This window comes from Aythya fuligula, chromosome 11 (genome assembly GCF_009819795.1).
Source record: "Aythya fuligula isolate bAytFul2 chromosome 11, bAytFul2.pri, whole genome shotgun sequence".
In the NCBI taxonomy this organism is placed as follows: Eukaryota; Metazoa; Chordata; class Aves; order Anseriformes; family Anatidae; genus Aythya; species Aythya fuligula.
Genome location: NC_045569.1, coordinates 13,114,383 through 13,258,561, shown reverse-complemented (window position 1 = coordinate 13,258,561; position 144,179 = coordinate 13,114,383). Strand labels below are relative to the sequence as shown.

Genomic DNA, 144,179 nt, shown 5'->3' with positions numbered 1-144,179 from the left:
TGGTGATTTGCAGATGCAGGCATTAGAAAATCCTTCACTTTCTTTCCTTAGGAAACATTTCCACTGGCTGCAAGACACAGAGACAGGGATGTAAAATGGTAAGGACAGAAATGAAAAAATGTTTTGTGAATTTGTGCTGCTAAATGTAGAGGTTACCTAACTTTGAAGTTGTATGATTTTTATTTGAGGTGATGCTTTTGAAGCTGTGATCATATTGTGTGAAAATCTCTCATGTGCTTGTAGGTGAACATTTTTGAAGCATGAATCATAAAATATTCCAGAAAATGGAAGACAAAAAGAATGCAGTATTTTTTTTTCAGAGTTCAGTCTTTTTATTTTTGGATTACTCAAAGTCATGAAACTTGGATAATTATGTTTTGTCTTTATTTGGACTTCTTATAATGGGAGATACTTTCCTGACAAGTTGTCAGCTTGGAATGACCTCCCTTCCCAACCTAGTTCCAGTTCTTCCTGAACTTCTCTGGAAATCTAACAGGAAATGGGTCACTTGGTACATGTGTATAAGCTCACCTTTGATCTAATTCCATGGCACGGCTCCATTATAGACACTTCCTTGTGTTATAGTCCTTGTGTTATGTTGATATTCCACATTGATATAACATGTTCTTTTCCTTGATTTTCCCCATTAAAAAAAAATCACAAAATGACTTGGGCAGAGCAACTGACAACACGCTCCATTTTTAGAGTGGAGGTCAAGGAATCAATATGGCAAAGCTAAGTATGACAAATACTTAGTGCCTCCAAAGAAGGTAGAAGAAAAGGATCTATTATTATATCTCTTAGCTGGTCTCCTAGGTGGATTATGCTCAGACTGAGGGCTGAAGTTTAAACTAGGCTGATGAAAATCCAGAATAGTTCTGCAATGTACAGTGTGATATGGTTATCTGGTAAGGAGTTGTAGGTAGATTGGTGATGTTGGCAGAGGCCATGGGAGCTTGAATATGAACATGAGAAAAAAAGTAATACTGGATGGGTGACATCAGCTTACTTTGGACCCGTTTATAATGCAGGCTAAAGGTATAAGGCAGCAAATTCTTCCAAAAATCATGAAATCAATCAGAAGGGGCAGGAGCAGAAAGGGGAAGAAAGGCTTTTCCACCAGATAGTTTATATTTACTTGAGCATGTGGTTCTTTATTGCCGTTGGCCCTGACTGAAAGTCTAAAGCATGACATTAAGAGAAAACCTGTGATTTATCATAAAATGAAATAAATTTTTGTTCTGTTTCTAGCAGAAGAAATGTGAGCATCTGTGTTTTCAGCAGCCTTCTGTCTTGTTTCCTCCTTTCCCTCTGAACAAAGTACTGACTGACACACTGGGAATATGATGTTTTTCCTGTCTAGGAATCTTTCCCTCGCTGACTGCTGTGGATTCGGACTATCTGTGGATAGGACCCCCAGAGGCTTAGTCTTGCCAGGGCTAGGTGAAATGGTTTTGAAATTTAAATGCTAAAATAATGTTGGGAAAGTGTACTTATCTCTGTGGCTATTGTTCAAGTAAACCCTTGTCCAGTTGACATTCTCTTTCCTTTCTGTTTATGTTCAAAAGGGATGAAAAGATCGTTAAAGATTCCATGAACTAACTCATAAAGATTCAAAACTGAGCATACAGCATTTAATTTTCCTCCAGATGTTTCTGTGCAAATCAGATGTCTGATTAGCAGTCTGTCACTGATCATCTAGTTTATTAGGATATGCACTTCACAGACTTGTTTTAAAGTTCATTCTCTTGAACTATCCTCCAGAAAGACAGATGCCAGAATTCTTTCCTAAAGCTCTAGCGAACATGTACAAGAGGTGGAGGAATCGTTGTACTAATTCTTCTGTATCTTCTGAAGGTCAAACTGCCTTCTAGGTATGCTTTGAAGGTACTTTGCAAAATGTAGAGCATGGTCTTTCTAATTTCAGGTGTATTTTGGATGCATATCTGTTCCTTTTGCACAGCATTTGGAAGAGGCAGGTATATTATTTTTGTTCTTGCTTAAAACAACAGCTCAGGCAGCAGTATTTAGGAGGTACTTGATCTTAGTCCTTTAATCCTCCTTGAACACTACTGCACTGCTGCTTTATGCACAGGAGCTTCTGTGGACTTGTGTGGGTGTGGAAAGTACAGATAGTCACCGCGGCAAGGAAAGTATTCTGAATTGTAACTATTGCAGAGCATTAAACAATTGCCTTTGGTAAGAAATGCCAGCAAGTAATACTTAGCATATTCATTTTGTTGTTGAAAATAGATTGTCTAAGCATATATCTGAAAATCCCAATTAAATTCAATCTTGATGCTCACAGCAGATAAGTATAACAAAGATTCTAAGTAATTTGCTTTCATACATATGAATAAAATAATTATTATGTAGCATACCTAAGTAGTTAGACGCCATCAGAAAGTCTACCCTTGGATAACAGAAAGGGAAGAAAGTGTTCTTTCTTCTGTAGTCAGAAACAAAGTATTGACTATATGTGGCACATTTTGGATTTCACTAGCTGTAAGATATTTTTCTTTATAAACATGACAGCTCTACTAAGCATGGTAGAAAAATTCACTGCTCTTGCTCAAATATCTTTAAGTTTTTTCTCTATGAGAATGTGCTGAATGTCGTGTCTTTTAATTTAACATTGTCTGCACCATTGGTTCCTGTTGCAACTGACTCATTTTCACTGTGCGTTGAAATTATGGAGCGTGTTCATCTGCCTATGGTATATTCTTCATTACAGCTTTGTACTAGAAGCTTTGTCTCTGATGCTTAGATGTCAAGATGGTGCAGTCATATTTCATACTGTAAAGAATTGTCGGTGCTTCTACAAGTGAAAAAGTGGTAGCAAGATAGTGACATGAATTACTCTAAACGTTAATTAAATTGGGTTGCAATTGATTACTGACAGTGTAAGTTAAAATTAGTAAACTTTTCTTTGTGTGCGCCTCTCTAAGGTTTCAGTGCAATGAAGTGAACTTGACTTATGAGGCAAGGCTCTTGCCAGGATAACTTAAAAGGCAGGATGAAGAAGTGAAAGCATTTGTTTACTAATATACTTATTCTAGACGGCTGAGATATTAGATTACATGCTTAATGTTTTCCCATTTTAATTTTGACATGAACAATAATATCTGGTAAATAACTAAGTTTCCAGTTCAGGGAACACATTTTGATTAGGGACTCAGAATTGCATGAAGGCATAAAAACAGCTATAATCTTTCTTTTCCTCTTGTGATTATTATTATGAATCCAACATCAACTCCTATTTGCATTTTCTTTCCTCCTCATTTGTATATTTCTTCCTGTGAGAAAATCATTTGAAAACAGTGACTTGTTAAATTACCAGGATTAGTTTACCTGAAAATGTCTGATGATAATATCATCTCAACTGCATGTTCTGCGTACATCCTGATTACAGGTAAAATCTCCGCTATTTCCTTATGATAATCAACACCAGGTTTATACATCTCATTCAGAACTATCTTATAATAAATCCTCATATGTTCCAAATTCCTTATTGGTTTAGCTAGATATCTGGATGAAGAAGACAGAGGTAGATGACATGCTGATCATGGACCTGCTACTGGAAAAAAAGCACAGATCATGGGTTAAGGTCCTGAATTGTAAGCAGCTCTAACACCTACCAAATGCTTGCACGCAGAAAGGAAATGGGAAAAGTTGAGATAGGAGAGAAACGGAAGAGGCGAGCAGATCAGAGTCAGACACAATTCACCTTCCTTGTAGATTTGTCCATCTTCAAAGTTGTACAAATAGTGCAGAATATTTATCACTTACTAACTGTTCATTATTTTAATGATTACAGCTTAATAGCACCATAAGTCACAAGGATTGTCTTAGGCAGAAAGGAGAAAATTCTCGACTGCATTGTCAGGGGAAATAGCCATGATCAGCACCTGTGTCCCTCTCTCTCAAGGAGTGAAGTCTTTAAGACATGCATGTTGCATATGAGTAGAAAGGTGTAGTAACTCATAGCTGTAATTCCTGGGTATTAATTCCTCAGTGTCTTTAGCTGTGCCTGGGACTAAATATCACACATCTTTAGCAGCATCCCTGCAAAAACTCTGTTAGCAGAAACTGAGCTTCAGTTGACTTATTTGCAAGAAGTATCCCTTCTAATAACATGACACACCAAATTTTGTGCAAAACTTAATTGACAAGGATATATCAAGATGGATTTTCTTCAAAATGTGAGCACTTCCTGTATATTTCCTAGTAGTTGACAGTAACTAAATGAGCTCCAATTTTTAGGCAAAAACTGAGTTGCAGAATTAAAGACTACTTTCATGAGTGCCCTTTCAAGAGATCGATAACTATTTAATATTGACATTTGACTTAACAGCGAAAAAGAATACCTAATTTTTGGGACTTGCATGTACTGCCCTCTGAAATAATAGAGAATGCTTTACCTCAAGTAGTTAAATGTGTCCGAAGCTGAAAATGGCACTTATTCTCAAAACAGGCAGTTAGTCTAAACCAGTCTTGTAAGTCACTGAAAGAGCTGTATTAAGAAACCAGATGAACATTAAGCTATGTTCATCTGGTTTCTTTTCTTGCTCTGTCCCAAAATTAACAGTGAAAACTGCACAGTCAAATTTGATTTAAATGCTCTATGTTTTCTTCCAAAGGCCTGCAATTATTTCCCAAACTCTTACTTGACAAACACTTTCAAGCTATGTAAAAACCTCTCTTCTAATAAACCAAACTTTAAATCATGCCTTCTCTTTACTACACGTTACAGCTAGAAAGCTGTGCTACTGCAGGGTACAGAAACACAACGCTTGAATCTGTAGAAACCCACAGCTATGCTATGATAAAGTACTGCTTATAAACATTTATCTTAAAAAAAAGCATCTGCAGTTTCAAACCACACTGAAGTATTTACCTCAAACTAGAAGTTAGTTGTATCTGATGAAGTAAAATTAAAGTATTATTTTCACCAAGGCACTCACTCTCATAGTTGCAATCTCTGATTTTTCATTATTCAGTGACACAGTCTCTGCAAATCTAGCATAATAGTACAGAAAATAGTTTGCACCCAAGCACAGGAATCATGCTGTATAGTTAAAGAACACAGAAACACACACTGACAATAAGTTATTAAGCAGCATCCCTGTTTAAATGCTGTCAAACATGACTATAGAAAAAGCCACGAACCTAGCAGTACTACTTCGGCACAGGACTGTACAGCAAGCACTCCCCTGCAATACACACACATGCACACAATGCAAAATTATTCGCTTAGTGTCACTGCACATCGGCTCGATTCCTTCACTCAATTTAGAAACAACAGCAACAAAAACCGTGTGGCTCTGACACTGGTCCTGGACCGGAGGTTGTCTCTCACGCAGCAAAAGCTGCAAGGCTTCGGCTCCTTATTAACCTCGGGAACCAGTGCCTGCTGCAATATCAGAGTCACTTACTGCATTGCTTCTCAACGGAGCGAAAGTGGCTGCTCTTCCCAGCCACACATGGCTCTGCCAGCTGGAGGGGTTCTCTATTCAGCACGATTCAGCTCCACGGTCTCTGCGTGCGGAGGGTAATTGCCTCTGCTCCGTGCTGGGGTTTTCTGGCTGCAGTGACTGCTCACCCTATCCATTGCCTCTGGTGTATGCTAAGTAAGCAATCCCCTGGGTCTTCATAACGAAAGGATGAAGAGTCACAGCTCTCGAGAGCAGATAAGGTGTTCTGCCGAAAGCCACTGCTTCCAGGGCATTTTAAAGGCAAAGGGGCCGGGGATGCCTTCGTCTCGTGCTGTAGTTGGTTATAGTGCAAGTTCTTCTGTTTGGTAACTTGCAGTTGAATTCACAGCTGAGCGCTATTTTTATGTTTCAGAGAGATTTGAATTTCTGTTACAAATTCAAGCTAATGCATTTTTCAATGTTGAGGAACGAACTCTTTCAGCTGAGCTTAATCTTCTGTTTTTCAGAAGTAGAAGTGAAAGGGGGGCAGGGGGTGTCCCAGCTCTGACATGGAGCTTACCAGCTGTGCTTACAGAAAAGATACGGTCAGAAAGTAGCTCCCTAAAGCTTCATGGATTAACATTTCAGATTTAACACACCCCAAGAACTGTTCTACTCACCCTTGGCAGTTGTCTGTAGGGTGTCTGTTAGGGGGAAAATGTAGGGACTGGCCCTACAGTGTGCTGATGTGGCAGAAATAACAAACAGTAATAATAAAGAGGCAGAAAGAGGAAGAGCTGCAGCAAGAAATTCCTCATCAGGGATCCTACAGTAATATATTTGGCCATTGGGGAAGCTACTGGGGAATTGCACTCACTTTCCTCATATCCAGCTTGAGGGAGGTGTACGGATGGGCAGTTTTGTGAGGCCTCTCTGCTGCCCACTCCAACGCTGACCTTCAGAGGGACTCTCAGGAGAAAAGACCCATTTCGGTGCTGTGCTTGCTTGTTACCCAGGCCTCCTGTGACCTGCTGGTGCTAATTGTGCCTAACCATGTGTGGCGAATCTGTGAAAAGAAACACATAACAGCCCTGAAGGTAAAAATGTGATGTTTTCTCCACCTAGGTGCCCTAATATGTAACACGGCAATCATTAATTAAGATTTCCTAAAATGAGACATTGTGTAAGATGTTGATTTAATCATCCCACTAAGACTCTTGGGCAGGGGAGATTTTGTGTACATAATAAACTTTGTAGGAAGATTAACTGGACCGTTTAGGAAAAGGGCAGGCAAGGACAGGCATCTGGAAAGTGCATGTCACATTTTTTTCCTACAGAAAGTGTTTTATTAGCTGGACTTCATTTTTTTTTCTTTTTTTTTTTTTTTTTCTGGAGTTACTGTATTAATGCAACTTTCTACAATACCCCTCAGCATCATTAATGCTGTTGGTATCATTTTCAGGGCAGTACATTTCTGCTTGTAAAAATGCCAAAGATGCTCAGTCTTTCTAGCCCACAGATGTTGCTGGAAGGGTGGTGGTTTGCACTTTCACAAAAATAGCATCTTGGAGGAGAGGGGAAACCTACACACAGTATATTGGTGTCAGCATCAGTGGGTTCCTACAAAATGGGAAGACAGTCCTATAACAGAAAAACTGACCTTTTTTTTTTTTTTTTTTTTTCTCTTGTGCTCATAGCTGTGTTCAGCACCTCAAATTTGTTGAGTCATAGAAAATAAGAACCAACAAAGGTGCCTTGAATGTTAAGTTTATTGTACATAGTATTTATGTACTGGGTGCTTCTCATTTAACTCTTAAAATGTAGAGAAGAATCAGTCTGTGTCCCAAGCAGTTATGCAGTCAACATCAGACAAAATTATTCAGACCTTTAACAAACAGGATTGCCAGATGACAGCTTTGTTGCAAGAAGATCAGGAAAAGCTGACTGGGTTTGTGAGCTGCAGCATTGGTAGCAGAAATAATTAACTCATCGTCAGGGCTCTCAGCTTTTATAAGACCCTATAGAAAGGCCCTCAATTTCTCCTCTTTATTTCTCTCTCACACTTTTGGAGCATATTCATCCTTCCAATAAGTCCATTTACTTCCCTTGGTTGGGGGATAAGTTATAATGAATTTCTTTGAAGTTGGAGTTGGACAAAAGGAATTGAGTCAGCACAGTAATTAGGAGTGAACCTTTTTAACATTCCAGTAGACACCAGAACTGGCCATGGGTAGATAAGTGGTTATTCTAACAAGCAGAATAATCTCATGCTATGGAGCTGTGGTGAGGGTAGAAGGAAGGATTATAGATTTCAGTGGATCATTTTCATCTGGTTTTCTGGGCTCCTTGCCTCAGCTCAATAACACAGCAAGCTCTGCTGTGCTAACACATCACTTTACTTTCTGTTAGTAGCAGTATTTTAAACCCTGAAAACAAAAAGAATCAAGCAACTGATTTACTGGGGAGAGGCACAAAGGACAGCATTTACCATCTTTAAGAGACATTTTAAATCTAAAAGCACGGTTGCATGCTTTCCCCCCACCCTCCTCCCAGTTAAAAAAAAAAAAAAAAAAAAAAAAAAAGTTGTAAAATAACTATTATATTTAAGGAACAGACCAATAAATACCCTGGAAGTGCAGGGCTGTCAGTTTGTTGTTGAATAGGAAAGTACCAGCACCTAAGAAGCAGTGTAGCACAAGATGATTTAACTAAAAAGCTTTTCCAAGCCAGCTGGAAAGTATATTATATTTGCAAACTGCAATAAAAGAGAATTGAATTTTAACCTTCCTGCTAGGGAAACATAAAAGGTTTATAATTGACTCTGGCTATACAATGGTGAAGAGAGCCAGAGAGTGCCTGTCTATGAGGAAAGTAAACTAGTTCACGTATGGATTTGTTTATCGTACCCATCACTCTCTCTCTCTCTCTCTAAATATATATATCTCATAAATATATCAGGATTTATATAGTAGCAACATAGTTGTGTCAAAAACAGACTCCATAAGTTTAAAAGAATTTGGGAGCAGACTGAATATTCCTTCATTCAATTCCTCAGTGTGACAGTACAGGGCACGTTTGTTGTGGCTGCATTTAACAGCCCTACCAATAGTTGGAGGTAACTTGTGCTAGGTATTGTAGGGCAGAGAAAAGGTCGTGGGCAGCTGAACTGGAGGCCAGTGTTAGCAGGAAGGTCATCTTGTCCCTCCCATTTCAGGTAGAGAATAGAAAAATGGGAAGGAAGATGCAGAAAAGCCTGTTCAAGTCACTTTGAACCTTCAGAGAATGAGGCTCTTCTGTGCCTTCTTCCAAACAGTAAAGCAAAACATCATCCATTTTCCTTATTTAAGTAAATGATGTATATCCAATTTGAAATCTTCTCTCTCTTCATTATCTTTCAGCTGGCTTGGCAGTCAGCTGCTAACTGTGACCTGGAGAAATGGAGCACTCTACAAAGACATCCCTACTACACATCATCTTCTGATAGTAACTGGGGGAAAATCAGCCTTGTATTGTGTCCTAGAAGAAAAGTGGTTATAAAAGATAGATATTTTCATATTAAGAGTGAGGACATTAATACCTTGATGCATGAGATCAGATTTGCATATCATGCTAATGAAACAGTTATCATAACTAAACTGTGTTTAAAAGTGTGGGGTGCACACCCATGTGTAACTATAATGCTGATAATCAGTTTGCTATTATTCTGAAATTGTTTAAACTGAATGAAGAACACCTTAATTTTCAACAACAGTGTATAACTACAAGCTAAACAGGAATGCAATTTTTAGGAATCTGCTTTAAGTATGAAGCTTTAGTATTTTCAGATGAATTTCTAGAATACGTCTCCATAGGAAGACCCTTTAAAAGTGAATGCACAAGAGTCATTGCTGTCCCATCTAGAAGGACATTCTCAAGTCTTTCTCAAATTGATTTAATCCTGTTCCATTGGAGATACTACAGCTTGTGGAGATGAGCAAAGGGAATCAAGTACCTGAGTACATCACTGAAGAATCGTATTTGAATTAGGGACACGTTTTCTAATTTCATTGGGAAATTATCTGTGGGGATCATTATCTTAATTAGCTTATATTTTTTTCTTAAATTAGCAGATTGTGTAGTGTACTATATTCTGTTTCTGCTTTTATTCTTTTGTTCTCTCAGTGCTGATACTCTTATTGACTTGCTACAAAACATATATACATATTTAGTCTACAAATTTTCATCCAGAACATTTTCTTTGTAAAGTCCTGAGTTCAGCTTTTACTTTACTTTGTCACTCTTCATGAATAATCATCTCTCTAAAGTCAAGAATGAGGGGGAAATCTTCCTGGAAAAATCCAGTTATGTCCCAAGTAAAACTGAGACAGGGATTGTAGAACTTGAATTGGGTCTAGCTTAAAACTTTTAAGACCGTTTTACAAAAATTGTAGTTCTTGTGACCAAAAATATATTTGGCACTTCGCAGGTGACGAAAAGGCAGCACTAGTCCTAATGAGCCTTTAGTTTGGCAAAGGCATGCATTGAGAGGATGTACTACAGAGATGTGGGAAGCTATGGTTTTATATTTCAGCATGGGAGAAAGAAAAGCACAGAGCGTTACTGAGGAAAGAAGATGATGTGAACAGAAAGGTATGCAGACAGCCCTGATTGTCTATGAGATCAGAGAATGTCTTTTCTCCAAACACATTTTGGATTTGGATCTTGCTGTTTGTTTTTTGGGGGCAAGTGGTTGACTTCAGGCTCTGAAGGCTTATGTGTTCAGTTTGAAGGTATTTTTGACTTGAGGACCAGAGCTAATCATAGCATGAATGATAATTTAAGTAGAGTTGTTTGGATTTTGGCAGCATGGGGATGAGAACTTGAGGTGGTCAAGTTCAACAAGAGATAGGAGCTACTTGGAGGCCTGAAGAAGAACAGAGGACAGTGGCATTTGTAGTGGGAGATAATAAAGTTCATTTCCCATGTGAATAGAATTAATTTTACCTATCAGGTTTCCTTTGGTATGGAAAATTCAAAAGTGTAAGACAATTTATTTTTATGTAGCCAGTTCCCAAAAGAATCCAGGGGAACAAAAATGGCATGATCTTTTCTGAGAAATATTTCCTTCTCTTCCTCCTGTGTCTTTGGGAAAATGTACAATCTGATGAGCTCCTTATCTGTGCATCGTTACTCTTATTCTCTTTAGAGTTGATGTCACACACTCAACAGTCTGGGTCAAAAGAAGTGCAATAGCAGAGAAAGCAATCGGGCTGCAAATGCAGCCAGAAGAAAGACAAATGCAATGCTGCTGTGCTCGTGCTGTCCCATTAGCATTCTTCTGACCTAACCTAGAACAGCAGGGATGAGAGAGGATTCAGTTCTGAGGGTTCATAATTTTCTTCAAGACTGGCTGGCACTGGTAGTGGTGGTTTCATGCAAGCAATTTGTTAAAGAATCTAGTATCAAATGATAAAAAGGAACACCTGCGAGTTATCTTGGTAGCTCAGTCTTTCTCCTCAAAAGAATTGGATTGCTCCTTTTAATATCTCAGGGCTGAGAGCATTGAGCAAAGAGATAAGCGAGCACTCGTGTAAGCAAATACATCTTGCTGCTTTGCAGAAACTGATGTTCTCATTTTTTTTAGTGGAAGTGAGACTAAATGGCTGTGGTTCATTTTGTGGTTGCTCTGGGAAGGTTGGTGAGCCCAGGATTTACTTCAGGTAACAGTGAGGGGAAAGAGTCTTCCGTTCATTTCAGCTGGCCTCTGAGGGCAGCCACAGACTACTATAACCTATTGCAACACATGAATTTTGGCTTATTAGCTAATGTCTGGATACAACAAGTGGTTAATATTGGGTGCAAATCTGTTCTTAACACTTTATGTTAAGCAGCACCTAAAATATATGTATTAATATGCCTAGAAAACAAAATTTAATCAAGAAACAATTATAAGAAGTTAGATTTTCTTAAGATATGGAGAAAATCTCAAACCAAAAATAGGCCTTTACAGGATGGATCATAAGACTTGCGGGTAGTAGGATCATACATTACCCCAGGGTCCCTTCAAAAACGTGCCCACATGTGTATCCCTTGGAACAGTATGCAGGTAAAAAATGCATAATACGTGGAATGTGTAAGTCATAGATTGAGGAATAACAGCTATGAGCGAGCTCATTCATCTGTGCATAATTTTCAGATTATGTTGTTGTTACTCAGTATCACAAGATGTTTCTGACTGCAAGAACCAGAAAGAAAATATGGACTTGGAACATGAATTGGTTTGTCATGCCAAGTGGAAGATTTCTCTTCTAGAGGTCAAATCATGTCTTTCTGCCATATATGCTTTGGGGTTTCTGTGCATGAGGCAGACATCTTGCTGTAGTTCAGAGAATTGCAGGAAAAATGTCTTAAAAGAACATAAACCTTCCACTCTTTGCCATTGTCAAAAGGAATAGATACAAGCTGTTGGGTTGAAGAGTAGTCTGAATGCATTTCCAAAAGTGAATTAAAAATAAGGCTGTTGTTCTGTTTAGCTGAGCATAAAGTAAGGTAGAAAAGATGATTGGTTGGATATGAGTTAAGAAAAGATAGAAATGTCTGAGGGAAGTTATGATTCTCTTTTGTACAGAGACAACTTCATGTTGCATGAGTAGTGATGGGAATAGGAAATCAGTCATATTAACTCATGTCTACTGGAGAATACTCTTATTCTGTCTCCATTCAAACTTACTTTCAAAAAAAAAAGAATTATTTTCAGTGGGAAAATGGCATGGTTTTTACATACTTTGCCTTTAGCAGAAACAGGAGGAGAAGGTGCACACCGTTTCCTGCTGAGGTTTTGATTTGTGCTTAGAAGCAAACCACTGTATAAATGATAATCAGGCCTCAAGTCCCCAGATTTCCTTTGCTGTTGTAAAAAGCATAGCTGGGATTCAAAAAAAAATCATATACCCCAATCATGGAAAAAATCATATACCCCAAACTCACAGGTTGTTTTGCAGTGCACTTCAGTGGGGCTGATGCTCCTCTGGAAGTGAGGTTAAGCTAGGAACTGGCCTTTGGTTAGTGAGCCAGTAGGTGATGGGCTTTGGGAGGTTCACGTCTTTAGCTGTCGCAGTGCTTTTCTTTCAACAGAGCATTTTTTGATTGTATAAAAGCAGCACTTATATGCCATGTTTTTTTCATTAGACAAAGTCATTTTCCAGGCTTATCCTCTGTGATTTCCAACGGGTGCTGTAAAACAGCATGCCAAGCCCAATTTAGACAAGAACGATTATCTCTGAGGTTTTCTATCTGATGTACTGGGTAAGATGGTATTTAAATTGCACCTGTGGGCTGATTACCCAGCCACACCACAAACCTCACTATGGTCCCGAGATCAAGCTGCATAAATAAGACTTTTATTCTGCCTTTGTATCTGTTATGTATTGGTCTGTGCTGTAAGTGGATTCTTGATTTGGTACAAATGAGCAGCTCTGATGAGAAAGGTAGTTGTAAAGGTTAAGAAGAGATGTCTGTATCTTGCTACCTGTAGCTCCTAATAAAACATTATAGTCCCAAAAATTAACAGGCATGGGAGGGAAAGACTGCATTCTGATGGGGAGTTTTCTGAGACACAACAGTGCATTAGGATTTCTTTCATTGCACTGCCATAGCAAAAGATGCAAGATAAGTTTCAGTTACTAGTTCCAATAAAATCAGCTCAGTTTGGAGATAAAATAAATCAACCTTGGGCACAACTAACAACAATTTCACCTGAGACCTCCATTTCTTTATGATCAAACTGTCAGACATTCTAAGCAGATCATGAGCACAATTTTTCTGTAAACAAAGAAGGCTTCATTGTAATATCCACCATCTGATCTTCTCTGCCCAGTATATATTAGGAATGAAAATAAAATGCCTTTCCTTGAAAGAGAAACTATAAAATAAAAGCAACAGAATTTCATTTTTCATTTTCCAAAGAGAAGGACCTGGTTATACCACATGCATGTTTATTCTGCTGCAAGCATAGTTTTAAATCAGAATATCTCAATTTCTCAGCTGCTTAAGAAAAAAGCTCTGCTCCAGTAAAGTTGAGCTCAATTATAAAACTTTATTACAGCAAACAAAACTCTCAGCTCCCTAGAGAAGAATAACATTAAGAATGACGAGTTGTTTGTTGTTTTATGACCAAGTGTCTGTGAAAGGTCCAGTGCTGAACTAATTTCTCTTAATTTTTTCTCATATGAGGATTATTTTTCCTTTACTAAAATAGTTTTAAAATCTCTGCCACAAATTGAAAGCCCAGAAAAAAAATTCCCTCTAGGCCTCAGCCTTGTTATTGTAATATAGTGGGTTTTAGGGTTTTGAGCTTTCAATATTTTTAGTAACCTGCAACTTCTTTTCTCATTTTAAAAAATAAATGAGGTTTGCTACTTATTTAACACTGCTAGACATTTTAGTATAATGAAAACGCAGAAAAAAATCTAGATAAGATAAGAATGAGGGAGTAACCATACCAGTGTGACTGGTGGAAATCGTCCATTTCATGGGAATCCCTTTGCAGACTTTCTTATTAATGGCTCAACTAAGAAGGGAGGTTGTCCTGTCCTTTATAAGAAGCCTTACGCATGGATAACAACTCTTACTTCTTTTTGCTACTCAGACCATGCTGATGGATCTTTTCCTTTCTTGCTAAGGAGAAGATCATGACTTCCTACAAGGAGTCCCCTTGTCTAGAAGAATATGAAGACTAGGACAGACTTCTCAAGGCCATCCCACAATCTGCTTCCATATCCTACTCCAAGAGCAGCTCAACAGAAAGCCTTCAAAGGTGGGAAAAGGCCTTTCTTCCTGCCATAGTGTCAGTGCACAGATACGGTCCATGATGCAACGGAAGCTATTCCTGATGTGCTACATTCCCATCTCTCTCTTTCTTATCTTCATCTCTCAAGATAGTGCAGCTTGTGAAATGCACAAGGCTTAAAACCATGCCGGTGCCAGGAGGCTGGAGGACCCAGCTGGGGGACTGCACGGGGGCAGGAGGTGAGCAAGCCCTGGCAGCTGGCTGAGGCAAGAGCCGCACTTCATTTCTTCTAGCATGGCTCCTGCCAGGCACCCTGCTCCACTGTGCTCACACGTTCACACTGTCTCTCGCACTCACCCACTCACTCTTCAGTGGATTAACATTGACATTCTTCTTGGAAAGAATGTGTTCTTCAGAAGCTCATGACTGCAATACGTGGCTATTTATAAATACCAGCAAGTTGAATAGTTTTCCTGCATTGCAAAGGAACATTTCCTAATTCTGCAGTGAGATAGTGCATTTTATAGAACAGTTGGATGTTTTGTCTGGGTGGATTTGGCAATGGCTCCAACAGTTTCTTATAAAGTACCATAAAAATCCTGCATTTGCTATTCCAGCTGTTTCACTTTTACCTTGGTGCTGAATTAGGAGAAAACGGTTGAGATTGGCACTGAGTGAAAAGAGAGTGCTGGGCATTAACAAAATAAGTTTATTCTAGTTTATACAAGGATCCAGTTGACTTTAGGAAGGCTTTTATCCTTTCCCCTCACTGCTTCTGTTGAAGTGTGCCACCTTCTTAGCAGTGACTGAGGACAGAGCCGTATTTGTGTCATCAAAAGACACAAAAGATTTTAATATAGTATTACATAGACCCAATCAGGATAAAGTTAATGACAGCAGTTGTTGCAGCCCTATCTTCTCTTTCATTCTCATGATTTTAATTTAAAGAAATTATTAAATAAATAAAAAAAAAAAGTAAGAAACCTCAGAATTTCTTGGGAAAATATTCTTGGTATAAAATGGTTTGTAAAAAGAAACGCTATGAGAATATTATCTGTTTGGGAGGGGTGTGGGAAGAAAGACAGAGAAACAAGTGCTGGAAAACTAGAAAATGCTGAACAAAGGGGAAATCTGGCAGGTGAATTTCCAAAGTATGAAGGCTCTGGTTGCTATGATTTTTATTTTTAAAGAAGTTATCCACCTAGACAATACCCCAGGTGATGACTTGCCTACCCCTCACTCCTTTATTCATACGAATAACAGAGAGCAGAGAAGACTGACAAAGGAAAGCAAATTCAAGAGTCAGAGAGCCTGCAGGACAAAAGTCTTTTCCACCAGTGATCTAACCTATAAATCTGGGAATCGTTAGCATAGTGTTCTAGGTAGCTAATCTTAATTGCTGTGGTTTGGAGAACTGGGGGAATTAAGTACACCGCTTTCATGAAGAGCCTATATGCATCAGTCTGTGCGTGTGAAGATTATTTATAGAATTAAGTACAAGAAAGCTGTTTAGTCTGGGTGAAGATGGAAACCAATGGGCAACAAAAGAGCAGCTGAGACATGATACCTGGGGTAAACAACTTCAAGGGAGTTAAAATAACAAAAACTCAATAATCAGTTGGGAAAATGCTATTTTTCAGGCCCCAGGCAGTTGCACAGCTGGCTTGCCAAGTCTGAGAGCCCAGAGATCAAAAAGAATATGAATCTTAAAAGGACCTCGCTGGAACAAGAAAGGAAGGAGTGGGTTGTGAGCAGCTGTTTGGGGATGAGTGGAAGAGCCTGAAAAAGGAAGGGAATGCAGCTGAGCCCGAAGATGGAGAAAACTGAACAGACTGCAGAAATGTAGGCTGAAGCTCACTGCTGCACAGTGCTTATTTCAGCAGCAGGTGGAAGTAAATCCTAGTGCACCTGGGAATATGGTAACTTGAAATATCTGATTACCATAAAGACTTGCACTGATACCCAGGCTTTTGACAGGGCTTAATTTTCAGTGATCAAGGAAGAAGGCAAAATCTGAAACTGGATTTTGGTGCTGAAATTCCCTTACACTTTGAGATTCAGCTTTGTTGTTGTTGTTCTAATATTTCCCTGAATTAGTCCCACTGTATTTTCTATGCAGTAGAAAAATTTGTTGTCAGCTTTACTCAGAAGGATCAGTAAAGTGCTAATGCCTTTGTCCAGTAATGTCCATGCTATTAATTCTGTTGCAGTGCAGTTGTAGGGCAAGGAATGGTTGTTTTTAAGCAGGAATTGGTTCTTGGTGATGCCTATTCAAGAAAGCAAAGCTGACTGTTACTCACTTGGAAGGAACTAAAACCTATAGTGAACTAAGCTAGGCGACCAGTCATTTTGCAGATGATGCACTGTTTGTATATCTAGAAAAGAAACAACATAATGTCAGTTGTAGGAAGCTTCTGATTTCTTCCTCTGAATGAAAATTAAATGTTTGAAAACTAATGAACATCCAGTTATGTGCTCTGAGTCCATGCCTTAGTCTCATGAATATAAGGCATTTAGGATTTAACAGTATTCTTTTAGCATATTTTTTCCAGAATTAAGATAAGATATCAAACCAACAAATGTTTGAATAACTGACAAGGAACTCTGCTCATGGCAGTGTGCACAATTTCTTAAATTTTCATTTGCTGTAGGTTTGGCTCACTCAGACATCAGTGTAATACCATAACATGCTTGTGCTTTAACAACATCTGACTTAACATTCCCAATAGCGACTACTGGCTCTAATTCCTCATCTGTTCTTTGCTCCTTTTATTTATTTTCTGTTGTTACAGCTATAAACTCAAATTTTAACAAGGGCTTAAAAACCACAGAATTTGGGAATTGGTCATCCTTTCTTTCTTCATTGCAAAATGTTTTCTGTTTCTCTCATTGCCTTTACATTGTAGACCTGGTAGGTGTGGTTTAGGTCTCCCATCTACCAGAAACTAGAAATGGATGTGAAAGTACAAAATATGCACTTGTCTTTCTCAGGAGACCTTTAGCACCATGGAAAATGGAGTACCTGCATTTTCTGTTTCCATTAATATTTTTCCTTAATAAAAGATAAAACATAATAATAAAAAAGACGAGCAAAAAACTTTGGCAATTGTGTTGTAATTTTCCCCTTGTGAAGTTAATCGAAGTACAACAAAACCTCTTAATGAGCCTGCTGCTATTATTAGTAATGATCAGTAGGATCTGGGCTTGAACCAGTGAGCCAGGAGGCTCTGAAGCTTAGATTTCAAAATGGATATAAACTACATTTTAGCAGGTAATTGGGATATTAGGGAAGAATTGCTCCTAGATAATACCCTTGTGTTGGAAGCTCATGATTTTTTTTTTCAGCTTAACAGAAATAAAAGCACTAACAGCATCCCTGTAGTAATAAATTTGTGTGAATAGACAGAGAAATAATTAGCAAAGCCAGCTGAGAAAATATCATGGATTTGCATAAAGAAAAACTTGGTCTTTTACACTTAGCGATATAAAAGCCACACACAACTGTGAGTTAAGGATAGAGAAACTTGTAGGGAGTGTTTGGATCCTACATAGATGAATAATTCAAATAGTACAAACAGTGTAACTGGAAAGGGAAAAAATATGCTAAATAGAAAGAAAAAAAATATCACATAAAGCTATTTCTTTAGAGTCCAAGAAGTTTAGGAATACATTATAAATGAAAAAAAAAAAAAAAGTGAAACTGAAGGCTCAGGTTTCCAAAGAGAGTTATCAGAGGTAACAAGCTCCTGTTGGCTGATCTGCACTATCTGCTAGTGTTTCTGTCAATTATTGGTGAGTGGAAAAATCCTTCAAGGTTTGCTTAAAATCTCTGTAAAAGAAAGTATTGCATTGAAATTGTCTGGAAAGTATGTCCCTTAAGGTTGAACTCCTCTCAAAAATACATTGATGGTGAACGTAATGGTGAAGTTATTTTTGCTTTTTTCTTTGACTCTGACCCTAAGCCATACAGGCTAGAACAAGCCATGCTCAGCCTTTTGGTAAATTAATTGTGATCTTCTACATGCATCCCTTCTCTGCTGTCAACATCATGTCTGCTAACTCAACTCCTGGCAACTATATTCAAATGCAATACGGTTTTCTGCTGGAAACAAAAGCTCGCTGAGACAACAGCATGTAAGTACAAGCATTGTCTGTGTGGGATGAGAGTTTAGGTTTGGAATTATTTTTTTATCTTTGAAGCTTTGAAAACCATAATAGATATTTGGGAAGCAGATTCCGTGACTGGGGTTTCTTTGAGATTTTTTGGAGTCCCATCGTGCCTGCCTCCCACCTCATCCCACAGATTTGTCTCATCTCTGTGCTGTGGCTTGTCAGTCGAGTTTCAGGCTCCATAGAGCAAGGACCGTTGTTTCCCTCACATCTCAGTGAGCTGGCTGCTGTGTGCTGTAAACATTTGCTGCAAAATAATAACAGCCTTACCAAGTGGGATTCGGTTAAACATCCAGTTATTGCTTTTGCATTTGGAATTTCTTCTTCAAATCTTCAGGAAAATATTGGGTTTTCTGAGAGGAAATCCCTCTGCAGCCTAAAAGCCAAAGCCCACAGCAGAAACGGGTTCATTTAGCAGTGACCTCCACACTGGAGTCTGTGCAGTTGGAACACAAAGCTCTAAATATACTGCCAACCTGTGGCAAAAGATCACCATTTTGGATTCAATCTTTGGTGGATATTGAGATAAATACTGTATTTTATGGGTGCTTAGAATTCTCCCAGTGGACCTGAACAGCAAATCAGTTTGCTGAGCAGTTGCTAACAGACCCTTCTGGTGTAGCTGAGTCCATTCCCTCACTTTTCAGTAAAATGAATGTATGCCAATTTTATTATAGGCACACATCTGCCCCAGCTCATGTCAGCGCGGGCTCAGATGTCCAGGTCCACCCACAGATTAATGTTAACAGGGAGTAGCAAGCAATGCAACAGCTCATTTTTTTTTCTCCATCTCTGTAGAGAACTGGCCTAATGTTTCCATTGGACATAAAACTATGCTAGCTCATGCAGCAAAGGATTATAAAGTCGATCAGAAATACCATGCCACGGAATTTTCAGAGTGACGTATATCCTCGTTCATCTGCCTCTCCAAAATTATTGTCCACCTAAGCAACTTTTCTGCATCTTGGTTAAGTGCCAAGCATGTTCTCAGCACCAGGCAGGAAAAAGGAAGGCTCAGTCCTGCTCCTCAGAAACCACCATCACAAATCAGACATTGACAGCCTTGTGAAACCCATGGGAGAGCCAGGTCTTAAATCGTCACACATTTGCAGTTCTGAATCTTTACTCAGTGGCATCCTTGCTGGCAATGGTCTGTGGACGTGGAAAAAGTGATGCCTGAAGGGCGATTTGAAAAAAGATAAGACATCGATGGCTCTGGCTCTGCACAAAACTCACTGGGCCTGCTTTGACATCCTGCGGGGTATGTTCGGTGACTAGGTGGGGCTGCAGAGTTAGTTGTGACAGCATTTTGCTCCTCAGATTCTCTGAACCAGTGTGTTGTTCCCGTCAGCAGGGTGAGAACTAGGAGTAGCCCATGCTGTTTCAGGGAAGTTTATTGCATTCTATCAGTGGTGATTTCCACGATTCCTGCTGCATTTTTGCTTTGGCTTCATCTGTAGCTCTTGACCCTTTCCCATGAATTCTCTTCCTTCTTTCCACTCCCATTCAGCATAACAACACCAAGCATTCTGTTTGGTTTTGAAATGTAACAAGTTGTTTGAACTCACCACTAACAAAAACCTTTTCCTTGGGAAAAAAAAATGCTTACAAATAAATAATGAAAAGTTTAAGGATCAAAAGCACAGAGCATCTCTGACTGGTGTCAGCTGAAGTCTTCTCATTGACACTAACATCGTTTATAGCTACATAAAGGCCAGGAAGATATGCACAGGAATTATATATATATATATAAAATCTGTTCTTTGTTGAAAAATGACAAAGCATCTGGGAAATTGAGATGAGGGTTAAATAAATAGCAGATTAGATAGATTAATGATGATATACTTAAATAGGTAGGATAGGTTATCAATAACTTCATAACAGCTTGCTGGAGGTATTTAAGGCTGTCTATTCACTCCACATAAATTTCTTTTTCTGTTTGACAACAGGAACAGTATATTGTCTATTGCCAGGAAAAAGTGCATTGGCAGGGCTGGGAGGGCCAGATTTCATGTTTCTTCCACAGTACCTCATTGAACATAGCACCTTGATTTGTATGGAAAAAAAAATCTTAATTTTGATTTATATTTTTTACTGTTTGATAGAGGGATGTCTGTCTTAGCTCTAATAAAATTGCGAAATATCTTTTTAAGCATTTATCCAATACTACTAATACTCACTGAACAGTGCAATAAAAATGTATTTGCTGTCTTCCAACACCCATTCTCACAGAATGTACTCCACAAAAGGAAGTCACTTTCATGCTCTTAGAGCTCCCATTTATTCTTCCAATTTGTTCTAAGGTGATCCAAAAGGTAGAAAAGCAATGTCTTTGTATGTCCATGCATTTTCTCCTTCCAGCATGTATTCCAGCAGTAATCTTGTGTCATAAGTAAGTAAATAAAACCAACAACATATATTATTACCTCTTGCTGCTCTGTGTCTGCTGTCCAACATTACTTCATAACCCACTGAGTTTATTAGGGGGATTTTTGTAGGACGTTTCTGGAAATGCTGGTCAGATGTAATTCCACTGGAGTGAAAGAAATATTTTTTGACTTTGTGCTTTTGTGTGTCGAAGCCAAATTTATGTCTGGGTAGATGTGTTTTTTTTTTGTTGTTTTTTTTTTTGTTGTTGTTTTTTTTTTTTTCAGATAAGACAGTAATACAACAAGATCACTGTCTCTGCATTCCTCATATTTAGGGTTTATCAAGCTTTTATTAAAGAACTGTTTGTTTTTTTCTCAGAAATGTACCAGAGATGACATAACTGATGATAGAATTTAGTTCTGTAGACCCTAAACTCATTTTCATTACATATTTAAGTTAGGGAGATAGTGATTAGCCAGAAATCTTTGCACCCATACTGTATTTACCTTTGCATCTTAGATCTTTTATTTATTTTGCACTCGTTCTTTGCACCAGTGCTGTGTTTGCCTCAACATCTCAGATCTTTTCTGTCCATACAACTGATGGCTTTCCTTGATTAAATTGTCTTTGCGCTCTTCTGTAGATCCATAGCTAAACTTATTTATCTAGGTGGAAATTAATTATGCATCATCTTCTTAGGGAAACTGGATTCATGAATAGAATCTATTGAAGTATTATTGCTGATAAAATAATCTGTGTTTCATTTCTGGCCATATATTAAACGCCTGAAAGAGTAGAACAAAACAACCTTTTACTCATCAATGGAGCAGACTTAGAATAAAATGAATTATATTGTGCTGCATGTACCTGCTATGAACAGGCGTGATGCTCCCTGATTATCTTAGAGGCAAGGTGGGCAAATCACTCCATCCCTCTCTGCTGTTTCTGCCTCTGGGATCTTTGTTCAGGAGCCTGGCCAAGAGCTGAGCCATGAATTAGAGCTCCCTTTTCCCACACGTCCCCCTGTGCCCCAGCTGTCTGACCTTGCTGCCTCCTACACGTGGATGTAAAATAATATTCAGTGGAGGAGGCCAGCTGTGTAATTCATATTAATACAAGAAATCGCACTGAGACAGACAGGATTCTTTGTGAAACTAAGGGTTACTTGTGTGACTCAGAGACCGAATGTTTTTCTAGGTGCAAGCAGTGTCATTAACGGAAACGAGGAATTCAACTAAGTAAGGCTTGATAGCTGGAATACCTCAATGCCACACAGTCAACAGCCAAATATACTGTGTGCTAAGAGTGTGGGAACGGAGAAGCAAAAATATGGAAGTAAATAAGGAAGAGATCCTAATAGTTTAGTAACGTTATGATTTTTTTTTTTTTAATTTTTGTACAGCTTTAGTGCTTTTTTCTGTCTCGCAAGCCTGTTGCATTAGCTAGTGTTGCTGTCTTTGTGATTTAAATTAAATTCAGTACCTCAGTCTCATTTTACTGTTCATTTTACTCATTCCTTACAATGAGAAGGTCTTGCATCAGCATATGGCTTTAAAACACACACTTATGAACACTTGCTCATTAGGCAAGAATTGCAGAATTTCACATAATACTAGCGTGAAGCAGAGAAGATACTTTAAGAAATGCAATCTGAAATTCTCAGCATTGTAAACCTATCTTTTTTTACAAAGGCAAATTCAAATGATGTTTATTTTGTTCAATTGGTTTGTTTTTTAGATTGTGCAATTGGTTATCCCCTCTATGCTGGACATGTATCCGTCCTTTTAACATCCACATATTGAAAATCCTGGAAATCCTGAAACAAAGAAAGCGGAACTTCTGTTTTCTAGAAAAGTTTTCATCTTGCTGTGATCTACTTGGACACTGGGCAATGTGCAGACAATTTAATACATTTGCTACTGTCTGGGTACTTAGGCTCATTCTATTCGTATTCTATGCATTATGTAATTCTGTGTTTCCACGTTATTTATCCAAGACATCAACCTAAATTATCTTTCATGTTTGCCAAGCATTGGCCTTACCTGCTGGGAGGCAAGGGTAGATCAAACCTCTGTCAACACAAAACCTCACTGAAAGGGGTGAGATGAACAGACAAACTCTTGGCCTCACTGAAGACGATGGAATTTTGCCATTTGTTGGATTCAAGTTCTTGCCTATGAACTCCAGCACTTTGTTTCAGGAGCAATGAACTGCTGGCTTAGTGAACAGGCAATGTTGGAAAAGGCAGAGCACAATTCAGTCCGGTGTATGCAGCTCTCTGAGCCCTGTAAAGCTCTGCTGAGCTGTGTCATGGGCTGGTCTTTGCAATAAACTCCTACTTTCTATGAAAGTGAAAAATGAAATTATTTGTTTTTGCCCCAAGTTGTTTATTCATGAGAACAATCCCACGCAATCAAAAGAATTACTCAGATCGAACCGTTGTATAGCTGCAAGTCTCATGGAAAGTGACAGCCATACAATATTTACTTCTTTATGATGTTGCCAGAAGTTTGTATCCAGGCAGAAATGTTAAGATGCCTGTTTTCCTTGTAGTTCTCTTTCCAGCCTTAAAACTCTAAGCATGAGAAGTAAGCAAAAAAGTTCCCTTACCTTGACTGTTGCTTCCTTTTTTGATTTAAAGCTTTGCAAGTAATAGAGCATGGTGTTGGCAGTAAGGAATTTCTGTCCTATGATTTGTGAGACAATTTGATTTTCTCAAAGCTGCTGGAGGTCCAAAGGAACAACCCTGTAGACCTGCTTGTTCATATGAGTGAGGGACTTGGATTCCAGCACTTGTGGCTATTAACTCTGTTTCCAGCGTGATACAGCTTACACTGTGAACTCTGGGAGAGATATAGCCCAAGCTGGAATGCTACAGCTTGGCATTTGTCCTTACCTTTTATTTTTAATGAAAGTGTTTCATGGCATGTTACCCTATAAGCACTTGCATCATCCTGCCATAAAACTGCTCTAAGAGTCTTCTTACTTAGCCCCTTAGCATGAAATACCCTACAGAATTTCTGGGACCTGACACTTCTTCTGATGAAGTTAAACCTTGCGTTTGGAGTAATGTCCTTGATTCCAGCAGCTCAACTGACAGATTAATGCACAGTACAACCTGTGCAATGAAATCAGAATCTGGGCATCCATTTACATCGGGCATGACATTTGTGTAATTTAAATAACCTCCCATGGCCCTTGTGTGAATGTTATTGGTCATGTAATTACAGACAGAAATGATTGTGCCCATAAATCAGGTGAACTGTGTATAAGTCCTTGATATTAGGGAGTAGGATCTTGAAACGTAAGTTATAGGCAGAAGGAGTGTAACATGCAGAAGAAATTGCTCTTGCCAGAAAAAAATTAAAATAAAATAACATAAAGTTGATTCACAGAGCTCTATATAATTTTTAATTTATAATAAACTTCCTTTATCTTAGTTTTTGTACCTTCTGTTAAAATATTAAATAACTTTATATCAAATGTATCCCCTGTGGGATTGGAAAGGAAATGGAAAGCTTAGCCACACATTAATTACATTCCAGGATGCGGTATATAGCTTAATAAGTTTAATTTAAAGAACCTTAGAACAGAGACATTTACGTTTTAACTAGAGCAAACAAAAGTTGTGTTGCATACTTTTAGACAAACTATTTTTCCTGTTAAGCTAGGGTTTTCTGACAAGGTGTGTTTCCCTGCAGCATGTCAGTCTTGTTACACAGGCTAAATTGACTTTCTGGAGTTGGCTGTTGAGAAAAGAAAAAGAAAAGTAAAAAAGAAAAGAGAAGAAAAGAGAAGAAAAGAGAAGAAAAGAGAAGAAAAGAGAAGAAAAGAAAAGAAAAGAAAAGAAAAGAAAAGAAAAGAAAAGAAAAGAAAAGAAAAGAAAAGAAAAGAAAAGAAAAGAAAAGATATCCAACAACCACCACCACCAATAACAACAATAACAACAACAACAAAAAAAAAAAAAAAAAAAAAAAAAAAACACCAATAAAAAGCGTTATGAGAACCAAGCAGAGAGTATAGGCAGCTTTACAGCAAAACTTTGTAAAAAACAGATTGGACTTTCCCAGGAAAATGAAGTCATTTATTTCTGTTTGAGGAGAAGATATTAAAAGGACCAGATATCTTCCTAAACCAACAATAAGTGTTTAAGATGATAAATGTTGTTTTAATGATCCCTTTCTACTCTGGTATTCTAATATCAGCACATATGTCTGAAACAGGAAACATCAAAATTTGCAAAGAAACAATTGACATGAGACAAAGATCCCATGCAAAATCAGAGACAGATTAATAGATCTAATTTACTTAAAAGGTATTCACAAACTGTTATAAAAAACAGATTGGTCATAAGACTTAAAGTTGCTACCATATGCATCTCACAGATTCTGTTATGTTCCTTATGCTGGCAAACTGACTAATGATTTCAAGATTGCTCTCCAGACAAGAACATGACAATTTGTGTGTTGTGCATTAAAGCTCTTCATGATCTGCAGCAGAGTGAAACATAAATTTTGCAGAATTTAGATGTTCTTTCACAATCTGGTCTGGGAAAAAGGAAATTGTATAGCAGCTCAATGTATAGTTAAAACAGAGACACTTACAGAGGGTAGTTGAATGAGGTAGTACATATACTGCCTTTATATTTAATTTAACTTTTTCTTTCTTTTTCTTTTTCTTATTTTTTTTTTTAATATATTTTTTGTCCACAATTTCAGTATTTCATTATTTGGTGGATTTTTATATTGATAACTTCTGTAGGCTATTTCGTTGTTTTCTTAGGTGTGTCCATTTTTCTTGTGAATAGACAGAGTTTGGAGGCATGTGGAACTGTAGCACAGACAGGCAGGCCTACTGAAAAGCATAGCAATTCAACTGTGTACTCTGAAACCTAATGATGCAATTAAAAATGTCAATACTGTTAGTAATCCAATAACATTATCAATGCTAAGCACAGGTATTTGGAAACATATCCAAAATATGTCATTAAAAAATCTGATTATAAAATAAAAATGCCATTTCTTAGGGAACTCTGGGGGGACTGAAGTCTCAAAAATGCATTCAAGTCAAGAAAGGTTCAGATTCTGGAAAAAAATGGTTCAATTCAAAAAACGTCAACAGCCTCTATATTGGGGTTCATTTGGGCAGTTTAGAGAATATGAAAACTAACACTTTTTTTTTTTCTTTTTTTTTTTTTTTCTTATAATCTTTGAAGGACTAGAACTACTTTTTTAAAAGGGAAATTAATTTTGGAAAATGCTTGGCCTGTGGAACCATAGGATGTATGTGGGTCAGCCCAAGTGCTTGGTGTTAGCTGTTAATTGGAACTCAAACTCTTACTCCTTTTTGCAGGCGTGTATGCCTGAAAGGTGATAAAACCAGAGCAGTTCTATGCAGCACCGTATGCTACAGAAGTTCCTTAAAACCTTTCCTACAAACTGCCCCATCTCACTAGCAATAGGTCTACTTACAAATCCTGGTAGACTAGGAACTTCATTTATCTTAGACAGTTAAAGTCCTAAATATTAAGAGAAAGCCCAGCTGCCTAGAAAATGTGCTCCCATGCTCTTCTGCACAAAAAGATGACTCTGATGAGCTATGCAATTGGTGTCAGAGGATTTGAGAGTGAAGCTCTAACCCCATGTGATCCAGTGGCAAGGAAAAGTCATGAATTTACTGAGCATTATTTCTTCTGCCTGGCAGCGAAGACAGGAATAAATGAGCAATTACCACTGAGTTCCTCTCCTCTGTTTTAATCCTGAGACATGCCCTGCAGCATCACACTTAAGAATTTGAAAACATTGAATCACACTATTTAATTGTGGTTGCTTAAACCTCCATTTGATTGTAGCAGAGTTTTGATTCTGAAGACAAAAGACAAAAAAAAAAAAAAAAAAAAGAGTTAAGCTATGCTTATAATTGTGGGGTAAATATCATGTGAACTCTGGAAACAAACAAACAAAATCATTAGTAATTTAAGAAATGCCTTTTCTTCCCTGTTACTGCTATTTTGTTGTAACACAACCTGGTGGAGTGGGTTTTGCATGTGGCTGTGTGTTTCCAAGGGATGGTTAGATGATTAGTAATTCAACATGACCTTGAATGCTATCACCCACAAGCTGGTAATCACACAGCTTATGTCTATTTTGCTATTGCTTTGAACAGGGGAAGATGGAAGGATTTCCCTTCTTCATGAATATTTTAGCAGCAGGGCTAATCTGATTCCATATGGTATTAATAGAAGTTCACTTTTTTATTTTTAATTCAAATAATGTCTGGGAACAGCATTTGATATTAGTCATGATAGTATGAAAATATTGTGTCAATATGTTGTCCATGAAAAATATTGAAAGAAACGATGTATTTTGTGGATGCTGGTCTCCAACACACATCCCTACTGTTCTGTCACTGCTGCTCCTGTGGTAAGGCACTGGTTTGTACATCAGACTCTCCAAACACATGCCGAAGGTTGTGTTCATAGGAAATGAGAAGACAACTATGTTCTTAATTGGGAATATAACTTAATTTTTAATGACCACCTTTCATTCCAGGCCGAGATTCTCAAAGTCCTGATTTGTTCAGGCCTTTTGAAGTTCCTAAATTCAGTGACATAGCTGAGGGTAAATGGAAAGATTCAGCACTTATCCAATTCTCATTTTGGCATGGGACAGTGTCAAAACTGTGCACACATTTCTCCCTACCAGGCATTGACTACTGAAGCAGTGAATCCAGCTATGTGCCTCTACAAACATTCAGCAGCTTTCAGGCAGCCAGACCCTGATTCGGAAGTCTGGTCTGTTTTCTATGGAAATCATCTGTTTCGGGCAACGGGGACAGCAGAGGAAACACTAGTCTGATGCTGAGTTTGATTAAAGGCAAATTTAGACAAGGATCAGCTATGTCAAGCACCATTCCAGGAAGCACTGGGAGCAGTGCTTTCCTGTGATCTCGTATTATTACTGAGGCTTTGGCTAATCACATTTCATATGGCTCCCTCCTGCACTTGCTCAGTGCTCTGGTCTGTTTTCATCATGCACGGTCAGTGCCAGAGGTGCTGGTGATGTAATTGCAACACGGGGAACATGTGTAGTCTTGTATAGATGGACACAGCTGTGTGACCTTAATATTCTTCCTAGCTGGGTTTGGAAATTAGCATCATCTCTGTGGTCCTCAATAGCTCTAATGTGCCAAGGGCATTTCTTGAAAATTCTTTTCTCTGATTTTGCTTTCCACCACCATACAATACTCTAATTGATGGATTGTAATTTTGAAGAACAGTGTGCCTAGAATGGAAAATCCCTAAAAAAATCTGGAAACATCACATTGTGAAACGATAGCTCAGGCTCTGAAGAATGTCACCAATCCATCATTCTTCTTCTGATCTCTCTGTCTTTATCTGTCATTCTGCCTCACACCCATGGACATGATAAAGCACATCATGGAAGAGGCAGTATAAAAAGCGGTGATTTGCTTACATCCCACTAACAAAGTTTAAAAGGCATCTCCTTTCCTAGTTTGTTGCCAGCATGCTGCCGTGGAGTGAATTTCATGCACACTGAGGGATAAATGCTGCTCTGGAGTGGTTCTTCCAGAAGTTTGAATTGGTCTGCTTGCCAAAGTAGCATCCCAGCCCTCATCATATTGTATTCCACAATATGGTGATTTAATTGTGAAAAAAAACAACTACTTGATCTTTTTTTCTTAAACAGAGATGTGTGGGAAAAGGAAGAGGCTTATATTTCCACTTTCAACACCCCCAAATACATTTGCTTAATATCGTCCAGGAGGCTTATCTTCAACAAACCTCCATGGATGTGAGTCAGGCATAGTGAATACGCATGGATTGAACGCAGGAAATGCATTTCAACCTCAGGATACCAGGATATTTTGCGATAGATTTCCTTACTATTTTGTTCACCTCTGGCATTGCTATTCCACAATCTTTTTCTTATAAGCACTTATCTCAGTGTGCCTTTCAGTGCTATTTGCACTGTATCATTTCCTCTTACACCAAAAGATGCAGCTATGAAACAGCAATCTGTGTGCCAACTCTATCACTCCTCTGTTTAAAATCCTGATACTGAGCCTCCTATTTCAGGGGATCAATGCACAACACAGCCCAGGTGGGTGGAAATTAATTGATGTGACATTTTACAATTAATTCAGAACACTGGGCTAATGTTAAGAGGGGTTTTAATTATGCAGATGAAAGCTTTAAGGTTTCAGAGTATGGCAGAAGGAAGTATAACTCAGTATTTGCCTTGTCTTTGCCCTTTCTTCTTGAGCATTTCAGAGTTAGTGGACATTGTCAGAAACAAAATGCTTGGGCAGCTGGAGCTTTGCTCTGATTAGTTCTTGTATATTGACAACTTTTTTCAGCATAAGTATTTTAATGCACCTTTCTTTTTACACGTTAGCAGGTACAGTAAACGAATTAGATTATATTTGAAGTGACCTAGAAGGGTTGATAAGAAAGAAAAACATTTTGTGGCTATATATCCAGCTATTAAAATATTCAAGATGGTTGTTCCTTCTTTGTAAATGCAAATGCAAGAACCATAAAGCATATGGTAAGGGATGCTTTGTCACTTCTAAAGCATACTTTTGCTAATGTAGAAATGAATTATGTCACATTCCATAATTCAGGGATAAGATTTTTGAACGTAATTAAGAATGTACTGTCTGGTCTTTGAGACACAGGTGCACGTATTCACTTTGTCTATTTCAGAAATAAAATCAAGTGTGAAGCTACCAAAAATATTTTGTGCAAGCTTTTAAATGCAAGGGTCTGCTGAGAATTTGCATAATATCTTACTTATGAAATGTAAAACCTGTCATAAATCATAATTCAATTTATAACACAATTAAATGCATGTGGTTCTGTTCTCTTTTATGGTTCTTGGAAATTGTTATCTTGCATAGCTGAAGAAAGGGGGGGCGGCAGAAAGCAGAGAATGAGCATATTAGAATAGAGGGCAAATATCAGACAGCCATTTCCTTACAGATTTGGGTGTTGTTGTAGTTGCTGTTGTTTTTCCAGCTGTCCACTCAACTGAAATAGTGCTGCAGATTTCAGATTCCTCCTAATTTCTTATTTTATTTAGGACACAGAGTGCCATTTGTATCTCGTGGAACTCAGGCTGTTTTGCTGCAATTATTTCTGAGAAATTTTCTGCCTTTTTAGTCTTTTTGCAGCTTATGATCCTCAGCAAATCTCTCTGGTAAGATAAAGAAATTCTTATCCTCTGTAAAAGGGATAAAATGATGTTTATAAAACTTACCAAAATACCCTTCATAAATTCTCATTTCAAACCAGGTGAAGGCCTCCATTAAGTTGGCAGCAGTATTTTTCTAATACACTGTGTTTTTAAAGTATACTTGTAAAAATGCATTGCCAAAAATGTAAACTTGTTCTAGTTCTACCATTAGTTTTATTGTTATGTCAGAACACATTAACCTGTTGTGGATTATAGAAAGATCAGTTCTAGAAATATTGTTGGTTACCTAGAAAACCTGAACTGAGAAATGAAAATACTTTTTTCAAAATGTGGATGTTACATTACTTGAACATTTATATTTTATTGCATTCATGGACTTTGCTTTTGAGCAGATGGGGCAGCAGGAATCTGGGAAAATGGTAGTTTGCTCCTACCCTAAGCACTGAATATGGAAAAGGCCCTTTTTCCATGCAAAAAGACCACCTCTGGCTTTACTGATCATCTTTATTAAACTGACTAAGTTAATTTTTTACTACAACTAGTATTTTAGAACTAGTGAGCTGGAGGGTTGTCCCACAGAGGCAGAATTGCTAATGAAAGCCTTCATCTTGCTGTGCAAACTGGTTTCAGTAGAATTTAGCTCAGGCCTTATTTCTGAACGGGATAAAAGATGTTGAGGAGGATCTAGTGACGTCAACTCCACTTCTGTGACTCTGACCCAGAAGGTCTCACTTCATGTTTTAAATCACAGTCATTTTGCTGATTCAGATCCCAGTGTTTTTTCTGGGATCTATCCTGTCATTTTTGTCTTGGCATTTTGGTGAGGAGAACAGTATTGTTTATACCTTTTTGGTTTTTGCCCAGTTGCTTCACAGAATGGTTTCAGGGAAATAATTAGGTATGCAACATGGAAACTATATTCCTGTATGCTCTGTGGTCTGTTCTGCCCGAGTTAACCAGCAACAGCCTCTGTCATCCTAAGGATGTCACTTGTTGGCAGTGCTTCTGTCAGCAAGTCATGTTAACATTAGGAAAGAAAAATATAATCAGCTTAGTAAACCTTGTACAGCAAACCAGTGGTCTGTTAATGTGTTTGTGCCACCTACTCCTCTCCTAGGCTTGATTATCATTGAGTTTCATCATTTGAATTTTGGTTGTTGTTTAATATGTGGTTAAATTTGCATAGACTTGGAATATGTAGAATGTTAGAGCTGATGATATGAAATGAAAGAGTCCTGTGTGCTTGGTTCCTAGTACACACCAACACAGGAATATTTATCTGATCTCAGCTACATTTCTTAGGTAAGGGGAATTCTGCCACAGACATTTCACCTTTAGAAGGCTTTCTCCAATATTCAGTGTCATTTTCCCTAAAGGAAAAGCACCATAGAATTTAACAGCACTAACTAGAGAACATCATAGAAATTGCATTTCTATACCTCCAGGACTGAATAGAGATTAATGTATCTTCCACATTCTTATCAAGGTATTTTATTGCATTTTATAGGAATAATACAATTTTCTCTTAGATTATATGGGATAGTTAAAAGAACAAGGTTGTAATTTCCTTCACAAATGCTTTTAAGACCTTCCTACGATTGTTCATTTAAAAAATGTCATTATTTTCTCTATAGCTTATTTAGGCAAGTGTGGTCATCCATATGTGACGAAACAAATTTAAAAAGGGCACTTTATGTTCCAGTTGCCAACAGTTGGGTGGATGGGGTTGCTTAATATCCAAGACTTTTGGATGAATTACGAGCAATATATTAACACAATTACAATGGTAACACAGATCAAAGAATGTAGCTGGGAGGTCTTATTTTAAAGTATGAGACTTTATTAAAATGTCCTGGTTTTGATTATATTAGATTAAAATATCTGAAATATCACCTAGTTTCTTCATGTCCCTGGAAAAGTAAATTCTGCTGGGGAACTGAATCTTCAAGGTTTCAGACCTTGATTTTTAATTCTTTTAAAGTGGAATTGTCATAAATTGGAAGAATAGCCACATGACCTTTTTTATCTGTGTTTTGACATTCAACACATATTCTCATTCAGTTTAAATTATTACCTTCTTCTTTTGTTTCTGGACTTTATTGATTCAGATGGAGTAAACCAGCTTGAAAAGACCTAATTTCTTCAAAGGAAATAATTTAACAAACAAACAAAATAACTTTCCACTATTTTAAAATTAATAAATATTTAGAAATTATTAGTGCATTGCATGGAATGAAAACACATGGGAAGATACAAGTTCAAGTTTTCCAACTCACAGGTCAGTGTGCTGTAGTGCTTAACTTACCTATTTCTAGTTCTTGCACCAAGATGCAGAAAACACATCAATGCTGAACACTAGTATCAGTGATAATAGGCCTCTAAATTACAATCAACAAGAAACAATCACTGTAAAGACACCAAACAGAGTCTTCCTCTGGTACATAATAACTGGATTGAGATAAAAATCACTTTTTGTAATTCATTCACTTCCAGTTGCTACACATCTTGCTAACATTTGTAATTGTGTTAATATGGTAAGTAAAGCATCCTGTTGTGTCACACAAACAGTTTGTTATTTTATTTTATTTTATTTTATTTTATTTTATTTTATTTTATTTTATTTTATTTTATTTTATTTTATTTTATTTTATTTATTTTATTTTTAATATTGCTGTATTGCTTATATATTACATTTTGCACTTGGTATTGATAGAGTGCTGTTTAATCTCTCAGCAAGTGTACTGGTAGACACTGGCACTGCCTTTGCTTTTGCAGTGAGGAACCCCATTCCCTATGAATTATGCTTTCAACCTGCACAGCTAGGTATAAGCTTGGGGGAACAGCAACTAGTTTATTTCATGCTGTACAGTATACTTGTTCTTTGTATTGCAGCACAAGTAAACACAGACTGTGTATTTCCACAATTACTAGAATATACTTTTAATAGCAGTGGTGATTTCTTTCTTCAGTTACCGGTGTTACAGATCTTGCCACAGATTTGGAAAGGCTCAGAATAAGATAGCAAGGAAGTAGTTTATTACCTACAAATAGAGGTCAGTTTCATTCACCTATGGATTGTTTCTGAGATCCTGAAAAACCCTGCTAAAACTACCTAATAAGATAGAGAAAATGGGAGGAGGGAAAATCAATCTCATTTCTCAGTCTATCTAAGCGAACAAAGAATTGCGTGTGAAACAGAACAGAGTGAGTCAACAAAGCTCACACTGAACCAAAAAGAAAAAAAAAAAAAAGCCTACTTTGCATAATTATGTCTGAATTACAGTAAATTTGACAGAACATGTTCCATTCTAAGCCCTAAGGTCTTACTTAGATGGAGCACGATATCAAATGTACTGGCTGCAATGTGTTCTTTCTGGGCTAATCTAAAGTCTCATGGGATATCATGCATGGAGACAGCACACACTATTGTATGGCTTCATTGGCTTATAGTCAGCTGTTTGGCTTACTCAATACATGTGTTGAAAGCTGGGATAGTGCACTGTCAGATCTCTCTAGGCTTGTTTCTTCCGGGGTGGCTTCCCTATCTCTAAAATAGAAATGAAATAGAAATTATTAATGTTATTCTGATAAGAGAGGGATAAGACTTAACACCTGAATACTTGAAAATTGCTTCAGAGGATACTTCAAAAGTGCCTAATGCTATAAATCATGTTTTTATCAAATGGTATTTTATCAACATTACTGTGTCAGGGGTTTGGCTGTTTCACCTTTATGCACATATTTAACTTAATGCCACGTCGCTCATGGCAAGGCTTTCAGTAGCAGCATTACCTGTGCAATTTGAATATGGGACTTTATAGAAACCTAAAGGAACTGAGCTATGCCCTATCTCCTGTTGCAGGGTAAGCTACTTGAAACATGTCTTTTCCTCCCGAAAGTTATGAATCTAGAAATAGTGTGACCAAGGTTCTCTAAAATCACAGTAACACAGTTTTATCTGAATGAAAATAAGTTATATTTACAAAAATTGCTGATACTAACAAAGTCTTGTAGTATTATCAGCATAAGTGCCTTAAACTGTAGCAGTTAAGAATGCCTGTAGAATATCCCAAACTGCACAGCATCAGGAGGCACTACAGCAGTAAGATGCTTAGAAAAACAGCTCAACATCTCATAGGCAAGAGCACAGTAAATCAAAGATAAAGTAAACTTTCTAGATAAGCAAGAGCATTTTAATGTTATTCTCATTAAACTTATCTCCAGGAAATAAGTAAACAGCCTCCATGCTTTCTCTGCCCTTCTGCCAATTTACATCTTAATGGTGAAACTGTTGCAGGTTACTTATTCAGCAGAGCAAGGGACTGATTTGCAACTTCTTGCTTTGCGTGCTGCCCTGAAATTCTGCAGGGCTGTTCAGGGCAACTGCGCACGGTGAACGGAGCCACTTAACTATTAACAGGTCTTTGCAGTGTTACAGGGGCATGACAGAGGCACTGCAAGACAGACGTGTTTTTTTTTTAGTATTTTATATATATATTTACACAACGTGTCTGCTACAGTTATCACACTGGGTGCTTTCAGTGAGTTTTGAAGTTTGTTAATTCTGTGATACTGGTTTGTCTTAAGAGTCCTGAGGTATGAGATTATGAGAAAAATCTCTTGATTCCATTAAAAAGCATATATTTATGGTCCTTGTGTTTGTACCAGAAAGGCTTAAAACGCTAACTGAGTTATAAAGATCAGTTATTCAGCTGTAGTTATGCTTGAATGTGAACAAAACGTAGGGCAAACCATTGATTTTTAAAAGGATGTAACAACTACATTCCCTATACATCCCCTGCGAGGAGCAAAGAGTGGCCTGATTTATTATTTTTTTTTTCATACCGAGGAACTCCAACAGTTACTACATTTTCATTAGTAATACATGGAAATTCACATTATTAATAATGGACCAAGAGGTTTCTGTATAGTATGCTCCATTTGAAGCCCCAAATCTTCCGTCCTTTGGCTCAGCCACAGGCGAGCCACACCATCACGCCTCAAAACCTCTGGGGCTCGCTTCACACCTAACCCACCCCAACGCCACCCGCGTGCCAGGGGCTGCATTTTTGCCTGGAATCCCCCCAAAAACAGCGTTGCCGAGCGGAGAAAACCCCCGCGGGCTGCCTGTGCCGGCGCCCCCTCAGCGGCGCCCACGCGGGCGGGCGGGCCTGGGCTCGAGCCCTCTCCCTCAGGGGGCCGCGCGCCGGGCGAGGCGCCGCTCCCGGGGCCGCGGGTTCGAGTCCCGAGGGGGGCGCCTGCCCCGGGACCGGTGCCGGGCGTTCGCCCTCCGCTCTTCCCGGGGGGCGGCGGCCGGGGGGTCCCGCTCGGGCGCGGTCCCAGCGCACATGTGCGGCCGCCCGGCACATGCTCACTGAGCGCGGCGCATGAGCAGACGCGGCGCGGGGCCATCGGACATCTTGGGCCGCCCCGCACGGAGCGGGGAGCGCCGCCACCGCCACCGGGTCCCCGGGGCGGGAGCAGCCGCGGCGCCCCCCTCGGCTCGGCTCGGCTCGCCTTGCCTCGCCCCGGCTGCCTCCCCCTCCCCTGCCTCCCCCGGGCAGCTCAGAGCATCCCTCCTCCCCTCTATGCATTTGTCTTAATCCTTCTCAGAGACAAGATGGCAACGCCGGCGGCTGTAAACCCTCCCGGTGAGTAGCTGCCGTTGCCCCCCCTGCGCCCCGCAGGGGCTCCGTCTCGCCCCCACGTTGGCCCCGCCGCACCACACGCCCCCGGCCCGCCGTAGGCACACAGCGCCCCTGGGGACCGGGACCGGGACCGGGACCGGGACAGCCCCGCGGCTCTCCCCGTTCCCCCGCAGCTCGGAGCGGGCTCGCCCCGGGACCGGCGGTGGCTGTCGGCAGCCGGGAGGAGCGGGCGGGCGGGCGGCCTCGCACCGAGCCCGGGGGAGAGCTCGGGAGCCCGCAGGAGTTGTGCATAAGCACCCGGGGGCAGAGGGGAGCGGGGAGAGGCTGAGGCCGGGGGCTGCTGTCAGTGTATGGTGCCCTGCACCCGGTCCTTGGTGCCCTACACGCGGTCCTTGGTGCCCTGCCACCGTCCCAGCCACGCTATCTGAAGGGAAAGCGGCACGTTAAAACCCAAGGAAAGCACCTCAAGGCTGGCAGGTCCCTTAGTGTGTTCCCATTTCCTTGCCAGAAGATGCCATAAATCAGTTTCCCATAATAACTTATTAGCGGAAGGAACTCGCTAAAGTTTTCTCTTTAAATTCGTCGTGGGGGAAAGAGGTTCCCTGAGGTGACCTGTGTCTGTGAGGCGCAACGTCTGGGTCATTAGGTGTGCGGTGAAGTGGGCTCGTGTGATGTGCCGTGGTAGGTGTTTCGGTGAGGTACTTTGGTCAAGGTAGTGTTGGATGGTCGGGTATCCAACGCTAAACACAAATGGGCCAGCGGATTTTGCGCTGGGCGCAATACTAATGAGGAACGCTTATCAAAAGTGGATTCCAGTCCTACCCGTTTTAATACTGGGTTACGTTTTGTCACTTTCCAGTCAGTTTCAGTTCTGACTGTTAAGGGCTTCCTGGAGGAAATGTCAACAATCGTTCAAATGTTCTTGTAGCTTTCACGCTGAAGGTAAACACAGTTGGTTTGTTTCTCTAAGTGTCGATAAAGTAAGCAGGAACAACAAACCTTTGCCAATCAGATTGAGTTTTAATTTCAGAATTGTACATGTTAAATGAAAATCAATATTTAATGAGAGGTTATTAAATGAGTATTATTTAGCTTCCAGGCTACCATGTCATGCATGATAACGGAGAATTCCAGTGCGTGCACATGTAGCTGGAATCAGTGAGCGGTTTTGCAGGCACAGGCAGATACAAACAGCTTTTTTGGGGGAGAAATTTGGTTTGCCTTCTTCATATCTGCTCCTCCAACCTATGCACAGAAGGAACAGCCCCAATTGCTTAGAGGTCTGTGCAGAAACTGCTGAGGACTTGCAGAGCCTGGTGGCCCTTTGGCACCACCCTTTTCCACCTCTGTTTCTACCTACCTGCAGCTGGCGTCACCAAAATTGTGGTTGCAGGAGGTCGGGTACTGAAGGGCAGCCTCGGAGCAGGGCTTCCTGGTCCTTTCCCTGTGCCCTGGGGAGCACTCGTGTTGTGAACCTAGGCAGAGCAATGGAAGACATGCTGAACATGAGCGCCAGGTGTGCTGGCAGTGCAGTGATCCAGCACAACGAGGCTGGTTTGCTGTAGAGTTGTCAAGTGCTCCTAAGCACAGATTGCCGTCCTCCGGAAGGATGAGGAAGTGTGTTGGTTTCCTGGCACGAGCCTACACGTGCGTCTGCGAGGCTGAGGTTGCAGGGTGTCTTCTCACTGCTCGTCTAGGCAGCTGGAGCAGATCTGGGCTGGCAGACAATTCACCAGCAATTAATGACCCTCCCACGTGCGTGAGTGTTGCTGTCAGACAAACGTAGCTGTGCACGGGCAAAGTCAAAATGAGGAGACTTTGAGCCGTGAAGAGATGAGAACAGTAGACTTCACTCTGCAGTGCAGTGCTGCGTTTGCTCTACCACGGACAGCAGAAGATAGAGCTGCATGCGTGACATATCTTGACTTATGATATGCTTTTTTTAAACATGATAATCTGTTGTTTTTGTTATTCTATTTTTAGATTAACCACAAAGCAGTGTAGAGAAGCAGAATCAAAAGCTTTACTGAGAGGATTTTAAGGCTGCTGTTTTCTTTTGGGGCCGGATCCTCAGTGGGAGTAGAACGAAAGTAGCCCTATTAGTATTGGCGAAGCTGTGCTGCCTTACGCCAGCTGACTTTCTGATCCACGATGTTAGGGGAGCACAATAGAGAGATTAACTTGTTAAGCATCTTTAATGATGATTAGAAATTACAATATGATTAAATTTTTATTAAGCAATTGTCTGGGGTTCTAATAACATTTGATAATTTAGGCAGGACATTAACCTACAGCTACCACAATACAAATACGTGGGGCATTAGTCATATTCTAGGCAGTGGAATGGGGATTATCAGACACGGAAAAGCTGGGTATTCTGTAATTCTGGATGTGGAAATCTTTCCCTGTGGTATCTCCTGGTACAGAATTGTGCACTGCTCTGTGATGTTTTGTTCTCTCCCACATTAGATGCAGATTTATCCATTTCCCTGCTCTTTTTGCAACAGGGTGGGAGCAGTTTGCAGTCTGTCCACGTTAGGGTTTGCAGGAGCTGCAGTGTCAGGACCAGATTGTGGCAGGGACACGGCCACCTCTGCGACAGGTCTTTGTGGTGAAGGAGCTTGTCCATTGCTGCAACGAGGCATCGCACTGGGAATCGGGGGCTCTGTATGATAATATCTTTTTTGCTCTTCCTGCACGCTTAACCTTAGGAATAGGATCTGGTTAGAAGTACTTTGTTCGTTTGTCGTAATCTGGATGACTAACCGAAGTGTGAAACACAATACAAGTGTGTGGGAAGCTCATCTGCATTGGCACAAAGCATCAGAGTTAATTTATTTCCTCCTGAAATAAGATTGGCATATTAAATGGGTTTTAAGAACAAAAAAATTGTGGAGGTGTAACAAGCATTTCATAAATTACTGCTTGCAGCAAAGTAACTTAGTGCCACGTCTGTTTTAAATACATATATTTTTGGAATGCAAACTTGTCCATAACTGTTGCTACTCTGGGGTCAAATTTTGCTTAACTTGTGATGAAGTACGTGATGTGGTGCTTCTTGTAGTAGCCCAATTGGGATGAAAATGTGAAACTCTTAAGGAAATCAACATTTTCTTTTCCTGAGACTTTATGTGGCCTTGGGTGACTAAGTTGGATCAGTCTTACAGATGGTCCCTGAGCAGCAACTTTGTTGTGCTTAGGTGATGGGAAACGGGCTGGCTTTAGCCCTTCAGCTCTTCCCCAGGTGGAAGGGGCACCCTAGCTAGTACCCACAGATACACTGCCAAATGTCACACACTCATACACCAGATCAGAAGAAATGAGATCAAACACTCAAAGCTTATCTAGAGTTACACCAGAGGGCAGTTCCCTTAGGATGTTCTTGGCCATCTTTGAAGATTTTGTGAATCCTTAGGATCGTATTCTTATATTTAATTGAAAAAACAAAACCAAACAGTAGCTGAGTTGTTCACCTAGCCACTAAAGCTCCTGTAATGATTTCTTTTTCAGCAGAGAGCCCAAGCTGCTGGGGCTTAAAGCCTCCCTCTTACAACCACAGCAGCTGACTGTGGATCCTTCTAGCCTATGGCTAGTGCAAGATTTAAAAAACAAACACCTGAGATTGATCCTCAAGGAAAGACAGTTAAATGAGCACTTTCGACTTGCAGTTTGTAACGAATTAACAGCAAACTTCATGTTGTATGAATGAACACATGTAACTCAGCCCTGCGTCTGGCTTCTTGTCTTAGGCAAGTGGATGGGTGCTGGGAGCTGGTTTTGTCAGTGTCCATTCGCTTCTTGTAGGAGTTCAAGGTGGAGATAAATCATTCTCCCATTCCAGCTGGTCCTTCTGGGAATGAAGTGGGTTGTTAGCCTGCCTTGCATTTGCACTCAGGTTGCTAAGATGTTAGGCAATGTGGAAGAGGTTTATTGCCGCCCCGTTCCATGTTCCCACAAAGGAATTGGCTTTGACAGCCTGGCAATTCTTTTATTTTTATTTTTTTAGCTTTCGTACAGCTTTAAAATTGATGATTAAAAGATCTAATTCAGTGTTTTAGATTTCAAAATTGTCTATTCAATGCTGAGCCCCAAGTTTGTTGTGTTTTACTGCTATGATAGTAACAGCTTTGCCCTTCATTACAATATAGACTATCCAGTAAACACCAAAATCAATTTGACAGCATCCTGGGGAGTAAATGGAGTGTTCTACTGATGGGGATTATAATGGGCCCTAATGTTTCTGGGGTGCAAAAACGTAGTTTTGTTTCTAGGATAATGCTGAAAAAAGTCTCAAAAACTAAACACTCATTATCTAATGGGATCCTTAAAGCTACAGATCTTTTTCTTCTCTTATTTTCATTTCTTTCTCGCTGCAGAATTTGTCCTTATTTCAGTCAAACAGTGGTGTGAGGTGATAATGCCTATTGAACTGTTCTGTGATAATGTTTTGACCTTCAGGACTTTGTACAGTAACTCGCATTGAAAAAAATATATTTTTTTCGTTATTTCTAATCTACAAGGATTCCAAAGCATTATATTTTGAAGTATCTCTTCTAACAGAATATTTATTTAAAATTTGCATATGCAGCTTGTGATTAGTTTCAAATATTTTTTCAAATAGAATAATGTTTCCCCGTTCCTCTTAATAAAAATGCAAAACAAAACAGATATTGCTGATTCCTGTAATACCAGATGGTACTGCTGGTTTTTCTTTCTAGTAAGAAAAATTGCTGTGGAGATTAGGTAGGAAAGGAAAAAACAGCCGTTTCAAAACAATCAAGGCAAAATAACACCTTTGAGTTAGTGATTATTGCTATTAGGAGGACAGAAATGGGGCTGTCATTATGAAGATGAATTCAGAGATTATGCTTAAATGGCTTGTGAAGATCAGATGTGTGTGTAGTTTAGGGTAATTTTTTTAGACTTACTGCTTGATAACTGACAAGTAAGAATGGAAATGCGTTAATTCAGCGCTAACTGAAGAAAGTATAATGCTATTAACATTTCACAATAGAAAGGGGAAAGAGGGGCCTTGAGTTTAGGACGTGGGGATGTAGGTCTCGGTTCTTGTAGGTCTTCTGCAGATTTTCCAGTCCACCTTGTGGCAGCATCCCTTTGGGTGGCTGGCAGCATTCAGAGATGGATGAGGATGGGGTTGCTCTGCCTGGCTAGCACCACGAATGCGTGGACACCAGCCCAAACTAGGTTCTGCTGCTGACTAAAGAGCAAAATCAATAAAGGCCATTTGGGAAAGAAATCTGAAAATATAGAGATGCTCCTCCACGCATTTGCTAAAACAGTTTGTGCAAGAAAACAGATGCGTTGGACCAGAGAGGCAGAAATTCTGAAATTTCAGAGAACTTGGGTGGCCGCTCGGTATATAAACAATTGGTACTTGTTTATTCTTGCCGACAGTGTTTCCTTTGTTCAAATGTAAAGCATTTCCTGCCGCCCCACGTGTAGCCTGCATTCTGTGTAGAGAGAAAGAGAAAAATTGCGTAAGGCTGCTGCCCTACGTTTTAGCCTCTGATTATAATCCAAAGTGGATGCACATTGTAACCAAAGAAAAAAAAAAAGGTAGAAGTGAATCATTCTTCATCTTCTGTTGTAAAAGTAAAAAAACAAACCAAACAAAACCAACAAAACAAAATAAAACAAAACCACCAATATTAATTTAGATAACTGCTTATCCAAATTAATTTGAGTATGGAGGGAATACTTTTGGTTGATGAAATAAAAACAATTATCCTATTTAGTCAGCGCATGCTCTTGGAAGATCTTCAAACTGGTAGATCTGATGCTCATACCTGTCTTTAGTTTTCTTGCTTTTTTCAGCCTTTGTTGTTTATATCAAGTTAGTAATGAAAAGGAATTGGTTGGATAAATTCATGTGGACCATATTTCCCCTTCTTGCTTACTTCTGAAGGCGTATTTTTATCACAAAGTATTGCAGGATTTCAGCAAATACTGGCCTTTTAGATGAGTAAGTTGCATGGTTTGGAACTTCAGTAGCAAGCATAGAGCACCATGTTTTTCAGAAGAGATGAGATGATTGCAACTTTACCTTGAGTAGTCAGCATTTCAAATGGATTTATGTTGAAAAAGGCAACATTAATAAACTGTCTTTTATCTGTCTTGAGTTTATCGTTTACATGAATTAATGATCACAGTCATGCAATGGGTTATGAATTAGAAGCTGCTTTCGAGATAGATGTGATTTCCTTTTTTGGTACCCAAAGCATGCTAGTCCTCCTTGGGCAATGCCATCTGCATGTGGAGAAAGAGAAATCTTTTCTTTTGGATGTCGTGCATTTTCATGAACGCTTCTAAATTTTCTGCTTCCTCCTTTCTATTGTCAGCTTTTATTTCCATTCTGCCGATCTATCTCCCACATCTGTATCCTCCGGTTTCGATTCTGCGTTCCACTTGCGTGCCCCTGCCTCTCTGACGACTCCTGTGACTGCCACAGTTTGACTGTGGTGCTGAGCTGAGCTGTGCATTGGCTTCTCAGTTACCCTTGTCTAAATGTAAATGAATCCTGGCATTGTACTGCTGCTTCTCTCAAGTCTTTCAACAGTTTATAAGTTGTCTCCATTCCATTGATAGCAACTCCTTGAAGAAAAGTCCGTCTTCTTCTAGGTAGCAGCTGTGCAGCTTTTTATGTAATGGAGCAGCTACTACAAGGTATTATCAATTGGCTCAAATTAGGACCATCTATTAGTTTACATCTTCTCTACATGTATATGTGTTGCTGTTTTGTTCAAGGACAGCTCATAATGTTAATTTTAAATGTTTAGGTTTGGGCTGCTGCTGTTTTTCTCATCTAAATGTCAACTGCATGTGACAAATAGAATAATATAAAATAATTACATATTTTTTTCTCCAATCAAGGAAAAGGGGTGTTGAATTGTTTAATTACTGGCTTTGCCAGCATACAGATGGGACGGCTTTTCAGGTAAGTTGCTCATACAAAATGCCTGCAATGGGTAGTAATTAACAACTGGCTCTTCATTGGTATGTTAATTATGCTGCCATTTGTCCTGGTGCCTGTCCTTGTTTTAAATGTTCAGTTACACTGAACTGAAGCGTTCACTTCCTGGCAAACACAGAATGTATCAGAACAGTTTGACTCTCAGATATATGCAAATATTTTATGGGAAGAGGCATGCCAGTAAATCACTGAGCTGCAAAGAACAAAAACACTGCATATTTGTATTCCTCGGAGGTAAAAGCAAAATCTGTTTCGATGGAATACACAGGCCTGGTTTTGAAAAATGTTCTCCAGTGCTTTCCCAGTAATAATCCAGAACAGAATTTCATGCGGGTAAATAACCTGAGGGACTGGTTGCTGCTGGCTCTCTCCATTAGGAAAGGTAGGTGGACATCTGGGTGCTGTGACATGTTCTTGCAATGCATGTATTTTTAAAACTGCATTGCCTATAATATCTGGATGGAAAATCAAGCTGAGCTGGAAACGCTTTTAAAATTTGAGGTAAACCAGGCTATTTTGAATGCAAAAAGATTTAAAGTAACACCTTATGTATAGATCACGTCAGTAGTTTCAAATCTTATTTAATTTGCAGTTCTTTTGATAATACAGATTGACCTGTTACTTGGGTGCCCAGCGCATCCCCAGTCTTCACATATTACCATGACAGGTAAAAACAGACTTGCATCCAGCATGAATCTTGAACTTATTCAGTGATGTCCTGAAGAGGGCCAGGGTGGTGGTTAGGTGGCTGACTAGCATGTCAGAATGAGACCAGTGTTTGAACTTGCTGAGCCTCTGTCACCTGGAAAGTGGTTCGTCTTCCCAACGCCCTCTGACCCTCATCATCACAGGGCAAGTCAGACACCCCTGAGATTAGGTGCTGGTTTTGTAACAGTAGCCGTAGGAAGAGGATTATAGTCATAAAATTAGCTATAAAATGGCACTAGCTACTGTGTGTCACTGCCCTCTGAGTCATGTTTGAGCTGTTTATTGACCAAAAAAATGCAGTGCTGTTGGTACTGCAGAGCCAGTATAGCACCAGAAGAGCTGGAGTTCCCTTGTTCCGCATCCAGCAGGCAAAGCTGCTAGCTCTGTTTGGAGTCCAGCTTCAGAGCCTTGAAGTATTTTCAGCTAGAAAAGCTTGGTTTTGAGATGCTAAATTCCTGTGTTCGCAGCCGCTGAGAGGCAGCTCATTTAGCAGAGGCCTGCAGAGGCTGGCCCTGTGACAGAGCTCAGAGAAACAGGGGTTGGTCTGACTGCCCCCGTGAGTCCTGTTCATGTCAGAGTATGTGGGGACACCGATGGTTTCTGATGATTTATTTTTTTAGGGCATCTGAAGAGATTGACTGGCTGTCTGTGCATAGCTGTGTCACCTTGCTCTGCACTTCCTGTAATAAGTGATTTGACCAGAAGAAAACAAGGCTGCATAATGAAAACTTCCCTTTATTTTTCGGGATTTTCAGCAGCCATAGGAATACAAAGGTAAATTTTTGGAGGTATGTAAAGGTTTTGGTGTTCCTGGGATAAATATTCTTTTACTAATTCATCTTGTTGATGTTTTCATGGAAAAAAGGGTGAAATTTAATTTGCTGGGTGATTGGGTTTGTGGGAGCAGCAATTGCATCTTAGCTGCGTTGTATTTTTACTTACCAGTGAAGGTTTGAAGTATGCACTTTCATTGTTGAAATTAAAGTAAATGAACCATCACTGAGAAAAACACGGGAGCGTTTTCAAGCTCTTTCACGAAGACTGGAAAATAAGAATAGCTTCTGAATGTGTGGGCACGTTTAAAAGGTGGGCTGGAATCCTGATAATTATTCTTCAGCTCCTTTCTTGTAGAAATTTTATAAGGCAAAGTAAGTTTCCTCCAAAAAAGTAGTTTTGGAGGGGGTGTTCTCTGGCACAGTTTGGCTGGAAAGAGGTTGGTCTCTGCCTGTCCCGCAGGAGGATGGATGGCTCCTTCCTGCCTGGCTCTTGGAGGTACCCGGCTGTGGTGCTGAGTGGGCTGGAGGTGCTGTGCTCCCCCTCCGCTGCACCACTGCCCCCATGTAGGCTAGAGGCTCACAGGGCAGGTTTGGGCGACACCTATCTCTGAGCTCCAACCATTAGCAGCTGGGGGTGTTGAGGGCATCTTCGGTTCTCTCATCATGGTGGTGGTTTCCAGCAAAGAAGACAGTGGACTGTGGGATTAAGGGTGTCTTAAATAAACATGAATATCTTCCCCAAAAGTCACACGATGAAGTCTGCAGAATCTGTATCTTACACTTGTACTCAGGTACTGAAAAATGTGGAAGGTCTCTGCAGGCTCATGCCAGAAGCTGTCCATGCTATGAGTTAAGAAATGTTCTCCTGTTATGCAGGTGGAGCTCAGCTGGATTCTCACTAACAACAAAACAGCAGATCAGACTTGAGCTACAAGGATCTCCTATCCAAAATTTTGTCTGTTACGGACATTTTAGAATAATTATAACACTTCTATTATGGATACTTACAGAATAAGACTGCAACAGAGTATTTTCTTCCTTCTTTGTAGCTGATGGGTGTTGTGAAGTACAGAGGTTTATAAGAGTCTTTTGTTCCTCTTGTAGGTTATTAAAGCTTGAGACTTGGTTCTTGAATGATAGCTGTTGTTAGTTTTATTTCTTCTAACTGAAATCAAGTGCTTCGCTACTTGGTGTAGTCTGTGATGTCTTCCTGATATAACAAATGAACCCGTGCTCTCTGAGATGTAGTAGTAAATCAAATAAATTTTGCTACTCTTCTGCTCAGCAAACAAGCTACCATTGTAAGTTTCCAAGTATTTGCTGGCTCAAGACTTTTTTCTTTTTTTAATGGTGTCCTCGTTCAGCTACTTTAGCCCTTTGGTTCTTAACAGTAAATGGAATTAAGGCTTAAGATTTCAACATTTTAGTGAAAGCTGCCAATCTGAATTTCTTTTGCAGTATGTCTGTGACCTTGAGATAGGCATTCTAGCCACGCATACTGTAAGCATACCAGCTGGCTTTCTCCAGAGTTTTCCCTTTTGCTGCTTGTATTTCTTCCTCCAGGTTCCACGTGTGATTTAGAAAAGGAGACCATGGAAATATCTAAGTAGTTTTTGAGGTGAAGCAGCTGTAGGAAGGTGCTGTAAAACAAAATCTTAATGCTGTGGTACAATAACCAAATTAAGGGATAGGTGGTTTTACTCGTTGGCATTTTGGTTGGATAGAATCAGTTGGAGATCTGTGGGTGGGTGGAAAGAACATTTACATGAAATTCATGCTGAATTATGTTTTGCTTGAGGAAAACTATTCATTACTCGCATAGCTGGCACATGCTTTCTTATTCCTTCTCTAAAGCGCTACCTGACTGCTTTGATGAAAAGGTTGATATGTCATTAAGGAAGTGGCTCTGCCTCATCTACTGATTATGTACAAAACCTTTCATGTCCTTGGTGTAACCGAGTAGGACGCAGGCAGAACCAGTCCTGGCTTTGCTCAAGGAGAGCCGTACATGTGGTGAAAGTTTTGGGGTGTGGGGGGGTCGTGGCTCCGTCTCTTGGGATGGAATGTGTGTCTGTAATGCACCAGAGCTCGCTGCAGCTCCACCTGTACCCCTTTCTTGGGATTGGTTTTCCAAGATGATCTTCAGGACAAAATATTCTTTCATCATTGCTCAACTTAAAGCATCTGTGGTAATTATGAATAAGACTTTTGGAGACCAATAAATTCTTGCTGTGCAGGAGAATTCTTGGCCATTACAAGCTGCCAGCATTTTTCAGTTTTACTGCTGGCTGGCTACCTCCTGTCAGAGAAGTGACTGGAGAAGAAAGACAGATTTGTGCTACAGGCACTAGCCAGGGTTCAAACTGATTTCAGACTTCCTACTTAACCTCTGACAAGTCATGTAATATCTCTGTGCCAGAGTTGCCAGTCATCTGATTTTTGTTCCAGTTCTCATACCTCCACTTTGCCTGTCCTGCTTATTGGGATGTTTTTTTATGGTCCTGCTGTCTGGGATGGTTTTTTATGTGCATCTGTGAAATTAGTTCAGTTACAAGGGGGTTATAAAATAATATATCTGTAGGACAGTGTGGAGTGCCCGAATATCTTTATTTTTTTTCATTGTTATGTAACTGATATTTTAATAACAAACCTGTATTATGTTGGTCTAGCAAAGAACATTTTTCTCTCATTGGGAAGAAGGGGAGATAAAAGGCAAAATATACATTTTCTTTTGCCTTTTAAACAACAAATATTATTTATTCCAGGCACATTAATAACCACTAATTTGTATTTTCTTTATATGGTGGCTATGATGTTGGGATAACGTGTATTCTTAGCATCTTTGGAAAGTATACCCACGAGCACAGATTGATAGCTATTTCATTGCTAAACTACCAATCATCGACCTGGCTATAAAATCTTAATACAGGCTTTACAACTCATTCCTTGCTCTCTTGACTTATGGTCACTCAGTCTGCCTATGAAAACATGTTGATTTGTTCTCAGCCAAGTACAGTTTGAATTAAGGTTGAGAGCAAAATATTGATTGCCTTGTACACATACACAAATTAAAAAAATGTATGAAAAATAAAGTGAATATTATGAGTAATTTTTCAAGTGTTATGGGTTTGAGAGCTGAATCCAAAAAGTAGGAAAATGCATTATAGGGGGTGTTTGGTTGGTATGTTAACTCAAACTGCTCTTTCAGAGAGACTTGATTTCAAGTAAATATGTTTTCAGAAATCAGATCAGGATTTGTCCTAACATTGAAATGTAATGATAAGGCATTTGTGGTGATTTCTATGGTTAATGCCTTGGGCTGCTACTAGTTGTTTGCTTTGTTCTGTAGAGTTCCTGTAGTAGCTGGGACACAATTGCCATGTTTGGCATTCAGAGTAACTGTATGTGTCCTTTGTGCTCATCTGTGCTGCTCTTCCATCAGCAAATATGAAAGTTAAAAATTGAATTTGATCAATATTTATAGACAAATACTCAGCTTGTTTTTTGACAAACATCCAATTTGTTTGTAGTGAGTTTTTTCAGTGTCATTCTTTGTTCCCGTATTTTTTGTATCCACAGAACCGTCTGTATACTTTTGTGAACAAGAGGCTTGTAATGGATGTCAGTGAGATCATATTTAATGTGTACATTGGGATGTGAGCATCCAGCATGTTCTTGTACTTTGTAATTTTGAAAAAGCAACAAGAACATAGCTTTTACAGCAGAACACTTCTTGAAAGCCCAGCAGAGCTTAATTGGAACCATAATTGTTTTTGTTTTAAATTGGTAATTCTGACAAAAGCAAAGTATAAGGTTCAGTATTCATTCAATAAATGTGAAGTAACACCAAAGAACCTTCTGCAGCAGAGCATAGCAGTATTTTGTATTTACTATATGCCTATCAAGATTTCCCTGACTCCATATCGTTGGGGTGTTGTCTTTGGGGCATGTGTGGGAATGAAACACTCTAGAAAATAAAGCAAAAAAAATTCAAATGCAGCTACTGCTGAAGTTCCAAAAGCCTGTGGGCTTTTACTATATTTTTATTTGCAGACATGAAAGATGTAATGCTTGAAATTACCTAAAGGCAGACTGTTCTAACAGTGTAATTAATGATCCTGGGGCAGTGATGGGTAGAAAAATCATTAAGACCCTTGTAGCCTTTTTGGAAAGCAGAAAAATTCAGCTTTTGGGGAAACTCGTCTTCAAAGACACGGGCAACTGCTAATACAGGTTGGTATGTCAGAGCAGTGGGAGTTCCAGAAGATGTTCCTAAGGCTCTCCTCTGCCGGAGGTTAAACTGAACGCATCCAGGGCCCTGAAAGGTGCTGTCTGTAGGTGGGGGCTAGACTGGTGGATGCTTTTTCAGGCATCTTTTTGAGGTCCAGTAAGATTTGAATCTGGAATTTCCCTGTCCACAGACCTTTTCCAGATCTAAAGGCTGGACTACAGAGCTTCATAAATTGGGCAGGGAGTTTAGAAAAAAAATGGTTTGAAATAATGGATCACACAACCTGTCTATTCACTTGTGCACCTTGTTCAAGTCGCATGAAATTTTTGATCCTCGTCTCTGCTATGGAAAAGTGAAGATAGCTGTTTTTTCCCATCTCTAGAAAGAAAAATTAAAAGAGATGTCAATCAGAATATCTTTGACTTGCTGGAATTTCAGTGAGGGATAAAATGAAGTTGATATTAAATACGCAAGTCTCAGGTTGGGTTTTTAAAATGGAGCTGTTTTTGTTTTCCTCCCCAATTTTTACACAGAGAACGTTGCTTAAGAAATTTTGAGGAAAAGGAGAAATAGGAAACCATACTATTTTTAGAACATCTTTTGTGATGCATACTGATACTCTTTTTAAGGTGTTTCACACAAATATTCTTACTCGTAGTAATAAATTGGGATGTGGAAACACCTGAAAGGCCAATTAATTATCGTAACATCAAATAGGCATCATTTGCTTGTTGATTGAGCAGAACTGAAGTCATTAGTGCTATCAATAAAATATTGTTTAATGGAAACAATAGAATTGTGATTACCCAACAGTGCCCAAGGACACTGTAAATACACTGATAATTAAGTATTTGCTAACAGGAGTTGTTGTTCTGAGTAGAATTTAGAATTAACATACTCTTCTGAGGCAAACTTAAAAAAATCTTTGTAATAAAAGCGTTTGAAGGATATGAGTAAGTGATTTGCAATGAATAATTTCAATTGGAGTGGTCTAAATTTTGTGACTTTGTGGTTGGACTGTGTTGTTCCTGAGCTTTCTACAGGTGGTGGGACTGGATGTCCTTGTGTGTGGGTGCATCCACAAGGCTCAGGTCTCTGACCCCAGCTCAGTGGCTTTCAGGACAGCTCGTGGTCCACTGCCACAGCAGCAGTGGACAGTTTAGTCTTATGTTGTTGGACAGACATCGCTTCATCAGAAGTACTTCGTTCAGATCTATGTTTGTCTCCCTTAGCATCCCTTGATGACTTTGCTCTGAACTGACCACCAGTGGCGATTTCTCTGGGTGTCTGACCCGTGCTCTGTTGTAGGAGGGAGGTAAGGCACAAGACACCGCTTCTTGGTCAGGCTGTGCAGAGCTGCAGTTTTAAGTTTAGGATAAATAATATAAATACATGTACCCGTGAGCTTAGACCATGCTTACAGTGCCTGTCCACCTCAATGAAAATGGATTTAAAGAATATTTATGTGAAATAGCTAAGAGGGGACCACGCATGAATTCATTCAAAAAAGTCTCTGCTTTATATTTAAGAAAAGTCTAGTTAAAGTTCTTCCAAGTCAAATCAAAAATTATATGTATAAATACTGCCTTCCATGCTCATGAAATCTGAGAGCTGACTTATCATAAATAATTTTACAGGAAATATGGACAAGAATCAAGTGATGTTGATTCTCAAGTCACATAGTTTGACTTTCATTTACATTTCTGGGTTGGGATGAAAAGTGAAATAGTCAAGTGAAGGCTTTGGATTCCTAGGAAAGCTAGGCTAACCCAGTCTGCATTTCGTTAAGGTCAATCTTGTAGGCAGATTTATTACCCATTACCTTTATTTCATGGCATATTTACAGCTATTCGGTATGTTTTTGAGATTGATAGGAGCTCAGAGCAGGCTACCTCTGTGAAAGGAGAGCACTGTTGTATTGTTGATGTGAACTCCAGGGAAACGTGGTGAGGCTTTTCTTGCTTATACCATTATAATTATCCTAATGATAATTTCAAAACAATTTCTGCAAGTTGACATTTGAACTCAAATTGATTTTGTTCATGTACAACCACTGAACTTTGGCCAAAATCTAAACCAGCTTCTGTTGCTGGAAAAAAAAAAAAAAAAGATGGCTAGACAGCAAGAAACCAGACTTCTTGATAGAAGTGAGCTGTTGTTTTTATTCACTCAACTTCAGATTACTTATTTAAAAATAAAGTCTCAAACAATGGCATAGTAACTGCTCAATAGTTTATCTGTATACATTGCTATTATTTATTTCTCATAAAATAGTTGCATAGGAATTTATTAAAGCACGTTAGCTTGTAAACATCTTTGGACAACTATCTTGCAGAGCAGGAAAATGAAACAAGATGAAGAGTTTGAGGAAGGACAAATAGCCATGTCTATATAAAACAAGTAATTGGTCATCAAGAGTAAGGACGTGCTATGACAAATGCTTAATTTGAGTATTTATGAAATAATCTAGTAGTGGGAGTTGGCTAATTTCTCACCTCTGGAGAAGAAACAAGCTTGAGAAATGTGGTGTACCCTGTTCATCATGTATAACCTGGCTGCCCTGTCCCATCCAGCTCAGCATGCCTTTTCCAGCACTGGCCAAAGCAGATGCTTGAAGGAGTACAAAATCAGGGCAAGCATGTCTGGTGCTCCCCTGGGTACGTTCCCACCCCTCAGCCATGTGTGACTCAGAGCCTTCCTGAGCCAGGCATGACATTCGTATTGAATAGCTCTCAGCAGGTTTCCTTTCCACCGTTTTGGGCAGGGCTCTAAAGCCCCTACGGCCTTCTAGCACCCGCAGCTTCTTGTTGCAGGGAGCTTGGAGCATCCAGAGATGGTCATGGCTGGTCAAGATGGCATGGAAAGAAGTAAAAATGGTGCAAGGAGATTTAAAAAATGAAACAAAACAAAACAAAAAAAAACAACAACAAAAAACAAACAAACAAACAAACAAAAAAAAACAACAAACAAATTAACAGGGACAATTTGTAGGACAGTTTACCTCAAATGTTTTCCCTTTGCACTTGATTAGTGGACAGCCTTGGGGTGGTTCCCAAGAGGGGACTGGCAGTGCAAGGAACCCCGATTGAGCTGTTCTGTTTGAGGCACATAGTCACGGGGACATCCAGGAAGGGACAGCACGTGGAGCAGTGCAGGAAATAAAGGGGTGGTTGGATGAGAGCATTTTGCTTTCTGTGTAGAAAGAATTCTAGTCTTAGTGCGGAGGCAGATGCAGCGGAATTTAGACATAATTGGAATCCCGGTAGAGCTAATGGTGCAGTGACGCGTGTTGTTTGGTGGTGGTGGTTTTGTTTGTTTGGTTTTGTTATTTTAACTTGTACTGGAACAAACTGAGAGCAACCCAGTTGGCTGTTTGCTTTCCTGCTGAGCCACAAAATGTCAGAGCCTTACCAAGCCCTTTTAACTAATAACGAGTGAGGATCTTCTGGTGCAGCTCCACGTGCAGGTGTTTTGCCTAGGTCTGTGTGACTGTGCCTGGCTTCAGCGCAGCTCTGGCTTCCCTTGCAGCTTCCACTTTCCCTCCTGGTGTTTACTGGTTGAAATACAGCAAGTGTTCTGTTTTAAAAAGGAAAAAAAAAATCGTGTACATGAATTTCTAATTGAATGCCAACCCAAACAAGCTAAATGAAACAGACTTGTTAAATGATGAGTTAATGGACTGAGCGTGATCCGTCTCTGAGAAACTTGAAGGAAAGTCATTGCACGTTATTATTTTTCAGCTTGTTTGTTTGCCCAGGCTGGGTGTATGCTTCACTTTTTGTGAGTTCATAAATGGGTTAGCCTTGGCCCATTTTGCATAACAGAATAGCCATAGATTGTATTTGCTCGTTCTGACACAGTAAGTAAAAAATATGGAAAATAACTTTGAATGTTACCTTCTGATTCTTGCACACAACTTATAATTATGCAGTTATTTTTGGCAAATACAAAATGTCAGAGGAGGAGGGAGGATCACCATTCATTTTAAATGGAAATGATGCATTGTGTGGGAAGCCTAATTTTTTTTGTAATGCAGAATCGTTTAATTAGTACTTTTGCCACGTGTCACTAATATCAAGTGAAATAATATCAATAAAGCCAGAACAAATTAAGGCAGAAAAAAAATGAAGAACTATGTGTTATCAGCGTATGATTGTGTATGCAATGGCCTAAGACCAGACAGGGTCAGATTCAAACCATCCTGGCTGCAGTTTTACCGCGACCCTTCGTGTAAGCTAAACTTTGGCCTCTTTTGTTTTAATTAATGCTCCATCCACCCTGAAGCAGCCTTTCGAAGCAGGATTTTCATCCTCTCTGCAAACTGTCCTTTTGCAGTGACTACCCTACTTCCCCGCTCGGTTTGCACCTACACTTTCCCACTTGCAACTATTTATACCCAAGAGTCTGTTGCCGTGTGGTTGAGGCTGAGGTTGTGTTTTCACTGCAAGGCTGGTCCAGGTCTTTGGATTTGCTTCTGACCTGGTTTTTGGTGCGCTTAATAAACTTTGGGTGCAAGAAGCACTTCTTTCCAGTGAGTCAGTCCATCATAACATGTGGTGAAGACCTAAGAGATGTTCTGCTGGAGTTAAATCCACTCCATATGCAGTGACAAAGCTTTACTGAAGTTCAGAGGCAGGACAGCTACTGAGGTTCAGGTGACAGTCTTCAAAGTTCATTCCTCAGTGAAGGTACAAGCCTTCTTCTGAGAGCTTTATTATTTTCTGAGACTAGAGACAAGCTTTCAGAACAGGAGCCACCGAGGCATCTTTTTTCGTGTTTCCTCCATGTTTTGAATTCCATCAACCTCTTATTATTTGGTGAGGAGGGAGGGGGTTGAAGTGTACCATGACTTGTCAGCCAAGTTGGATTTGTTAGCTTATTACACGGAGTACAAGGAATAGTTCATCTAAGCCTTCTTACTAACTTCTTTACTGAAAGGGTTGTGAGGCATTGGAACAGGGTGCCCAGGGAAGTGGTGGAGTCACCATCCCTGGAAGTCTTCAAAAGACGTTTAGATGTAGAGCTTAGGGATATGGTTTAGTGGGGACTGCTAGCGTTAGGTCAGAGGTTGGACTCGATGATCTTGAGGTCTCTTCCAACCTAGAAATTCTGTGATTCTGTGTAAGCCAAATACTGAATAGGCCAAAAAGAGATAACAAAGAATTATGAATGAGAAATTGAAAAACAGCTTGGGAAAAATACACAGGAGTATGTGAGAAGGTAAAATGGTGTCATGCAGTTTGTCAGGAAGATGGGAGGAATGAAGAAGCAGGTATCCATCCCCTCTTTCACAACTAGTTGGGCACCTAAAGGAAGAATTCCCATAAAGTAGACCAAAACTGTATCAGTTAAAATCACAAGCAGAGCCCAAAAGTAAATTTTTTGGACCCTACCTCCTTTTGCACATCCCCACGATGGACTACAAGGCATGCAGAAGGTATGGTTAGTACTGAGATGCCAGGACTTCTCTAACTGCCCTTGGGACACAGCAGTGAAATGCGGAGGCACCACGCAGGATTTCAGCTCTTTGGCTTCTCAAGCTACTCTCCCAGTCTACCCGATGGGATGTGATAGATATCTCCTGGATTGGTTTCATTGTCCTGACAGCTGTTGGTGTCACAGCAAAGGCAGTGGTCACAAGATAGCTGGATTTGGCCTCCAGACCACCAGTTAGGGCATCTCTTAAAAGGTCTGTGACAGTCTCTGCCATGTCCCAAAACGATGAGCTTAATCACATCGTTCCCCCCCCCTTCATGTATGCTTAGTGTTCATCTGTGATACTGAAGGATGATAAATCCCTGATATTAATTTTTTAAAAGGGAGCATTTCTCCAGTAACTCCTCACAATGTGCCCTAATTTTTCTTTGAGATTGTGAGAGACACACCCCCCTCCCCAAAGTACAGGGCATTTTGATTTTGGTGGAGGAGAAATTTTAAAATGAAGTAGAATTTATATATTATTCACAAAAGCCCTCCCTTTCTTAGTAGCTGTTTCCAGAACCTAAATGGTTAAAGTAGAAAATGTTAGTAATTTTGCTGCAAATAAATTGATCAGTATGCAAGACGGTTGTCACTGGCTGAATCATGGTCCACAGTTAAGGTAAACAGATCTGTGATGACATTTTCTGAGCAGAATACCAATGCTGCTACATTTCTTCCCAGAGGTTTCTGACACTTCTTATATGCGGATAAAATTTCTCTCCAAGAAGGTTTTGTTCACAGGAAAGAAATAGCATCTTTGAAAGAGTCTTCTTTAAAGGTGGGATTTATTCTATTTCCTGATTTATTTGCTATGATAATTGTGTTAGAGAGCGTAGAAAGGGATATTTTTGCTTTTCTGCATATCCTCTCTGTACAGTAGATCTTTCTGATGTGGAGTCTATTTAAAGTATCTGGCAGAGCTGCAATAAAACAGTATTGAACAGAGTTAACGGGAACAATGAAATGTTTTAATTCCGATATTCATTTAAAGTCATCTCTTGTTTTATAATCTCTGTAGATAACATGCAAAAGCAATGATTAAATATGCAGCTTGGTTTTAGCATAGGTGTTTCTGTGAAATATTTTTGGCTACATGATGGCTTCATATGTTCACTGGCATATTCTAAAGTAAGAGATACAATTTAGTTTATTCCTGAACGTCTCTGTGCTAGGCAGAAACCCTCCTTTGCAAATGACTGCAATCAGAACCTGTTTGCTGAGATGCATCTAACCCCCGAATGACTTCAGGGCATGGAAAGATGCAGCTTCCAAAGAACTTTGTGAAATCTGCTTTCTTGGAACACTTAAAATGTCTGTGGATGTTGCTGTTTGAGGGAGAGGGATCATTCGTATTTCTGTATTTAGCCTTAGATCAATGTTTACTTGGAGGTGATTGACATCTTGGTCATTCTGTGGATTAGTGGCCAGGAATCTGTTACATTTCTCCTTCTATAAGGAGAATCCTGTTAGTCTAATCAGATGCTGGTATCTGACTTTAATCCTGTCAATTACAGTAAATGCTGAAGGATAAGAGAGCCTTGCTGAGAGCATGCTCCGTGATACCTGACATGTCATAGCAGACCTGGGGCTGGTCATTAAACTTGACGTCAGAGATTCAGAGCCCATTGAAGTTGGTGAGAGCATTTCTGTCACGTCCTGTAAGCTGTGGGTTTAATGTTGGCATGTGTAGGTGAGAAGAGCACGATTCTGCATGCTGGAAATAGCATGGCTAACAGGTCCTTCTGTAAGCTGGACTTGCAGAGCCTTGCTCCTCGGACAGGTGTCTAAGCCAGTGAGCAAGCCAGGAGGAGATAGAGCTGGATTTCACTCTGGATTCAGGCTGGGGCTTGAGATCTGCTGCTTGGGTTTAAGGACCATGGTTTAGTAATTCCCAAACTCAAGAGGAAAGCCCAGATTCATCCAGGTGTGTTGTCCCGTCCAGTGATTCTTGTGATTGTGGTTCACATGTGCTTCCAAGTTATCCCCATGTAACATTTAGCTTGCTTTCTGTCTTCTGCTGTGTAATCCCTCTAGCTCTTTTTGTACAGATCTCTGCAACAATTTGAGATTAACTTGGAACTTTCTGGGAGTAAATCCCTGTATTTTATCTCTATATTTTATGTACATTTGCAGATTTAAATTATTTTGAAATCCTCAAATGTATCTGGTGTATATATCTGTACATAAATATATCTGGTATATACAGCACTGGAGAAAAGTTTGAGCAGAGATTGACGTATTCAGCAGTAAACTTAATTCTGGGCAGAAGCATAGGGACCAATTCTGCTGCTTTTACAATGCTCAGTGATGTTGTCCCAGGATTAGCGCAGCTCCTTGGGGTCCCTGTGAGGATTATGGCAGAGTCAGGCCTGCGCCCAGGCGTGGCAGCGATAAGACAAGGCCTCTTAGGTCATCTGGTCTGTAACTGGAAGAACATCCACTGCAAATGTGAGTGTTTTGCTGAATTCTACGTTAATAGCATTTCCGTGTTCTTTGGCTGATCTGTAGGTCACCTTCTAACCTTGAAATTAAATACTGTGTGCATTTTTCAGCAGAAGAGAAATTTCTGTTTGACGCTAAAGAACTTCTTTTAAACAAGTTATTTTTCAGAGCACTGCCACAAAGGTTATAGGTGATTTTCTTGAGCATTCAGCCTGACATTATTTTGCTTTCTGAACATTATACTTTTATACTTAGGTTTTAATTTTGGGTAAAGTAAGCAATATTTGTCTTATTTCTGTTGGCAGAAGGAAAGTCTACACGAGCAGTCCAATCTCATAAAGAGAACAGTTTGTTACCTATTGTTCATTGCTGCTGAAGCCCTCCTGTGAGCATCAGTATTAACATCTGTGTGGATGTGGGCCTTGAAACATCATCTCTTGATTGTTGACCACGTCCATTCTTTTATTTAACTTTATTTTTTTGGGGTAACCAACTTGACACCTGTTTCTGCAGTGATGGGCTTTGATACCAGTTTATGCTACAGCAGAATAACTTCATTTACTATTGGGTGGCTGCCCAAAATGTGTTTTCATGCAACTTAAGACAATGACATCTGACTCTTCTGATGATGACTGTTATTAGGTCTTGGACCAATGCACACTTTTTTTTTTTTTTTTTTTTTTTTAAGATAATAAGCTCCCTGGAGTACCCGTCTACGACAATATTTCTGTCAGAGATTGTGGTCTGTGGGGGGTTACTTGTCCCCTGTCTCTCCTTTTGGAGCAGGGACATAGATTCTAGTGGATTCTTCTGGCTCTGCCCTCCCACACTGGCCTTTGTTTTCCAAGATATCTCTTTCCTACTTTTCTTACCAGCCCATTCCGTAGTTATCCCATCCTGCTTATAAAACTCTCTTTTATAAATGTAAATAACATCAAAGATCTGTTCATCAGCAAGCATCCAAAAGCAACAGAGATGGAAATAATTTGGGAAGCAGCTCAAACCTGTTCCATCGTCTCTCCAGATGTTCTTGCAACCTGGAGGGGAAGGCAGGGAGCAGCTCGGTTTGTGAGTGGAGACTTTGCAGCCACAATCCAGTGCTTCCATTTCTAGAGCTGCTGTCCAGCCTGGGTGATGCTCTGCTGGGTACTGGAAGCAGCAGTGGGGTCACTTTGTCAGCTCTGCCCCTGGAGCCTCCCTTCTGTGCTCTGGTGTCACTGCTTGTGCACCGAGACCATAGAAGGAGGATGCTCCTCTGCTGCCCTGCTTGCTTCGGTGGGGTACTGAGTGATCCAAAGTACTGAGTACTGCATTGCTTTCCTTGTTGTGTTCCTTACGTGGCTTGGGGAGACCCAGCCCACCGTCTGGTTTCACCCTCTTCAGAACTCAAAAAAAAATTATTTGATGGCAGGAAAGAAAGCTTGGAAAGCTGACTGCTTTTGTTAGCAGGGTGCATCCACCCCCTGGGGTTTTGTGAAAGCTGTAAGAGGTCACGCAGTGGCTGGTGGTGCCTTGGCATGGTGGGCTCTGAAGTGGAAAGGTAAATTGGGTGTCTTATGCATGGTTGTACGCGCAGGGCTGTCACACCTGGCTCTCCCTTAAGTGAAATCCTTCTGATTTTAAGGGCCTGAAACTATAGGCACTCTTAGCTGTCCTTTAATGTGTGTGAAGTCCCTGATTTTATTTTCCTGTGCTTGTATCTTGGAAATGGAAATTTTTGAATACATCCTCTTAGGGCAGTTAACTCAATCAACTTAATTTTGTTCTCCTAGGATTGTGAAGACATGTTCAAAGGCTATTTTGTGTAAGAAGTTGATTTCTTCATTTTGTTTTTATTGATGCGTCATTCCGGAGATTGAAGATACCTACACAGTAACTCTTCATTTGTCTAGCAGGGTACAATCTGATTATATGCTTCAAAATGTTTTCTTTCAGGTATTTTTGGACACTGATATGGCTGAGTCTGTGGTTTGGTCATTCCTGTAGCCACTGCCTGTGCTTTTCTTTTTTCTTGTTAAAAATATGCAGTTCCTCTTTTTCCTTCCTATTTGACATTCCCTAACTGTCCTTTCTTCTCATGCCTCCACATATTAAAGGCTGAACATAAGAGCAGAAACCCAACTCATTTTGCCTAGCCACAACCACCTAAATTGGACATCTGATTAGAACTGTATGAGTCTGCCTGAGTAATCAGTGACAAGAGCAAGGGCCCTACAAAAAGAGGGCTACTCAACCTGATTCAGATACATCCCTAAGCACTGGATGCATAGTAGTGCAAGGATGGTGTCATTTCTATTCTATCTGTAAAGTTAACTTAAATAATCTCCTTTACTTCCAGACTTTGAAGAGGAGATGAATCCAACCCTTGGCATGGTTTTCTTCAATTTTCTTTTATCCTTGAGGAAAAGGAGGCTGCAAGAATTTCTCATTACAAAGACAGCATTATGTTCAGTCCCTTAAAATACCAGTCAATTGATTTGAAATTGTTTTATGATTACTAATTAAAAAAAGCAAAAACTGATCTCCCGAATGATATACACTAAAATGTGTTTCTGAGTGGTAGGGACACTTTGCAGGTAGATTTATGGTTTTCACCATCTGTTTTAACAAATGAGTCAGCAGAGCATTTCAAAATAACCTTCGGTTATACCCATGAAATGTGAGTTTGAATGTTCCAAGTGAATTACTGGCATGAGAGTACTAAAAGTACTTTTTTCTGGAAATAGTGTTTTACCAGTTGTTTAGATGCGCTTGCTTTTATTTGTATGGAAATACGCCAATATATGTTAACGTAGTGATTCCACATACCAGAAGCTTTTGACACAGCAGGACTTTTCATGGTATGGTAATGTAGGCAGAGGTCTTGTCGGTTGTCCTTGCACACTTTTTTTTTTTTTTTTGAAAAACATTGGATGAGTATTTTGTTCTGTTGCTTTTTGCTTGAAAAAGAGTTAATAAAAGTAAATGCACCAGAAGAAATTCATGGAATCAGTGAACAGATAAAATGTTACTATTTGAAATGCATAATGCTGCATAATGGGTTTATATAAAGAGCGGCAGAGATGAAGTGCTCTACAGACATAATGAAAGAAACATGGATTCCTGCTTCCATAATTGAAGTTCTTTTGTATTGATCTGTTGGGAAAGAATAGCAGAATTTTTGAACAGATTTGCTTTCCATTAGTAAATATATTTATCTGTAGCTCCGGATACTCAGCCAAGTTTGAAAAAAGAAAAGTTGGAAGGAGGATGCATTTTCTTTCATGATAATTAAATGTTATGACTGTAGATTTTTACCTCCAGAGTAAGTAAAGTTTATCTGCATTTAAAAAGTTTTAATTGCTTGCATACTTTACAGGAATTGCACAGAGACAAAACGTTCTTAACATGCAGAGTAGGAAAAAATGATATAAATACATTATATTCCATCTTTCTTTTTTAGAGTGTACCAGACTGTTACTGATGGCTTGTAGAAGTACTTGCCAGTAGTGGTCTGAAGACAGTTGCACTGTTTTTGTTCCTCAGATTAAGGATTTGAGGTTTGGGGATCTCATTAATCCTGGAGCACTGGCAGAGGGATGAGTGCCAGCCTACATTTCAGGCTCAGGTCAGCTCTGCAAGGTGCCATGCAGAAATACAGGAAGACTTGGAGCTCTGCTAAGTTCAGTCTGGTCCACTGAGTGCTACCAAAATGTAAATAATAAAAAACCAGCATTGCCCAATAATTAATTCCTGCTCTAAACTCTTGACCTCTCTGGCAAACCGGGAAGTCCTGGAAGTTTTATTTTTCTCAGTTTGTACAGCTTCATTTCTCTTGTGAATTCAGCCCCACGTATCTCTACAGGGCAGTGTAACTACTGGTAAAGGTTGTTGGCCTTCCTCTGCCAGTCCCTCCGAGAAGCAGAACTGTGACAATCCCATAGGTAAATATTAATGCAGAGGCACCTACTGTATATGATGTGTTCTCTCAGCCATCTCCCAAGGCACACATAATGGTTATTAACAAAACTGCACTTGTTTTAAAGGACCTGACAGCTTGCTAGGCTTTGATGGGAGAGCTTTGCTTTCGCTTAGAAATAAAAAGGAAAGCTTTTCCCCGTTTATGTTTGAAAGGGCCTTTCTGTAATTTTGTCATCGTGGGTTTCCCCTTGGAGGTAATGGATTAAAAGATCTTTTTCCCCTCCCTCTTTCCCTACTTCTGTATTACAGAAATGGCATCTGACATTCCTGGCTCGGTGGCCTTGCCGGTGGCACCGATGGCAAGCGGACAGGTGAGAATGGCAGGATCCATGCCTTCCAGAGGAGGAAAGCGCCGCTCTGGGTAAGCCATTTCCCTTTTTTCAGTGCTGAATGGAAACTATTTGTATTGAACAACTGGAAATATACATATATTTGTATCTTTACTATACACTGTTTATATAGGTAAACTGTGCTATGGCATTAGTTGCTGGTGTTTTGCTTTTCTTTTCAATGTATCTGTTCTTACTGCAAGATCAAACTTGCTGATAGGAGTGGTGTTTGTTGTTTTGCACACTTCAAAGGACTTGGGGATTTGGCAAAGCATCCAGAAACAGAGTTTGGGTCCCATGGCTTTTTTTTGTGTAATGATTGTGTGCTGCCTATGTCTGTTTAATCTCAAAAGCATTTATCATTTGAATAAAGGTAATAAGATGTGTTCTTACTTGTACATGCCGACTTATCCAGCTTCATCTGAAAATTGGACCTGGAATCTCTCAAATAAATGCCTTCTGTTAATAATGTTTTCTTTATAGTCCCAGGTACAGAAATAGCACAAGTAGTTTCTCTGTTCAGAGTTTGTGGTGTATGATATCCTAAACTTCATGGGAAATGCTGCGTAGTCTCCCCAGGTCTGGGAGAAAGGGCCTGAATCGAGTTCCTAACCTAGGTGAAGGTTCTGCTAAAGAAGAAGATTTGTTTTATCCAAATATAAAGGTTGGCATGGTGTAGCCATTGTTTTTCCACATCACATTGTTCCATGGCAGCTGATAGTAATCTTCTGTATTAGAAGAAAAACATATCAAGAGATGCAGAAGAGCAGAAAAACACTCTCTAATACTATCAGAAATACCAAAAATACTGTTTGTTTGTTTGTTTTTTCCTTAACAAATGGTTGATTGCAAGTAATGTTGATTCTTTCCCTGAGATACCTCTGGTAAAAGTGTGCCTGCAAAAGAGATTGGTTAGTATTATACTTAGCCCTAAATATTACAGTGGTAGGACTTAACGGGATCGATAGTGTGAATAAAATCTTCACTGAGAAGACCTGATTCCCCGTGAGCGCTGCCCTAGGGATGGCTGGCCAAGACGTGCTGCCCATTCTGGGTGCCTGCCCAAGTGTACTGGTGCTGGAGTCTTGTTCCTGGAACAGGTTGAGAGAGGAGAACGTGGACCTTGCCTTGGATGCAGAAATGAGCTGGTGTGAGCTGAGCACTTGGGGTGTTTGCTCTGAGGGAGGTTCTTTGGGCAGGACAGTTTGGAGGTTTTTCCCCTTGGAGTGTGCTTCCGTATGCTGAGCTAACTGTATAGAACCGCTCTGAAAAATTCCTGAAATCTGTTTTTAACAGCCCTCCCATTTTTAATTTGAAACTGTTCAGTGAAAAAGCCTTTTCAAAGTTGCCCTCAGAAGAGAAAACAAAGCATTAACATATTTTTATTGCTCCATGGCTTGTATAACCTTCTGTGCTCTTGAGTTGCAGGATAGTTGATCTCTTTTTTGATCATAAACCATGTCAACTACGAATACAAGTTTGCAAATTACTGTTACCAAGGGCTGATGCTGCTGACTGTGAAATCTTCTGATTATATTAAATCCTGACTTGATATTAATTGAAAGCTCTGCTTTAAATGTTGCATTTTAAATATCGTCAATCTATTTGCAAGGAACCAGAGTGGGGGAGGATAGGAAGAACGCAAAACCAAATGATTTGAAATGTATTTAATATGCAAATTCAGTGAATAAGATAGTACAGATTTGCTGTTATATCCATACTGTGGTACTTTATCTGTGCACCGTAGCTCTAAACTAATAACCCTTCTTCAAGCCTGAGCCAAGGGTGCGTTTTTTTTGTTCAGTGTGTACATATTCAGGCCTGGAGGGAAAGAATGCCTGCTGTGTCTAATTCCTTGAAGCTTCTCTTTGAACAAAGTTGCAGCTAACACTTGGTCCTTTCATTACTGTCCTGGCGATATATCTTTGTATACCTAAATCCTTGGGCATTTTAGAAATGAATGCTTTGTGTCAGACATAAAGGAATATAGCTCATGAACACAGTCATCTTTTCTAGCTCCAGTTATCTCTGAAAATTGTTTCTTTTCTCATAATTGCTGAGGCAAGCTGGCAGAATAATTGCTGTATGGACTTGAATGTAGATCAGTTTAAACTCATTGGCTATCCAGGAGGTGTTCTGTGGTGCAGGCATTCAGCTTCACTGACAGCTCAGAAAAATATTTTTCCTTTCTATAAATTATACCAAGCACTTCATAGAAAAAAAGTGACAGCCTAGTAGTGCATAAGAGAAAACATCACTGTGATCAGTAACTACTGAACATAAAGTGAAGTCTTTATGTTTAAGGTAGAGGATAAATGGCGCTTTTTTGCCCTCCTTGGTTATCTGTACTTGGGGAGGAAGGGCTGTTTTTTTGTTTGCTTTTACAGAGGCATTGGTTTTGTTTCAGTTGAGCACATGGTCTTGCTGTTTCTCAGGCACAGAATGGGGAGATCTGGGGAAGAAGAGACAGCAGCCAGCAATCTTTCTCCCTGAGTGCCCCTGTCTTGCACCAAACAAAGGGCTGTAGTGCAGATCCTCATCCTCATCTCAGCAGCTCTGCCCCATCATTCCTACCTGACCCTTCCTATACCGAATAATCGTGGCAAGCCATCTTTTGACACTGCTTGGGATTTTTACGTAATTATTTTGTTGTGTTCAAATTCTCTGCCATCTCATTTTCTAATCTGTGCAGAACCACCTTGTATTGTGAATTGTTTCATTGTGTGAAAATGTTCCTAATTAAAAATCAGTAATAAAAAATATTTTGTCACATTATTTATGTTACCCACACATCTTTTGAGGAAAATATGTTTTACTTAGTACCTCATACATCAGATCTTTTCACAATTGATGAGAACAGTGTGAAATAGGAAAATAAGACTTATGCTCCCTCCTCAAAACAAAACAGCACAGTGCAGTTCTTTTTTAAAGTCTCTTTTTAATGGGAATTTTAAATGAAGATAAGATACTCTTTCAGAAACTTCTGAAATGATGTCATTTGTCTTCTTCGAGGTTGCTTCAATTGCTTTGGTACTGTGCAATGTATTCTATCTGAACAGATCTTATCTGCCAGGGTATGGGGAGTTTGTTGGTATATTATTTTTGTGTGTTCTGCTGTGTTCAGCTAAAGGTTGCAGCTGATTCCTTACCTTTCGCTTTGCCTTACTACAAAGCAGATGGAGTGGTTCTGGCAGGAATTTAGAGTCACTGACTTTAAACCTGAGGGTGGATTTTTTTTCAGACTTTTAGAGGATTTTTTTTTTTTTTTTCATTTTGCACAGTGAAATGTGAAATTGGGAAACTTATTTATTAACAAAGAAGGGGCAGATATATTTGCATTTTTACAAGTATTGACATTTTCATGAACTACATGTTCAATTTCTTCTTTTTTTATATTATTGCATTTGGAAGGAAGTCAAGATTTTTTGGTAGTTGAACACAGCAAAGGTGTTATTTAGAGATTTAGTATGCTGCAGTCTGGCATTGCACCCTAGACAAAGAGTTTCTGCAGTGATGAGCCTACTATGCATATGGTAGGGGTTACCTATGGGTATTAACCCATCAAGATCTTATGAGATGAGAAGCTGATAGCCAGCCATTTGGGTAAGAAGGGAGTAAGGAATAAGTGGGACTATGCATTGAGCATGGGCAGCAGGATCGAGCCTTAAAACTGTCATCAGGCTCTCTTTAATTCTTGGTATTATATTCTGGTAATAATAAAACTTAGTCTAAAGTGCAGCAGAGACAATATTTGATTTTTGAGGGGAAAATCCATTTCTTAGCACTCAGCTGGAGTATTTGTCGGGAAGCTAAGAAAATCTACCCCAGTATGGAATCCTAGTGTATTGGAGATGAAGAAAAATGAATTAAAAAATATTGCATCCCAAATTTAAGCAGGGTCTTACTAAATCTCTGGGGAAAAGTCTTTTCCCTATAGTATGGCTATGTATTTTTTTCTGCCCATGTTCCCTACACTTGAAACTCCAGCTTTATCTCAGTTGTTTTTTTCAGTTGCCAGTGAAACCAGGGAAGGATATGCCTGATGTGATGATTTTGCAAGTTGTTCTAGCTGCAGCCAGCCCAGTGCCTGCCTGAGTGTGTGCTTTTCTTAAAATGAAACAGCTCTCACCTAACATTGACTTTCACATTTTTGGCGTAAGCAGAAGCACTGTGAGCGAAATAACCCAACCCCAAAGTTGGTTCTGGGCTATTGTATATACACATATATGTGCATAAAGGCACACTGTTATGTGGGGAAGAAGCAGGTAAGTAAGAGGACAGCTTCAACAAGATGATAACGCACAAATGTTAAAATACAATTAGTGCTGCTGCACATCTGAGGAAATCCAGGCTGTGGATGCCAGCACCAAAGGCCACGTTTGGGTCTAGCAGCACATAGCAGGGTCCTCCTGGCTTAGTGCTTCTGCATAGGAGATGTTGCTGGCCGCTGGAGGTCGGTGTTGTTCTGCGCAATGCAGCTGAGAGGTCACTGGCAAGGGAAGTGATTTAGAAACTGGGTTTGGTGATAATTAGGTGAGCAAGAATGTAATTTATAGTGACAATGATGATTGCATCAAACAACCAAATTAAATGTGCATCTCTTCTTAAGACTCTTTTGGGAAAATGGTTTTCTCCTTGCTTCCTTTAGAAATGAATAATCACTATTGCCATCTGGAAAATATTACTGTCTTTTCTAATACCATTTCCAATTCCTGTGCTTATTTGCTGCTCATGTCCTGATTGTACGTAGATTGCTGTGAGTCAGATGTATCTTTGATATCAAAATTAGGAAGCAAGGCTGCATTCTCTAACTGGAGCACATTCTGCTGTATGTTTGTGCAATTTTAAAGACTATTTTTACACCACTGATCCCATACTCTGCATGTATGTCTTAATTTTTAATTGGAAAGTAGTGTTGTTTTTTTTTTAATATTGAGTTAAATATTGTCACTTTTCAGGGTTTTGCCTTTAATATGACATGTATCTATTATTAACATGAAGTAGTAGATGCATCAAAATTTTAATTATATAAATTGTATTATATTACACTGAAATGCTAGAAAGCTTCGAGTGTGAAGAAACCCAACAAAACCATTTGCAAAAAAAACAATGATTTCCTATCTACATGAATTACATTTATGTGACTGCTCAAGTCTCTGTCATACTAACATAGCTTCTTATTAAAATACATACACTAACACAATAATTGTATATGGTAATTTTATATCAGATGGTTCTTAGTCTGACATAATGCCAGAGTCGCCCCCTTGTAATCAGGATATTTGTCTACCTCTTCTTAGGGATACAAAAATGTAAAAAAATACTTTGTAAAAAGCTTTGTAGTGACAATACCAACAGGAAGGAGGTAATCATGCTGCGTAGTGTAGGAAAGTAATCTAGGTGACTAATTTAGGAGGTTAATCTTCCTAGTGTCTCTGTGTAAAGTGAAGAAAGAGGTTCTTGCTTTTTGTGGCTCCCTAGAGCATCCTAACTGGAGGGCTAGGATTTGGCACAAGGAAGAGCTCATCTCTTTTACTTAAGAAGAAGGTCTGGGACATAAAGCAGGTAAGTTGGGGGCATAGTAGACCCACAGGTCATTTTAATATGGCCTAGGTAAGGTATACTACAAAGTAATTGCTGCCTACAGCCAGGTACTTGCTACCTACAGCCTGGTTGGTAATTCATGTGAAATTACTGGTGATATAGGACAGGTCTAAGAGTGTGCTATGGTTATGATCAATAGAGGTGAAATACATAATCTTTTTGGCGAAGAGGCTGGGAGTTCATGCTGCTCTACCTTTAATTTCTGTAGATTTCTATCAGGCCTGTGAGATACAGCACTTCTGGCTGTTTCACAAGAATTGCATTTGTTTAATATTTCCTTTTATTTGTTGATTTTAGCAGTGTGGATTTTTTCGTGTATCAGAACAGGGTGTTGTTTGTTGTTTTTTTTTTTGTTTGTTTCGTGGTGGTTGTTTTTTTTTGTTTTGTTTTTTGTTTTTTAACTTGTGTTCTTTGTATTCCTGGCAGCTAATAAGCTACTTTTAGGGGGTCTGGAGAGTATGAGCAAGATGAGTCTACAGCCATCACTACCCCCAGTCAAAATATATATCAAACAAGATTGCGAACCATTGACTTGAATGTTCATGTCGCCATTGCCAATTTCATTATTACATATTTGAAAATCTTGCTTTTACAGAATGGATTTCGATGATGAAGATGGGGAAGGGCCCAGCAAATTTTCAAGGTGAGCCTTTATGAAGAGTTGGCCAAATTTCTTACTTTTTCAGTGGAGAAAGACAGCTGTCCCACTACTGCTGTTTTATAGTCTCTGTGGATATGGGCTGAAGAAATTGCCAACAGCTTGACCTAAATTCTAGTTACAGTTTACCAGCTTCCTCTGCAAATTAGGCACACTGGCAAAAATCTGCTTAATGTAGTTATTGGCTTACAAAGCTGACAGAATGTTTGTGTCATAATTTCACTCTGCAGCTAAAAATCACAATTTTTCTCATTTGACATAGCTTAGTATTTCAACTGCTGTAAATGAATTTTGATAATTTGACATTGCTGAAGTTGTCTTTTTGCCACTGAAAAAGAAATTTATTTCAAAAATAGTTCAGATACTAACTACTTGTTAAGACAATCTGATAGATCCTAGAGGCATGGGTTGTTTTTTTAAGATTAAAGGTCATTATGTACCATTAGGTGTAACTGAATAGTAGGAATTACCAAAATAAATGTTAATGTGGAATATTCTATGCTAGAAACAAAAACAAACATCAAAGCATCATTGTCATTTTTCACTTTTCCTTTTGTTCCAGTCACACTGTTTGCATTTTTTCATTAGAAACCAAGTGGCTGCACTGAGAATAGATGCTGTGAGGCCTACGGATAACTGCTGATCATTCAAATTGTAATTGCAGCTATATAGTAGCAGCCATATTCAAGCACAGCTGTCACTATAGGGTTTTAACAGGATGTGTTGCAACACCAGAACATAACCTCCTGGACAGGACCAGCAGCACACAAGTTTAGCTGGTGTCTTTTATACAAAGAATATTCCAGTCTGTGGCATCAAAACTCCTGGTCTGAGGGCTAGTCTAACGTTTGGTAGAAGATGTGTGTTAAGGGTACAAGATTGATAATTAATATGATCTGATTTTTGTCTGCATAAGCATGAGGGTTTCTAGGCACAGTTGTGCACGTGAATTGGTCTTTCTACAGCCTTGCTTCAGCCATGGGTTGTGGGGAAAGCCAATATTTCCATTATTTTTATTGGAGAAGTATGGTGTAGAGTGCGTAAGACTCTCTGATTTCAGATGCCAGATCAAAATGTGATATTTAAATCTTAAATGATATGAAAACAAACAAACAAAACAGATTGCTCTGCTTTTAGAGAGGGTTAAGAAAAACAATGTAGAGATGACAAGGGCCATGTGCAGACATCCTCTTCTGGCCACGGCTGACCTCTCAAGGAGATGTTATTTTTAGTTGTCCTCCTTCTAGGACTTTTTCCCTTCTCCAAACTGCTCACATAACTGATTCGTAGCTTGTGTTGGCCAAAATTAGTTAGTTAGCAAAGAATTGCTTTTTACAAGTTTAAGCTAACCCAGAGTGGAGACTAGAAGGGACAAAAGAGTAGCTGGAGGCAACAGCATCTTCAGCCCAGCCAGCCAGACCAGAATGAGTAGGCAATCCATAACCTAGCAGCAGCACTAGAAGTAGTGGTGTTAGCATGGTGCTCCATGTGTGTCAACACACCTTGCTTCTCAGGGAGTTCCAAGGCAGCTCAGGTACCTGCATGACTTCTCATTGTCACCTGGAGACACATGCATGGACTTCTCACCTAACGGCATGTGGCCATTACTCATTGAATCTGTATTGTTTAAAATTGTTCGAGCACAGTATGTTCTCAGGGCAGGGTCAAGTGGAAAAAAAGTAACATTTTCACTTGAAGGTTTTGAGGGTGTTAGTGCTAAAACAATGTAGGAAGGAATGCGGCTCAAGTCTCACTTAAGCTTTGTCATGAGAGTTTGAATCAGTGAGGAAGGAAAATATGAAGCCTCATAGAGGAACTTGCACGTTTGTGGTACTTAAAATTACTTTTAACTCATTTCAGATGATAAAAAGTTAATTATTAGCTTTTAGAAGAGAAAAGGCGCTTAGTTATGCTGTGTTTCCTTATCAAGTAATAAGTGAAAGCTTCATAGGCTCTCTGTAGTAATAAATGACATTGTTTTGGAAAGACATAATTCTAATACAAAATCTTACTGGTCTGTTCTTAACCAGTGATACTCTTCACTTGTAGAAAACCCATTAACTTTTTTTTTTTTTTTGTATTTTCAAAAACGTACTTTTTCCATTTTGGAAAAAAGCATTTTTGGTTTCTTCAAAAGTAAGATACTTGTTTTCAAGATGCAAAAAATGCACTTTTGTAACTACTTTAGCAAAATCTAATTTTGAAGGATTAGTATGTTTTTTAGGGAAGGGAAAGGACAAAGAGCATGTCATTTTTTAGTAAAACATCATATTGGTGCCATCTCTGGAACAGCACTTCAGAAGCAGTGAAAATTCAATCCTGTGGGGCTGAAGTCCCATTGATCTGAATTTCCTCCGTAAAGTTGACAGTGATACACCACGAGTACCTGTTTGGGCATCTAACTTCTGTTGATTTGGGAGGGAATGAGATAACTGTTTACTTCTAGATCTTTATGCCAGTTTTAATTTCACTTCTATTTACCTAGCAGTTTCATCTGCCTGACAGTCTTGCCAACAGATGGTACATCATAGATACCTACCAGAGCTTTTTTCTGAAGGCATCCCTATATATTGCATTGCACTTAAGTGTGTGTCTGTGCCCTCCCATGTTATCTGTAGACCATCAGTGCCCTCTACTGAAAGGAGCGAGTTGTGGTTGCAATCTGGGAAAGATACAGCTCATTCACTTCCAACACAGCAATGAATATTTCATGGGCTGCTGCTGATAGAAGCTCAGTGGTGTTTTCCGTAATGGTGCTGGTTGTTAAGTTTCCCAAGCAATAAGTGTACGTCGGAGTGTCTGCATAAATCCACTGAAATATGTCTTCAACTTGTTTTAAATGTACAAATGAAGTTTTTGAATCAGCATGGCTTGGAAGTTTCATTAAACTCCACATTTTCTTTGCTTTATTATTTTCATGCCCTCATATTTCTTGCTGTTATTTGTAATAGTTTGCAGTTGTGAACCTCTTTGCTTTCTGCTGTGTGTTGACTTTAGTGCAATGTATAACCCTTGTGAATTTACTTGCTATCTTTTGTTTATAGGTATGATGGTGATCAAATCTCTGGTGATAAGGAAAAGTTTGCAAGGTAGGCGTGTTCCGTAGAGGTCTTCTGCTGAGAGAAAAGAGGGGAATGGTCATATCCAAAACGTCTCAGTATTTGTGCGTTAGCTTAGAGAGCTGGTTATTTTGTTTCTAGGTGGGAAGATGATCAAAGTACTGCTGACACAGAAAGGATGGCCAGGTATGAAAAAGGAAAATCAAAAATGGTTTGCCCCCATTTTTATTTTATATGATGCAGTTCTGACTGTCAGAAGGATTGACTGATCCAAAAGTGCTTGAAATCAGAAACACTAACGCTGGACCAAAGTGGGTTTGGATCAGCTCCCACGATCTCCCAAAATGTAATGTGCCTCCAAAACATCCACGCAAAAACAAAGCTGGAATTGACAGAATTAGGACATCATCCTGCACATGTTTATGAATGCCAGGGTTCCCTGGGCAGGCCCTTTTGGAAAAGGAGCACAGCCCATCTTTTTCTTTTAAGAGTTTAAATTTGAACTAGTTTCAGGAAAGTTTCAGGCTTTTTGTTTGGTTGAACCTTTTCATGGCCAATTGGTTAACATACTAATACTTTTTAGTTTTTGTGATCATAAACGAAATAAATGGACTATTGGATATTCTTCTCTTTCTTCTCAGGAAGTCCTGCAGTCTGTTTACTCCTTATAATGGTTGTTTATAATGATCATTAGTATCAAAATACTTTAGTGGCAGACAGTGAAATATGTATTTATAAATGTAAAATATGTGTTGAATGTGTGTTCTTTGTCTCTCTTGTCTCTCAGCCACCATTTCTGAGAAAATGCTGAACTTAGACCAAGCTTTCATCGTGTAAAAATGCATTTTCTTCCCCTTGTCTGTATTTATTGTCATGTAATAAAGACTTGAACACACATGTTCTTATGTACATGCACACTGTCACACAAGATGTTCTACTTGTTTGTATGTACACAGTCCGACTCCCGCAGACAGTGATCTCTCCCACATATGTGCAGACCCACACAAAGGCTGTGTATCAGCCATTTGAAATGGAGAGGTTTGTTATTAAGTTGTAACAGACAGCAAGTCAATAGAGACCTTAGCTAAGGGATTCTGTGATGTACTAAAACACCACGGGCTATCATTGCTGGGATCCATACCTGGATTTCCTGAGTGTAGATATAGTAAGCATAGGCATCAGTAGGAATAATAACAGCATGGAGCCCTAACACTTAGTAATTCTGGATGCAGTGCCCTATACTTAAAACTCCTGTGTGTGCAGGGGAGAGGATATACATTGTAAAGCAGGGCAAGCCCATGCATTCCACTATTTCAGGAAGCAGCACGCAATAGCTTGTATTTTTCTCTGCATTTTCAGAAAGGGCTCCATTATTAAAGTAGTTGAAAAGTGTGCTAAGCCTTTCATGATCACTCTTCATAACATTCAGTTCCAAAGAATGTTGCAGTTTCTTTTAAATTTGTGTTTCTATACTGACCAATGCTGGTGGACTCTCCATGTGATCACCTTTCACATCTTGTTGGATCAGCCAGAGATCCCACAAGAAAATGCCATGCACAGCTCATTGAAATCAGTGGAAGATGCTGCTTTGACATCCGAAGCATCACATACCTCTTGTGTACTTTTATTTAGCTGCCACCTGACAGGTACAGTATCTGAAATATAAGTACTAGGCAGAGAAGTCTTCTAGGTCCTTTTGGACTGTCTCTCGGTTCTGCATTTATTGGTGAAATTCCTTGATAGCGATCAAGCAGTAGTGATTTACAGTAATGGAGAACTGAACTCTCAGATCTTCAGCCCTTGCAGACTTTGGTGACTGTCAGTTTTGAGCATTCTCAGATTTGGCTCACCAGCTCAGTCATATGTTTTCTATAAAAGATGAGAACACTGGAGCTCAGCCTGAAGCGGGGCAGCATCAAGTACTGTCATTGTTACTTCCCTGCTGTGTTAGATTGTTCTTGTACATAAATTCTGATCTTTGTCTGACAAGCCAGATGTTTACTTGCTGTCTTTTGTATTCATTTTATTTATTTACTTTTTTTTTTTGGTATGTACTCTTATACCATATATAGTCCCAGTCCTGTCTGATCCTGTAGGCCTGTAGCATCTCCCTGCAGGCCTGTGGCTTTGTACTGGGATGTGGGACTTTCCACAAAGCATTACAGGACTGGAGACCTATGTTGTCCTTAAGTGGGTGGTTGTGGGTGTAGGCTTTTTTTTTTTTTTTTAGCTGTCAGTCAGAACTGACTCTTACTCCTGATATGATCCAGTTGTTAGCGAGAGCTTTCCTCTGAAGGAGGCCTCTTGCAAGCAGAGCCAACACCTAGAGCAAGGACTGGAAGCTGTGAGATGCAGGACATCTGTAGCAAATTTGGGCATTTGGCAGGAGTTGACAGGTGTCAGTACCTCATATTTTTCTACTTCCATTATTAGTTCTTCAACAAAGGATACTAAACTGCTTAAGAGATTAAGGCCAGAAACAAATAGGCTAGAAATATGGGTTCTTTTCACATTTATCCTTCTGTGGCCTGGATTTTCTGTCTATAAACTGAGAGATAATAGTGCTTAGCTTTGTAAAGTACTTTGCTCTCCTGGAGGGAAAGCTGCAAAACAAGTGTGAAGTATTATGATTTATTACCTCTGATTGAAATTCTTACACTGATCCTGTCTGCTTTTCTGTTGGTTTGGTGTTTCTCTAAATGATCAGGGAGAATCACAGTGAAATTGAGAGGCGCCGAAGAAATAAGATGACACAGTACATCACCGAACTGTCTGATATGGTACCCACTTGTAGTGCGTTGGCTCGTAAACCTGACAAGCTGACGATTCTTCGGATGGCTGTTTCACACATGAAATCAATGAGGGGCACTGGAAATAAATCTACTGATGGAGCTTACAAGCCTTCGTTTCTTACGGAACAGGTAGTGTGTTTTTTTCCACAAATAGCTGTTTTCTCTCGTTTGTGGTCTTCAGTGGTGTGAGGAAGTGCTGAGAGGAGTATGGTCTCAGTTTGACCCTTCACTGTTGAGTAGTAACTGGTACAAGCTAAATAATCAAGATGTAAATGAACACAGGTTTCTTGTGAGTTTTTGGACTTTATCATAACCATACGAGAGATCCCTTGCTCTGAAGCTGCAGAATGGACATTCTTGTCCATTTTCACAGCATGGGGTACTTAACATTGAGGTCTGTCCTTCTGAAAAGCAAATCACAGGCAGTCCATTGTCATTGGAGATGACTATTCATCTCTAGGACTGGGTTCCTCCTATCCTAACACAGTTTCTCTAGAAAAGATAGAGAGGAATCTGCAAAAATCTGCCTCTCCATCCTTAGTTTATAGGAAGATTTAAAAAATTTCAATGTTTCAAAAATTCAGTTTCAATGCATAAGTTGCATTGAACATAAGGCGGCTGAACTGGGCTGAGATGAATCCCATCTGTAACAGCTGAGGTTACATTTTTGATGGAGGAGGAGGGAACATGCACCCAGTTTTCAAAGAAAACCTGTGCTTAACAGAGTGCACTGGAAATTCCTACCACCTTTGTTTTTGAAGTCCAATGAGTGTAATGTGCATTTTTGTGGTCTGAACAGTGTAAGTACTTACACATGTAAGTTATGGCTAGAGGTACTACTTCTTTCTGTTAAAGAAACAGCAGCTGTTGCTGACCTCTGAGTGTTCACATCTCTACTTATTCTGGCTTTCCTGAAGCATGCTTCTAGAGGGACTGACATTCAACTGGCTTTTGGTAGGGCATCTTGCTCACTTGTCCTTGCAACTTGGCTTTTAAACTTTGCAGGATGACAAAGCTTATCTTTTGTTAATTATATATTCAAAGCAGTTAATTATATATTCCTTGTCCTCTGTATAGTGCAGCCAGCTTGCAGTGAGAGTTTGTTGTTGTTGTTTTTTTTTTTTTTTTTTTTTTTTTTAATGTACTAAGGGGTTCAGAAGTGATGTGCTTTCTCTACAGTAAAGAAGCCAGCAGAAATCTTCAGTCTGTTAAGTGTTTCTCCAGATGCATTATCCATTTCTTTTGGGCTTTAGTAGAATTAATTAGATTTTGATCCTCACCTTATCAGGTAGTATCTGCCACTCTCACACCAGCCATGCTGTGCTATCTAACCTGAAATGAGGCTCAGGAAGCTCCCTATATGAGTTTCAGATGCAGTAACTCACTGCTGTATTCTAGTAAGCCCTGATACTTGCTGAAGGCGCCAGGCAAAGGCTGTGCAAGCTTGTTTTTCATGAACTGGGGAGACAGTTGTCATCTTTTCACATCATAAGTTTTCAAGCTCTGTTAACCAAAGGCAGTGTTTGTGTGTGATGCATGCAAAGAGCTGTTTGCATATGCAATTCAAGATATTGGGTGTCTAGACCAAATGTCTGAAAGCGAGGGACAGAACTGCCTTGATTTAAAGGTCTGTGTCCCCCAACTTCTGATCCCAAGGTGGAGTGGAGGCTCTGGGTGCTATGTCTCAGGCAGAAGTGATCAGGACAATGAGCAGGAGACCACATAAAGAACGGCAAAGGGCAAGGGTGTTGCAGTCATCTTGGGTCTCAGAAGCTTTGTGTCCACAGGTTGGAAAAAGAAAGCAAGAAATAGTATAAGTTTTTTGTGTGATGGCTTGGGCATCCTAATAGGAGAGGAGGCTGAGGATTCCTGTCCTTGCCCCATTACAGTTTCTGTCTTTTATCCACCGACTGTTTAATTTACAAACAGAACTTATCCTGAGGGGGAGGAGAAGAAAAAAAAAAAAAAAAAAAAAAGAAAACAAACAAAAAGTCTTGTTGTTTTCTTTCCAGTTAAATTATCCAGGTCATTTAATTAAGGGATGGGTCTGCCATATGAGTTCTAGCCCTTCATTTCCTCTGTTTGTACTCCTAAATAACTTTATAAAAAAAATTATTAGATATCTATCATGCACCAGGCAGTGAGTTTTAGTTTATTTTCTTAAAGTGCATTGAGATCACCAAATCAAAGGCAATAAAGGAAAACAATATTGTTTGTTACTAAGGTCAGCAGTTTATATTCTGCTGCTAATTTGGATGTGTTTTTTTTTTCAATACTACAATAAAAAATTCTCCCAACGTTGTGCTCATCTATTAAAGTCACAAGAAAACAATATTCTTTGGCAGTGACATATGTGTTACTTAATTCCCTTTTCTTGCTGGCCTTCTAATCAAATCCTTTCTTTGAAAGGAACTGAAACATCTTATCCTGGAGGCTGCAGATGGGTTCCTGTTTGTAGTTGCAGCTGAGACTGGAAGAGTCATCTACGTATCCGATTCTGTGACTCCTGTGCTGAACCAGCCTCAGTCTGAATGGTTTGGCAGCACTTTGTACGAGCAGGTTCACCCAGATGATGTGGAAAAGCTACGGGAGCAGCTGTGTACATCTGAAAACTCTATGACAGGTCAGATATATCTGATGTATGGTTCTTTGCATTATGGATCCCTGCAGAGTTTTTCTGACATTCAAATGCCTGTTGTTACAAATCTGGTAAAAATGGAGTTCTGCAAGATTAGAGTGCTTTTTCTCTTGCAGGCACTGTTGTAATTTAAGTCATCTTTTGCATCACTACATTTTGTTTCCTATTTATTCAACTTTAGTCAAACCATGTAGGTCTACCTTTCAGACTTCTGGCTTGGGTAGGTTTGGAAGCTGAATTGTTTTCAGTCTGGAAATCTGGATTGTTTTCCTTTCATCCTCAATGAACTTGTGACTTCTTTACAAGTGTATTGCTTTATGGCAGTGTTTATTTTGAAGGCAAAAATCATACTTCAGACTTTTCCATTTTCATAAAAGTTCCTTGTGGTTTGTTAACGGGAATCCAGGAAAAAAAATCTAGTGTTTGGCAGCTGAAAATCTAGTGTGGATTTTAAACAAGAGGCTTGCCCCTGTAGCAATGTGGTAAGTTAGCTACAGCTGACTATGTATCATTTGACACACAAAACTAAATAATATTCACAGTATAACTCTGGCTTTTACAATTATTCACGCTCAAGACTTCCCAATAGGAAGCTATCATGGCTTTAATAGAATCTGTGTATCAGAGCTATGAGAAATAACTAAATCCTATTTTAACTCAGAATTGGAAAGGGGGAAACCCAGCTTCTCATTTTATTCTTCCATGTAATACATTTATAGCTAAATGAAGAAAAAAAAAATATTTATAACTAAATCCCGATCGAGGCAAAAGTCATGTAATTTCTCCTTGCTTTAATAATTCAGAATTCTGACCTGGCTTGCTGGAAGTTTTGTTGTGTTTCATAACTCAAAGGACAGTGATCCAGTTTAGAGTGAACCTGCACACTGTTTACAGCTTCCATGTCAAAACAGTGCCAATTTCATGGTTTCCTGTGGTTTGAATGTGATGTGGTTTTGGCAGAGCTTTCCCGTATTCATATTGGAAACTCAAAGCAAGATTCTGTGGTAAAAAATCCAGATGGATCAAACCCAAGAGAACATTTAGGGGAACCTGTGCAGAGCAAAACATCTGAGTTTCATACCACTTTAAAATGTATGTGTGATATTTGCAGAAGAGCACAATGACTGGTTTTTATTATATAGTATGCAATACATTTTAATGCACGTACCGTCTTCCTCTAAGAAGCAATTACTCCAGAACCTCAACGAATGGTCACACTTAGACTTTCTAAAGTGCTCATTTGGTACGTGGGCTTAACCTGCTCAAACTGGAGCACGACTAGACAAACACAGAGTACTTCTGAAAGTCCAATTCTGTATTTCTTTCAGCTTTAACTGTAAGCTTTCCTTTTACACTTCATCCATCTTTAGCCAGTGGAAAGAGAAGTTCAAATAATAGTGCTTGGATGGCTAAATCTTTTTTCCTGTCTGATTCTTTTAGAGTTGTCAGATTGCTACAGAAGGCTCTTAAAACTGTCGTACGTGGGCAGCTGAAAGTTTTCCTGGTGTGCGGCAAACAGCAGCCTGTTTAGAGCCAGGGTGCTGAACTGCACTCTTTAAGGTGTGCAGATAGGCTGGATGTAGAAGGATGCTTTTTAGGAACTGGAGAGTGTGTGTAACTGCAGATGTTTCAAGCAAGCGCAAATAACAGTGCATAATTGGTCCTAACTATATAGGATACTTTGTGCAAGTTTTCCTTTGCAAACCTGTTGTGGTTACTTGCACGGTGCAATTTTTTTGGCTGCCTAAATGTCTCACAAGCCATAAACACAATAATCACCCCCGAGTAATTCTGTTTCTGAATCAAGCATAGGCATATAGTTGTATGTATCTCATGTCCTGTAAGATCATAATAGAAAGAAAAAGTTTTTGAGGTGTCTACTGAATTTTTCTAGCTTTTTAATAAAATAGCATGGACCAATTTACATCATCATATAATCCTGCTCTTTTGTTTTAAGGATGTGACTGATGAAGTACATTTTTTATTTTTATTTTTACATTAACAGTAGTTTTGTCAGTCTGTGGAGCATATAAATAAAACTAAAAGCTGTTTCAATTTGTTGTATTAAACTTGTATTTCCTTGACTTGTATTTCCTGCAAAGTACCATTAAATAAGAGAAGCAGTCCTCTTTAAGGACTGTCAGCTAAGCATCAATTTGCTTATAAGCAGCATACAGTCGGACTTCAGGAGTATCACTCATGAGCCTGTGCAACCAATTCCACTTCCCTTCCTGTAACACAAGCTATATTCAGAGTAGAAGCATTGTAACAGGTAGGAGTAGCTGGTAGTAAACAGAAATAATGAGTGCCGTGGTGACATTTAAAAAAAAAAAAAAAAAAAAAAGTCAAGTAGGCAAATGCAGTTCTTTTAAGTCAATGTTTACGTAACCATTTGGGCAGCCTCAAGTCTCTTTAGGCTTTCGAAAGTTACGTTTCATGCAAAAGAAAGGCTAACGCAGAGCTTGAAGGAGCAGCATAAGTGCAAGCCAGCCAGCTGTGCATTTGATTTTTTATTTTTATTTTTTAATTTTCTTACTCAAAGTGAAGGTTACCCTGAACAGCAGGAAAACCCCCATCGTTTAGCGGCCTCTGGCTGTTGAACACTGGGGCTACTTAGAGAGAAGGGATTTTCAGGTGAAAGAGTAATGAATCTTACAATTCTTAATTTTGCTTTCCTCCTCACCTTCTTGGGGTCCGTTTCTCAACCCTGTATCCTCCTCCTTCAACCCTTGACCTGAGGAAACAAATACAGCATCTTGTCAAAGAACCATCACTTGCTTTGCGCTGGATCAGAGCAGCATCCTCTGTGTCTGTTTGTTCTTAACACTGATTGTTACCACTGCATTGCTGTGTTGTTTTTTAACCCAGCACCTCTTAGCAATCCTGTTATACAGAGAAGATGTTTCAGACCCCGAGAACTTGTAAGGCTACCATTGCCAGAGAGAAGTGACGGAATGAGCTGGTGGAGAAAGCAGTCTCCCTCTCACATTTCTGCCCCCAGGAATAAGACTGGGGCTGTGGTTGCATGAGCATTTCTTTGGCAGTCGTACCAGCTTATGCAATCCTCACCTCGTTTCACCCTCTATTACTTTGCCATTTATGTGGTACTACAGTGTGAGTCACATCAAGGAGGCTGGCCCAGCCGAGAGCTAACCTAAGCAAAAAAAAAGAAAAAACCAACTTGGTTTTAGTAGAGATACCTCTTTGGCCCACCTTATCATAGGGCTACTTGAACTCTGTGCTAGTGCAAAGGAGAAGCAGGGAATAGTTCCGGATAAAGAGAGGACAGGACTTGAGGAGCAATAAAAGCATATGCCAAGCTAAAGTGGCTCTTTAACTGCAGCCTAAAAAATATGATTTGTTTGCAGAGTTAATTGCTTGCTCTATTTTTAACTCTCAGGATATGGGGAAGGATGGATAGTTTCTATTTCATTTTATACCCTTGGAGATTTTATTTTTCCCTGGAAATGGAACAATTGTCCGCTTGTTTATTGTACATTAATTGCAAACACATTGTGACAAAGGGAAAGCTGAACTGTATGTATGGTTTGAAATGCTCTAGAAAAGACAGCAGCTGAGACTTGATAGCAACAAATGGTGCTCCCAAGAAGGGTTTGCGTGTGTCATGGGCATGATTAATTAGAATGGGTCAGATATTCAGAGTAATAATGTATTTTCCCTTTTTGTTCTTGGAAATCTGCAGATGGGAAAAACAAATTACTTTAAATATGCATGAGGTCAGATCCCATAGTAGGATCCATTTGCAAAGACCTCTTTGTTCTTAGGATGCAGTGATGAAACTTGATGGATGTTGGGGTTCAGATGCAGGTTCGGGGTTGGAGGTTGTGAAGTGGTTGAATAACACACAGCAGAGTGGAATCCTAATGCAAGTGAGAGCCTCTAAATGGCTACAAACAAAAAATCTCTGATGGCCCAGAAGATGGACAGAATTTAGAACAAGTTAAGTACAAAGAAAAACAGCTTTTGAAGAATACCTCCACTATGTTTACAAGTTTATGATATTCAGCTTGGAGCTCCAGGCAGCACAGCACATTGTAATCTATATATAACGTCTTCCTTCCGCTTCCTTATAGCTAAGGTGAGACAAGGAACAGCATATAGAGTCCCATCCATGCACAAAGCCTGCTTGAGACCCTCATGTTCAGAAGAAGTCTTTGCAAACCATTTTAGCTGAGTAGCTGAAAGATGCTGAAATTGTGATCCTGTGACTGGAAGGAAGTGATGAAAACCAGAACCTCCAAAGCTTTCATTTTCAAGCGATTTAAAAATGACTAAGTCAATTTAGTTGCTAGCTAAAAAATATTAATTGAGGTTACTTCTGGACATGACTTGTATGCCAAGTTTAGTCTTGGCACAATATTTTATTGCCATATTTTATAAGTACAAAAAAATAGAACTTTATGATGGAAAAGGTGACTGACCACAGCAAAAATTAAGCTGATAGGTACCTTTTTAGAAGAAAAGACCATTGTGCATTGTGCAATTTGCAGTGGTTCATGAGTACTGTGGAAATACCACTATATTAGCTGAACAGAGGTTTGGATTAAGGAACCTGTCTTTCAGAACCTTCAAGTAATACGTTTTCTGGTGGTGATGGTTCCATCATGTGCAGTTTTTTGTCCAACTGCAAAACTTGCTGTAACCAAGCACAGTTTGTACACACAGTCACCAAATCTAGATGCTGTAGATAGAGTCAAATTGTCTGTAAAAAGTGGAAAAACAGTGTTAAATTCAAAAGAGGGCAATGCCAGAGACCAACGGAGAAGCAAAGTAAAGCTTTCCATAGCACTGAACAGATGGGAAATGCTCAACAAACAGTAAATAACCATGTGAGAGACAAGATTAGGAATAACTTCTCTTTGCAACAGATGTTCTTCCTGAAATTCAGCACAGGATTTTTGTGCTGAGTGCTATCTTACGCCTCCACGTAAATTCTTCAACTCTGATTTCTGCGTGATCTTTCTTAGAAGAAGGGCACTTCTCTCATATACTGCCAGCCCGTGAGTGCAAATGTGATTCTTATGCATTGTCAGCGTTTTGAATTCCAACTTGAATTACCGTTTCAGGAGAGGATCCAACTGATACGAAGAAGAGTTGGATGAAATTCTTCCTTGGCTTCATGCGCAAAATTCTCTGAAGAGATTCAAAGACTGACTTGAGGCATGCCCAGAAACTCAGCTCTGGCAAATCGACTGCCATTACGCTTTAAATGTCATAATCATCACTAGCAGTTAAATTCATGATTAGTGAAAAAGTAATGCATTATCAAAACATTTAATTAATGGGATGACTTCTGCAATATATTAGCAAACCAGGGAGCTTCTCCTAATCTATTTGAAAATTGGGTCAGCCTATTAATAATTAAAAAATAAATCTATTAGAGTTATTGTTGCCTGAATTTTTATACCAAAAAATATGTTCAGAAATGTCTTCTGACAGAATCTGTCTTTGTTCTGTGTTTTGTGGTGATTAAGATACTTGCCGAAGATGGATGTTTTTCTACCCAGAGCTGTTCAAATTCCTTGAAAAAGAAAAATTCTCTTTTGTTCATATAAGTATGTCTTTGTCGAGACAGTTGACAAAACAAAGAGTGGTAGTGAAGCTTGTTTCAGAATTTATTCCTTGGCCTTTGGTTCTGAAGAGCGTATTTATCAGAGTTTTATGCATCAGAAAGGTACTGTGCATGTAGAGGGCTGTTTCAACTGGCAGCATTTTATTTCTTTATTTTTTCTTCTTCTGTGAACTCTTTTAAGTGCATGAACTCTAAACAACCATCTGCCTCTGAAACGTGCCCAGCCCAGCAGTTTAGGAAGTCAGAGTACAGAGAATTAAAACCAGATCTCAACACTTCAGATTTTAACGTTTTAGCACAGGATGGCTGACCTAGTAAGACCATTAGCCTCTGGACAGGTAGGGAACAAGTTGTATTATTTTTATGTTTATAGGGAGAATAGCTACATGTGTCTTTTATTTTGGGACAAAACAGCGGTTCATCATCCACCATTTTCATTGAATGTCCATGAAACTTAACAACCACTTGGATGAAGAGAAGGAGTTGTCCGGTAAACAACATACTGTACCAGCAGGCAGGTGGAAGAGGAGGAGATGAAGTTTCCATATACATGATATGAGATGTCTTGAAGTCTTCTAAGTCTCTGCAGAACTGTCTGAACCTTGACTCTTAACGTTTTATGGGATTTTCCACCCACCCACACCCTGCTTTATTCCATGGAAGGGTGGAAGCCTGGGACAGCTGTGCCAGGATTATTGCACCTGCAGGGGAAGGGAACAGAAATTTTTGAAAACAGAAGCATTGAGTTTGTCCCTGTTTTTTCAAGATGTGAGTTCACGGTCTTGTATAGAATATATGAATGGTTCACATGAACTGGGTATTTCAGGATTCAGTCTGGTTTTATGGTGGAAAAAAAAAAAATCTGGCAAGGCATCTTGTCATATTTAAATCTGGAAAATATTCAGCTCATTTCTGACAAATACCAAATCACCACGTGTTACCTGTTTTTCAGCAAAGTTATGTGGTCCCACCGGCATTGCGGAGAATGAAGAGGATGTTTCAGATGTAAGGCTTTCCATACCCGCCAGCCCATTTCTGTGCCATTGTTTCAAAGAACAAAAATCTGCCCACAGCTGTGTGGACTGTTTGTTCTGGTAGCAAGAAGGTCACAGTATCAGCCAGAGATGGCATTTGAACTTGGGCAATGCCATGAAAAGGAATTAGTGTTTTTTCTGCTTTAGACTGTTCAACTTGTTTTTACGTGTCAGATGAAGGAAATGAGTGTTCTGCTTCCCCCATCCCTGTTCTGTTTGCAAGGAAATGAGTACAGTAGATGCTTAGGAGCATGAAACAAGAAAGCTGTGCTGGTATGGCACGTACATCTTGGATCTCCCACTAATGTGCTTAGAAGTGATGCCCAAAGCCTCTGTGTTTCCCACTTCTCTTCTGTTGATGTTTGATTTGATATACTGTGGTTTGCCAACTCTATCTGACAAAATAAAAAGCTTGGTGTGTGAATGAGGTTTGTCTGAATTTGTGAATGTACTGAGATCCAGAAGAAAGACAAGGAAACTTTTAAACATTCTGTGCATTAAATTACATGTATGGGACTTGAGGTTTCCTTTACAAGTGAATCACACTGTTTTTCTGTTGAAGTGGATGGAACAAATCCTTCATTCATTTGTGACTGTGTGAGCAGTGAATGTGGTTGCATGGTCTTACAGAGGCAAAGAGGAGCATGGAATTTAGCTTTTTGTGCTGTTCAAGCGAGGAAGAGGACTTGGAAGGTTATTTCTGCCCTTTGACACACTGGACAATATCACAGAAATAGAAGAACGTAGTTTCCTCTCAAAAAAATAGGTACTTTCAAATGATCATGTTTTAAATGTATGGTACATTTAATCTCTTTAACTTACTCCAAGAGAATTTTGTTTTGCTTTGGTCTCAAGGGTTGTTTCTGGGGAAAAAAAAAAAAAAATCCCAAATGTTGGGAGAAGTCAGATGTGCATAAAACAGTTCATAAAGCAACTCCTACACAAACACACAGATCCAGTGGTCTCCCTGCTGCTAAGGCACTTGGTATGGGTGGATAGTACTGGAAGGAAAACTAGTGATAATAAATTCAACTTTTAACGTGACTTTACTAAATAACTAGATAATAATAATAATAATATAAAGAATGTATTGTATGTTAGACCAGTTGCTAGTATTCTGTCTCCTGTCAAACTGTTGATACTGTTAAGGACAATGCTAGAAAAATGAGCTAATTATAGTGGTTGCTTAAAGAGGTTGGTACATGTTTTTACAAAAATAAGGAAGCAGCATTAGACTAGTACTCTAAGACAGACTTATTACATCTGAATAGCATTAGGGAATGCTTTTAGGGTGGGTTTTCAGGTGCTTGGGCATGCATGTGCAAGTGGGTTTTGTGGTTGTTATTTCTCTTTAGTCTTCATAATGAGTTTCTCACTTGGAAAGTGCTGTGTACTTAGGTCTGTTATCACAGATGTTTGACTGGATCATTTTCAGTTGCTGGATTTTTTCTTTTCTGTTGTTGTTTTAATGTTCAATATTTATTCAACCTGCTCTGTTTTGTTTTACTGTGTTCATACATCATGAAATATATGGAGTTAGCAATTTTTCCCCTTTTGAAAAAGATTGGTGTTTCACAAATACCAAAATTTCTTTGGTTAGCACGTTGCCAATAAAGCAGTCCAAGTGTGCCTCTTGGAGCCGTTTGGCACTGGCCCTGCTTGCAGCCCACTGTAAATCTCGGATGGTTCAACGGAAACTCCACAGATGCTGGGAGGGTGCAGTATTAACTTTAACATCTGCCCTGTGGGGAACCAGCTTTTCCTTCAGTCACATTAGACTGCTGTGTTGTCTCAATTAAGTTAATACAATGCAATGCAATATTTTACTGTTGCATGATGAGTTGTAGGAGCGGTACCTTGAAGTGATAGTCTTCCACCCCAAGCATCTACTTTCTTCAAGTGGGGGATAACTGGCTTAATCCGTGCTGCTGGCATCTTTTCCTCCTTACCTCAAGCTCTGCTATTTCATAGTAGAGGGACAGCAGAGGCTTCACTTCCACATTATTTTTCTATTCCCTGCCAGTTTGCTGGGACTATGGCACCCACCTGCCCTGCCCTGGTCCTGCACAGAGGCTTGTGGAGGGAAATGCTTCCATATGTCAGGACATTACTAGTGTGGTAATGTGGCTTATCACCAGTTTTCTGTGATGTGGTCACTGAATCATAGAATAGCCTGAGTTGGAAGGGACCCACAAGGACCACTGAGCCCAACTCCTGGGTCTGCATAGATCCACTAAAAATATATCAAGCAACCAGACAGCTTCCCTGGGCATTTTGTTTTCTTCCTACTTTTTCACCCTTCTTTTGTTAAAATTTAGTTCTGTCCACAGCAAAATATCTCACAAAGTTATCCAGCATTCGTTACTTATTTTCTCTAATGGGCTGTTCCATTGTGTGTCACTGGCTTGTGGAACAGACCACAGCCTAATTTCAGAACCAGATGATAATAATATTTACTAATAAAACATATATTCCAGTTACTTGAATTTGATAATGAAATACAAATAATTCAGAATGCAAGAATTTGAAGCTTTTTTGGCAGAAGTGTTTTCCAGTAAAGCTTCCTGCTGAGCATTCAAGTGGAACAAATAGTTTAATTTAAAAGCTACTTACAAGCTTTATGTATTTATTTATTATGCAGCTGTGAATGGTAAAGGAATAAATTACATTTTAGAGTTAGTTTGGATGGCTGTCCTGTGGTGGGAGTTTCTGCTAATGGTACTTTGGTGTAACTGTTTCCTGGGGTTTTAGATCCTTTTTCTAGCTGTAGAAAGGCTGCTTTGTCTTTGAGGAGTTTTGTATCTTGGGTCTTTGGCAGGCCTTAGTGTGACAATTTTTTTCTGCTCCTTCAAATACATCTGATAGTTGTTACAGAAGTGCTGCCATAACTGTGCCGCTCGTGGGGACATGAACTCAGTGGTGTTTATTTGTTTAGAAGTACCTGTCAGAATGTGACTGTGTCAGGCCTTACGCAGCATTTTAGTGCTGTAAAGCTGCTGTACAAGTTTAAATGGTCAATGTAAAAATAGAAAAAGAGAGGATCGCCATCCCACTTTACAGGTGGGGAACTGGAAATAATAGAGAGAGAGCGCTGTTGTATTTTTGTATATGGAGAGCTCACATGTATGACCTTGCAGAAACTACTTTATTTAGCCTGATGAATATTTCCCATACATAAGATAACTTGTTGAGAGTTCCAAATGCTTTTAGTGTTTTGTTTTTGTGTGTGTGTGTGTGTTTTTTTGTTTGTTTGTTTGTTTGTTTGTTTTTAATGTTATAACTTAACTTTCATGATATGCTTTGAATTATTTGCTTGGAATTTTTTTTGGTCCATTTTTTGCCAGGTCCATCAGCACAGAAAATTGCTTGTGATCTGTAACACTAACCATTCAGATAGTCCCTTAAACTTAATTCAACAGCGTGTCTCAAAAGCCCACATACTTTCATTTTTAATTTAATTAAAAGGATGCATATTTGCCCAACACTGTGGAGAATTACATGATGCAGTCTGGCTAGTCAAACACGAAGGCAGTCACAGCAGAGACCTTTTGGCCTCATGAGCTTTTATAAGAACAAACTGTATTAGGCAAACAGCTGTGTAATGTGAGGGGGTTCTTATTAAAAAACAAGAGGGGATGGGGAGAAGGCTTTTCAATTCCCCCTTTGCTGGTTAGTGTCTCCAGTTGGTAAGTAAGGGACAGACAGAATTTAAAAATAGCTGCATTTCAATTGCATTACTTCGTCTCTTTTGAAAAAAAAAGAATACTGTTGATTGGATTGGCTCTTCATTCTGTTATAAGAATGTCATAACTTGACTCTAATGCTTATACAACGCCTTTTGCAATTAGATGATGTAAACCTTAGTATCACCAGAGAGGGTCAAATAGTCCCCCTGAGGAGCTAGACCAGTGAGAAAAATGAGCCTTGATGGCTTATATTTATAAATGGAACATTATCCATCATTAAGGGATAGGTAGTTCAGGAATTTTTTCATGAGTGCAAAGGGAAAAATGAGCAATAGAAAGCATTTTGTGGTTCTAAGTAGCATCATGAACATGGGGTATTCAATTTAAGTGAAATTTTCCTTATTTGGGCTAATTCATTTCAGGTTTTATACTGGTACACCAAGAGGTTATCACCGGATTTAAAGACAGATAAATCAGCCACCCAGTCTTTAGTCTTTTTTTGGAAGTGTACTCGTACATTTCGCGTGTAAGCTGATTATGCCCCCATAAGCACAAAGTTGTCATGAGACTTTATGGACCTTCTGAGAATCACTATAGATTATGTTACTGAGAATTACTATCTACATCTACAGTGTGTTGATAACTTGTATTGCTTTTGTGAACTCGGCCCTGATCCTAACAGCACCTCCTGCTTCTGGCTGACCAAGTGAAAATACTCTCTTTGGTTCCGTTTTCTTATCTCTAAAATAGGAATAAGGGTGTAGATCTCCTCTGCATGTTACTTTAACGTCTGCTAACAAGAAGTACATGCTTGCAGCTAGTTGTTTTGTATACTGTTGTGTTTGCTTATTGATATATTAACGATGCTTTGTAATGTGGGATACAGTGCTGCTAATTGCTATGTGATAAAACAAGTGCACAAGAGCAGAGAAGCCCTATGCCTGTGAGAGCTAAAGCAGTTTCATAACATTTGTGTGGAAGGCACTCATCTTCAGAGCAAGAGCAACCACATTTTGTCCATGCCATCCCATGATCTTCTTGCTTGATATGAGTGCAGAATAATGACAGCTGGGAAGCCCTTTGTGGTCCCTGATTTTGTTTCTGGCTGTGTAAGGCTGACTGATTTAACGTTTGTGTGATATTCTGAAGGGGTGTTGGTATATTGTCATCCCTGTGGCTTCATTCTTCTAGATGTCTGGGGTTATTCTGCATGGCATGGTTACTCTGCACCACACCATGCTGTTGAACAGTCAGGCAATATCCCACCTCGATTCTGGAAGGAGCCCTGCCTACATGCAGTCTGTCAATATGTCCAATTTTTCTTGTGAAATGGCAAGTGTGAAAAAGGCAGGAAAGAGCTACGACTTGTTCCTCTAGGTCTCTAGCTATGAGATTCCACATGCACCTTCTCTGCATACCTGGGAATTATTGAATGCTGGAAGCACTGCTGTCAGTGGCATTTGTGCCTCATTTGGCTTTGCCTGTTGTCACCCAGCAGAGTCTTGCCCCACACTCCTGGCCCTGTTATGCCTGCTGCTGTCCGTGCCCTTTTCGGTAAAGTCTGAGGGTTATAGCTGCTTTGTGTTGAGCCTGTTGGATGCCTGAAGATCCCAGGAGGGGTTGGACCAGGGCATGAAATCTTATACAGCAGTGGGGAGAGGTATAAATGGTGTATTGCTGTACAGCCTTGGAGGTAGGGTGAAGTCTCTGGTGGGCAAGTCCCATCATCTCTGCAGTCAGACCAGCTGGGAAGCAAGGGTGGGAGGTGTGTAAGGGGATGTGCTGCCTTGCATGCAGAATCCAAGGACTCCTGTACCCAGAGTGAGGGGGGACAGCCTGGAGAACAGTCCCCAGCACCACCCAGACCCTCGACCACTTTCCATGCGTGAATTAAAACTATACTTCACATAAATCTGAAACATAAAAGGAAAGAGCCTCCCGTCTGGTAGGAACCCATCTGTTCTGCACTGTTCCAAGTCCTGGCAGCTGTCCCGCGTGGCGGTGCTGTGTCTGATTCAGGAGAAAGTGAGTGTGTTAAGGAACGCCAGTGCTGGCACACTGGAGTTGCCTGTGACAGGGTGATTTGGTGAATGAGTTAAGCATCACGAGGTAGCAAATGTGTTTTGTAAAAACAACCTCATCAGGAGCTTTATTTCTAGAACCGTGCATTCCTTGTGACCTCTTCGTGTATTTTAAGTGCTATTAAGAATTGGTGGTTTTGTTGCAGATTTAAAAGACCGTTATGAAGTAGTGGTGTTAAAATAAAAAACAGATTAGCAGGCACTGCCTGTGAGATCTGCACTGCAGCCTCTGATGCAAGTGAGAGGAATGCTGTAAAATCAGTGTTGGCTTTTGGGTGCACACTCTAACTGGTGCCAGTCAGGCGATTCTGTCCCTGGTTTGTAATACGAAGTTTTGATGGTCATAAGTCCACCTATTTTGGAAATATTTAGGCTATTGCTCGTGTTTGTGCTCCCCTTTCAATGGGGGGCCAAAGAGGCATTTTTCATTGGTACTGTTTTACTAGGATTGTGTTGTGCAGTGTGTTCACTCCATGTAGCTCCTATTTTGGTGTTGAGATGCTGAAGGAATGCTCTCTTTTTGGAAGGTACTTGGATGGCCAGCAGCATATTTCCAGGCTGTGGCAGTTTTTTCTCAATCTGAATGCATATTGTTTTATTTGTATATTGTGAGCGGCCTCTGGTTTTTATGAACATGACGTCCTGGAGGGAGAACACCCATATTGTGTTTGTATTTCTATTTTGATTCTTAGCATATTTGTAGATAATTTGTAATTTTTTTTTTATATTGGGATCCACAGGGTGGAAGCTTATTTATTAAATTTAATAAAGCTTAAAACAGTTGCTGAGATGCACTAAGCATGAGACATAACTGCATGCCTTACAATTATAATGGTATCCATTTTAAAATTGTCTTTTTATTCCTATAATTGTTGATTTAATGCAGAATAATTGCTTTGCTCTGGCATAAGTTTAGCAAGAGTAATTTAAAATAAATTGATGAATTGTAGGCTATCTAAACTTATTGACAGTATTTTGTTTATGTATTCGTAATGCATCTATTGTTTTCAAGAACAATTCTGTCAGCTGGTGCAAAGCTGAATTTTCAGCAGTAGTTGGTGGATGTGTGCAAACTGGTAACGGGGGGAGGGAAAAAAGTGAGTTAGTTTTCTGGAACTTGGTTGTTTGTCCCAAGCAGCGGACAAGTGGACAACATCTTGTATCTGCTGGAGCTGTTGTAGAGAATCAGCCTTCCAACCATGGCTGCTGCCTTCACATTTTCACATCTTTCCTATACCAAAGTACACAGAGACCACTCCGTGATGCTGGGTCTCCTGGATGATCAAGACTTTTCTATGCTTCCTTCGTACAAAATCATAAATGATAAGTAGTTCATTTGCAGGGTTGCACTTCTGTGTGATGGGCTGGCAGCTAGTAGTTGGGAGTACATATCACTGCTGCTACTTTCTGAAGGCTTCACATACGAACAGGGAGAATCAACACAGAATAAGTCTTTTGTTTTCTGACATTTCAGTTTGCGGGTCAGCTTATGTTTGTATCCTTGAGCATCACTTCTATTTTATTTTCATTATTTCCTCTTTTTTCCTGCATCCCTGTCTTGCTTTTTCCGTTTTTATAGTAAGATAAAGCTGTTTTTGGTTTTCATAAGAATTTTTTGGTGCAGTATTCCTGCGTTCTGTTTTTCTTCCCTGAGCCTGTGGAGTATTTTTGATGAACACAAAGTCATCTTTTGTTATCTTGTCCAAACCAAACTTAGTTTCACCTTCATTTTATTTTGCCTGGAAAGAAGTATGTAGACAATCCAGTGGCAGAGAATAATTATGAAATATCCGCCTTGTTCTTTGTAAGGCAAGACACTATCCTCTACAGCATGAAGTTTGCTGGGTTGCTGAAGGTTATTGTTTTGAAGGCAATGTGAGACTACTTTCAGTTCAAACTGTTTCCTTATCAACTCCAAGATTCTGTGCAAGACAGCAGGTGATCTACTCCAGAGCTGGAGGAAGATGGAAAGTTGTATCATGAGCTTTGCCAACAGTATTTTGGTGTGCATGAGGCCAAAACAAACCTCTTCTGAACCAAGAAAGCAAGTAGAAGTAGCCTTTGGATGCAAGAGAAGGGTATTTCCATGCTGCAAACTCCAGTCCTGGATCTGGATACCATATGATAATTTTTGGAAAAAGACATTTACAAAGCAACTTGCACGGATTTTTTTAAAGAAGAATACCTTCATGTAACGGGCCCTTCTTTCTAATTACAGACTGGGGGATTCTCCAGGGAAAATCCAGCAGAGAAAGCATTTAAGATAGAATTAGGTGTAGATGCCTACGGAGTTTTGGATCCACCAAAAAAAAAACAAACAACAACAACAAAAAAGAAAAACTAACAAAGAACAGGCTGTGTTTGATAATCGGGCTATAAATCCTAGCACGCAGTGCTTATACGTGGAGGAACAAATTTTCTAGCAGGCTGGTGCTATTGTGTGAGGATGGATTTGGGCCAGGCTTCCAGATTTGAAACCCCATGAACGCCGGTAGGCTCAGGCCAGGCTTTGGCTTGGGTTCATCTCAAGCATTGCAAATACAGAAAAGGCATTTGAACATTCACAGTAGCAATTGGAGGTCCAAAAGGGGAAGGTATCTGCATAATCCGTTCACTGCTTGCACATACAAGGGGCTTATTACTGCCAATTTGAACCTTTGTCTCCTTGATTGTTACGAGAACATTTTTAGAGCATCTTTGAAAACACACTGCAGCATAACACAAAGGGAATGCTCCTGGCATGCATCCTCGCTATTTGAATTGGTTGCTTAACTATTCTCTTCAGTGGGAAGAGCTTTATTTAGCTTCTCTAATTTTACCCAAATAATAAGTCTCTTGCACATTGTCCTCAACTATGTGGTCCCCTCTGACAGCCTTTTTCTGTAGCAACAGCTGAGGTCGAGTTCCTGAATTGCGTGGTGGATTCAGAGGACAACGGGTACATTACAGGTTTAAGCAATACTGCCCTCTGAAAGTGGGCTCTAATGGGTAGATTTCAATAAATTATCAATTATATCCAGACCAACTGGAGTGATTCATGTGTTGGTTTTAATAAGCCTTGTGGTCATGTATTCACTTTCACTTTTGCAGCAGAGTAAACTCTGATTTCCTCTGAAGTGTGCAGCTGCTGTAAATGGTAACAGGGCAGCAGTGTCCGTCACAGGCATGCATCCTGTGCTTGCTGTGTCTGGGGGTTGTGTCTGAAGCTGGAGAGGGGAAAAGTTTCATGTGAAAGTGAACTACGTGCAATTATTAATTTGTGTGGAAGCTCATAAGGGATTCAGCTGGGGGTGGCACTGAATTGCGTTTCCTCGTTAAAATTGTTCCGCTTAAGAAACTAGAAGAGGAAAGGAAAGAAAATGCACATATGCCTGTTCAGTTAGAGGAAGTTGTCGGAGCATCCTAAAACATTTCGTATTAATGAGAATATAATTGCCAACTTTTACATCCGATCTACTTTATGAAGGTTTCCCGCGGAGAAAGCTAAATGAGCATTTATCACTGCAGAGGCATTGCTAGTGTAGAGGATGCAGGAACACAGAGAGATATGAATATTTTATGGTTCTGTGACAGAGCTATCTCCAGAGTGTACCATCTCCTTGAACTGAGCTGCATGTGTGGCATGAAGTCGTGATTTATGTCAGATTGCTTGCCTGCAGAGTGGGACCCACTGAGGTCCATCATGTGAGCAGCTACAGTGAGTTGCAGATGATATTAAAGCAGGTAGGAAATGATTTTGCAACTCTGTGCTGGAAGGAGTGGAGTCCCCTTCCCAGAGTCAGGCGTGCAGTGGCAAAGAGCCTGGGGAGGAGACACGGCTGTGACTTCTGCCTTGAGACCAGGTGAGGTCGTGTTGTTGCAGCTGCAGATTTTCACAGCAGTAAGAAGTTGTCACAAATATTTCCCTGCCCAGCACGGCCGCACTGGTTGTGTATTAATCTCATAGCAAGTTGTTTCTCAGTTTGCTCTACCAGGCACACTCTGCACACCTGATATCATTGGTATTTTGAACTTAAAAGCTCCAACTTTGTTGAGAGCCCTGTTATGCCACATCTTGACAAATCCCTCTTCTTCCAGGAGTGCATTGGCAGACTGGTTCCAGCTAAGCTGAAAATTTTATCCTTGGTCTACTCAACTATAATTCTTTTCCATTTTAATACAATTTGATCATAAACATCCAGCAATGTAAAAGACACAAATTGCATGTTCTTTATCAAAATTGGTGATGTATTGTTACAGCCCATATGGCAGGCTATTGAAACAAACTGCTGAGAGAGCTATGTCATAATATCTACGTACCAAACATTTCTGACTCACCCCCACCCTCACCCCCTGCAGTGATTTTGTAAGTCAGGGCAAAATTTAGACTGCTGTTTCTTATCTGGTACATACTTCTAAGGCATTGCTAAACAAAAAGTTAATCTTAAAAACTGTGACTTCTTGTTGGGGGTTCCAGGCTTGCCAAAGGAACATGTGTCAGCAATTTTAAGCTTAGCAGCCACGTAGCTCCGAAGTATATTTATAGATGCTCTTTCATGACAAAAACTGAGAGATTTTTGTTGTCTGTTTGAGTTACGTTTACAGTAACAGCTTTTTGTTCACTAACGTCACTTTAAGAATTTATGTAGCAATGAAGAAAAAAACTGAAGTGCACGACAAACAACTCTTCTTTTATTTACATGCATGACAAAGTTACTGGATTCAAAGAGAAAAAACACTTTTAATGGTTTGACTTAGCACGCATGTTCATGTGGACAGCTGTGGCGTCCTGCACATATATGTATCTTTAAACTGTTTTATAACAATTTTATTCCCGTTCTTGGATGGAGGTAAATACTTTCAGTTAAAGCAATTCTGAAATGCGTGTGGTTGCCAGTAGAGTTGTTTCAGAACTTAATTTTTGGACAGAGACCTTTGAGTAAATCTGGTGAGGGAGACTTTGAATATATTCTATATTTCTCCAATTTAGTACAGACAGAGTAGGTGATATTACTATAAATTTGGATACTGTTGTATCACAGTAAAGGCTTGGAAGTCATAGGCTTGTATCTTTTCAATAATTGAAAGGTACTGTACCCACCATAAACATGTGGGTTTGCTCACAGCCTGTGTCATCAGCACTGGTGGGTATAATTTAGTTGTCTAGCAGCTGTTCCACTGCATTTCTCTTGGCCACTGTCACTTCTGTGGTGTATGCAGCCCTGAAGCGTTGTGGAGCTGAGCCAGTGATTCATCGCTAGTCCATTTTTGTAATAAGCAACATTTTATATTCATCTGTTAATGATCGAGCTGTAGATGCAAAAGAGAGTTTTGTTAGTTCTTTGATAATGGAGGTCTTTTTCAACCTTAATGATTCAGTGATTCTGTGAACTTACAGGAAGTTAATACCCACACCCTGGTGTTGCTGGGCAGAAGCTTTCTGTAGTACTCACTGCCTTCTGCTTTGTCTTAGGAGTGTGGAAAGATTAAGTCATGCTACTGCTTTGCTACCTTTGTGTTGTTTTTTTCCTGAAGACCTCCCCCAGCTTACTGTAGGAGCATCAGCTCAGCTCTCCCTCCATTGGTCCTCTCCTCATTGCTGTGTCTATGGAGTGAGAGGCTGAGCTTTGTGGTCAGCTCACGCAGATCAGCAGGGTCCAGCCATGGACCTTGCACAGAGTTGTGTTGAGTCCGATCATCTCATGGATCCAGATGAAATTTAACTTCAAAAAATGCTGTTGTGTCGGTTTTTGATCAACTCTGAAATGGCTGTACCATAGGTGCTGCTGTGACATATTTTGTGTCTCATTACCAAGGAGAAAAACTTGGTCTTACATGTTCCTTATCATCGTTATAAGCCTGTATGTATGAGGTGTTGTTACGATGGGGAGAGACGCACAAGCACAGAGGAGAAGCAGCTGCCAGAGAAATGGTGCCTGTTGCTTTATCCACACTTCTGGTAAAGAGCAGAGCAAGCAGATCAAGTCAATAAGCTGTTCTTGCTGTAATTGCCTACCCCACCTCCAGACATTTGACCCTGGCTTGGAAGCTGGTCTAGGGCCAGTCAAGAAAAGAGCCATCACTTTTGTGACTCACAGTCAGCTTTGCTGAAATCGTTAGTTAAGCCAGCACATAACCAATGTGAGACCAGGATCAAGCTGTTTTGTTTTTTTTCCCCACAGCGACTAATGACATTTGGTTTATGAGCTTATTGTCATCTTATTTTATAGTAAATGGGATTCAATTTATGTGTTAAACGTTAGTTGCTCTTCCTTGATTTTTTAGGACGAATCCTGGACTTGAAGACTGGAACGGTAAAGAAAGAGGGTCAGCAGTCCTCAATGAGAATGTGCATGGGATCAAGACGCTCTTTCATTTGCAGGATGAGGTATGTATTTACCCGGTGTTCCTGTTACAGTCTCTTCTCGAATTATAGGCTCCAGACATTGTGCTGCACTTATTTGACCTTGTTTAAAAGCTGAAGCTGTAATGACGCATTCCTATTAAGAATTTCCAGAATACTTACTTTTGTAACTGTAGTAAAACTGAAACTTGTTTTCCTTTGTGATTAATGACAAAGCAGTACCTCATTTGTGTTGCAGTTATTTTTATCAGTATTGGGTGTTGTATGCTTTCCCCAAAGAGCTGCATGACAACTTCATCCCTGGAATGCAAGCAATTGTCTCTTCTGGTCAAATTATTCAAATCGATACTTTGGGAACTGAGCTTTCGCAAGTGTAATGAAAGCCCAACTCTGTGTATTTTTTCAACAAACCAATAATATTACAAGAATCTTGAAGACAAACAGGAATTCAGCTGCAAACTTGCCAGCTATGGAAGAATTAACCTAAGCCTGGTATGAATTAACCAGATGTCAGCTGGTTGATTCTAGATAAATGAGTAATTGTTGGAGGATTTTTATTTTGCAATTTTCCAGCTTCTCCTGTATTGCTTGGGCTTCCTAAGAGGTCTGCCTGCCCGATGGTTCTGACTAGAGCTTTGTGGACACTTTTATTGTAGTGCAAACTGGATAAAATGTCTATTGCTATTGCAATAACTTCCTCTCAGTGTGGTTGGGGGGGAAGTACATAATTGCATTTGCAACCTATATCCAATATGTACTCTGAGAACAGATGACATAGAATTTGTTATGGAATGGAACGCACAAACCAAAATATTTGACACGTTACAACAGATCCATGTGCTTCTGTTAATTGTGGTGGATATTCTTCCGGTCATGCAAGGAGTCAGAATATATGGCTGGTAGGTGCCTTTATAAGGGGTTTGTATACTTCATGCCTGCAACATCAGACTTGAAAGCTGTAGCTCCTTTTATGCCTTGGCATACTCAGTCCATGCAAAGAGTCCCTGTGCTTTTGACTTCGCTCTTCTTTGTAGTGATATATGCAGCGTAATGGCCATAATTTAAACAAATAATGAGTGTTGGAGGATGCAGTAAGAAATGTGTATTTCAACAGTAGTGTTCATCAGACAAGGAGAATGCTTCAAAATTGAAGGATGAGGGCTACACTCCGAAGACCTGTTTTCATACTTTTTTTTCTCAATGCTCTGGAATATATGAGGTTGCTGCTCCTGTTGATTTTAACTGTATTTGGCTTTTGAAATTATGAATCCAGTATCATGCACGCATCCTCTCAAGTAACGTTAATTGTAGTTTTCTCTATTGTAGCTTGTTAGGAAACAAAATATGGTGGCTTCAAAGATTTCTTCAGAGACGTTAAGTCTGACACTTGCTATTCAGTAAGCATCTTTTCTTCTCTAACAAGGAGACAGCAACCCACAGCCAGTGCCAAGGATGGTTAGAGCTTACTAGTTAGGCTTTTGGATGTTATTTAGCAAGGCTGTTACAGTCTGAGGAGCCAGGAGATGTCTTCAGATACATTTCTGGGTGTAGCAGCTGTGGTTTGCCAGCATGGGCAAGATGCTGCTGGTTGGCAGCGCCTTGTTTCTTTTGAAAGACAGCAGCCTGAATCCTGTGGTGTTACTACATTTAACTGCTAATTTCATGGGGAAAAGAAATACAGCCTGGCAGAGAGACACTTGGAACACTGATTTCCCTTCCTCCAAGCTGCACATAGTAGTCATGTGAGGAGGACTTTTTTGTGCAAGGAAGGCCTAATGTCCTGTTTACTGTTTTTCCCCAGCTTTTAAAACAATTCAAATTGCAGTTATTTTTTAACACTGATTCTGGAAACTCCAGTGCATGAAAGTAGTTTTAGACATTCCAGTAGCCCCATTGTTTTTGTAATTCTAAATCTCACTTCAATTGTTTGTTCCTTCTCATTGGCAGTGACTGGTAAAAATAAATAAATAAAAACCTTCTTAGAAGAATGATCCTCAAATAATGTGAATTTTCCTTGGGATTACTTCTTTCATTGTTATTGTTCTTTTTGTCAACTGCAAACGAACTGTTTCAATCCTTCAAACTATTTACTTAGCTTCAAACGGATTGTTAAAATTATGCTGTTACACATAGAAATGCCGCAAAATATACAGGAACAAGTGTTAAACAAAATTACTTGTCAGTATAAATAGTCCATTCTTGCAAAGATTAGTTTAATATCTAACAATGTTATAGCTGGTGTGTGGCAGTTGTAATGCTCTGTCCAAGAAAGCTACTAATACACCGCGATTTTTTTTGTGTCGGTGTATGGGGACCTGACACAAACTTGTCTAGTTTTCACTCTTTTTGTAATTTATTTCTGTGAAGTGTATCTTATTTATATCTTGAAGTGTAAGCCACTCTCAGAATGTTTCAAATAGTCCTTAGGTTTGGGGGGTTGGAAGGGAATCTTTATTTTTCTTTATGACATAGAGAAAATAGTAGTAGTATACCCAAAAGGCTTGAGCTGTGAAAGCTGCAAGTTCTAAGAAAAGATGTATCTGGGACTTCCTGTCGGAAATAAATATCCATTACGGTCTACTTATGCATACTAATAAAGATCTTAAAATGCATTTTCATCTCAGGTATTTATGTTCATTTTTGAGCCCTTTCAAATATGAATTTACTTTTAGGTGTGGAAATGCTCCTCTGGATCATTTACCTCTGAACAGAATAACCACCATGAGAAAAAGATACAGGTACTATTACTTAATTTACTGCAACAGTCAGTTGCCATAAGCACTCTCATTTTTCCACTGGTCTAATGCTCAAGTGCCGAAGAGTACTACCAGGACAAACATCTGCACTGGCGTACAATGTGAAGTAGCCCTGGGTCACAGGGGAGGAGAGCTTGCCACTCAGTTCAGCTGTGGCAGTCACTGGATCTTCTTGCAGGCTGTGAGCAAGTTACTCAATTTGTCTTTAACCAGTACCATCTCTGAAATATGCTTCACTGTATTTCTCTGAGCAGTATTGTGGAGAACAGGTAAGGTTTGAGTAGCATCATAATAGAGCTGATATTGTGCAGAACTCTAGGGTCATGGCTGTTTCTAATATTAACGTTAACGATAAATCATTAGTAGTAGTTTTAAAATGTAAAGCTATTCTGCATGTCAATCAACATGATATTTTTGTGTTTCCTTTTCATTTAGGAATGGCCTTGGCCCAGTAAAAGAAGGTGAAGCACAGTATGCTGTTGTCCATTGCACTGGCTATATCAAGGCATGGCCACCAGCAGGTGTGTATCTTGTACATGATGTGCAACGCACGGTCTGCAAAAAGAAATGGAAACATGGCTCAGGATCCATTTGCTGGTACAGAGCTGGTCTTCTATCAGATTTTAGAGGCTTTTGAATATCAAGCAGTCAGCAGCTGTTACACTTTCAAAATCTCCTCATTGTTCCTGTGAAACCCTTCTCAATTTTATTGCCATGGAGTGCTGTAGGAGTTGTCAGTAATGCAGGACTACAGCAATTGAAGCCAAAAGTTCAGTCTGATAGCCCACATAAAAATGGCCAGATTTTAAGAAGGTAAACACAGAGTGCTTGTACCTCTATAAAGCACCAACTAGTGCTTTTGTATTTAAGTACCAAGTTGCAAGAACCCACATATGAAAATGTGTAATTTCAATTCTGGTGCATAGGTCTTCGCTTCAAAGTGGTGGTGGTAGTGAAGAATGTTCAGCGTTTGTGATAAGTTCTCTATTAAGGCTGTTTTTCTGAGAAACATGTCTTGATGTGCTTCTTTGAACTACAGAGAAAACGTTTACCTTCTGTAACTTAGTATTGCACATGGGAATATTTACCCTGGAAGAATTCAAAGAGGAGACAATGGAGTTCATCCAGACATCATCATGAACTGGGCTGGCTGACCTTGGCATTTGCAGTAGTTGAAGAGGGCTGTTTGCAATATGACAGCGCCTGGCATGAATCAAGCCATGAGTTGTCCTGCCCTTTTGCGGTTGTATACCACAAGCATAAATCACATTTAGGCAGGGATGAATGCTAAAAGTAGTTTGCACCGAGTCTGTACACGGGTGTGCAGATTACAGGCGTAAACCTCTTGTTGATTTCCTGCTGAACTGTAGTTTCAGAAGTTATATAATAGTTCAGTTACCAGTGATTTTCATCTTGCACACAAGCACACACAAATATACATGTTTAAAATAGTACAGAACTGAAGCTTGTGACATTTTCTGTAACTTTTGCAGCCAAGAACGGGGCTAATTTATATCATACGTGATCTGTGCTGGTTCAGACCACAGTGCAGACAGTGAAAACCTCAGCTCTTATTACTGATATTGTTTAATATACTTCAGCATGATGTAGAAGTCAAGATGTTCCAATTTCATTTCAATCCCAGAAGAGTGAACAGAACAGTGTATGTAAATTGCTCTATGAAAATGAAACATTTTTGTTTGCTTCCACAAAGAGGTTGGCCTTTCTGTTGGTATTCCCAAGCATACGTGAATTTAGCTGTGATATACAGGATGTCTCTTCAGAAAGATGCAGGTCAAATGAGATTTCTTGGAGATCCTCGCTCATTTAAAATGAAAAGCTTGCTGTACAGTATTGGAACCTTAGAGTCCTAACGTTTCAGGGCTGTGAGGTGTTTTCCCCTACTATAGCTCCTACAGAACCACACAGTTGTCCCATGCTTAGCATCCTCTCCAGTCTCGTCTTCAGTAGTTTATGGGAAGATTATGTCAGTATTCTTGGACTATCTTTCACATAAGATCAAGCAGGAATTTTCTGGTTTCTGTCTCCAGTGTTCTGGTGCACTTCCAGAAGGAATTAATATCCTGTCAGCTTTTACTTTGCTTGGTTAAACCATCCCACTTCTAATCTCCACTCTTACTATGTACTCTTTTCTTTGCACTTACTCATCTTTTAACTTCACTCTTCATAATGTGGGTCACCAGAGCTAGAGTCTTGTTCCAGATGATACTGCGGTGATATATAATGAAAAGGGTATTTCCTGTCCTGACTGGCAGTATATGATATGGTCTGTTTCTCTTTTATATGGTGCATCCTGTTGGCATCTTAAGTCGCCTAATATATATACCAGACTGTCTTTTCCTCAGTTGTTGTCACTCAATATCTTCCAGTTTATAACAAAAATAGCTGTGAATTGTGTGATCTTCTGATTTCGTAATACGAAGTTTCATCCCGTTTCTGTTGCTGTAGTCTGTGGCAGTTATTGGTCCCCAAGTGCATGCTTATGCATTTAGAAATGTTGAATTTCATCCCATTTCTGTTACTCCTCTCCTCAAAATCCCATGGTGCTCCCCCTATGATATCCCAGTGCTCCTCCACAATGTTAATGCCTCCAAACTATAGCACAGTCCTAAGGGATGTTCTAGTTTTTTTAAGAGCCATATGTGGAATTTCAGTGTTCTTTTATGTTACCATCCAGATTGTTACTCGTCACAGTCACGCCTCAGTGCCTTTTTCAGGGCATATAGTACAGAATCGAGACATCTTTCATGACTATTTATTTGCCCTCACCCCCAAGTCTTACCCAGTTTGTATTGGTGATTATCATGTATACGGCGTCTTTAGGAGCTGAATGGGAATGGGAATATCTAAAGGCTGAATTGGCTTCCAGTATATTTGGGTAAATCAGTGGCAACATTACTACATTTGTTCTCATTTCCAGCAGTAATTCAACCATAATGTGCAAAGCAAATGAAATAACTGCACGAGTAATCGAATTTGCTGAAGCTTTTCCACCCTGTAATAAAATTACTTTTTTTCAAGTCAGGTAGCAATTAACAAGCCCCCAGCCTTTTCATCATCTATGCATTCATGGGAGTAAATGTGTTTGTGCCAAATGTCAGCTGTTATAAAAATTATCTGTAGAAAGTATCATTTTCACTTATTTTTCAATTGCCAAATGGACACTCCAATATAAACTCTATATCTTGTTCTTTCACAGTATGCAATGTGGCACGTGTATTATGCAACTAAGACATAAGGCATACTCCATAAAGAAAATAGCAAATATTTAGCAAATTTACTTAATCTGCACTTAATTAAATTTGTTTAGCACCCAGTATTTTTTCTTTCTGGGTTGTATTGCCGTGTCCATCGCCAGTGTGTTAATTCTTTTTCAGTCTCACGCTATAGAACACAAGCAGTAGTGATGCAGAAATGCTAAGACAAGAACTGATGCACCATCAGTGTTAATGTGATAGAGCAGCTGGTCAAAGGTTTGACAGTTGCTGCTATGAGTAACCTATGCTAAATCACTCAGGTAATTTGAATATTTTAAACATGAAAACAAATGAACTATGAACAGCTGTCATCAGTATGGTGGCATGTTTTAAGGTTTGGGCTTGCTTTTTGGAGATCTAAAGCAGAAAGCAAATTCAGTTTTGTCTCATGTCTGTGGTCAGTGTGAAATCACTTCTGCCCATCTAGCCTTTTTTTTCTTTCTTTTTTTCTCACCTTATGGAGCAGCAAGGCTCACCTACTTATTGGCAGGCTGCCTGTAGTGCCTTTGTCACTTTGTGATAGACGGGAGAGAAAACAGAGGAAGCATCATACCTCGTCGTCCTCCCAGAAGTGAGCAGGGAGCAGGCAGGGCCCATGGGCAGCTGGGCAGCATCTGCTTCCTTCCTAGCAAAGCAGACCAAGGGCACAGTCTATGCTTCCTCTGCATTCCCCTGCAGAAGGTGCTCTTTCGCCGTTCCCTTAATCCCGTGGGGTTTGCCTTTGGTCGAGTGAACCACAGAGGGAAGACAGCTGCTTGGAGGGGTGGCTCTGTTCAGACTGGGTGTTTTCCTGGTCTGTTCATTGTCCTTTGTGTGTGCAGCAGAAGGGTCAAGCTCTAAGTGCATGTACAAGCCCCAGCATATGATATGTGCACACCCATACGCTCACAAATTTTAAGTTGACCTTAGGTGGACCCTGCATCAGGGTAAGTTTTCTGTGGAAGTGAGAGGATTCAGATCTTCCAGATCAACATTCCAACCTGTTATGTTGTTCATTTCTTACGTGGAGTGTATGTTAGAATAAGTAACGACAGTGCAGTGTTGCATTATTTTGAATGAGATGAAAAGCCCCCTTGTTTGAAACTGGCTGTGTACCAGCTCCAGGCTTTGTCCCCCTGTTTCCCATGAGGCAGCCCAGCTAGAAGACCGTGTGATTCTTAGCCCAGAGAATGCTTCAAGCTCATAACCAGTCACAAAACTGAGAAATGCTGACCTTTTCCTGATCATTCAGTTTTGAACTTAAGCAAAAAAAAAAAAAATTACAAATTTTTCATCCCATAGCGTCTTATTCCTGAAAGGAAATTAATCTTATGTAGTCCATATGATATGTTCCTAATAGTTTATTTTCATGCTGTAACAATTGATGGAAAATATTTTGTGGAGAGAGAAGATACAGTCTGTCAAGATGTTGTTAGTTTTCTGTAAATCAAAAACAGGACCTGCAGAAGAAAACATTGTGAAGAAAAGGCTTAGATAGATCCTCATTTCAAAAACTTCAAATAAAAAGTCCCAGAATAATGTTGAATTCAAATAATGTTGAAATCTTCCTCTTTTTTCCTCCTTAGTTTTTTATCTTAAAAAAGAAACAGTTTGGTCTTCCAAGTCAGACTTACGGTAACGTCTTAACCACAGCATGCCAAAGCTGTTAGGTTATTTTAAAATTTTGGCTGGAATCTGGACATTTGTGTAGAGTACTCCCTCTTCCAATACAAAACAAAATAGTTGCTTGAATATTCTTTGCAGTACTGTCATTTTAAAGTTCTGGGTTTTGCTTTGTTTTTTATTAAAAAAAAAGAACCTCAGCTTTTAGTGGGATTTTCACAATCATTTTCTTTGGTATGCTGTAAATATCCACAGTTCCCACTGTTGTGTACAAGAAGTAATCGCATGCAGTGCAGTTTCATGCACAGGCGTATAACTCTATCAGTAATGGTTCTGATGGAGATAGGCATTTATAGGGGATTGCTAGAGATCACTGGGCACTCACTCACGTCTTTCTAAATACCCACAAATGATTTATTTTTGAGTGTAGTGAAGTGAAACCACAAATCCACTACCACAGTTCTGTGTCTCGCAGAAAGCGTGGGGCAGAAGGACGGAGAAAGAAGGCAGAAAATGAAGTTTTTTTCTGTTGTTAGAGCCAACTGGAAGCTCAATGGGAAAACTAAAAAGTTCCTTATGTCCACACAAACACATGCCATTACCCTGTGGGAAACTGTTTGCTGGCACACAGGACACTTGGAAATTAAATATAACCTCCAACAGCACAGTGTTCTATTTGTGATGCTCAGTTGCAGGCTTAGCTGTGTAAAATGTTGATATTAACTTGAACAAGCATTGCACTATATTTATTATTCGAGAGAAGCATATATTTGGTGTTGAGAAATAAAGCCTCTGTCAGGGTTACATGTAAAGAATGTGAGTAACTGATGTATGTTTATTTTGTTCATGTCTTCTAAAGGTCAGCAGCGTGGCTGCTCTCCTGCATGCTTTTGGAACTTTTCTGATGATGCTGATGGTGCTTGATGAATTTAGGAGCAATGTTACATTTTGTTAAGAGCTGCACAAACCTGTCTTAACAAAATCTGTCTTAAGAAAATAACTTCCATCTGTGGAGTGCTATCAGGAACAGCCCCTACACTGCAGACAAGTGGACAGTCATTTTGGCATATTTTTGCCCTGGGCACTTTTAGAAAAATGTCAGTACTTTACTGGGTCACGTATTGATTAATTCCAGCTTTTTTTTTTTTTTATTATTCATAATGTGTCTTCTGGGATAAACCAACTAATAACTTTTCCAGTGTGTTATGCAGACCAAATATACTCCATCTTGCAAAAAAAAAAAAAAAAAAGGAAAAAAAAAAAAGAAAAAAAAAAGAAAAAACAACAACAACAAAAGGTGAAGTTTAGATCAACACCTTTCCTTGCTGACAGAGTTCCATCAGAAATAGTGTTTCTTAGCTTGGTTTAATTTTGGAGATTGTTTATGTTGCTTTGAGTTTATTTGGACAGTAGCAAGATTGTACAAAGTTCCTAAAAAGGAAAGTGCTGTTGAAAGCTGCAAAAAAAAAAAAAAAGATTATGCAAAGTGGAAGCCATCCAGCTGGGTGTCTCTGCTGTCATTTCAATGCACTGTGCCACTGAGGAAGTGACTGAAACTGCTGTTGAAGTCACAGGAACATACTTCAAAATTGTCCTCTCCAAATGGAAAACTCCATTTAAAAGAGATCTTTTGGTTAAGATTATCCAATCAGAAGGTCTAAAATTTCCTCCTTAAGAGCACTCTTCTCTGTGTTTAAGCGGCCTACCTCTCAGAAGTACCAAGCATCCCCCAAGAAAATCCTCTGGAGGTGGCAGGATCTCGAGTCACTCACCATCAGTGAAATCAGACCTCTGCTACCGAGCTGTCTGAGCGTAACCGCCGTTACTTCAGGCGCTGGCTTTTAGGATGTTTTGGTTTTTGGCTGACGGTTGAACTTGCAGATTTGCCCTGTGTGGAGCTCAGGGCTGAGCGATGTCCCCAGAGGCATGCAGTCCCTGCTGCAGACCTCCAGCCAAAGTGTTACAGTCCTCTCCTGTTGCTCCAATTTTCTTTCTTCATGTGGTTGTTTTGTACACTGCTGCATTCCTTTCGCATCAAAGTCAGCGTCCTTGTGTTCCTTCTACCACATCATTTAATTTGTCCTGCGCTCGGTTCACTCCTCCACTCACAGCTTTGTAGGATGAAACAGAGTCCGATTCCCTTTGCAAACTGCATCATGCAATCCTCAGTTAACCATTTTACACCTAATTAGAAAGAAAATTGGTCACGTGGAGGAGTCTGCCTTTAGTTTCAGTCTCTCAGCCTTCCCTACCCACCACATGTATGTGATCAAACAGCCTTGTGTCTGCCAAAATCCTGTCTTAAGTGGACAGGATTTTTAGTTGATGTGTTTGATGCTGCTTTTTCAGGACAGTCTTCTCTTTTTTTTTTTTTTGTTTAAGAGGCAGCCAAATTCAGTTCTTCTGCATATTGGAGCTGTCATTAGTTAATTACTAGGCCTTGTGTTGAAGAAATAACTCTGTAAACACAGCAAGGAAGAAAAACAAAATAATTCGGTAATCCGACTCTCTTAGCTGTGGTTTCATGTCGGTGGTTTGTGCACTTGGTGATATGCTGCTCCCTCAGAGTATGGGGCTTATGTTTTGGAGGCTTTTTCATGGTTTGCCTAGTGGGTGAAGAAAGAGAGACTGGAATAGTGGTGTGTGAAATGTCAAAGCAATGCTTTGTGATTTAGCTGCCTGGAGGACCCGATTAACTGCGGGCAGCACAACGCAGTCCCGCAGGAGGTGTCCGTGCAGCCTGTCTTCGTTTCAGGGATGTTTTACATGGCCCCAATCAGGTGAAGCTGTGGTTCAGTGGAGGTACTTGGTCAGAAGCATGAAATTGAAAAATAATAGGGTTCTGCCCTGTTACGTTTAACTGGTTTAATGACTGATTTTTTTGAAGTGTATTCCTTAGGTCAAATACTGCCATCTTGATCTTTTTGCACAACTTAAGGAAAGATTTCAGAACAAGTGTCTGAACTTTTGTTGAGGGATATCACATAGGTTTAAAGCTAAATTTAGGGCCAAAATTGTGTCTATAGATAATAATATCATTGTGTAGAAGACACAGGATTTCTGACGTTTTTTCAGTTCTCTTGTGTGTGACATGGAAATGTCTTTCTGTGCTTCAATTTCCCACTTGTTAGAAGGGACAATGGTGCTTCTCCTTTGTAAGCCTCTTGAGGTCCCTTAGAAGTATCCTAGTTACCTGTTAGTGGCTGCAAATGAGGTCGGCCACCCAAAATTGTGAATTTTGTTGCAATTAAAGTTTGTGATCATGATATATATAGAGAGATATATATGTAAATGTTTTTATCCATACTTTCTGTATTTTGTTTTGTTGTATAACCCAATAGGAACTGAAAAATAACTGTAGAATGATATTTAGAAACTGGTAGATCAGGTTGAATTCTTTTGATACAGAATACATCATTCAGAAGCTTCTTCATTCAGTTCCTTTACTAGCATTTATTGTCATTTTCCAGAGGTGTCATTCAAAAAAGTTGTATGCCATCGTCTTCTGCGTGGTCCAAAGATTAACCTATGTGGGGAATTATAATTTTTGACAATAGGGTGGCTGTTGTTTCATGATTGGTAACTGCTTTGCAATTAATTTCATTGATGAATCTCATTGAAGCCAAAAATGCATCTTAAATGATTCACTGCCTGTTGTGACTGAATTCCTTGAAAAGTCTTGTGAAAGAGCTTGCAAATCACATTAAGTAAGTCATCAGTGTCACTACTCGGATATTTTTTTGTTTTCAAATCCTCCATAGGAAACTGGTATCTCAAAACTTGAGTTGGGAAATAGCCTTACTAAAAGTTTAGCCAGCGAGTGAGTAAACAGAGCTAATCTGAGTGTTCCTATTTGTGAAACACTGAGATGGAAAACAGTACACATGTATGTTTTGAAATTATTCCTGTGTTTATAGTAGTTACTCCTGTTACACAACTGAAACATGCACTGTTAGCTAAGCATCCGCATTTTTTCGGTCTTTGAATGTAACGACCCAGATTTAGTCCATTATAGAAAAAAGTAAAACCGGCTGTTAAATGTGGGCATGAAGTTGATGAATAAGCTAGGCTGTGCCTTGTTTTTAAGGCTGTCGATAATAGATTATTCACAAAGAAAACTGAATGCAGCGTGCGGTGACTGACCATTTTAAGTGACAACGTGGTTCCAGTAACATGCTGCAGAGCAGTCCTCGTGGAAATGTTGTTGCCCATCTCAGTGTGGTATGGAGTTTTTGTACCTGCTTTGTCTTCAGCAGCTGAAATATTGCTGCAGTATTTGCTGTATTCGCATTTGAGATGTGTAGTATCAAGCACAGTTGAGAAGGATCATCTGACCTGAACCCGGAGATAATGTCTGAGTCCTAGAGAAGGTGATAAGGTCGTTTGGTATGATTCAGAGCATCTAGAATAGCACAGAACCAGGCCAGCAGCATCTCTGCTCATCCCAGTTTCCTAATTATAACAGTATTTGTTATTGTTTACTTTAGGAATGACTATACCAGAAGAAGACGCTGATGTGGGACAAGGTAGTAAATACTGCCTCGTGGCAATAGGAAGGCTTCAGGTAATGCCAGTCTTTCCTTATGTAAACTACTTCTGAAAACTTAATCAGTGTTGTGGTTTAGGTGTAAAGGATTTGCACGAAGATCTGGTTCTTGACTATAACTTTTAATATGCTTCCAAAGCATAAAGTGTCTTGATGTCTGTGTGCAGTCTGGGGCTTGCTTGGAATACATCGACAGAGCAATGACAATGTGGTTTTGGTACACGTATGTTTAACCCAACAACAGCAACAAAGATGCTCCTGGAACTTGGGCACGTGCGGACCTGCTGTTCTGTAGGGTGCATGGGGCTGCAGTGCTGTGGGTGGTGAGAATCATGGGAGTACAGGTGCTGCAGATGCTGGGTTTAAGTGGCTCCCAAAACCAGCAGTATGCTCCCTGCTGTTCTCTCACCTGTCCTCTCATTCTGGTTAATCAATTACTTGAAGGAAGGTAATTGCAGGAGTTATTTTGAAAATGGTAAAGATAAGGCAGTCAAGAGGCACTTAACATCTAATGGCTTTTTTCTCAACACGTGTTGTATTTTGCATTCAGAGGTGATGCCAGCTGAGGGAACTGTGAGAATAAAACTTTACTGCCTTTTTGTCCGGACCGTTGCAACCAATGTATTATATATCCTTTGCCCATAGCTGGTGAGAATTCTGAGCTGAATCTGGAGCAGTCGCAGTTTCCACAGCAGGAAAGCTAGTTTTTACTTTTGCAGCGTGGGAATTCTGCCATGAGCAAACGTGTTTGAGCCTCCTGCACGATCCCTTGTTGGCCTGCGCTCGTTGCCATATGCTAGGATGGCATCACTCCTTCTTGCAGGGTAGAAGGGACCCCTTGGGAGAGCACAGGTGCCAAGCCTGCCTTAGTCGAGGCACACAGCCTCCACATTACTGGAAACGTCAGCACTTCTGCAGAGTGTGTCTCTATTGTGATGGCAGACCTACAAAAGTATTGCACGATGTTTTTGAAGTTAATCATACTTTTATAATCAGGGGTAATATATTCCACTAATGGAGAGAAGGAAGTTATGGGGATTCATATGTTAGAGCTGCCAAAGAAAAACTATTTCCGAGAAAATCGCATTAGTAACATGTGGAGTGTCAAAACATCTGTGAGGTTACAGAAGCCAGCAGGGCTATGGGAGGGAGGGCAAGAGGAGGCTCCGGGGATGGGTTTAATTGCAAAGGAGTCAAGGTACAGAAATGAAAAGCTGTGCTCTGTAACAGTAAATTGAAATGTTGCATACAGTTAACTGGCAAGTCTGCCAGTTAACTGACAGCAAAAAATGAGATTTTGTTCCTTTTGCGTTGGCACCTTGTTAGCCTCACTGGCTCTGAAAGTTGTAAGAAAAACAATAGTCTCATTTGTAGCCGCAGCAAGAACGGATGGAAATGAAGTGGGCTGATTGCACAGTTTTCAGGCAGAGAGCTGGAAGTGCTTCATTCTGTCTGATGAGCTTTGAGGAGCGTTTACAGGAGACCTGTGTCTCTTCATTGCTAGCAGCCCCTTGCTGGTCTAACAGCATAACCTACACCAACCTCTGGAAAACTTGGTCAGGTTGTCTGGGAGTTTCAGGTGAGGCTCATCTCACCTGGCTGCGGCTATCTGGAAGTTGAATGCTTAGTCTGAGCTAGTCCTAGATACATTTACAGATAATGAGTTGGCCTCTTCTAAAGAGTGACCTTCCCATCCTAAAATGGCTGGCTTGACTTGTCCTTGGGGAGGCTCTCGTTCTTGGTTGGCAAGGGCAGGAACCAAGATGCCTAACTTCAGTGTGGTCCCACACAGTGAGATGAATCCAATTGTATTCTATCCTTACTGTATTGGGAACTTCTGATGTATTTGTTTTCCTGCTGTGCTGTTAAGCCTAGCAAAGTGCCGTGGGGTGAGATAATTGCAGTGCAAAGTAGCATAAAGGTGGTTCTATGTCATATACCCATGCTGTGGTTTTATATATGACCACAGCATGGGTATATGACATAGATATTTATAGATATATAAATATCTATATCTATAGATATAGATATCTATTTATATATCTATAGATATATAAATATCTATATATAGATAGATATATATATTTATATATATGTGGTTTTATATATATATAAATTATATATATATAAATTATATAAATTTATATAATTTATATATTTTTTATATGACTTTCTCAGTAGTTAGTTTGCCAACTGATTTTGTTCTTTAGCTTTATTATCAAATCTGAGTTCAGGTTGCTGTTCTGTGAACTAAATGCTGTGGACTTGGTTGGTCCTAGGTAACCAGCTCTCCAGTGTGCATGGACATGAATGGCATGTCGGTCCCAACCGAGTTCTTGTCGAGGCACAACTCTGACGGAGTCATCACGTTTGTCGACCCCAGATGCATCAGTGTCATTGGCTACCAGCCCCAGGTCAGTGAGCTGCTGTCAGTGCAGAGACTGGTTAGACCTGATAAAGAGAATTCCATTTGCACATTAAAAATGAAAGCAGCAAAACATGAAATATTTGTAGCTGACAATTCATATGTTGTGAAATAAATGATGTTCGTTTTTCTTTTCTCTCTCTGCTTCTGTAAAATTTGGTTTTCCCTTTTGTATGAGGGATGTCTTCTTATCCTTTTCAGATCTGATTAAAATCCAAATGGCAAGATGCTTTAAATCTTGCATGGCTAGCCAATGAAGACATGCTGTGATAGAAAGTTTAACAATGCTTGGAGAGAGTTTTAGCTCTGTAAATCTTAACTTCTGCTAGTCTCTGGAAAAGTAAGAGAAGATCATTTATGGCATGTACTTTCCTTTAGGCTTACATCTGTTCCTGTGAGTAGGAGGCTAGTAATTGAACTGAGGAGAATAATAAATGAGCTTCTGACTGCCACAGCCCTCCCTCAGATAACTCAACAGTTGCAATTTACAGGCAAAAGTCATTTCTTCTAATTTGTTTTTCCATTTATTTTGATTTTAGGTAGCTTTATAATGACCGTTTTTACAAAAAATATTGCCATAGAATGTATTTTTGTAGAGGATGTCACTCTCTTCAAGACATTGTTTCACAGGTATTAAAAAAAATCACTTAATATATGTTTGCAAATGGATGTGTCTGTGCAGCAGGACAAATACAGTGCAGGGCATGATGCCTATAAACCTTGCTTTTATGTTCATGTTTGATTAACTGAGTAGTCCCTTTGAGGATGATGGATCTAGTGGCTGCAAGGATTACTCACACATCTGCCCAGGGATTTGTATTGTGGTTTGGGTCTTTTACAAGGCTTTGTTTTATTCTAGGATCTTCTGGGGAAAGACATTTTAGAATTCTGCCATCCTGAAGATCAAAGCCATTTGAGAGAGAGTTTCCAACAGGTGCTGCATCCTGTTCCTTTTCCTTTGCTGTTTACTTATTTATTTATTACTATTTCATTCAGAGAAATAGCTTTTATTTTACATTTCAAGGTATTTTTCTGTTATCCAGGGGAAGGAGTGGCAAGATATGAAACAGTCTGTTAATCAGTTAAGGCATTCAGTTAAGCCGCATAAACAGTAGCTTAAGCTCAGCATCTGTTGGCTCTGTTTTCAGAAATAAATCACCTTGTTATATATTTTGTTTTCTTTTTACAAAAAGTTAACCAAGTGTTTGCTGCACAGCTAGAGCTGTCCTTTCACTTCAGAGATGCCTGCATAGATCCCACTGTGTTAAGTGGTAACCAAAATTATTTACCTTCAACAAGGTGGGCTGTTGACTTGAAAGTAATTACATTAATTTGTAATTCTCTGGATTTTTTAAGAGGGGAATATAAAAGCAATGTATAGATACATACTCACAGATACAGTTTAGCATTGTTAAATTTGCTTAGCAGTGGACCTCACTCTTCCTCCCGAGGCTCTTCTAGTGTCTTCAGTGAGAACAGGGTTAGCTGAAACTCAGTGGATTTCAAAATTAAACCTGCATATAGTTTGCGACGTAAATTCTTTGCTTGCATAGATAATCTGCTTCATATCCTTTATGGGAAATACACCACTTTACATCAACAGAGGCATTTATGCCATTGTAGTGCTTATTGTTTCAAATTAATCTGGGACATATAGTAGGAGTGCTTCCCCCAAGACTTCTGCTCACTGCTGGTCTTTGCAGTGCCTTCCCTCCATGCACTAGAACAAGTTTGTGTATCATGTTTAACTGATTACTGAGATCCAGATGATGTAATTGGTTCCAGATTTTCTGACAACAGCCTATAGCTCAATCAAGGATTGTTGTTCCATCTTGTGCTAGATGTTGAGATGTGTTTTCAGCTGTGAAGCATGGAAGCGAAGTGATTTTTAAACGAAACTATTTACTCAGGCATGGCATGCAAAAATGGAGCTTGAAAAAACTTCTCTGGGGAGAATAACAGAATGGTGTTCAGTGTCCATGGATTGTGAAACTCAGCTTATGGTCTCTAAATTTGATATAGTGTAAGATATCAGTGCTCCTGAGCTATTTCTTACCACCACCACCACCCTCAAATGGACAAGTGTGTGAGCGCTCGGCATCCATTGCAGTGGCTGTTGAAAGGATCAATTTCAAACAGCAGCTAAAGACCTTTTAACTTTAAGGTATTGGTTCACAGGCAGGAGCATCTGAGAGCTGGATGCTTGAAATATCTTACCACACCCTGTCATCTCCACCCTACCTTCACGTCGTGTGATGCTGCGGGTAAACCTACCTGATGGCATCCTGTCACCAGCAGTCAAGTCCTACTCCCACTTTTCTGTCCTCCCTGACCTCCTCCCTGCCCTTCCTACTGTCCTGATACTAGCACAGATGGCCTTGCCTGGTGGGGTAGCCAAAGGACCGCTCGGTTTTGCGTAGGACTCGCTTTCAGATAGCTCAGCTCCCCAAGCCTATGCCTGATGGCACCAGTGGTGCAAGAAAAGCAGCAAGAATGCATATGCTGTTTTTCACTAAAGCCCAAATGATTGATTTCACTAATTCATGCAAGAGACAGTGACAGAATGCTGCTGGATAGTACCAAGTCAAATATCTGTCTCTGCAGTGATTGTCTGAGTGCAGCCTGGGGCTCAGGAAGGCTGACTAACTAACATGCCAGTTAATGACTCGATGCTCACTGAGTGCACTCGGGCCATAGGGGGCTGCTGCTGTTTCCCTGAAGTCAGTTGCTGGGCACTTCGCTGTCACTGCTCAGTACTGGGCATGTCCATAAACGATTTGCTGGATCAGGGACTTCCATGAGTTGCTCAAGGTCATGCAGAAAGACAGCAGGAAAAAAAAGCAAATTAGAAGTGAAAGTTCCCATTCACTTGACCTGTGTCCAATCTATGAAAATATCGTGCTGTTTCTCTAGCAGGCGATTCCTTTTTCTGTATATTTTTGTTCAGTACAGTAGCAGTGTGATTGGAACTGTTATTTCAATCATGGAATAAAAGACTGAAGTAAACAGTTGAGCTATGCACCAGGTGGTTTTTATTTCTGAAGAATGTAAGAAAGTAAAGGTTAAGCATTAGCTTTGAATCTTTTTCTTGTTCTATTTTGTTTGTGTGCACTGCTTTAAGACAGTTCAGGATTTTCCCACCAGTGATCTCTGTGCTTTATATATTATTACAGAATTAGTGTTTGCTTTATTCATACTTCAGAACAATAGATCATTGCAGTTTGTTTTATTATTGTTAGTTTGGCCTTACAAGACTTTTGCTTAAAAAGGTAACTGTGATTTCCAGTAAACTCTTTTTTTTTTTTTTTTTTTTTTTTTTTTTCTCTCAAACCTCCTGTAAACTTGAAATTTCTAGTTTGCTGGCAGTATCAGAATCAGGTTGGTGCATAATAGAGGAGGAAAGGAGGGAGGGGTTTGCAGGTTTTGGTCAATTGCCAGCATCCATCTCAGAGCTTTTACTTCCTTGGGAAGATAAATTCATTCATCAGGGTGGGAAAATCAGGCCCAAATGAGATATTCTCAAGGCCAACATCAACAAATAGAGTTTAGTATCAAAGGATCCAGAATACAGCTATTCGATATCCAGTCGGATGCTATTCAGATTAGACACTTTTACACAAGTTCTGTGTTTTTTACCCTGGGTGTGGTGGTAGAAAATTGCTGATTATAGAATGTTGCTCACTGAACTCAAACTACAAAAGCGTTTATTAAAAATAAAAGGTCTTTGCCTTAGTATTATTTAGAACTTTTCCAGACATTTCTAAAAGTTGTGTGTTTTTTTTTTTTTTGTCGTTCTTTCCATTTAGTCCTGTAGCTAGTTGATCAATTTGAAATGCATTTGAGCACATTTCCTAACCTGATTGCTTGTCAATAAAGACACAGGGTAAACACTGGGTTTCTGCTGAGATAACTACTTGTGGGAAATATAGCAGATAATGATAAAGAACCCTCGACAAGATGTGGCATTTATTTGCAGTAGGCTTTCCCTGAGACCCAGCTGAGGTAGCTTAGTGAAAAAGTAATAAAAAATAAACACACATATCCCAGGTAAGTGCCAGCTGAATGACTTGGAACCATAGAAGTTTTCTTCTGACTTAAACCCAGGATTATTAGATAACACGTATAATGCAGCTACAGTGCCAGCGTGCAGGTATTGTTTAGAGCATGCTTCTTAAATTCATCCGTGCTTGTCACAGAGAGAAAGATCCAGGCCTCAAAGTTCGGAGTAAGTGCATTTATTTCCAGGGTTCCCAGGGACCAGGACCACATTACTCATTTTGAGATAACCCGTTATTACATCATCTTTGGTACATCAAAGCCTTTGTGTTTTTTTCCATCATACTGAGAGAATCGAGGTGAAATTTGTCTTGGTACCCAACTGTTGACTTCCTTGAAACTTCGGCTACCAAGGCCAAAGTTTGAAATGATTATTGCCAGACACTTAAATTCTGACTTAGTTATAAGCAAGTATGCTGTCCAAGCAAAGAATTGATGCTCTGTTTTCATTAATGCTATTAAAATGGATTATCTCTGGTCTCTCCGTTCAAACACTGGCTCATTCTTTCTTCTTGTGAAAGCCAAAAGTGTTTCTTGTTAGCACTTTGCCATCATAGGTTTTTTGGTATATAGTTGTGGATGCTCTTTCACTTGATTTATTATGTGGTGTGTTTATTTTCAAATACAGAGATACTGAATTTCCCCCAAAAATGTCTTTCCATGCGATGTGTGAGCTCTGATTATCTTTGTATAATTATTGAAACTATTTTAGTGAATATTTTATTTAGCAGCTTAAATTGCTTCTTTTGGAATTGTCTGTTTTAACTTTAGGTATTGCAGAAGTAATCTTCAAGGTTCATTTCAGCAAAGCACTGCAACTTGTATTTAACCATTAGTAGGTGGTAAATTCATTTATATTCAACTATGCCCCTAAGAGCTGTTTCATTTAGCACATGCTTAATTCCCACTACATTTGAAGCTTAGTGCACTGCTAAGTATTTTTTTCTGGAGACAAATCATTTTTGTCTGTTTCGTATCTCTCGTTATGCCTTTAAGGATCTGTCTTCTTCCAACATAATTGCTGGCTCCTATGTTTTCTTTGGGAGTTCTCATTCCCTGATCGTTACCATCCCAGCAAGGTCTTACTGGGTCTGTTCCACACAGCAAAATTCATCTACACATCAGACAGGTCGAGGGTACCACCGCTTTTTATTCTTTTTGTCTTTCCCATTAGTATTTCTCCAATTAGTTATCTTTCCCTGGTAAATAATGGTAAAATTATTTTCCCATCCTTTTTCTTTCATGTCTTTAATTATGAATTATGACCCTTCTCTAACTGCTTTTCTTCATTCTGGTTTATCACTTCTTGACAAAATGTAGAACTTGTTCTTCATCTCTTCCCCTATCTTTGTTTGTGTTATCTTGGGCAATTTAACTGTTGTTTTTAAATACTGTTACCAGTTCATTGGTTGGAAAAAATAAGGTATAAAGGGAACTTGTCAGTCTTTGGACAGGAAAACTTATAATGAGGAAACAAGTGCATAAGATAAGGATTATTTTTTTAAGTCATTTGCTATCATTAGGAAGAGGCAGTGAAAAGAAGAGATGAGATATAAGAGAGCAGATGCTTAGCAGAGCCCTAGCTAGGTGCCAGACTAAGACACTGAACAGGGATTTGTGAAAAGGGACTTAAAATTTGATAGTCTTTTTTTGGATAGTCTTTCTTAAAAATAGCCTGTGGGTCCTGCTAGCTGTGTGTCTTGAAGTCTGCATGGTGCGTCTGTTCTTATGCTTCAAGGACAGGGTGTGTGTTAAAGCTTTCTCCGAAGTGGAGTTATGAACAGACACTTTTGAGAGAGAATCCATCTCTGAGTAACCCTGACTTAGTGCAGTGCTGTTGGAGAAGAGGAATTGTGTCAGGATGTGACATCAGATGAGCAGTGTCCTACTGCTGCTTCCTAATATGAAGATATAAGAGGCTTGCAGTCCAAAATATGTGCTGGTATTTCATGGCTGTCTTGGCAACGGAAAACACAGCTGTCCTGAGCAGCACTTTGAGGTCTTTTGTCTTGGGGTGGTTCTGCCTTTAAGTAATGCTCGAGAAGGATGACTGGTGAGGTCTTCCAAGTCATGCTGGGATGGCTGAAAGGGCCCCCAGGCCGTCTGCGTGCCCCTCTGACAGAGGTCAATGCCCTGAGACCAAAAGGGCTGAATCCGCAGAAATGTTTGCTTCTCAGCTACCTCTGAATTAACACCCAGAACCCACCATCAGTTTCCATTTGTGTTAGTGAGCTGGCCCCAAAACTGTGGTGACTGAGTGCTTCTGTTGGCTTCGTGTGGCAAGACTGTCACACCCCATGGGGGAGGAATGGTAGAGTTAAATCTTGTAGGGAAATACATGTCAGAATCCCCGTGGATACAGAAGGCTTTGATAGGTAGAGGCACTCAGCAGGTAATGCTCAGAGTGTTTCAGGATCAGATATTAGTGATCTCAAGAAAGATTTAGGCACTAGGGTAAAGATTATTGGGCTTGTAATGTTTGTAGGGAAAAAAGCAAAAACATCCATATGTAGTTTCTAAGTGTGTGTAAGTATATATATATATATATTTAAATATTGTACTAAATTTTGATGCTACTGTATGATTTGCTGTGTCACACATGAATTGTATAGCCAGGTATCCAAGCAGAAGAACAGCCAACCTTATAAAAATTTGTTGTGGACTTTTGTTTCAGCTGTAATATTTAGTTTATGATATGCACATATATACATAAATATTTAAAAGAAGCCTCTCTACGGTTTCTGTCAATCTCTCTTGATAAATGTTTGGGATTAAAACCTTCTTAAAACTTCCCTGTTGGGATAACAGCACAACCTGTTGGTGCCTGAATCTGTGTTCTGCTTATATGCAGGCTGGAAAGGACATTTTACATAACAAAGCATGGGGAGCTGACTCTGAAGGAGATAACTTCAAACATGAATCAGATTTTGGTTATTTTCTTTGAATTAAGAATTTTCCTGCTGTGTCCATGGGTTTCTGTAATTTAAGTTCAGAACACACCAGTTACTGCTGTTTACTATTCATCTGCACAGCAGGTAGCAATCTCCTTTTATTAACCTTTCCAAATGGTTTTGCAGGTTGTGAAACTGAAAGGTCAGGTCCTGTCTGTGATGTATCGTTTTCGCACCAAAAACCGGGAGTGGATGCTGATCAGAACCAGCAGCTTCACGTTTCAGAATCCTTACTCTGACGAGATTGAGTACATCATCTGCACCAACACCAACGTGAAGTATGTGCCTTTCAGATGCTCACGTACATGGTTTTGAAAGAACTGAAGCATTACTTTTGCTGTTAGCGATGTAAATGCACATTCAGATTCTTGTGGTAGCCTGTTTTTAGCCACGTTTTGTGACGCTGTTGCAATCTGTAGTAGGGTTTTTCTGCGTTATAAGATCCTGCAGCATAGCTGTTTCTCTGTGTCATTATCTTGCAATGCTTCCAGGGCCTGGCTGCACCAGGAGAGATGTCACTTATCTGTTACGTCATTCAACAAACCCATTGATCTCAATCCAGGCTTTTTTAAACTAGCAGAGAGCTTCCAGCAGCCAACCAGCTGTCATGATATTGGCTTCATTTGTTAGCCAAAATGAAAATTATGTCTCTGTGTTAACAAGTAGCACACAAGTTATCAACACTCCTGCCTCTTTTTCACTGTGATCATACCGTTAGGTAGTCCTGGGTATCCTCTTACAGCCTATGAAAGCTGATGATGTGATTTCCTACTAGGCTAAAGTGAGAAGGGTTCCTACAATTCAGTTGAGATCTGATGGAATATCCCCAAGTATGGGGATAGATCCAACCCCTTATATGATGAGGGTAATGAAATCATCCTGTCTTTGAATAAATACTTTCAAAAATCTGTCACTGGATCTGTTAGAAGTCAGTTGAATTAGTGGGTGTCTCATTCTGCAGCTGATGGAGCTGCTTCTAAAGAAAAGTCTTGCTAGGAGTACAGCAGGGGTTCGTCACTGTGTAACTGAGCAGAGAAGGTTTTGGAGCCTCCTGAGTTCCAAGCCAGCAACTGCAGGAGCTGATCTGGTCTTGATAAAGCTGTTGCTTTATAGTTGTTAGGTGGTGTTTTTTGTTGTTGTTGTGTTTTGTTTTGTAATAAATATATTTTTTTTTTATTTCCAATATAAATTCTAAAACAAGATCTGTGTCTGGTCTGACCAGAGTTGTTTCTTGTGTGTGTGTTTTTTTTTTGTTTTTTTTTTTTTTTTTTTTCTCCAAGTGTTTAATTTAGAGGAAATTATTGGATTTAAGATCTCAACCTGTTAGACTGAAGGTGCATGCTGAAGGAGCAGTCTACTAGTGGAGATGCGCACTGAGAGCTTCACTTGTAAAACCAGCCCCCTGGGGCTTTGGCATTTGAACTACTAGAAAGCTAGTGTGTGTGTGTGTGTTCCCTGACTTGCTCCTGGAGCTGTGTGTTCCCTGACTTGCTCCTGCAGAAAGGTGTTTGGACGTGGCACCTACCTGGGCTAGAAGAGTGGCGCTTTCAGCCTTTTGGAACCCATCATCAGAATCAATTTGCTTAGTTTTTTTGTACCCCAAGTGTTTGTTTAAACAACTGAACTGTTTATGGAAAACAAACATTGCCTGAAATCAGACAGCTAATCATCCCTGTCTGTGCTGTGAATCAAAATAGATATTTCCTCATTTTTGCTGCCCCGTATTTGTTTCCAAAATGATTTATATATGCAAAACCAAGCCTGCAAAATAAAAGGCAACTGCTGCAATCTGTCCTAGGATGGCTTAATTGTACTTTGTTCCCAGGAGTCCACAGCTCAGAGAGTGGGACTGCAGACTGTGTTGTGTTTACTCTGGGAATGTTTTTCCGAGACTCCGCTATACTGTGCAGCTTGGCATCACGGCACTCGCTGAGATGAATAGGGTTGTGCCAGCTTCTGGCTCTTGTTATATCTCTCATGCTAGGTCTGAATAACAACCCAGCAATGTTGCCCTAATATGGGAATTGCCTGCTGCTACTTTGACAGAGGATGTTCCCTCTTTTCTGTAGTGTTGAAAATGTTCCTATGGCAAGATAAAACCCATTAGACGTCTGCTTTTGAATAGTAGAAAGAATGCGTTATTCAGACTGTTTCTGTTTTTCTCCCTGTTCTCTCACACTCCTCAGACAGATGCCCAAAGAGGACTCACTGTAATGGAGTGCTCTTCCTGCCGGGTTCTGGATTTACTTATTGTTGGGGGGTCATGTTTTGAATTTTGATTTCCTAGAGGCGTTGTTTGGCATGGTAACTGCTGATTTCTGCCTCATTCAGCTCCAGCTAGGGCTGGTTGGTCAGCCCTAGCATGCGTGGCTGTCCTTGCATGTTGGTGGCTGCATCCAATGCTCCAGATCCAGCAAAATGCTTCACAGCAGCATCCGATGCTCCGAGTCCAGCAAAACGCTTCATGTGGAGACCAAGCAGAGGTGCCTTCCCCTGCGCAGCTGGAGGCAGGTCTGCACAGACAGATTTGGCTTTATCCCTGAGATAACGTAGCCAGCTCCATAAAATGCAGGTTTGAGGCAGTAAAAACAATTCAAGATGCAATTTTAAAAAGACAACGTACCCAATAGAACTAGGTTTAAATCAGTTTTTAACTTAGAAGAGTTTAAAGCCACAGTGTGTATACCTGTGTGTCTGTTCAGGCCATAGCTCTACTTTTGTGGTGGTCAGGGAACAGTGTTTTCCCAAACACTAGACTGTAGAGGGCAGTGATGGTTCCAGTTGTGGAGGTATTAGTTGATTTTTTTTTTCTTTTCTCTTCCTGTTTTTCCCATCTTTTCTTTTTTCTGTTTTATGGATTTTACTTTAGAGCTTTAGTCAACTTTCCAAATCTGCTTTTGGTGCACAGGATAATGAAAGATTAGGTTCAAATGTTCAGTTAGTTCCTTGCAGAAAAAAGAGAAAAAAACCTCTCAGTTTCTCTTGGGTGCAGTCATCCAAGAGAAACTTCCTGGAGAAATGAAGCATTTAATGTTTAGCATTTGTGCTGTGTTCGGCTGAAAAGAAGAGTCACCCATTCAACCACATCTTCCTGTGTATTTGTGGCTGTTTGATTTCCAAAAAGAAATAATAATTTTGATTAATGTTCATTTAACAACTACATAGGGTAGCGCTTGAATGAAATAATCTGTCACGGTGACAAATGATTTTTTTTTAAGCCTTTATATATGTAAACAAAACCTATTTTTCTGACCTTTGTGGAAATCTTGATGCTTTCATTTTTGTAAACACCAAAGTCCGTGCATGTTCCACTGCATGCATTTATGAATCCTCTGGTTGTCCTGAGCCTCAAGATTATTTTTGTCTCGGAGAGAGCTGGCGCAGGTCGCTGTTGGAGGCAGTCTGCCGAATGAATCAGCCATGCTTGTGGGACTGATGCTTTCCGTTTCTGATTCTCATGGGCCAAAACACTAATGAGATCGACTCTTTTGATAAATTTTCAGTCTATGGTAGTGGTGCTGAAGACTTGCTTTCTCATGATTGCTGTGTATCTGTGCACTATCTGGTCCATCAAGGCCTGTGTAAGACAGACAGTTTTGTAGTGGTGACTTTGAGATTGTAGGCTAAGAGAGAGAGACTTCAAGACTTTCTGAAAGAGGACTTTATGATGGCAGCCACAAAGCTTTTATTACTGCTTTTTCGTTCAAAACAGACCTGGGAAGTATGTGTGCTTGTATCATGTGCAATAGCATGGTAAAGATACAGTGTTGGTTCCATATGGAGACCGTAATTTAAAGTTCAGATCCTTCTTTTCACTTTGATGTCTGAAAAGGAACATGTAAGTTCAGTGTTTATATAGAGAGATTAATTGAATTAAATCCTCTCCAATGTCAGAAGGAACTTTGTCAGAATATCTCCTTCTCCTCTGTCCTTGTTTCAGCTAGGATAGAATTAATTTTCCTCCTAGTAGCTTGTATGGTGCTGTGCTTTGGATTTAGGATGAGAATAATGTTGATACCACCCTGATGTTTTAATTGTTGCAGAGCAGAGCTTACACTAAGCCAAGGACTTTTTGGCTTCTCACACCTCCCTGCCAGTGAGCAGGCTTGGGGTGCAGCAGGAGCTGGGAGGGGACAGAATGAGGACAGCTGACCCAAACTGGCCAAAGGGATGTCCCATACCATGTGGCATCATCCTGAGCAATTAATATGGGGTGGCTGGCCAGGGTAGGGGGGATTGCTGCTCAGGGATAGTCTGGGCATCGGTCAGAGGGTGGTGAGCAATTGCATTGTGCATCACTTGTTTTGTACACATTCTTATTACTACTATTATCATTGTCATCATTATTATTTCTTTTCTGTCCTAAATAAACTGTCTTTATCTCAACCCACAAACTTTTACTTTTATTTTTCCGATTCTCTCCCCCATCCTGCTGCAGGGGGCAGGGTGAGCAAACAGCTTTGTGGTGCTTAGTTGCCAGCTGGGTTAAACCACAACATCCTCCAAATGCATTCTCCAAGGAAATTTGAATTAACTGTCAAAAAGCTTTGCATTTGCTGAGAAATTTCTTGTTCAAGCAGAGGACTTTCCCAGTTTCACATTGGACCGATGGGTGAGCCAGGAATTCCTGCAGTACAGGCAGAAGCCAGTGTTGACCTAGGCAATACCTTACTTGCTATGTTGGGTAACATTCAGAGCCAAGAAATTTTGCTTTCTTTTTTTTTTTTCTTTCTTTCTTTTTTTTTTTTTTTAAATCAAAACCAAGGACAGTTTAGGTTTTGGTTTTGAAGTCAGAAAGCAGTTTCACTTTCGCCCAAACTGATACTAAGTCCCTGTTCCATATCATTGCACAAAACCCATGTGGCAGTGAGTGACCTGGGTGTGTTGCTTCTTCAGTCAGAAGGGCTGGTTGGATGGTCAGGGTCTGAAGTGACCATAACAGCAGTGTTCGGCTCTCCCTGGTTGGATGCTCCTTGACTTGCTGCATTGGCTTCTTCCAGGTTTCAGACATCATTTGGTCTATTTATACAGTAGCAGCAAACAACAGCAGAAGATGCTAACCTGCTTTTACTTTTCAATCTGAATTAGGTGCAGCATAACCTATATAGAGCTCAGGGAAGAAACACTGAAGTATTTGATTTTTATAGGAAGTGGATTTGCTAGGTTGTTCACAAAGTCCAGTGCTGTTAACACAACGTGGAATTTACTTTGTATTGCACAAGTACAGTATAAATACTGAATGAGTATTAGAGACAATAGAAAAGGGCAAAGGAGTACTAAGTTAGAGAAGAGCCTACAAAATGAGTAACTAGTAAGTATGCTGTTTTGCTTGGCTCATTTATATGTATATGGCTAAATCAAGAAAACATGCTTTCTACAGAACAGAAGAGACCTAATGTGCTGTTTATTGACACGCGCACCGAGTCACTGGTAATAAAAACAAATGAAACAGTGTAATTAGCTTTCACGTTAACAACAGGATTTAATGGGTGTTTATTGTCCACAGGGTAGTATTTAGAAAAACTTCCTCATAGATTTGCCATGATTAAATTACCTCCCGTAGTTCTGTTGGAAGAGCATGCATTTTGTGCTTGCAGAACAAAGAACGTCTATGCATTCCAGGGGTAATCTTTTTTAGGATTTTTCTGTTGACTAACGTAATGTGAAAAATCCATGCCTCTGTAATGACCTGGATGGACAACTTTTTTGCTTGTTACTCATGGTACAAAAGTGATTCTGTGTATTACGTATTTTTAGATAGTAAGGCTAGCAAAAGGCACTTGGGCGTCTGCTTTGATCTTCTGTGTGATGCAGGTCACAGATTTTTTTGTCCAGTTTCCCATGGAGTCTAACAATAAGATAATAGTAACTCCAATACTGCTTATGTAAAGTATTGTCTAGAAAAGCAACAAGTCAAGATTAAAGGCATTAAGGAATGGAAAAACCTTTTGTGTCAGTAGCTTGTTGAAGTGGTCCCTCGCATTCCTATCAGTTTGTGCCTAGTTTCTTGTTTGACTTGGTCTTTACATTTGTTTCTCAGTTGTTTGACATTTGAGTCTATCTAGATCAAAATGTTAAAGAAGGTTTGGATAAAAATCTGAAATTTAAGCCTAAATCTAAAATTACGTTCTAGTTATCTAATTTTGAAATCCACAATCTTGCTCTTTTGCAACACCTCATCTACTGCAACTGCCTGCCTGTTAGGGGATTTTTTCATTTGGAAAGAAGTCAGAAGCATGCAGAACTGCAACCCCTGTCAAGTATTATTTGTACATATCAAGCTTGTTAGTCCAACTTCAGTCTTCCACTAAAGCTCAAAGATGAGGATAGTTTTGAAGGTTTTATATCTCTTTTGGTATCTGAGCAAAGAGCATTATAGATAGTGTGCTTCTTGCACATCATCAGGTCAGAAATAATCTTGCCAGTTGTGACCAGGTGACAGAAAGCAGCCATTAATGGAACGTGCAAAGCATTCAGGTGATTTAGCTGTAGGAACAGAATTAAGTAATTGAGAGTGTAATCCCCAAAAGACAAAATACTTGATCACAAAATATACCTGTTCTATTTCTGTGACCTTTAGCTGGAGTGCTTTTCAATGATTCAGATCTTCCTCCTCAGGCAAAACTAAATAACTTTTTTTGAGGCACTATTCCAACGCTTAAGTCAACAGTGTACCAAAAGTCGAGTCTTCTGTCTTACATTATCTAACTTTTATAGAGCGCATTTAGGTGAGCTGCTGGGAATGGGCTGGAATGACATCAGCGTGCCCATCCTGCTCGAGCTCTGCACTGCTGTGGTTGTGTGGCTGTCACACTCTGCTGTCCCAGCTCAGCACTGGGACAAAGCTGGGTTTGTCTTTCTGCAAAGAGGTGTACAGATCTGCGCTCAGACAAGTGAGCTTCTCTATGATCCAACGTGGGGATGGTGCAAGTCCAAAAAAGAATGCATAACTTCACATTTTAATAGCAAAATTCTAGTATTACTAGACTGGTAGCAATTTTGCCTTTCATTTCAAGAGGGTTGGTTTTTGTATTGGATAAACTTTACTTTACAGTGGGTTCTTGTGTTGCCATTTTTTATGGTAATTTCAAAATTTCCAATAGAAACAAAATAGTAGTCTCTGCTTTAAAATAATTAAAAAAAATTAGGAGCTTTGAATTTATCTTTTCAGAATAAAAAAAAAAAAAAAGTAAAGAAGAGGGTTATATTACAACTATATAAGAGATATATATGTTTTTATAAATAGTATTTTTGCATCGAGGATGTGAATATGCCTGACTTACCATAAGCTGCGTACTGTCCCTACAAGTCTTCATCTGTAAAAAAATATCACCATTGGTTATTTCTCACAACTTCCAAAGATCTTATCTGTTGGCCCTGGCTAATTGCTGTAGTTAATCACAGAATCACAGAATTTCCTAGGTTGGAAGAGACCTCAAGGTCATCGAGTCCAACCTCCAACCTAACGCTAACAGCCCTCCACTAAACCATATCCCTAAGCTCTACATCTAAACGTCTTTTGAAGACTTCCAGGGATGGTGACTCCACCACTTCCCTGGGCAGCCTGTTCCAGTGCCTCACAACCCTTTCAGTGAAGAAGTTCTTCCTAACATCTAACCTAAAACTCCCCTGGCTAAGGCACTGTAAGTAACAGTGCCTGACACTAAACACAAATCGAGTGCGTTGCAAGGACCTGCAGTTTTCAACACTGAAGTTCTTCATTCTGGCCTACAGCCTTAATATTTATTGGCTCTGGCAGCTTCTTCTGAACTGTTTTTCTGTTGCTGCTACACATTTCATTTTTCCTAAGTTCGTATAATTGGATTAAAGCTATTACTTCCAGTGATTCTTATCTCATTTAAACAACTGATTATTTTTTTTCAGTTCTGATTAGCATTAACATGAGACTTGTGTTTTCTGTAGCATTTCTCATTTCTCGACACAAATTGATTTAAGGTAATGCCTTGATTTTAGATAGTAGTACAAGTAATTTATCTCTTGATATTCACTTCCTTAAAAGCTTCAGAAATTAGATGGAATCTGGACATGGATCCTGAGAAGAGTAGAACCAAAGCATGTTAAATAGGTGTTACTACAAATCAGAATTTATGCAGTTCAAGCTCAACAGGTTGTTTCATTCGGTCTCAAATTTGATTGCTTTTTTCTTACTGAGTGGAATAATTCTGCATCATTGTTACTGGAGTTTTACTGGTTTACTTCAGCAGCATCAGGGAAGGAATGTGACATACTCATCTTAAACATGAGGAAGAGTCTTAACAGTGAAGTCTTAAAGCCTGTCTAAGGAAACTGTATTCCTTCCTCCATCACTTACCCACCTATATTTCTGTGCTATTGCAGAAACACCCTTCCTGTGCACTACAGTGCACTGCATTCCTGTGCTGCAAGCTTTCTCAGTGAGAAAGCTTAAAAAAACAGATGAATCTCATTGGAAAGGACTTACTAAATCACTTGAGAGACACATCAGAGTATAAAATAGACCATGGTTGTTCTTTTTTTTTTTTTTGTATCTTAACTGTTTTTTGTAATTATGTCATTTTGTCTCCTTTGCAGACAACTTCAGCAGCAGCAAGCAGAACTTGAAGTGCATCAAAGAGATGGGCTGTCATCCTATGACTTATCACAGGTGAAATTTCTCAATAGTTTTTATTTCCATGCCTGTGATCTTTTAAAATGTAAAGCAATGGCAGATATCAGCAAAATTAAAAATGCACTGTGACTGTCCCTAGATTCCTTTTTATCAAAGTAGCTGGAGGGGCTCATCTTCCTCTGTGTATCTCAACAGGTGCCTGTTCCAAGTATACCAGCTAATGTTCACGAGGGTGGAAAGTCTGTGGAGAAGCCTGATGCTATCTTCTCCCAGGAGAGAGATCCTAGATTTGCTGAGATGTTTGCTGGAATAACTGCTTGTAAGTGAATGTCTCTGGTGTTTCATTTTTAATACTATGTTAAGTTTGGTTACATGATGTGGAGCACAGCCTTGAGAGATCGAAGAGAAAGTATTACAAGCAAAGTCAATTTGCAAGACATTTCCTAGAATTTGTCTTTAGTTGATGTTTTCCCTAAAAATGATGAGGAGAAAAGCTTTAGGAATGAAGAGCTGTTGTTTCACCAGAGTTACTTATTTCTGATTCTGTTTTTATTCCACAGGAGTACCTTAAACAGTGCTCATAGATACTAAACATACCGAGCAGAACTTGCGGTTTCTAAGAATATGTTTTTTCTTAAACAGCAGATGTGAGTTCATCTCTCTAAATAGACACGGACTAAGAAAGCTACCAAGCAGTCTCAAGATAGGCCTGCAATTTTTATCATATCACCAGCTTTTGCGTTGATGTTTTGCGGTGCATATGCTGCCTTGAAATACAGCAATATCCTTGTTCTCTGGGGAGTTGAGGCATCTCCAGTCATGTCTGTCCAGAGTCCTTGCTCTGCTCCCCACAGCTCTTCAGCCTGCTGGCAGGTACTTGTAAGAGTGAGACGAGTCTCAGAAACAGAAAATTCTTCTATATTTCATGAAAACTGCTGTGAGGACAGAGTCCTCACCCAGCACCTTCTCTGAAGGATTTCGCAGCCCTGTTCCAAGGGGTAATAGCCAACTTGTCAGCCGGACAGATGTAGTCCCAAACTCGCCCCAAGTTATGCTGCCTGTTCCCTAACAGACAGAAGTCATTGAGAAGACTGGCAGCTGAAAGGGTCATCCGAAATATATCTGTAGGAAACCAGGCTCATTACTTCCACTACTCATGGAAGAACTTGTTAATTGTTTATTGTTCTTAACTGTCCTCACTGAAAAAGAGAAGTTTTTACATTTGTTTTAAATAAATCAATGTGCAAGTGTCACGCAGCGCATGAAGGAAACAACCCACAGGGTCTAACTCCAGGGGTGCTGGGAGGTGACCTCACTGCATTGGTTTCTTATGTCTGGCTTGGCCGTTTCAAATGGAGAAGGCAATGTAATTGCAGGATAGTCTTGATACTCTGTCCTCCTGTTGCTGAGACTTCTCTGTTATTCCTGACCATCCTTTTCTGTCTACTCTAACAGTGAAGTCAACAGCTGAGGCCATAAAAGGGGTCCATTAGAAGGTAGCAGGACTCCAACCTCAAACACCGGAATATGTTTTTCCAAGCAAGAACATCTTGCTTTTTGGCTGCCTTATTGGCTCTTTTTCAGGCACCTCTCTCAACTGTTTGCGGGGAGGGGTTAGGGTTAAGGGTGTAGCAAGCTGGGAGGTTATGTTCTTGTAAATGCCATTTCTCTTTTAATTCTTATCAATTTACAGGCTATGCTTTTTCTGGGACATTCACCCTGTCTGAATTTCTCATGGGAGCTGTGATCAAGGTCTTCTCCGAATGATAAAAAGAGATGGTTCTCAGTTGGAGATGAGATAGTCTGTCCAAAACCAATATTGACCAACCTGCATGCTGCCTGCAAGACATTTGCATTATGTTGATACCAGATCTCATGCTCCGCTAAGATCTGTAAAAATATGGGTTTGACGTTCAAGGATTGTTGCTGTAATCTCATGCAGCAACCACGCGTAGTTAAAAAACCTAAAGTGGGGATAGGAGGGCTTCACCCATTCATGCAGGTGCCTTGAGGCACGGGGTGGTGCAGTTCTTACAGAGATGTTTATTCTACAGGCAGAAACACTGCTTCTGCTCGGAGAAGTGTGTGTGTTTGACCAGTAAAGGGACTGAGTGCAGGGAAGGGGATTAGAGAGAAACAGGACTAAGGATGCAGGTAAAGCATCAAAACAAAAAAGATATTTATTGCTCTACCAAAGGTGAGAGCAACGAAGTAGTGTGTAGAGACCTGAGTGGAAATAAGAGATTTAAAGCCAGTTTAGCTGCTTGCAGTTAAGCCGTTCCCTTTGTCTCAGTCTCATTTGCAGCATGGACCCGCTAGCTGCCATGGCAACTCCTCACTTGAGGAATTTGAGTTCATTTAGGACATTCTCAATATCATTGTTCAGACATTTTCAAATATCTAAAGTAGCTGCAGGATTTTGGCTCAGTCTTTCCAACCCTTGGGAGCTTGGTATCTTAGGAAAGGGTGGCCTTAGGAAATGGGAGATCTCAATGACCTCACTGAGGGAAATAAGGCAAAATCTGTCCTTCTTCCTGATGTCCTTATCCCAACCCATTTTCATTTCTTCTCTCTTACCATATGCACAACTTTCTCTAAACCTTGTCCTCATTTCTCCCTGCTGTTTTTATATCAGAGTGTAGGTTTGCAGCCCAGACTCACAGTCTAAGCAATATGTAGCCAGTTAGGAATTTCTACCACCTTCTACATTAAAGTGGAAAGCAATGCCAGCTTGCATCAGTGGCATACACAGCCCTTCTCTGATGTTCTTGTGAGGTAATTTGAGGCAACTTCTCCCTTTGGGAAGGTGAGCTTAGATACTTGTTAAGAAAATAGTGTAATAAAAGGTTAAGTAGCAGAGAAGAGCTGATGTGTGTTGGAGAATACTTGTAAGCCAAGCTCACGGGGTCGCTAAATGCTAGAGAAAATTAAAAAATACTTGGAATACTTGTGAGTTGAGTGGGCCTTGTGTCCAGGAGAGCACCTTGTGAAACGAGTGGGAGTCTGGAAAGAGCAGAGGGGAGAATGAGGAGGCAGACTTGATTTCTGAGCCTGTCGGAGGTGCACAGCAACAGATGGCTGCAGTAATCAGTGCCTTGTGGGGCGTTTTGCACCCGAAGGTGGTAAGGGAAGATGGGGAAAGTGAGTAAAGGGGGATGGAAAGGACCTTTCAATTATTTTAACAAAGTAGTAGTAGTGAGTTTCTCTGGGCTTTAGAATAATCCAGTGCCAGAAAATTAATTTAAGGGACTAAATAGCATTGTTTCTTGTCTAATTCAATTAGAGATTGATCTCCAGTTGCCACATTAAGAGTAGGCTATAAAAGTTAATGACATTTCTATGTGCATGTTACGTACTATGCTAGCCTGTCTTCCCGCACCCCTGGGATGCTTACATCCTATTTCTTGGCTCCCTCAAGCCATGTATAGGGCAGCGAAATTCACAAGAGACCAGTGTTATGCCTTGCTGCAGCTCATCTGCATGAGTCTCACGCAACTCTCAGAAGCAAAGAGCCTCCAGACACCAGTGAGACAGACGCAGGTAGAGGCAGCAGCATCACCCCTGTTAGCTGGTGACCTGGGGTTTGTAGGATTGCCCCCAGGCTGCTGAGAGAGTTGGGTACTCCACTCCTGCTGTCCCAGGGGCAAGCAGACTCTCAGCTGGTTAGGGCAGGAACTCTTTGACACTGTTCCTTCGATCCTTTAACCCACCTGGGTGTGGGCCCTCACTACAAACACCTGCGACAGCAGCAGTGGCACTGTGGGGCTTCTCCTGGTGCCAGAAACAAACCCTTGCCTGAGGCTGTCCTCAGACAGACCCCAGAGGCGCACGTGCATCAGGCTTTCTGCAGGCCTGGCTCAGTTCATGTGCCATTCCTCCATTCCTCTTTCTTTATTCCAGCAAATCCACGTTCACCTTTCCAGGCAATAGCTGGGACTCGTGTACCCATCGCTCCCCCCTCGGCTGCTGCCTGTGGCTCCCCTCCTGCCTACATGGTCTGGAGCAGCTTCCAGCGGGCACAGCAAAGGTCTGGACTGCCTGGCCGGGGGGCATGTACCAGTGTTATGTTCCATGCAAACAATAGCATTAATGAGGTACATCCTGGTAGGGGCTGTGAAGTAGACACAAACCAGCTGTGGCTCTAGTTTCATATTGAATTGTCATATGGCCCTTTTGTGTCATTCCTAATGTATTCCACAGGGCCTCTTCATAAAGGTTTAAGAAGGGAAGAACAGTCCCTGCTGTGTGTATACATAGCAATTTTCATTTAAAAAAAAAAAAAAACTCTCTAACTTTTCTATTTCTGTGATTTGATTTTCTTTTGTAGCAGATAAAAAAATGATGGCCTCAGCATCCACAGCAGGAAACCAGCAGCTTTACTCACAGGGAAGCCCGTTTCAGCCAGGACATTCAGGAAAGACTTTCAGGTACTGTAGTCCAGATCCTGAGCATATCAGCTGGTGACTGAGTGGGGGCTGTTCTCTTTCAATTTGGTGGAAACTAAACTGACCAATATTGAAAGGGCTTTCTTTACATTTACGAACTTTTCTTTGCGTATGCTTCACTCCTACATGTTGTTTCAGCATTTGGGCTAGGCTTACAAGCTGAGAAGATTTGGATCTCTCTGTTAAAAATAGTGACTGGTAAGTCCAACTGGAAAAAGCTAAGAAACAGCAGCAAATCATGAAGGGAAGCAAATCTGAGAGGTGATGGGGAGCCTCAGAGATCCATCTGAGTAATGTTCACCTAACCTGGGAAAGTGCAAAGATTTGTTGTGCACTTGGGGCTGTCAGTACATCTGCAGGCTGCCTTGAAGGGCATCATTTTTCTATGACCCAGCCTCGTGTGGACAACACTATTAAAGGGAGCAGAGGGGTGCTTCATCCTTAACTTCTGATGAAGCCTGGGATGCAGCATGAACATTTTCCTAAGGCACCTTCGAAATGTATTAGGTGATGGTGTAACACTTCCAGGGGTATTTTTGAGTTATTCAGACTGCATGTTGTTGCCCACCAGCTGGCAATACAGATTTGGCTAGTTGGAAGTTTCAAAATTTGCATGCTCTTCCATTCACTTCTTGAGAGTGTGGTAACAGTGATTATATTTATCTTATTGTCCTTCATGTCACCATTCTGCAACTGTGACACTGAAGTTTCATTCAGAGGCTGTTGATTCCAGGAATTAGAAACCATCTGCAAATTATAATTTTATATAAACCATTGTGTTCTTAGGGTTATAATTGCTAATAATCTCAGTGGGGAGAAAAATAATCCCTCTGCTTGTTTTGTCCAAGTAAAAACCAAGAGTAACTTATAATACAATGCTTTCCTGACAATGAACTGAAATGTCTTTTAGTTGGATATTGTATATTAGTGGATGGTTGACGTGCCATCTTGGGGTTTGGCATGTGTTTTGTTCATTTCCTTTGTTCATTCCTGATGTTTAACTGTAGCTTTATTTCTCCTGTTCTATTACATCGAGTAACAACACAGACTAGCATTTTTACCCCTGATGAGCTGTCCTTCCTGAATGCTCTCCAGGCAGATCCATTAGGTTACTGAGCCCAGCAGCCTTTAGGCACTGTTTTTTTAGACTCATGGTTTCAAACTGTATGCTCCAGATGCCGTCCAAGCCCTTCAGACGATGCGACTTGCCAGTGTGGCTGAGAAGGTGTTGGCATTAGGGCCAGCGATCACGAACAGCTATTGTGTGCTTCCAGAGGTCAGCCAAAGTTAGATGGACTTTCTGGTTCACATTGCCCACTTGGGAGACTCCGTGCTAGTAAAAAATAAAAATAAAAATAAAAATAAAAATAAAAATAAAAATAAAAATAAAAATAAAAATAAAAATAAAAATAAAAATAAAAAGTAATAATAATACAGACGCTGCAAGGAATTTCTAGACACGCACTTTTAGGCAGCTGAAGAAAGGACAGCAAATCCCATATTCAGATGCCTGCCACATTTTGCTTACTACTGTGGGAAGTATTTAGTCAGTCTTCTCAGAGGATGCAGGTTCCTGTGTCCTCTTTGCTCAGCCTAATTTACTTCTTTCCTAATCTGCTCCCTTCTTTATCTGTAAAATGATCATGAAAATAGACAATAGCAATGGCATTGAAAAAAGATTGAACTGTTTCATTTGTTGTACAAAAGCATTTTTATATGTTGTCTTCATTTATATTTATTTAAATATTTATATAGAATATGTAAAATTGTGAATATACATATATACTCATATACGAATAGCATAAATGCATATTCACAATGTGTGGTTATATATATATTCAGTTGTTCAAGTGTTAAAGTCCTTTATATTATGTTCTTTCTGATTAGAAATGTCAGGGAAATTTCTCTGTAGCAAAATTCAGCAATTAGAAAGCACTAACATATAAACAAATTCTTTTGGAATAGAGTTTAATTCCACATGTGTAATTTTTTAATTCCACATTAATTTCGTTTTTTTTCTTGATTATTGTTTTGCATGAATATATAGCTATGTATTCTTTTTTTCACATTGATAGAAATGTGAATTAAAAGCTTTAATTTTTAATATATAACGCACACTTCTTCATTTTCAAGGTAGGAAACAAATGAGGACATATTTGTAATTATCTTTTTGTGCATCTTCATTTAGGATGGCATTTCAGCAAATGCTTAAATACTGTTGACTTTTAGCACAAATTCAAAATGAAGTACCTGCCTAAATACTCTCTGCAATCAAGTTTTTTTTTTAGTGCGTTAGATAATAAACTTGGATGGAGCTAAGTGTTTATGTACAGTGTGCTAGATTACTTTTTTTTTTTTTTACTGGGGATTATAGAAGTTTAATTCAAAATAATTTTGTTGTATGTATCTATTTGAACCTTCATTTTAGAATGCCAATAATCTTGATAGTTTTCTAGTGGTTCTAATTAATTTTTTAATTAATACAGGATGAGCAATTAGTTTTACTGAGATAATTATCAGGATTTCAGTATCTGGAATGCTATTTGTGCATTGAGAATATATCCTACAAGCTGGGCACTGTTTCTGTTTCTTTAGTTCATCTGTGGTACATGTGCCTGGTGTGAACGACATCCAGTCTTCTTCATCAACAGGCCAAAATCTGACACAGATATCTCGCCAGCTAAATCAGAGTCAGGTGGCCTGGACAGGAAATCGCCCACCATTTCCAGGACAGGTATTGATTAAAGCTGTTCTGTTTTCATGGTCATTAGAGATTTGCAATCCCTCTTCTTTTTACAAAGGGATTAGTAAACTCCATTTATACTGTGATTAAATGTACTGTGTTTGGTTCTCAGAGGGAAATCTGTTCCTCCACTTCTGTTCCTTGACAGGTTATAATAATTTGAGACAGCAGCCCTATGTCTAACTGCATTTAGTTTGTAATAGTGTTCATAATAGCAGCCATCACTGTACTGACATAAATCCCAGTAGAGGTCTCCTGCATTTATTTGTATGTGTGCACTGAATGAAATAAAAGAGGACAGCTGCTGTGCGTTAGTCTTAAGCTCACTCCTTCTTTCTTTCTCGGACCAAGGTCTAGCCCCCAGCAATGTTACCCACAGTTAGCAGCATTACCTGGAAGTGGTACATACAAATCCAGGCATGAATTTGGAGCAGAGGCTACTTAGTCCATTGCCCTTCCATTAACCCTGCCTGGTGCAGCTGACAGTGTTATGTGTACTGAAGGAGATGTGTTGGCACATCTTTAGATAAAGTGCCCCCCTTCAATAACATCAGGACTGCATTAACCCAGAAATCACCTCTTGTTCTGGGTAACAAGAAATAAACGTGTCAGAACTCTGTTAAAGACAAAGAATATAAAATTACCATGTCTGATCCATTATTTATGATGTTCTTAATCACTGATTTTCCATTCTTTAATAGGCTAGAATGGCATGGTGGGGTGGGCACCCCACTTTTTGTGTAACTGAGTTATTTCCACATTAATCACATTGATGCTGCATAGCCCTCAGTGTGCCATGGTTATTCTGTTACACCTGCTTAACGAAATATAGTTGTAACGTTGACACTTCTTTTTTTTTTTTTGGAACGATATGGAGGATGCTAAAAATGGTGTAAAAAAATTACTCGTCTCTCTTTCTGTCCAAGTCAACGGAGTTTATATGTGAGCATGGGGAAATTGGAATTCATTCATCCATCCTAAACAAATAGAGTTAAGCCTTGCAGAAGTAACACATCATGCTCTCATTGTCATTGTGGAAGCGTTTCGAAATGTATGATGTATTAGGTTGGAACTGAGCTGAAGACTTAATAGCATCTCCATCATGTTATATGCCTGTTGGGATCTCTCTTCCTCCCCCAGGTCCCTTGCATTTGTCTAAGAGAGTAGCTTCACTTGAGCGCATTGATTGCCAATAAAAGTGCACATCATTAAAAGTATCTAGAGATGTAATCACCTTTAACTTCTATTTGTGGAACTGATTAGGCAGTGAGTTTTTCTTGGAACTGCTGGATTTGTTCGCGACGCGGGAGATGGGAAAGAGTTTATAAGCAGATTTTATCTGTAGCATTATATGTTGTTTTAGCACATTATTTTGGACAAGGCGCTTCACCTCCCTTAGTCTCAGTGTACATGTCTCAAAGCAGTCTTGCGGTGTTTAATCATTTGTATTACATTCTTGGAGATCCTATGACAATGCCATTATGTAGATGCAAATGACACCAGGTTGTTTTTTAATACCCTTGAACTAACTTGGCTGCACAATTAAATCAAAGTTAGACTGTTTATTCCCTGGTGATTCACACTCCCTCCCAAACCTTTTACAAGGCAAAATAACTTTGTTCCTTGTAGTTCTTAGGCAGGGAGAGAAAGCAGTTCATGAGCTTTGGAAACTTCTTTGGCAAATTTCCCCCAAGCACTGAAGACTCTAATCACCTGGAAACAATTTATATTCTACAAGACATTCACATAACTGATTTTACTGTGGTACTGCAAAATCAAAACATAGCAAATAAAGGTGAAGTCTTAGTAGCTGTTCAGTTTGAGATTAATCCTCGTAATAGAGGCAAAGGAAATCATGTTTTTGCAAGTAGCTCTGTTATTGAGTACATGCAAGTTAATAAGCAGGAGAGCTGTGTTGGTTTATAGCCTGTTGTGTTCCTTATGCAGCGATAAGTTGGCTTTGACAGAAATTAAACATGGCTGAGATGGGGATAATGTGCCTGTTTGCATCTGCAGAATTTATTAAGTCTTTGCTTTGCCTTGTTAAAATGTGAGTCTGCTGTGCTGCTCCTCAACAATAAAACTCATTCCTTTCTTATTCCCTTATTCCTCAGCAAATTCCGTCTCAGTCTGGGAAGGCTCAGTCATCTCCATTTGGGATTGGAACAAGTCACAGCTACCCAGCTGATCCATCATCATACAGCCCTCTTTCCAGCCCTGCCACCTCTTCTCCAAGTGGGAATGCCTACTCTAGCTTAGCAAACCGGAGTGCAGGGTTTGGTAAGTTTTAAATGAGGTAGCACAGAAATGCACATAAAAAGGAAACTCTCCAGTAGTAACGTAGTTTAAAATCCTCCAACCTTTTCTTTTGGTGAGTCGGTTGGGAAGCCCAGGATGTAAAAGGGTTCTGCTTTCTCCTCTTGAGCACGGTGGACTGAGATGACATGGTCCCTCCGTGACACCTCTCCTCTACATTTAGTAGCCTTCAGAATGTTGTGACGTTTTGTGATATGAGGGTACTTCTTTCCTCCGTAAATTGTGTCATGATATATTCAAGAATTCCTTACATCACTAGTACATGTCCTCCCAAGTTGTGGCCAGGAGGTTCAGTCTCTTTTCACTTCTAATGAGATTACTTTCATGGAATGTTCAAATTTACATTCCTTCAATTTTTCAACTTCCCTGACTGCATAGTATCATTGTCCAGAGATGGCTTGCTGAAGTGTGGCTGGACACAGGATTTTCTGTACCTACAGTGCTGCTAAAAGAGTAAAAAAAAGAAATATGGATCTGTCAGTGAAAAGCACAGATGGAGTCCATGAAGGATGTTGTTGCTGGCTGATAATAATCTGCAAAAAGCATAGGTAGCATCATGCTAATGTGTGTAATTTTCTCTTCTCTCTTGAGAATACCATGGGAGCAGCTCTGCTGCAGATCAGCCTCTCTGAGAGCAGACCTGTGCTGCATTGCTTAGAATAAGTGCGGTTAAATGGAGCTCTTCCCACAGAGTTTATTCATGACTCCATTTTCATTTCCACTAGGCTTTGTACATTTGTTTATGAGACAGCCTTGCATTTCAGGCCTAAGCTACTTGGCAAGAACCCTTTCACCTAATGAGAAACATTACCTGACCTACATCAGTTTGGATGCTATTAATAACACAGCCTTCAGAAAGACGAATGTCTTCAACCTCCGGCTGGCAGTAACCATTTTGCTGAAAAGAAGCATCATTTGCCTCACTGACTTAATTTCAACTTATTCTTCCGCGAAAACAAATGTTGCAGCTTTCTTTTAAAGGGTAACTTAGATGAATTTTATTTTGTCCAATAGAGTGACTGTAGGATTTCTGAGTCAGCTGAATTACTTGTTGTGGTAATGTCAGTAAGGGAAGAACTATAATTATCTATTTAAGCTGTGATAGAAATACGTCACTACAGCTTGTTTACTCTCCTGTAAAATGTTCGCTTTATCTGTTTTGCGTGGCTTAGCTGGTAGTCAAAAAGACAGGATTAAGCATGCGTTCCTTTATTTGCTAAAGCAATGACTATGGCATAGTGATTGATTTGACATTATAGGATCTGGTTATCAGAGACGTGGCATAACGTGGTATGTGGAAATTTGGTGCAGGAAATTTGGCAGCTTTGGCAGAGGGTGCTGATAATCTGGAAGAACCAGATCTACGCAGCTTGGTTCTTCGCATCATTGGGAAGACAGGCAAAAAATAGTAGAAATGGCTATTAAAAAAAGAGAGAAAGAGAGGGGGAAAAATAAGGGAAAAGTGTAAGCCTGGTAGCAAGCTTTCTAAATAATTCTTAGAAGGGGATATTGTAAATAAGTAAAAGAAAATTATGCAAAAAAAAAATTAAGTTCAGGGCCAGCTTGTGCCAACCTGTATAAGTACAGGGTAAAATGAGCTCAGCTAAAGTGTGAGTTGTGACTGTGCTCATGAAAAGTGTATGTGTAACAGGTGACTGAATTAATGTGTGTGGCATCATGTTTTTTTCTGGCATACTGTTTAGAAAAAACTCATCTCCCCAAAGTCATCATTTTAAGTGTGTTTACCATAAAACCGTGTTGTTCCCATTACTTTCTGTGAAATTTAAATGGCCTCAGACTTTTAAGAAGCCATCAGCACATGAACAGGATAATAATTTGCTATAGGCTGCCTGTTAAATAAATCATTTTGCATCTGTAATATTGGCGAACGTGACAGTCCAGCACAGCACTCTGCATTTAGTACAGCAGTGTCTGCATTTAATAGAGCAAGTCTGTTGCCTGTTGATCTTACTGATTTTACATCTGTTTACAAAATCTGAAAGTGTACTTCTCAGATAAACAGGTAACTGTGCACCCACTGCTGCTGCAAGGATTAGTCTTTTAAAGCGACAGCATTTGGATGTTGCAGTTTGCTTAGCTTTTAAGTGAAATGGTAAATGTTGGTGACTAACAATGACCTGTGATTCTATTTGTGCCTATAAAGCTGTAGAGGGATGCTTGAAAATTGTCTTCTGCTCTTGGCTTATGGCGTCACGGTGCATTTTGCTGTTAACAATTCATCTGCCATGTCTGTGCAGCGAGGGCAGTGAGCTTTGCTTGCAGGTTGGCACCCACCCTGCCATCAGTGCTGAAACTGCCTTTGGCTTCCACCCAGCAGGGGCAGGGTGGCACTCAGGGCGCTTTTTTGGAGAGGCATTTGCAAACATGGGCATCAGGGGATGAAGCCTCCAAAGCAGGTCAGTGTTTTGAAGGAGCTGCTCTCTGATTTCTGCCTTTTCTTTCCTCCTCCAGCTGAAGGTGGCCAGAGCAGCGGCCAGTTCCAGGGGAGACCATCCGAAGTCTGGTCCCAGTGGCAGAGCCAGCATCACAACCAGCAAAGTGGGGACCAGCATTCGCACCCGCAGCCCAGTCAGACGGAGGTGTTCCAGGTGAGGAGAGCTCACTGAGCCCAAAGTCCCTCTAACAAGTTCTCATGGCCAGTTCGAATAACCATGGCTCTTGATGAGCTGGGGGGCTAGCAAAGCTTGGAGCAATTACCTTTTGCTGTGTGCTGCTGTGGGTTTGCGTCACTGGGGGCTGGTGTTAGCTACAACTGAGATAGTTTTGTTTTTTTTTGCCAAAGAACAGCATCTTTGGTGGTTTAAAATGTTGCTTTCCCTTCTTTTTTTCTGCCTATACTTAGAGCACGGGTATTTTGCAGTGAAGCCATAAAATAGTTCCACCTAGAGTGTCGTCTTTACCCTGGTGCTGACCTCTGAAATCCCAGTCAAGTCCAATTAGACATCAGTCTAATTCTGGATAGTTCCAGCAGGAAAGGAGTCTGATGCTGCATAGAAGAAAGCACCCAATGAGTTTTTGAGGCTAAATTCATTCAGATATTGGATGATTGGCAAATAATCTTCAGCTACCTGATTTCGCAACATCAAGTATTATTTTTGGCCTTCAACAATGGATGGAGTGGTCTTTACAAGTTAGCTTATAAAGTTGCTGTCCTTGTGTAACTTGTTTTTAAGTTAAATGAAGACAACTTGCAACAAAACAATGCAGATAAGTACAAAAAAAGACAGCTCAAGCCCCAAGCAAGGTTTAGAAGTGGGGCACCTCATTATCTTATTTGTCTGCAAGACTGGGCTTGTGCTCAGTTGCTCTCAGGAATGCTGCAGAAGAGGAATTAGCCTGAAAATGTTCCTTTGTGAAGCCATGGTTCATTCACACAGGAACAAATAACATCACTGCATCTAGAATAACTACCCGTCTTCGTGCTGCACGGCCAAGACAAGATAGATTTGTTATATCTCTCTATAAGCAAAGTTTAATCACTTTGCATGTATTTTAACCCAAAAGCATCTTCAGGATAATTCTAGCAGAGCTGATGGCAGCGTAGTTCGATTGCCCACAGAGATGCAGGGCTCCCCGCAAGCAGCATCTTGCTTTTGTGTCTCAGGCAAGTGCTGTGTCCCAGCAAATGTTTTTTGAAATTATGGAGAAGGAGTGCCAAGGATTAAATGGGAGAAAGGAAGAATTAGACTCACCTGCAGAGTACTTGGAGGTGAATTTGCATTTCGAGGGATTTAGGGTAATTACTGGATGTGATGAGAAAGTTGGATGAGCTTGATTGAAAGGCCTCCAAGAAGCTGCTTGGGCTGTTTGTGCCTGAAGCCAGCCCTGGGTTAGCTGGACATGAGGAGAGAGGCAAAACTCGAAAGAGGAGCTACCCTGCCAGTCTTTACCTGAGGAGACCTTGCCTCAGAGGCCCCAGCAACAGAAATACCTTCAAAGGGATGGAAATTTAAGCAGGCAGGGGCAAACAAAACTTCCCTTTGGCTGGGGAGGAATGTGTGGAAAGATAAAGGCTGACCCTGGCAGCTTGGAAACTGCCAGTACTGTCCACTACCTCATTCTCTACTGCTGATAGCATGATACAGAGACCTCAGATGGATTTTAATCTTCCTTTATTTTGGGGCTACTGCTCAGTACACAGCTGCTCTCAGTAGTTATTCCTTCACACAGCAGATCTGGTGAGCTTTCTCATTTGTTCTTTAGATTTTGTTTTATTGTAAGGATAATGATCCATCCATAGCAAAACTTGGCTTTGCAGTAAGGGCTTATTATTGTAAAGACTGACAGGAAAAGCAAGTGTAAACTCTGGTTTTCTCAGCAAGGGATGTCTTTTCCCTGTGGCTTCAGTCTCTGGCGGAGAGGAAAGGTTGAGTATTTTTGAAGCCTCCTGCAGGGACCTCACTTGGCTCAAGACACGTGGGAGCAATTACCATGAAATCCCATTTGTTCTGAGGAGTTTCTGCCATTTCCTCTGCCACTGCATGTGCAGGAAGGCTGCTTGGGCAGCTTGTCAGCCAGGGTGGATGTCCAGGCTTCAGTGTTCCTCAGAGGAGGAAGATCAGTAGTATGTTCACTAACAGAGTGCTACTCCCCAAACCCATGCTGACCTAGCAGAAACTCCTTTTGGTAGGATACAGGAGTGTGAGAGATGTTGAATACTTCCCATGTAGTGCTGTCCTCAGCGAAGCCATAGAGTTTGCTTCTCTCCATGTGTAACTACCCACTGCACTGGGAATTGTGTCAGCCTGGGACTAGCATGGGATGGCTCAGCTGTGGTTTACTCAGAGGAGCAATCTGAAACTTCTGCACTGCTGACACATCCAGCACAGAAAAGCTCCAGCAAAACCATAAGCAGCACGCAAACCTTAGCCCAGTATCCTGCAGAGGTCTGGTTTTATCTTATTTATCTGACCTTTGGCCTTTCCTGGTTTTACACTGAAGAGATGAAGAGGAAATGGTTTGTGTCTGGGTAACGTGTGAGAAAGTGACACTTCACTTTGATTTTTCCTTATCATGCAGGACATGCTGCCAATGCCGGGGGATCCGACGCAGGGTACTGGCAATTACAACATTGAAGATTTTGCTGACCTGGGCATGTTTCCACCATTTTCTGAATAGCTTCTGAATTGTGGAGCAGAAATGGAAGCTCTTCTCCAAGGCCCCTTCAGTGTATTTTTGGCTCTGCTTTTTCTGTGTTGCATTTCTGTAGAAGCTACTAAACCAGAAGACGCATTTCTCATATTTCAGATAGTGGTGTAGGGCTTGCTCTTACCTCCTTGGGGTGCGTCAGTGCCAACAGAGGAGCTCCAGCTCGTTAGTGTTCATTGACAGCTCCATTTTTTTTTTAATGTCATCTACCTCAGAGATCAAAAACTTTGCTTGATTGAAAAAAATAATCTCTGAGTCTTAAATATTTGAATGTGAATGATACCTAATATTTCCTTTTGAATGGTAATTTTTAAATAGATAATGAAGTAACAAAGACTAACAGAGAAAAGGTAAGGTAATGTCTTGTTACAGTGCCTACTGCTCAATTTCGATGCCTTGCTTTAAGCTTAAGTTTCTGGAAGCAGACACAGTATTCTGTTTTCTTTGATTCTTGTAGTTCTTAGGTCACTTTAAATGTGAGATTAAGCAACATAATGTAGGCCTCTCTCACCAGAAGATTCAGCTCCGCCTTTTCTAACTTAAACTTGAATGTGTGTACATTTTGGTACTTTATGTATATCTTGTGCTGTATGAAGTGATTTCCTGTACTGGTTTCTTTTGCCTTTTAAATAGGGTCCATTCTGGAGCATACTGAGAAGGCTAACAATATGTGGAGGATTTAGGTATTGGAGGAGTCTCCATCACTTCACATAGTGTTCTTACTTTTAATTCAGGTGGTTCTCTATTCAGAACAAGCATTTACTTACATAAGCTATTAGTCTGATTTTGCACTGAATTGAGGCCTATAACTCTATACGTTTCTCACTGGCTGCTTTAATTTCTATTGTTCTTGCTTTCCCAAAAATATTGCCTCATAAAAATGACTATGAACACACCAAGATCGTAATTTCTATATTAGCTGCATTTCTTTTCTGTGAAGTACTTTTTATACTGTGAAACCTCACATTTTAACAGTGCAAGGTGGTGGCCTAGTACAATGAAATCATTCAAGCTCATTCGCTGCAAGCAGTGAGATGGTTTTGTAGTGTATAATTTTTTTAGAGTGAGTTGGTAATAGATATCAGTTGGACTCCTGTCCACTGCATACACGGTGATAACTTGAATTTTTGCTTGGATCCCCAAGCAATCTCTTCTGTTAAACCCTGTTAACCCTGTTCTGTTAAATATGGGATTTTCACCTTACCAAGTGTTTTGAGGACTCTGACTATTCTGAATGCTATATGCTTTTCCACAGAGGTAAGTGAATCACCTTCCTCCTGAACTAGTCATTTACCACATACACTCATCAGAAATGTGGTAGAAAGTTCTTTATTTGGTATCTCATTTGTATGATGAGTTACAAGAGGTTGGGTTGAAAGGTCAACATTTTTATCCGTTTCTTTGGGATAGGAGGAGAAGAAATGGCTCACAAAGGACAAGGAGCCCAGAGTTCCTGTGTGCAGGGTTTCTGTGACTTTTGAGGTTGGAAAGTGGTAGTCAACCTTCACAGAGGGACAGGGTCAGCTTCCTAAAGCCTTTGCATGTTCAGGAGCCATTACGGACAGGCCTCGTGGTGAAAGACACTGCAGGCTGCTGGGCTGCAGCCAACGTGACACAGGGACACTGCTTTCACGTGTAGCCACAGGGTGCTTTTCCACATGAGTTTTCTTCCCCAGCCCTCGGGTAGAACAGCATGTAGTTTTCAGTGTCCAGGAAGAGCCTTTCCTACTGTTTCTCTTGGTAAACCTGGGACCAATCTCTCACCCTACGTGCAAGTGGGGCTAGGGACTCTTTTTTTTAGGAATTTTTTAAATATATATAGATGCAGTACTGCAGAGGCCTCAGGTCTCCTGGTCTGTATTTGTCTGACCAAAATCATGCTGAAAATAAATTAATAAAAAAAAAAGTCATATCTCTTCTCTCCCAGAGATAGGGAAAATACCTTCCTAGGTAAGCAAGCCATGTGCTTTAGCACTATTCATTTAAATACATGGATGTTTATTCTCTTGGAGCCTTCTCCCTTTCTGCCCATGCTGCTCAGACAAATGACTGCTCACTGAATTAGATAAACAAAGCTCTGCTGTCCTCAGAGTGAAATTCAACAATTTCTGTAAAAGGTGCATAGATGCTGTGCAGGCTGGAGGGGGATACAGTCAGCATCTGCATGATTTTGTAATCAGGAGCACTCTGTAGGATCTAATCACAAGGGAGAGAGCAGTAGATGAGCAGCTTATATCTCTGTGCAGAAGACACTTGATGTGATAAATTTCAGTTCTAAATTTTTTTAAAAAACATTTGTCTGTAAAGTGAAAAATGAATGAAAAAAATTCTGTTCCTCTGTTTCATTTAACCTGACAGACTGCTCTACTTATAATTTATTTTTGTTCCCTGAATTCAATTTAAAAATAAGATCTATGTAACTTTCTTTTTCCTAATATCAGCAATGATAACTTCCTCAGTGTATCATGTTTTTTATACTACTGTTGAAGGCTTCTTGTGTACCGAATTTGACTGTGCAGTTAAAAGTGCACTGTTAGCAGAATTTCAAGCATGTCTCCCCTTTTTTGTTTTGTTTTGTTCTACATACAGTATTATTTTTTTTTTAAGCCAGTATGCCAGAGGCATCAGAGCATGGGCTGCTGCTTATCTTGTAGAGCACCCCTGCCTTCCTGGTTGGGAAAGGGGGTGGCTATTCTGTTACAGGGCAGCCCGGAGAGCACCAGGTTTGGGTTTTCCTTGCGAGCCTTTTTCACCCTCATTTGCCATCCAGATGCAGAGCTTTCTTCTCATTTCCCCCCTTCCTTACCTCCCAGCCCGGTCCTGGCCATCACATCCTTGTAGCACCTTGCCATGCACAGGTGGGGAGGTGTGGGGCAGCCCTTCCCGAGCCAGTGAGGAGGGAGCGCTTAACAAGCTTTAAGAGTTTGGCAGCTTCGTGCTTCTGGCCAAGTGAACAAGCAAACTCAGCGCCTGCTGCTGCTGGGCATCCCGTGCTGCCGTGGCTGCGTGCCGCCGTCGTGTCAGTGGCTTGCTCCTCTGCAACAGCCTGGTCCCGGTTCTTGTGGCACAACGCGCCGTGTCGCCTAAGCTGTGCTGTATCTTTCTGTCACGTGTTTGGTTACTAAAGCAACTTACTTATACTATAGCTGAAGTTATGAGGTGCATTTGGAATGCTGACGTCTTTATTACGTGCCGTTGGTGTAACTTTTGCTGGCGCTTTGGCTGCCGGTTTCCAGAATTTCACAGGTGGTGGTTTTCTTGTTTCTTTCATGGTTTTTTAAGCTGGAAATAAAGCTGTGATTTCTGATCGAACTGTGTTGCAAACACAGTGTTTCTTGAAACCGAATCTTTTGATTTTTAAACTGCAAATAATAATGGTCTGGGTGAGTTATTTCCTTGAGTGGGCATGTAGACTGAGATTTTAGATACTAAAATATTTACACTCGTTTATTCAAACAAGCAATCCTGTTTAACAAGAGGGACTTCATCACATTACTTATTACAAGTGCTACTGGCAGTACCGACGTTTATGCTTTAACCAGATAGTTCCATTTGTAGCTTTGTTGCTTTTTTTTTTTTTTTAAGTACAGTATGAAACTGTAAATACTTCTTGCAGTACTGCCTTTTTAACTCTTAATTACTTTTGGCACAGTGTTAAATAGTGTTGGATTTACCCAATTGCTATGACATATATTTTTATACATAGGTGTACTCTTTTTTCGAGAATAATACAGCCATTTTGTCATTAATGCCTTATCAGTGTCATACTGCTGTTGCTCTTTGTTTGCAAGGTATCGAGTGGACTAATTTCTAGTTCGGATATTTTCACTTTTCCTGGCAGTGCTCAATTTGGATTCAGGTGATTTTTTTGCCAGAGTCACATTTTTCACAGCTGTTGGCTGTGAGAAGAGGAGAATGCGGGCTTTGTTTTGTTTCTATTAATGGAGCAAAGAAAAAGTGAGGGCATCTAATTGTCTGTAGAAGGTCAGTCTTTTCATACTTTAAACCAGAGTGTATTTCATGGAACTGAGGACTGGGCACTGATTACTTTGTGTAGATTAATGGTCTTTAAAAAAAAAAATCTCAAAAATGGGCTTCTGTCATGGTTAGGCACTTGGTTACTTAATCTGTTTAAACTCTTCATATTGATGTGAAATTGTGCTGTGGATAAAGTGTATTTTGTACTTCTGAATGTTCTATATTTATGACTAACAAGTACAGAATCAGTTGTGTGTATGTATAACTAATAACTGCCTTTTTAAATTTCATTAAAATAAAAATGTCATGAGCTGTTGTTACTTCCTGTCTTTTTGTAAATAAGTAAGGTCTGTTGGGAATTATCAGGTAGGAATTAACCCTGAATGATAAGATTCATGGCAAAAATCAGAAGATCAGGCACTGATCTTTTCTTTGAAATCTTCTGTGCTGTGTGGTGGTGCATGGGAAGGTCCCCTCTCCTTGTACAAAGGCTGTCCAGAGGGAGAGGAATGTTAGTTTGAGATCTCAAGTTTGAAAGAAGTTCCAGAAAAGCATTAATCAACAGCCCTGTTCTGCTGGTCGTGCTGAGGTGTGTGATTTGGTATCTGTATTGTAGAGCGCTTCATTAGAGCACAATTGATTTAGAATTGATTCATAGTCTGTGGCAATTTTTATTCAGTCTGTGGCAATTTTTATTCAGTCTCTGGGGTGGCAGCACAGTGGTTTCTTTGTCCACCTTTCGGTCTCATTATTCAAAGTTGAAAAATACTTGTACCCTTCCCACAAACATTCCGGTGACCTTTCCAGACTTTCTTATGTAAAGTGCATTTGCTTTTCACAGTGCTTCTTCATTGTATTTATACTGTATTTCTTTGTCTTCTTGGTATTTTGTGAGCGGGTTTTACCTTGCTAATAAATCTAAAAAGCTGATGCCTTGACCGCCACAGGGAGCTGAAGATGCTGTGCTCCAGGGCATGCATTCCTGTTTCAGGGTAGGTGGTGTTTTCACAGCCCACACTTCTTTTTAAGGGCTCTGCCTCTGGAGAAGAGGCATGAGCCCTGCTGGGGACCCAGCAGGGACACCCACAGTCAAAGCAGGGCATTGGGGTGTCCTTAGTCAGATGGTGGTGATGAGGACAAGTTGAAAATGTTCCATTCACACTGTTTTGCTCTGAAAATTGGGTCTTCAGCAAAGCGGCATTCTTTTTTTCAGTAGGTCTTTGATAAAGGTATGCCCAAAACCATAAACCCCCAGAAATGCTTCATGCCTTCATCATGGCAGCTGTTTGTTGCTTTTTTTGTTGCATTTTAAT

General features: G+C 39.9%; 1 protein-coding gene across 4 annotated transcripts; it reads left to right on the top strand.

The window, feature by feature from the left end:
• The first annotated feature begins 35,491 nt into the window (after nt 1-35,491).
• On the top strand, nt 35,492-142,957 carry ARNT2 (aryl hydrocarbon receptor nuclear translocator 2). 4 transcript variants are annotated; one of them, XM_032194623.1, is made up of 21 exons: nt 35,492-35,590; nt 60,426-60,537; nt 66,705-66,752; nt 69,812-69,856; nt 69,968-70,012; nt 72,534-72,747; nt 75,028-75,241; nt 93,915-94,017; nt 96,666-96,731; nt 97,185-97,270; nt 106,117-106,193; nt 108,455-108,589; nt 109,460-109,534; nt 115,734-115,885; nt 124,179-124,251; nt 124,411-124,534; nt 128,543-128,642; nt 131,256-131,394; nt 133,518-133,683; nt 136,192-136,328; nt 138,760-142,957. In XM_032194623.1, the coding sequence occupies exons 1-21, from the start codon at nt 35,560-35,562 to the stop codon at nt 138,856-138,858; spliced, it is 2,241 nt and encodes a 746-aa protein (XP_032050514.1). In that variant the 5' UTR covers nt 35,492-35,559; the 3' UTR covers nt 138,859-142,957. The 4 variants fall into 4 exon arrangements, with proteins under 4 accessions (XP_032050514.1, XP_032050516.1, XP_032050517.1 ...); XM_032194624.1 differs by lacking the exon at nt 35,492-35,590 and adding an exon at nt 54,469-54,552; XM_032194625.1 differs by lacking the exon at nt 69,968-70,012.
• The last annotated feature ends 1,222 nt before the right edge of the window (nt 142,958-144,179 follow it).

Excerpts from the sequence above, each read along its gene's own strand:
- ARNT2 (XM_032194623.1), top strand. The coding sequence starts at position 35,560 with ATGGCAACGCCGGCGGCTGTAAACCCTCCCG. Across the intron at positions 66,753-69,811 it reads GGGCCCAGCAAATTTTCAAG|GTATGATGGTGATCAAATCT; the intron begins GTGAGCCTTTAT and ends TTTTGTTTATAG. Across the intron at positions 108,590-109,459 it reads TCATTGGCTACCAGCCCCAG|GATCTTCTGGGGAAAGACAT; the intron begins GTCAGTGAGCTG and ends GTTTTATTCTAG.